Below are 125,681 nucleotides of genomic sequence, written 5' to 3' on the forward strand. Positions count from 1 at the left end.
CCTCTGCAGGCTACCACAAACCCCCAATAAGGCTGGACAATAGGAAGCCATTTTGATTCCACTCAGAGGTAATTAACAGACTATACACTGCTGGCATCTCCAGAGCTCACCACAGTTGCCCTGTTACCATCAAGATGGCAAGATTGAAGTCTTTTGTCTTTAGCTGCAAGGGAGATGAGGATTCATTCATGATGCATTTTTTCATTCTTCCCTGTCTTCTACAAGACTGGTTTAAACTCAATAATAGAAAAAGAGCAGCTATTCAGAGGGAGGTCTTAAGTAAAAAAATCAGCAGGGGAAATTCATTAATTACATGGGCAACTCAACTGGGTTGCACTGTGAATAATACTTCCTTGCCTGTGCTTGTACAGTCGCAGACACAGAGATTTCTATGATAATATTTATTTTGTGCAGTTGATTGACATATTGTGTGCCTTTATGTATTCAACTAGGATATACATAACTGTGCATAAACATCATTATTCTGTCTATATGGAGGATACTATTATCTGTTTCAAAGGTTTTAAAGATGGAATAATGAAAGCTTAACCTGCAATCAACAACACCCTCCTTTAAATCTCTACATTCTTTCAGTAACATCTGAAAGAGCAGGCTTGTGAGCTGACATATGGGTCTATTCATACCACCGGCCAACAAGAGTTTAAACAAGAGGGGGAATTTAAACAGTTGGAGGCTTGTGCACACACAATACAATCTGCTTTAAAGAATGGAAACATATGGTGTGCATACAGACTCATGGCTGTGGAGGGAAATTGATTAATGCACAATTATGATAACATGTATTTCAGCAGCATCCCATTCTACCATTCTTTAATGTTTTTTTTTTGTTTTTTTTTGTCATTTAGGCTTTTACTTCATTTATAAGGACTTGGCTTTTTAAAAATCACTGTTTCACTTATCAGTGTTGCTGTTTGAGTGCTTATGTTTCAAAGATATTTTCAAGTATGACATGAAATTTCAGATTTGTAGCAAACCTTTATGGCTGTCTTACTTCTCTGTACTTAGAAATCCATTAACACAATAGGCGGTAGGTTAGTCTCAGTCACCATTCACTTTATTTATTTATTTATTTATTTATTCCATACCGTAGAAGTTAAAGATAACTGAAGTAATTTTGCCTAACATCTCAATTTGTGTTCCATGGAAGCAAGAAAGTAATTTTTTTTTTTCTAAGTTCATTTTTAGATGAACTATCCCTTTAACTCAGCATCTTTGTCAGCACTGCCCTCTCCTGGGACATTAATCTGGTGCTTGAGCATACAGCATAGCTGAAATGGTTTTACAATGTTTTTGTTGTTCTTCCCTAAGATACATTTCCTTGTTGTGACCAATTTACAGAATAATCAGAAATACATTTCTTAAAACTTCATGCAAAAAATAACTTTTGCATTAAATTTAAAAGTACATTATACAAACAATGTTAGCACTTACTTTTGCACAGTTTATATTGCCTATTGGGTTTTATTCAAAACGGTATGCAATGCGCAACAATAAACACTCAAACACTAGTGAATTGCTGTCACATGACTTCATCACTTTGCATTTAATTCAGCCAAAGTGATAACGATCTAGGAGCTTTTTGTACATATATCCATTATTTAATTAACCTTATGTACATTGGGTGGCCTTTAAACCATTGACAAACATTCCTAAACAGTCCCTTTCTTTAGAACCTACTGGAGACATATGATGAATCTGAGCATATCCAGCTTTATATTTACCCATGATCTTAATTACATCGTGGAGTGTGGAAACGGCAGATTTCAGTACAATTTCAATTTCTACATCAAAGAGAAAATATGGGAGGTGCCATATGACATATGACTACAGGTGAGTGAGAGCTTGCAGTGATAATAAGTAAAGTATGAGCAATCCAGAAGCCTTTAAACTCTTTATATTTTTCTACTCAGCCAGAATTGTTTAAACATTCAAAGACATGTGAGCACAACTGATATTCACGCACAGGTAATAATATATACAGTATATATATATATATATATATATAGTGAGATATATTGACATTCATATTTCTTGTATATTAACTATTATAAAACATGTGAAAACCAGAACTTTAGGCGATACAGTTTCATTATTTTTCTTCCTTTCAGACCTGACATCCTCCAGTGGTTGTTTGACTGAGGAGCTTCAGTGCTCTGTGTGTCTAAATTTGCTCACTGATCCAGTCACCATTCCATGTGGACACAACTTCTGTAAGAGCTGCCTGAAACAGTGTTGGGACAACAGTCAGGCCCGCAACTGTCTATTCTGTAAAGAAGCATTCAGTAAAAGACCCAACCTCACGATTATCACAGCACTGAGACAGCTTGTGCAACAGTTTAAGGAAAGGTTTAGATTGAGTAAATCTAAGGTTTTCTGTGACATCTGTGATGGAAGAAAGTTGAAAGCCCTGAAGTCCTGCCTGGTGTGTCAGATCTCTTACTTTGCAACTCACCTGAAGCCTCATCAGAGAGTCCAAAACTCAAATGTGTTTCTGTTTGTCATTGTCAGCTGATGAAGATGCAGACAGACATGCAGCAGATGATCCAGGAAAGAATTAAGAAAATTCAAGACATCGAACACTCTGTGCTGTGCTGTGAGAAAGTATTTGTCCCATCCAGATTTCATCTGTTTTTGTGTATTTTCATCCTAAATTGTTTTAGATCGAAAACAAAGGCAACCTGAGTAAACACAAAATACAGTTTTCAAATATATACAGTATGTATATATATATATATATATATATATATATATATACATACACACACACACACTCACAGGCCACTTTATTAGGTACACCTGTATATCTACTTATTTATGTGATTATCTAATCAGCCAATCATGTGGCAGCATTGTAATATATAAAATCATACAGATATGGGTCAGGAGTGTCAGCTAATGTTCACATCAACCATAAGAATGGGGAAAAATGTGACCTCTCTCTCTCTCTCTCTCTCTCTCTCTCTCTCTCTCTCTCTCTCTCTCTCTCTCTCTATATATATATATATATTCATTCAATTAATTTTAATTTATGTATTTTTTCAAAAGCACAGAGCATGAGAAAGCAGCTTGCTGAGCTCTTCACTGCTCTGATACACTATTTTGAGGTGTCATGATGAGCTGCTTGAGATGATTGAGGAGAAAGTAGCAGAGAAACAGGATGAGGAACTCATTAAAGAGCTGCAGCAGGAAATCACTGAGGTAAAGTGGAGAGACACTGAGCTGGAGCATTTCTCACATACTGAAGATCACCTCCACCTCCTACAGGTCAATGTCGCTCTCTCTGCACACATCACAAAACTATACTCCCGATGCTGAGGGATTTCTCCTCTCTCCTGCTGTAGATTTACCAATCCCTGTGCAGCTCTCTACACAGCAAGAACTGGCCTGAGATCAGTATGAAATCTTCTGTGAGTGTGGAGATTTGAGGAGAGCTCTGACTCTGCTGCAGGCCACCTGAAAATAAAGGAAATCAATAATCCAATGATAATCACTCAACATTAATGCTCAGTACAAAATCCAATATCTAAATAATACAAGTGGTTAAGAAGTTAATCACACAGATAACAGAGACCATGGCCTTCCAATTTGAAATCATACTATGTGCATTTTCATTCATGAAGTTTACTCTTTAGTAATACTGGATTATCATAAAGTCACAGTCATTGGTTGGGTTGGATGCTTGTTTAAAATGTTGCTTAATCCTTGTGCTTTTTATAATTAGTCAAACTAATATTTTTCTGTTATTCTGACAAATTCGTTATTCATTTTGAAGTCACTGTTCGTGCCTTTCCGAATACGGTTTTTGGCTTCAGGCACATCGCTAGTAACTATATATGATCCTTAAAAAAATCCTTGTTCCCTTTTAAGAAGGTAACTTCAATGCTGTGTCAGAACCTGATGCTGAGGGAGAACCCTATACCATAGGGTTGAAAGACTATACCATCATGACAATTTGATGGCTGGTGAAACTTTTTCACCTTGTGAGTGATACATCACCATGACCAACAGGCATGTGCGACTGGCATTGATTGAGAAAATGGAAGCAGATCCCTTTCCCTCCCACTGTTCTCCTTGTGTGACTACTGAAGGACAACTTGAAGGAGGGGTGTGAGGACGGGATTTAGAGTTTGAAGATTTTGAAGAGGATATGGTGCCCACACAAGCCTTGCGTGCCTCTGACACACACAGAGCGTCCGTGATGAACTGCGCCCCAATGTCGATGTGCATGGTTCAATCACATTTTCTGGTGAAGTCGAAGTAGGTAATGCTATATCGCTGGAGGCCGCTGATGCTGAGACCTGGTGACGTTCGTTTGATTAGCATAGTGGCTTTATTTCCCCTCGAGCTGTTTAAAACAGTGCTATATGTGCTTCAGAGATTGTGCTGATTGAGGTTCTTGGTCAGGCAGTCAGAAGGCTTCAGCTCGAGCACTTGCGGCTGGATGAACTGCCCGTTGTTTTTCGGGCAACCAGGCTGACTTGTTGAAGGACTAGGATGAAAAAGCTATTCAAGAGCTTCATCGCTACCAATACTATTGCCCAAGCCATTGGCAGGTCTGTGGGTAGCCTGATTGTAAAATGATCTTGGTTTGTGGACAATGGATGAGTCAGGAGATAGCAAAGCAGGTTCAAGGTCAGTCTTTTCATTTTCAGCTTCACACACAATTGATGTTTGTTCGTGCTTCTAGGGCACTCTATCTCCCTCTCACTGACACTCTGGCATCCCTTTTTGGGCTCCCTCCGCATCACTATAACGAGAGACAGGTGTTAGGGATAATTGTGAACCAGGTGACAAGGCTTGCCGCTCTCTCAGCCACAACCATCTGCGCCCCCGGTCTTTGGACCACCTTGAACTTAAAGGGTCGGAGAGCCAGATACCAACGGGTGATCCACGCGTTAGTATCCTTCATACGGTGGAGCCACTGCAGAGGAGCGTGATCGGAAACAGAGGGTGAAGGCCCACCCCAGCAGGTAGTAGCGGAGGGTCAAAAGAGGCAACAGCCCACTTAATCGCAAGACACTTCTTGTCGAGGGTACTATATTTTGTCTCCCTGAAGGAGAGCTTGCAACTAATAAATAGCACTGGACGTCAGCGCACCCAGTGCACCCAGTGCACCCAAGTGGAAGGTGGCACTTTACGGACCTCATCCCCAGTGGAAAAAAGTCCTCCTGCGTGAGTCCACACTGGCTCAGAAGAAAGCCCGGAACATTACTCTGTATCCCTGCAACATTTCACTAGCTCTCCCCGTGGCTTCATGCCTTGATCAAAAAATTGATGTCTGTTTTTGTTGGCTCCATGTTAAATCTTTGACACAACCAACTAAAGTTTACAAACTTCCCTGCAGTGTCCCGAGGCACAAACAACTTTACAAAAATGGGCAAATTTCCTTGATTAGGAAGTCATGCTGGCACATATGACAGAAGAATGTGTTCAGTCCATTCTCCTACACCTGACAAGTTTCAGGCTAGGAAGCACACTGCAATTGCATCACTTTCACTGACCACTGGGTTTGATGGACGCAGAAGCTATCATCAAACCACTAGCTTGCTATGGATGAAACCTCACCAGTGCTGGCTCAACTAGAGAGTCCCTCATCAAGCTTGGTGTCATGTTCACCTTCGCCTCCCACAGTAGTGATGCGTCACTGCTTAGCCACGCTTGTTATATAAAAGAAAGCATGGTGTGGCATTTGCCAAGGTAGACAGACGCACAGCTGTCACTTCGGATGCATCTAAAACAGGCTGGGGAGCCCTGTGCGAAGGATGTCTTGCGTTTGGCATCTGGAGAGGTGTACAAACTATGTGGCACATAAACCACCTACTGTTAGCAGTCCTGTTGGCTCTGAAAGCCTTTCGATCAGTAATACAAGAAACTCATGTTCTGAATCATACTAACAATAGTCAAGTAGTGGCGTATATAAATTACCAAGGAGGAGTATGGTCTCGTCCACACTCCTAGCAAGCCGAATTCTCCTCATGAACGAATCATATGCCTTCTCGGTCTGTGTTATGCATGTCCCCGGACACCTGAATAGCAGAGCAGATGCACTGTAGCATCAGGGTCCCACGAAGGGGGAATGGAGATTCCACCCTCAAACATTTCAGAAGATCAGTGGACCTGTTTGCCTTCCCAGAAAATACACATTGTTGTCTATAGTACTTCAAGACAAAAGCTCCACTAGGCATAAAGCTTTAGCTCACAGATGGCCAGCGAATGGCAAATTTGCTACATTAACTGTTGCACAAGATTTGGAAAGCAAGGAGTTCCCAGAGATGGTAGAGCTGCTTGGGCATGGGAGATGGGTGTGTCTCTAGAAGACTTATGTCTGGCTGGGCTTCCACTAACACCTTCGCCAGGTTCTATAACTTGCATGTATCTTCCCTATCTTCCCAGAACTTTACAGAGAAAGAAGGGTAATCACTGACAAATTGGTTAGTATTGGTGTTAGAAGTTATGACACCACCATTCCAGTGGTGAATGATAGCATGTGTGCAAATTCCCACTACCCTGTCAGCTAGTGTCATTGTGCCAAAAGCCATTGTTTGACTATCATGTCATCTAGTCTCATGGTACCAAAGTCATTGGCCAGACAATCACTCTGATCCCGTCTTTCCCACTAACTGTGAATAAATGCTGCGACATTGATCCACTTCCCATAGCTAGTGTCTCTGTTTTGACATCGAGCCATTGATTCATGTTTCCACATCCCTACTTATTTTTAAATTTGAAGGTGTGGCTACAGCATTGCTTTTGACTACCCTGTATGGCTAGTAGGCATTGCACATCAATACTATGGCATGATTCTATATGGCTCCCACAGTGTCAGCTTCTGACGCAGCATCAAATTTAATGCTCGGTTACTAATAACGTTACAGAAGCTACTTATTTTTCACTGTCATGGGACAAGAGACACTCTCTCCTATCCTTCAGTTGGAAAATACTGTTGGTGTGAAGCTGAGCCACACTTTATGCTCACTATGACATCAGCATATGTGGGGTGCCAAGTTTCACAAGCCAATCAAATTGGTATGATGGTATAAAGTTTCAAGGCTACTGCTCCGTGAGATGTTATCCTTAAAATAATTACATTGTTTTTCATCTAAAATGAGTTGATTAATACATTTTCAAACATCAAGATCAAATCAAGGTAATATGGTCAGAAATGTTCAAAGCTTTTTGTAGCTAAGACTTTAGGGTATGTGGCTATTCCAACATGATACAGTAAATGGGAAGCTGGCAAGTAGTTTCTGAGAGTTTCAGTACCCTAAGATTGGACACATTTTGGCAACTCGATTCCAAGAGCCATCTCCTATCAGACATGTTTTGCATCGCTCAAGTGTGTTTACCATCCCTTGTGGGGACACAGGAAATGTGTTGCTTCAGCAGTGTGGGACACCTGGGTTCAGATCCCATGTTGAAACCAGGAAGTAATCATGTTTGCATAATCAGTGACAATTATGATTCGGAAGATCCATTTTTTACTCTAACATTAAATTTTTACTCCACTGGTGGTTAAGTTTAGGTTTGGCATTTGGGTTGGGGGGGTTCAGTTTATAATATATGCTTTCCTGTTCAGTATATTACATCCTGAGCAGCTGAAAACTGAAATGTCATCTAAAGAAAAGTCAACCAATTTATTTTACTGTGATTTCCATCTGGATATTTAGAAATTGACTTTTAAAACCCTATCCTGAGAAATATTCACTGAGTACAATGTTACAACTAGCCCCTGTCTCCCCTGATTTCAAGGTTAAATGTGCATATCTACTAGTTCAGTGTCAGTAATAGAAGCAGCAACAAATAATATCAGCAAAGATACATACATGACATCAGTTAGATAAAAGCAGCTCTTGTACACATGAATTGTGAGAACTATTCATAATCTTTTATTATAATTTGTCTTCACAGTGCTGAGGATGGTGCAACAGTATGCAGGTACAATATGTGATCAGTATATACTGTTCTCTCACATTCACTATCAATAATACTGTGGATAAAATACTGTAAATATGGTCACGTCTGAACACTTTGTTTTAAATATTAAATAATTTCAGGAAGGGAAGGATCACAATGCGTCCTCAATATGGATACTGGACTGTGTGTTTAAAAAATAGAAATGACTATAAAGCCTGTGCTGGTCCTGCTGTCTGTCTCTCTCTGAGAGTGAAGCCACAGAAAGTGGGAGTGTTTGTGGATTATGAGGAGGGTCTGGTCTGCTTTTATGAGATAAAAAGTAATTATTTCGAGATAAAACCTCAAAATTATGAGATACAATCTCATAATTTTGAAATTAACAAGTCATACTTATGATATAAAAAGAGGCATGTGATAAAAATTCATAATAAATCAAAATTATGAGTTACTAAATCATTATTATAAGATAATAAATCATAATTATGAGTTACTAAACCATAATTATGAGACGCTAAATCATTACTATGAGATTAATTTACTTAAAAAAAATGTTTTTCATTTATAATAATTTAAACCTAATTTATACTTTGCATAATCTCATCATAATGCTTTTATTTAATAATTATTAATTTTTTATATCAAAATCATAAATTTGTTTCTCATAATTATTACTTTTTATCTAAACATTATGCATTTGTATATGATTATGACTTACAAAAGCACATAATTTTTCATCTTGTATAAAATAAAACAATAACATAATAAACGCTATGTATATATATATATATATATATATATATATATATATATATATATATATATATATATATATGCGTATCTATGTATATAATAAAAAATATGTACAATATGTGTCGAATAACTAATATATATATATATATATATATATATATATATATATATACATATATATATATATATATATATATTCGGCCAATGCCAAACAGCAGCAGCGCTGCATTCTAAATGATGCACTTGATCTGCGCAGGCGCTGTGTGAAACGAGGACGAAACAGGAAGACGTGTGAATGTATGCTCCGTTTATAACGTGCTTGGGATGAATATATTTCTGGGTAATTGTGGAAAAGCCTGTAGTTTTTTGACAGTTTTTGTTGTGGCACTTGCCGCTGTTTTTCAATATCTGGAGAATTCAGAGACAGACGAGATCCCAAGGTGAAGTATTCATAAAAGACTACTGGTACTCTTAGTATTACTTCTGTATTCATATATCCTACTGTGCAATACTGTATATTGTTGCATTATCCTGCTTTTGACGATTGCATTACCAACAAATTTCCAGCAGTACGTTCTCACTGTATAAATGCATGCTGATTCCTGTTCATAGTAACAGCGTTCAACTAATAAAAAGTATAAGCGTTAGAATGGCCATTAAATGGAAGCATTAAATGGGCGGGGCTTAGCTGCCCAGAAGCTGTCTCTAATTGGCCAGATACGATGGGTCTAAATAGTAATTCACCTATTTTAACTTTTCAATGTATTCTGTTCGATTCAATTGCTATTAAAATTTCCCAGTGCCATTATTCAAGTGTAACTTATTGTTCAGACGCGCTATGGAAATAACCTGCTTTGTCACGAGGTACTTGTTACTTTCCTCAGCGCTGTTAAGCATGGACCAATCACTGTCGTTTGTAATTTTATGGTAAGGGTTTTTGAAGCATGTATTTTTTTATAGATTGCTGGCAAAGTCTCTGTTGCTGGGGCGCATTAACATTTATATGTCAGATATAATTCTGTGAAATCAATAGATTCAAACGGTCATAGTTTTTACTGTACAAAATGACACCAGTAAGGCAAAAAACGTCCTGAGATTTGAAAGCAGCTCAATGCGATTCCGCTTTTTTGAGCCACCAGGCGCCCTCTTGAGGAAAATAACTATTTATCTCTTTGCAAACAGTTAGCATAGCAACGTTTTGTGCACGCCCAGTGGAAAACATATCCTGTGGTATACCTGTGCAGAATCTGCAATATCATGGTGATGTTGCAAGAATTAAACAGGCTCGTTTGCAATCTCTTCCTCATTACAGAATGGATCTGCATGCAATGGCAGAGAAATACCGGCAGAAGAACAGAACGTGTTTTATTCTCGGCGCTTCTGGTGAGAGTGGGAAAATGCTACTGAAAGAATTAGTTGAGCGCAAACTCTTCTCCAAGATCACACTCATTGGACGAAGGCTGTTAACCTTTGAGGATAAAACCTATGAAAATCTGGTATGGTGTACAGTTTGGGAAAGTTCTGCTCACGTGCAGTTTGCTCGAAAAAAATTTGGAAATTAAAATACAACAAAATTTATGGATTTTACACCGATCAGCCACAACATTAAAACCACCAACCTAATATGGTTTAGGTCCCCCTTGTGCTGCCAAAACAGCGCCAACCCACATCTCAGAACAGCACTCTGAGATTATATTTTTCTCACCACAATTGTACAGAATTGTTATCTGATTTACCATAGACATAGACTCAGTTCAAACCAGTTTGGCCATTCTCTGTTGACTTCTCTCATCAACAAGGCATTTCCATCCACAGAACTGCCGCTCACTGGATGTTTTTTGTTTTTGGCAGCATTCTGAGTAAATTCTAGAGACTGTTTTGTGTGAAAATTCCAGGAGATCAGCAGTTACAGAAATACTCAAACCAGCCTATCAGGCACAAACAATTATGCCATGGTCCAAATCACTGAGATCAAATTTTTTTCCCATACGGATGGTTGATATGAACATTAACTGAAACTCCTGACCTGTATCTGCCTGATTTTATGCACTGCACTGCTGCCACACGATTGGCTGATTAGATAATTGCATGGATGATTGTTGGTGTCAGATGGGCTGGATGAGTATTTCTGAAACTGCTGATCTCCTGGGATTTTTCACTCAAAACAGTGTCTAGAATTTACTCTGAATGGTACCAAAAACAAAAAACATCCAGTGAGCGGCAGTTCTGTGCAAGGAAACGCCTTGTTGATGAGAGATGTCAACAGAGAATGGCAGGACTGGTTTGAACTGATAAAGTCTACAGTACAATTGTGGTGAGAAGAATATAATCTCAGAATGTTGTTCTGAGATGAGGGTTGGTGCCGTATTGGTGGCATAAGGGGGAGCTACACAATATTAGGCAGGTGATTTTAATGTTGTGGCTGATCGGTTTATAATAAGGATATCAAACCAAGTGGCATTGATGTATATAAAAAACTGTGCACAAACACTTTGACGCATTCTGGTTGACAAACAGTATATCCAAAATGTGATAAACTACACCTGTGGTGACGCCACTCAATACATACTGTATGCATACATACACTAAAAATGACAGTGACCAGTTGGTAAATGTATTTTCCAAAATGTATCAAAATCTAATGCAATGAAGTGTCCAATACTTTTTGTGCCACTGTAGATTAATAATGGACCTGTGGTTATCAAAGATCAAATTCTGTAAATTTTTTTACTCGTTGGTATTCTTTTCTTCAGGAGCAAAAGGTGGTTGATTTCGAAAAGCTGGAGGAGTATGAAGAGGCTTTTCGGGGTCATGATGTGGGATACTGCTGTCTAGGTACCACCAAAGCCAAAGCAGGAGCTGTAAGTTTCAGATGTTATAGTTACCTGTGTTAAAGGTGTTCCAAGTAAAAAAAAAACAAAAAAAATGACATGCAGAAAACGTCCTTATTACGAAATCGGTCTTATGCTTTGTTTAGCCAATAAGACTTTCTACCTGTCAATCATTATGCATGTTCACAGGGTTGTGTAAATATGCTTGTATAAGTGCCAGTATGGTGTCCTGCTCCCGTGAAACACTCGGGGTCAGACAACAAAATGCTCAGGGGTTCCCATCGCCCTCCATCTGCTTGAACACAATGATCTGTAGTGTGTATGCATGTCTTTTTTGCGTGTGGCTAATTCAGTGGCTGGTCTGGTGGAAGTTCCAGAACGGCTTAAATCGCTTACAGCACCTTTAAATCAAAGATACCTACCTATGTTGCGTACAGACATGCAGGATTCTTTGCCTGAACCTCAATAAGACGTGAAATGAGGGGCTTTAGATATGCACTTAAAGTGTGTGTCAGCCCCCATTAAATGCTTCAACTTAAGAAACAGAAGAGGACTTTTGTATAGTAATAAATACAATTAAGAATATGCATCAGTATTAGGAGAAAATCGTGAAACATCATAAATATGAAAAATAAAGCCCAGTTGCAAACTATTAAACTATATTTGGCAATGCAAGTAAATAAATTCATATGTGTTTGCAGCTGGTAAACAACACTTGGTTTTAAAGAAACCATGTTTTTTTTAGAACTTTTAAAGTGTAATTCACCTAAAAATGAAAAGTCACACACATGGGATGGCATGAGGGTGAGTAAATGTTGAGAGAATCTTCATTTTTGGGTGAACTATCCCTATAATTATACCAAGACACATTCGTGATTAACCCTATGTGCAAATCTACATTTCATATTTATTAAATGCATACAATCAACTGTTTGGTTTTTTGTATGGGCTACAGGAAGGATTTGTGCGGGTAGATCACGACTACGTTCTCAAGGCAGCAGAACTTGCCAAAGCAGGAGGTTGCTCTCATTTTCACCTCGAATCCTCCAAAGGTGCTGACAAAACCAGCAGCTTTCTCTACCTGAAAACTAAGGTACTACAGCGGGCTGTTACATTTTGTTGAAATAGCTATAGGAAGAGTTGGCACAGTTGGTTAGTGTTATTTTATATTTATTTAATGCTTTGACAGTACCATGTACTGGATTATAAAGAGCCCCCTAATGGGCCAAGGTGGTTGGAAAACAATTGTTGGGGTGATGCGAAAACAATGCAAAGTTTTGTGAGAGAATGCAAAAGCATTTACTTATTTTTCTTCTCAAACTACAAATTGTTTCCCCACCACCTTGGCCCTCTGGGGCTTATATAGGATTATGCCTCACTATAGCTAAATTGGTGCATTTTCAGGGGCAAGTTGAAGCGGAAGTCGAGGAGCTCGGCTTTGAGCGCCTCTCCATTTATCGACCAGCGTAAGTCACTCTACTCATTTTTGTTCTACAATGGTCTGATCCAAGGAATCTGTCGCAGTTTCTGTGTACCTCTAGGTTTGGTGTCATATATGCATGTGTTATGCCTGTCAGTTGATTCATTTGATCTGAAGGTCATGTTTTGACAACTTTTTTCTAGGGTGCTATTGGTGGACCGACAAGAGAGCAGGCCAGCGGAGTGGATGGCCCGGAAATTTCTTGGTCCATTCTCCTCTGTTTTTCCTACTGCAATGTCCATTCCCTTAACATCAGTGGTCAGAGCAATGGTTGCCAACACACTTAAAGATGCTGAAAATAAAGTGGAAATCCTTGAAAATAAGTCCATATACAATCTTGGGAAAACTGAATGAAAATGTACGATATTATCATTGATTTTCAAGAAGTGCAATTATAGCATGGTATGATTTCTTGATAAACCAAAATATTGTTTTAATACCATTTACAGAGACTTGAGCTATTAACATGTACAGTTGAAGTCAGAAGTTTACATTCACCGCCAAATACATTTAAACTCAGTTTTTCACAATTTCTGACATTTAACTTTAGAAACATTCCCCGTCTTAGGTCAGTTAGGATCATACTTTATTTTAAGAATGTGAAATGCCAGAATAATGGAAGAGAGATTATCTATTTCAGATTTTATTGGTTTCATCACATTCCCAGTGTGTCAGACATTTACATAAACTTTGTTAGTATTTTGTAGTATTGCCTTTAAATTGTTTAACTTGTGTCAAATATTTTGGGTAGCCTTCCACAAGCTTCTCACAATAAGTTGCTGGAATTTTGGCCCATTCCTCCAGACAGAACTGTTGAAACTGAGTCACGTTTGTAGGCCTCCTTGCCCGCACACGCTTTTTCAGTTCTGCCCACAAATATTCTATTTGATTGAGGTCAGGGCTTTGTGATGGCCACTCCAATACCTTGACTCGGTTGTCCTTAAGCCGTTTTGCCACAACTTTGGAGGTATTCTTGGGGTCATTGTCCATTTGGAAAACCCATTTGTGATGAGCTTTAACTTCCTGGCTGATGTCTTGAAATGTTGCTTCAATATATCCACATCATTTTCCTTACTCATGATGCCATTTATTTTGTGAAGAGCACCAGTCCCTCCTGCAGCAAAGCACCCAACAACATGATGTTGTACCCTAATGTTTCATGGTTAGGATGGTGTTTTTCAAGCCTCACCCTTTTTCCTCCAAACATGACAGTGGTCATTATGGCCAAACGGTTACATTTTTGTTACCGTTTTGTCATTTTGTTGGTTACATTTCTCCAAAAAGTAAGATATTTGTCCCCATGAGCACTTGCGAACTGTAGTCTGACTTTTTTATGGCGGTTTTGGAGCAGTTTCTCCTTTCTTGTTGAGCAGCCTTCCAGGTTATGGCGGTATAGGACTCATTTTAATGTGGATATTGATACTTGTCTACCTGTTTCCTCCAGAATCTTCACATGGTCCTTTGCTGTTGTTCTGGGGTTGATTTGCACTTTTCTCACCAAACTACATTCATCTCTAGGTGACAGAATGTGTCTCCTTCCTGAGTGGTTTGATGGCTGTGTGCACCCATGGTGTTTATACTTGCGTACTATCATTTGTACAAATGAACGGGGTACCTTCAGGCATTTGAAAGTTGCTCCCAAGGATGAACCAGAATTGTGGAGGCTTGTCTGATTTCTTTTGATTTTCCCATGATGTCTAGCAAAGAGGCACTGAGTTTGAAGGTAGGCTTTAAAATACATCCACAGGTACACCTCCAGTTCAGTACACCTCCTATCAGAAGCTAATTGTCTAAAGGCTTAACATCATTTTCTGCTTAAGAAAACAAGCTGCTTAAAAGCACAGTTAACAGTGTATGTAAACTTCTGACCCACTGGTGTTTGTGATATAGTCAATTAAAAGTGAAACAATCTGTCTGTAAACAATTGTTGTAAAAATTGCTTGTGTCATGCACAAAGTAAATGTCTTAGACGTCTTGCCAAAACTAATATTAATATTAAATCTGTGAAGTGGTTAACATTTATTTTAATGACTTCAACCTAAGTATGTGTAAACCTCTGACTTCAACTGTACATTGTTAATAACAAATCCTTTGTATTACATAAGGGAGTGTTTCTATATCCTCCACATTGGACTCTAATGCCTTTTTTTTGGTTACTGTATGTGAATCAGGGAAAGATTAATTCCATACTCACTGTTGTGTGTACAGTGATATTAATTTGTGTTTAACTATGTAATATGTATTTACTTATATACCCTGCAGGGTGTCATGCTGTCATGACTGATTGTAATAGTAAACAAATAGGTTATATGGAAAAAATATTAAATATCAAACTGGTTTCTGGTCAAAATAATTATTATCAGTCTTTATTTCTGTTTAATAATCTGGCAACAAATTACTGAGTGATTACATGCTTATGGGTAGGTAGTTCTGTGCTAACGTTTTCACTTCAGAAATGAAACGGTTAAAGGCTGAAGTTCACTTCAGATTTGACTTCAATTTAGTTACAACCCCAATTCTGAAAAAGTTGGGACAGTATGAAAAATGCTAATAAAACAAAAAGGAGTGATTTGTAAATTATATTCACCCTTTGCTATGTTGAAAGCACTACAACTACATATTAAATTGTTTTACCTTGTGAATTTAATTGTTTTTTTGAAAATGTACAGTCATTTCAAATCAGATGATTGTAGCATGCTCCAAAAACATTGAGACGGGACAATTTAAGACTAATTACAATTTGATGAGTTAAAATAACAAGGCGATGTGAAACAGATGTTAAACAGGTGAGGCAATCATGTCATAGTATATAAGGAGCCTCCAAAAACAGCCTAATCCTTCAAGAGCAAGGATCATTCGAGACTTGTCAATTTGCCAACAGATGCTTCAACAAATAATCCAGCACTTTGAGAAAAATGTTCACCAAAGTCAAATTGGAAGGATTTTGGTCATTTCACCCTCTACTGTGCACAATATAGTTAAAAGATTCAAGGAATATTATCAAAGCTTGGTGTGTAAAGGGCAAGACGAAAACCTCTTCTGAATGCGCATGATCTCTGATCCCTCAGACATCTTAAAAACATCATTCATCTGTAATGGATATCATGAATATGGGATTGGGATTACTTAAGTAAACTTTTATTAGTCAACACCACTCGCCGCTGCAGCCACAGATGCAAGTTAAGACTTTACTATGCAAAGCAGAAGCCATACATCAACACTGACCAGAAGTGCTGCTGACTTCTCTGGGCTCGGTCTCATCTTAGATGGAAAGTAGAACAGTGGAACTTTTGGTACAAAAAAAAAAAAAACACATTTCAAAATGTTGAAAAGTGTCAAAAATCCAAAAGCAAGTATGGCATGGGTAACTTGCACATCTGTGAGAACACCATGAATGAAGACAAACATGTACAAATTTTGGATCCATCCAGCACCATCTTTTCCAGGGACGTCCCTGGAAACCTCAAACCACATACTGCCCAGATTTCAAGTGTAGAGAGTGTGGGTGCTAGATTGGCCTGCCTGCAGTCATGACCATCTCCAATTGAGAATGTGTGGCGCATTATGAAGCACACCATACAGCAATGAAGACCAGCTAAAGACCTACATAATGGATAAATGGGGGAAAATTCCACTTTCTAAACTTGACAAACTTGTGTCTTCAGTGCCTAAAATGCTTAATGTGCTAGAAGAAATGATGAGGTTTCACAATGGTAAATACTCAACTGTCCCAACTTTTTGGGGCATGTTGCAATCATCTGATTTAAAATAACCGTACATTTAAAAAAAAAAAATCAGAAGGAAAAACAGAACTGAATGCATAGTTGTAGTGCTTTCAAAATAGAAAAGGGTTGTTGTTTTTATTAGGGACCAATTACGCCCTACTATGATTAGACGGACCTTCATTTGTTTACTTTTTGCCATATCAACACTATTTAGTGAAAACAATTGCAGGAAGATATCGTCATAACGCCATAAAGGGTTTTCATCTCTCCTTTTTCTTGTTGTTGTGTTTATTCCAAACAAGGTAAACTTTGTGTAATTTTAATCTACAATCTGTAGCAAGCATCTTGCATAGTCTTTTCATTCTTAGTTAGCCAGCAGAAGTGACTAGCCAGGTTTAAATCCCAGTTGAGCTTGTCACCGGCCCTACTTGACCCGCCCTGAATGAGATTCGAACCGGCTTTCCCCAGCATGGGAGTCAGACATGCTTGCAGGAGACTAGAAAAGCCAAGGCCTCTAGCCTTGGTTGTTAGTGCATATTTTAAGGCCAGGAGAGTGAGGTTTACATTCTGCACAGCTATTACGTAGCTACTGTAACACGATACTTTGTAACAAGTAGAACAAACTATACACAATTCCAAGCAGTCAGATGTAATTTACGTAATTACTAGGGCTGGGACGAATACGTCGACGCCAATTATGCGCGTCGATTCGTCAGACCAAAACAAAGATGGCGGCGCCGGAGAGTAGAAGCAAAACGAGTGGCTCCTCAGACTACCAGAAGTGCAAGGCGGCACGCACTCGTTCATCTAAAGTGTGGGAATTCTTTAATTTAAAAGGAAAAATTATGTGATATGTCGTCTTTGCAAAATGGAGATGGCTTTCCATTCTAGCACCACGGCAATGCACCAGCACTAGGGCTGGGATGACGTCGACGCAAAAAATACGTCGACGCAAAAATATGCTGCGTCGAATTGTCAGACCCAAAACAAAGATGGCGGCGCCGCCAACACGACAGTGGCTCCTCAGACTATCAGAAGTGCAAGGCGGCATGCACTCGTTCCTCTTAAGTATGAGAATTATTTAATTTAAAAGGAAAAAATTCCGTGATATGTCATCTTTGCAAAATGGAGATGGCCTTCCATTCTAGCGCCACCGGGAGCAGCCGCAGATGACAGAGCACCGTAAGTTTTTTTCAACTCCCCACTTTGCACTCGATTTTGGAGTAAGCTATAATACGTTGTCGACACCTAAAGTTTTAAGCTTATAGCTATTAATAATGCGCTTATAGCTATGAATGTCGTGAAAAATACATAGAGGACACTGACAACGCGCTGACAGACAGGACCAAGCAGGTAACATTTAATAAAGTCTCAACTTTCAAATTTGGTCATTCAAAGAAAATTAAACCATAAATAGGCCTACTATTTTGTGGCTCTTTAATGTGTCGTGACAGATTGCCTCAGTTAAAGCTGCTCGTGAACCGATCATCTTTTCCTTGGTTAATTTATAGCATCAAATAGGCTAAACATGAATGTAGCCTACATCAGAAGGACTGTTGTTTTAACCGCGGAAAGACGTCAGTACAGTAGCCTACAATCCATTATTCAAATTGAAATCCACTGACGTTAATCTTCTCTCTCCTGACTACTTTGTCGGACAAAAATGGCGTATTATGATTGATTGATCAGATCGCCAGTCAATCAAACTCCCGGCAAATGTTTTTTTTTTTTTTTTTACATTTTATACACCCCTACCCCCGATGAAACCGGTATTACCGGTGTTGTCACAAGTCGATTAATCGAATCAAAATCGAATCGGACTGAAAAAAAATGAATCGTTAGATTAATCGATGCATCGAAAAATAATCGCTAGATTAATTGTTTAAAAAAATAATAGTTTATCCCAGCCCTAATAATTACCCTTTGTGTGTGTAAATGTCAAACTAATTGCTATATTATATATGACAAAGTTAATAAATAGCTTTACTTGGCATAATATTTAAGTTTATCTTCTATTCACTGTAATATGTTCATGTGACAATGTGCCCCGCCAATGCGGTCATTTTACTCTCCTTTCTAGTGAGATGGTGAAAAAACGTATACACTGTATAGATGAAATAAGACCAAATATTTGTACCAGAAATGTGTAAACTTAATGTGAAAAAAGAAAAATACTTCGAGCCACAAGTACATTTACACAAAAGTGTTAGTTTGTGCACCGCTCTCTCCTAGATCATATGAAGCTAGCTTACAAGATAAACTACGGTGGTGCAATGCTGCCACTTAGGCCTACTTATTATTTTCACTCAGTTATGTTATAAAAACGACATCTTTTCTCGTAATAACGGGATCTTTTCTCATCTTTTCTTGTAATACATCAACATGCAAGAGTTGTGATGGCTGAAATATAGACATATAGTTTAATCAAAGCTAAAGGACAAATTAAATAACACATTAATCAGTCATATAAAAGATGCAGATTAATTAAACCAAGAGCGGAGATATGTATTAGACACTGACTTTCACACAACAACATAATGCAGATGTCTTTCCAGTTTTAGTGTTAAAATGGTTGTTTACACACAGACCGAGAGCAATGTATGAAGAAGAGTTGTCTGCTTTTATTACTATAATCAGAACCAAATTTTTATTACACTGCACTTTTGTGATCACATGTTCATTTCCCTTCATTGTTTGTGCATGTGGTGAAGTAACAGGTACTTAGAACTAAAGAAGGCCAAGTAATCACATGACTGGCAGTAAACCACATCTAGCATCACAGCGGTTTCTCCCCCTCTCGCACAGATAAGAGCAGAGAATGCCCCTGGGCACTTCGACAGCGCGCATTGAGCAAAAGAGTGGGCACTGACAGAAAGCATCTTTTTAAAGATGCCTTTCCGGTTATGTGCAGTTCCTGGTTGCGGTCATTATTTCTCCACTTCTACTTCATCTTACCAAGGAAAGGCGTTGGGTTACAGCCAGTCCTGGACTTGCAAGTACTGAACCGGGCCTTGCACAGACTTCCGTTCAAGATTCGCATTTAAGCAAGCATGCGGCATCAGGACTGGTTTGCGGCGGCAGACCTGAAGTATGCATACTTCAACATCTTGGTTTCCCCTCGGCACAGACCCAGGGAGCCCCATTTGTGCCCTGGAGTCAGTTGAGCTAAAGGTGGCCTCTTAAAGACTGAGCTCACGTCCATCAAGAAGGTAGGGGACCTGTAGGCTTTCTCTGTCAGCGACACATGCCTGGTGTTTGGTTCGGAATACTCTCACGTGGTCCTGAGGCCCCAACCGAGCTATATGCCCAAGGTTCCCATGACCCCGTTTAGGGATCAGGTGGTGAACCTGAATGCGAATCTGCCCCTGGAGGAGGCAGACTCCACATTTTGTTGCTGTGCCCAGTGCGTGCTTTACGCATATACTTGGATCGGACACAGAGCTTTAGACAGTTTGTTTTGTTGAGACTTGTGTGAGTCGTGCAATCTCCTGTCGATGAATTCCTGAATATTTCAGTCAAATTTTGGTTGGTTGGTTTTTGAAGTTGATTATTCTGTGTGACAGGGCAGATGGCGGGGCCGGGTCGTGATCATACACACCCGGTCCCTTATCAGGCTAATCAGGCCTCCGAGGGATAAAGGCCGACTGTGGAGGATTGTGCAGGAGAGAGAGATAGTTTACGGACATGTCCATCATGTGTGTGTTTTGTCGCACAATCCTCCGCAGTCGGCCTTTATCCCTCTTGGAGGCTTGATTAGCCTGATAAGGGACCGGGTGTGTATGATCATGACCCTGCCCTGCCACATTCTGTTTTCTGTCTTTCCCCCCTGTGAGAGTTTTGGTTTGTATTTTTGATTTATTTTGTAATAAAGCCCTTTACTTGCCTTCCTGCATTTGTGTCCTATATTTCAATCCGTGACATGACAAACTAGCCACCATGGACCCAGCAGTGGCAAGGGGCATTTTTTTTTTATCCCGCCCAGCTCTACCACTCCATGGCCAGGTCCCAGAATGGTCGTGGTTTCGGCATTTATGCTATGGAACATATCAGTGAGCCTCATAGGTGGTGCTTTGATGAGACCCAGTTGAAACAGCTCTTCCTTTCAGGCTTGGACAATCCTAAGTGAGGTGTTAATTGGGATTTTTGTTTTACTCTTTTGGGATCTGGTGGACCATATCTGCCATCTTGTGGAAGTTGAATACCTGCTGCAGAGATGGTACACCAGATCCCAGAACCCCTCTCAGCCCATCTCTCACGGAGGAGCCCGCTGCGGTCCGTTAGGTGCCGGAAGATCTTTCTGCTGTCAGTCAGGAGCCAGAGGAGCTTTCTGCTGTCCACCAGGAGGTGGAGGAGCCCATTTGTGACTGCCAGGAGGTGCCAGTCTGACCTCTGCCCAGTGGCTGCCCAAGTCCAGCAAAACGCATTGGTGCTTTTATAACATGTAGCCCTCCCAATAAAGACTTTTTAACTTAAAACACCACAAGAGATGTGGATTTTGTTTCCACCTAGAATTGTTGTGATTATTTTTTATGAGTTTGATAAAATATGCTGACCTGGCAGCTTTTAGTGCTTGTCTGTAGCTACAGACACGGTACTTCCATGTATGGCGAAATACCTCTAATTTTGTATTATTCCACTTGTGTCCCATTTTATGAGCTGCTCTCTTGAGAGCATGAGTGCAGTTATTGTACCATGGTGTGGGTTTTTTTTCTTACATTTTCTTTAATCAAAAGGGGGTGACACTATCAGCAGTGCCAGAGAAGACTCTATCCATATTTTCTGTGACAACATCAATTTCTTCTAGAATTTTTGGCTGACAGAGTATATGAGACAAATCTGTGTTGGTAAATGTGAGGTTATAAAAGCATGGATGTTTCAACATCTTTAAAGCTCCACCTCCTGACCATTTCTCAGCTCTGTGGCTGCCTCCCAGGCCTCCTGACCCTGTATTGGCCCTGTGGCCGTCTACCAGGACTCCTGACCCAGTCCCTACACTGAGGTGGACTCTTTGATCTCCTGTCCACCCGCCTGATCTGCTCTGCGCTGCTCTCCTTGGTCTCCTGGCTGTCTGCCTGATCTGCTCTGGTCTTCCTGGTCTCTTGGCCATCCGCCTGATCTACTCTGGCCTGTTTGGTCTCAAAATCCACCTCAGCCCTCTGAACATCTGGCTCCAGCTTGGTTCTCCGTGCCTGCAGCATCTCCCTGGATCTCCATCCCTCCAACTCTGCCTTGGTCTCAAGTCTCTCTGACTTTGCCTTGTTCCTCTGCTCCCCTTGCCCCATGTGCCCCCCTGAACTTTAACTTAACTTGAAACTTTCATAAACAAACACATGCAACGTGGCCGTGTGCGTCTCTCTCTCATCTCGAACCGGCGCCTCCAGCTGCCCCTTATCTGACTCTCCCGCTGATCAGTTGATTCAGCGTCGGCCGTGCTCCATCATGGCCCAGCAACGCCCCCCTCCTCGTCACACTGTTATACCAAATTAGGTAAATTAAAGCTTTAACAGTGTTCAATATATTACAGTAATCTCTAACAGCTGAAGGTGAGGAATGAGATTAGTATAAATGTTTGTAGAACAGCAACAGTGCCGTCTAATGTATGTGGACCACTTCCGGTTTCAGCCACTTCCAGCTATTTTAGAAATAAAAATATACTACACAATGCTGCTTTACATTACAGGCTGGCAAAATGTCTACATATTATTATCATTAATTATGATTTTCATAAACTCGTTGGTTTTGAGCGAAAAAGTTTTACCATTTATCGCACTTTTGCGATCGTTTAATCACACACTGTTACACTGGAAGAATGAATGATAGATCAGGCACTGATAGGACAGTCCTCTGCACCATCTGACACGCCACCACAAACATGTGGCTGGGAAAATGCTGCTTCAACTCTCTTTGCACCAAAACTGCATCTTGTTTCATTGTGACAAAATAATAAATGCATTCTTGTCAGAGAACGTTCTCTCTTTCTTAGCAGTATGTAGTAAACAGATACAGTATGCAGATCAGCATTCAGCATGGCTTATGAAACATCACCTTTGGAATTAAATAAAGGTATCATCGGAGGTTATGCAGGTACATATGAATGGAGGTTTACATGGAGACAAAAAGACTGCATCATCACAATCTTGGTAAAGAAAGAAGCAGATTTTATTACAGTATCTTCAATACAAAAATTATCAGTCATTGGCACATAATTCTGCTGCGCATCATGTAGTTGTGTGATAGTTTATAAGTCTAGATCACTAACTCTGGTATAGTAAACTTCTAGTTATTTACACTGCGGTCAATGTCAGTGGAACTTTCTCACATTCACCAGAAATGCAGCCGCTGCTTACGTCCACATTGCATAATAAGGTGCATAGACCTTTCGTCTGAAGTTGTGTGAACAGGCCTTTAGCTTGGGCCAAACATTTGTCTCGGGCCACCTATTGAGGAACCCTGCACTAGACCAACCAGTCAGGCGACTAATAACAGAGCCAATTTATGTATTTTACCACAAGCTAACAATATCCCATGACAGACAGTAGCAGATTTAGAGCTGAAGTTGTCAAATTAATTATGTGAAATATTTATTTGAGCACTTCACTTTGTAATCATTTTTATAAAAACACACAATTAAAAATAATATTTTACTGTGCATCAGCAGTGTAGCCAGAAACAAGACTACGGGTGTGCCAAGTAAAAATCGGTTGTCCAACATCTAAAGCAAATTTAAGTGACATAAAATGACAATTGATAACCACTGCATTAATTTATTTTAGCTATAATTATAGATATAATACAGCTCTGTTTTATTTTTTTATTAAAATTCAATGAAGTATGTAGGCCTGGTAATATATAAAAATATTAGACAGAATTACTCATCATAGAATAATCTTTTTTTGGAGTGATTCGTCAGTGTTTTCCAAATATATTTCCAAACACAAATATAAATTGTGGGAAAATTTGCACTACAGTAAATTTGTATACAAAACTTGATTGTGATACCACATAAATCAGTAATGCATTATGTTGAACAGAAGAATGCACAACTGTAAGAAGATTCAAAATATTTTCTAGCATTCTTTGTATTTATGGAGTACAGGGTGGTTTAGTTCATTATAAAAACAGAAAATTGTAACATGAATGTTTGAGCCAATATGAATAATATAATGTCTGACATGATGCAAACAGATGGTAAGGTGATCCTAGATTATGATTTGCATATCATCATGGGAGCATTTACTGAGCCACTAATTGAAAAATAAAACAAATCTGTCATCTACACAGGCAGATAAGTCTGATCATTAAACCAGGCAGGGTCAAAGAAGTAACAGCTTAATGGCGTATAACATGTTAAGGATCAATAGGCTAATGAGAAAAGGCGCAGTACAGTGTTGCCTACCTTTTCAAGCACATTGTCCAAATATTCCACAATATGCATAACATATTGTTATTGGGGAAGAAAGGATGAACTTATTTTGCTTATATGGACTCATGCAATTATGAACAATGAGGCAATTTCAGTGGCTACGCCACTGCAGTGAAAGCACCAACAGAACGTGCATGAGCGAGAAACTTGACACGAGACATTTACCTTCTAGACAAGACCCTTTTTTCCCCTTTTCTTTTTTTTTTGAGCCAATCATCTAAGTCCTAAATGCCATGTGATTCATAATTGTGAAGCTACAGGAAAAGGATGTTCGACAACACATATGTGCTGATGGAATCAGAAGCCGTGACATCAAAGGCAGAACACAGAGAAGAGCCCTCCAAAAATTTGAAAACACGTCCACTTAAAAAGGGTCATTGATAGAGAAACAGGCTTGTTGGTATCGTAATGGTTTAGTTACTGCGTCTACCAGCAGGGGCTAATTGGCCACAGTGGTGGAGCTATGGGGTGGCCAATTCTTTTAGTTCTTTTGGTTCTTTTATATTGTTGTAACAATACTGACAAAAAATAAATCAGTGACACTAGTTTTTTATGTAAATTATTAAATTATACTTGATTAATTTGGCATTTTCCTTCTTGAAATTTAAGTCACATGAGATTTGACATGCACTGTGTATTCATTAAATATTTTTTAATGATAGAATATTGTAAATATGAGTTCATTTATCCAGTTACAAATTACAGTAAATATGCTTTTATACTGGTATTGTGTAAACAAAATTGAAAAACAAAAGGGGGAAAATAAATGCAATAAGTTTATTTAGATTGTCTTTATTTTCACTTTTGGATCATCTCAAAGACAGACAACACTTAAACACTTCAAGTATGCCGTAGTTCTTTTATTAGGATTTGATCTTCATATACACCACATTGTGTTTGGAAATGTCTTGTTCTCTAGATGTATTTTGATCAGATCTGTTGACACAAACTGACACAAAATATGAACATTCACACAGATGTTTGTAGACTTGCAGATAAAACTAGGAATCTGATTCAAAATATTTTGTGAACTTTTAAATATGATACCTGATGAGACGTTTTGGTGTTTGCATTTCACAGCCACAAGTGAGATCATTATTATCAGAGAAATGATGTTTGATGAGACCAGTGTAAGAAACACTGGATTCAACAATGCTGCTGTGAAGCTGCTATCTGCAACAAAACAATTGTCTATAAGTAGTATGTACTGTATAAATAGTAGTATTAGACATGATGACACACACACACACACACACACACACACACACACACGTTGGTGTAGCTATTCTTATGAGGACTCTCCATAAACACAATGATTTTTATACTGTAAGTAAAATTCTGAAAATGTAGACTCTATCCCCTAATCCTACCCCTAAACCTAACCCTCACAAATAACTTTCTGCATTTTATATTTAAAAAATAAACATTGTTTAGTATGTTTTTTAAGCTATTTAAATTATGGTGACACTAGAAACGTCCTCATTAACCACATTTATAGCATAATACCCTTGAAATTATCAGTTTGTAACCTAAAAATATGTAAGGCATATAAGGCAAAGTGCATCATCGTTTACTCTTATACAGTAAGTGATACCTTAAGAGAGAAATATATTTTTAGATGTCACTCTTCCTGATCATCTAAGTTTGAAACTTTTAAATTATGAATGATCATTTATGAATATTTTTGAAACACATATTTTACATTTATATTGTTATTTCTTGTAATCTTTAATTCATTTAATATGGTCACAAATGTTACCTGTTTGTGTGTTGAATTCCAGTGTAGTCCCATTTCCAAACATTATCTTGTTACATGCAGATACAGCACAGTAGTACGTGCCAGCATCAGTTATGCTTAGGTTCGTTTTTATCAGGTTGTAAATACAACTCTTTGTAGTAGAACCATTGTCAGAGCTCTCTTCACACTGCTTCACTATATCAGTGTAAATGATACTGGGATGAGATTCTTCTGAGCCCTTTCTGATCCAAAATGCGTTGTATCCTCCTGAACATTTCTCGTGTACTATTTTTACTCTGCACATGAAGGTGACTTTGTCTCCAAGATGAACTTCGTCTGAAATGAGCTCCTGAAGAACTGTTGTATTGGTGTGCTCTCCTTAAAAGCAAAATTGCAAAATATTTCACAGAATAAGTATTTGTATTGCAGGCGCACTTATGGTGTACTCGTTATAACCAGCCCTCATAATTTACATGACAATCTCCTGCAGATATTACAGTACACAAACAAAATATTTGTCTTAGTAATTTTATAACGAAAAGTAAACCTACCTTGAAGCATCAAAAATGTTCCAGGTCCAAATTTCAGCTCAGTTAATGTTACCACTCCACAAAAGTATGTTGCTATATCCTCATTCTTTGTCATTGAAATGTGTAAATGAAAAATTCCTTTGTCTGTTGTAACATTAAAACGACCATCATTATATCCATCAAAAAATGTAGCTTGTCTCTTGTAATTGTAACATCTTGATATAAGTTGGGGTGTCTTATTCAACTCCTGCTTATACCACACCTTGATATAAACATCTTTTTCTGGTAAGTAGCACTCAATTGTGACATTATCTCCAAGTTTAGAAAATTGTAAACTGGTTGGTTGCCCAACGTTTTCTGCCCCGACACAACCTGAATTCAAGAAGCAGCAATAATCAGAATGAAGTGGTGCACAATCTGTTAACATAAACTTATATAGTATTTTAATTGGTTTGGATATAAAAGCATTTGATAATGAATACATATAAGTGTAAAAGTAGAAAATGAGTAATTGGTATTGCAATTACAATTAATCATAATTAATAGTAATTAATTAAACATCTACCATGAATTTATCAATCATACTTACAAACAAAGATAAGGAAGTAAACTGTGTTCATGTTGCTTTGATTTGAAAGTAGATAATGAGGCATGATAAGGTAACTAATCTAAGTAGACCAAATCAAATGGAAACTGATCTTGGACCTGATTGGTGGCTCTCAGATATTCTCATATGACAAAGTCAAATTTCATTGGCTTTCATGACTATAGACTTTGGGTGTATGATGCCAATCTCAAGTTTAAGTCAAGATAATGTAATTTTGGAGTAATTAGTTTTTCTGATGAGCAGAGCTGGAGTGGTGCATTGTTGTATTCACCCTTATCCGTGGTGCTGAATCATTTTACATTATTTCATGAAAAAAAAGTAATGCTTTAGGTTTTACTTAAGTATAAACAACACATTGATGACTGTAGTTTTATCTGTCAAATAATATCATGTAAGACACATGCCAGATACATGAAAACAGCTGAGAATTTTCTTGTGCACCTTACATGCAATGTTGGAGACATTAGACACTATAAGCACAAAACAATCTCACTCACTGAAACAGTATATATTGTTGGATGAGGCACATACAGTCTGTAGGCATTTGGCACATTCAGGGTCTTATTGCACATCAATGAACCTTAAAATATGATAGTACTCTTTAACTCATCTACTGAAGAACATAAGTACATTTATGTAAGAGTAATATTACTTAAATGCATACATATATATAAATGGAATTTCCATTATTTTGGCATAGGCTGTTTTAAGTTTTAAATTAAGATAAAGAAGCACTTAAGGCCCAGACATGACTTGGGTAGATCCAGTCAGTACATTTATTGTTTTGAACCCCCATTGATTAAGACCATTTGTTGAACTCTAATGAGTGATCATATTATATTCGATTTGCAAAACAAAAAAAAACTTACACAGGTTTAAGCAATAAAGTAATGGGAAATACAAACAGTGTACAATGTGAAATGCTTAAGGTGCTTGCTTAAAAATAATGATCAAATTATTTGCAATATTTGGAATCTCTGCCATACTGTTTAACTGTGATGCAGGCCTTTCAAGATATGTTTAATACCACCATGTTAAAAGCACATCGGAATGACTGTCATACTTCTGAAAGTAACAGCTTTCAAGTGTGGAAACTTTTAACCACAGACGTGTGTGCTCTGCTGAGGGCTTTCTGACTCTTTTTGTCTAATTTCATTATTAAAGGCTCACTGCAAACGGAGCTCTCTACAGCCTCTGCAAACATCAAGCAACTGATCAGTTGCTCAAATTGTGATGACTGTGCTCTCATTCATTTGTACTAATGAACAAAGACCAGCTTAACCGGCATGCATTTCCCATACTGGCCTAGACTGGTTTATGCTGGTTAGTGCTGGTTTGGTGCTGGTTTAGTTGGTGGACCAGCATAGCCATGCTTTTTTACCAGCAAAACATAAATGATAAAGTTGGTTGGCCAGCATGGTCTTTCATATGAACTTGGTTAAGCTATTTTAAAAGCCTGGTAGGGTCCTCAGCAAATCAGCATCCCTTGCTGAGGGATTAACACCCAAAACACCACATGAACTGGTGACCAGCAATGCTGGTCTTTTCAGCAGGGTCAAGGTAGAGTCATTAGTATGAATGGGATTTTTTTCTATTCATGAAGCAAAGCACATATTGGTGTGGGTGGGAGTTTTTGCACTATCTTTGAGTGTATATGCGCAAACTGTGGGTGTATGGTTTGTCAATGAAGTGGCGCAAAGAGCAATTTGCTATTTTCATGGTCAATGATGACATCACATAATTTCTGTAGATGTGTCAGCTGCACATTCATGCTGCGAATCCCCATTCTACCACATCAAAAAGATCCAGTGACTGGGAAGGTCACTGAAGGACATTGCACTCATTGTGATGTTCATGAAACCAGTTTGAGATTAATTTTGCTTTGTGACATGATGCATTATCATGCTGGAAGTAGCCATTAGAAGATGGGTAAATTGTGGCCATTAAGGGATGCACATGGTCAGCAACAATACCCAAACAGGCAGTGGCATTTAAGCGATGATTGATGGGTAATAACAGGCCCAAAAAGTGCCAAGAAAACATTCACCACACTATTAAACCACCACCATCAAACTAGACTGTTGACACAAGGAAGGTTGGGTCAATGGATTCATGCTGTCGGTACCTAATTCTGACTATACCATCTGTGCGCCTTTGCAGAAATTGAGATTCATCAGACCAAGCTACATTTATCCAATCTTCAACTGTTCAGTTTTGGTGAGCCTGTGCCCATTGCAGCCTCAGTTTTCTGTTCTTAGCAGACAGAATTTGAACTCGAAATGGTCTATTGCTGTTGTAGCCCATTCTGAGTAAACTCAAGAGACCGATGTATGTAATCTGCATGATTTTGTGCATTACGCTGCTGCCACAGGATTGGCTGATTAGATTATCACACGAATAAGAAGGTGTACAGGTGTTCCTAATAAAGTGCTCAGTGAGTGTATAGTGGAACATCAAATTATGTCACTGACAGCCCCTATTGTAGCCATTTATTTAAAACAAAAAATATTATGAGATTTGTGTTAAACATTCTAGAAGTCATGTCTTAAGTTACAGTTATAATTGTTATTATGTTTATATTTACAATTGTATTTATGTATTCATACATTAATAACATATGTATTAATATTTGCCACCTGTTGTCATAGTGTGATTTTTAAGTCACTGCAAAAAAGACCAATGGAAAAAGTTGGAGAGGGTAATATGTTTGGATTTGGGAAAGTTGGTTGTAGTGATTTTTTTTTTTTTTTGACCACTTCATTATTTTGATTATATTTATGTTTAGTTTGAAGCAAGGCTAAAACCATGTCATGAACATTGGGGGAGACCAAAACATTTTGAAGGGTGTGGGGTCACGAGTGTGTTCTTTCTTTTTATACTGTCTCAAAGAAAAAACGAATGTAATTTGAATTTCTTTTCATCACTGATGTATCTAGAAAATTAGATGAATGTGTCAGCATAGCTAGCAAAAATAACAAGTTGCATTTTATGGTTGCTAATTTTTTGAGCACAGACCTGACCAGGACATACTCAAAATAAAGTATCTTTCAAAAGAAGACTCTTAGGATATGATGTACAAAATGTAGAATTAATTAAAGACATAAAGACATTATTTAGAAAATGTAAATTGATTGTAAATTATTACCTAATAATATTTGCTTTATAAATACATGACATGTCCTTGTCACAAACTGAAAAATCAGTTGAAGTCAGAAGTCACAGGTCTTACCATATTCTAGTTCTAATCTACATTTACACATTTGGCAGATGCTTTTATCCAAAGCAACTTACAGTGCACTTATTACAGGAACAATCCCCCTGGAGCAACCTGGAGTTAAGTGCCTTGCTCAAGGACACAGTGGTAGTGGATGTGGGGCTCAAACCAGTGTCCTTCTGCTCTTACCAGATTACCAGTTATGTGCTTAGACCACTACACCATGTGAGCTCTACTTTTAGATCATTTTCTAAAAAATACGACAAACAATTTGAATTAGAATTGTGTAAATTTGAATTATAAGTGTGATTTTGCCAAATTTAATATTACGTTGCATTTAAAATTTTTGAAACTCCAATCCTGGACATTTCATATTTAACCAAATTGAATTCTTTTTTTTTTATGGCACAATTGTATAAATATGTCTTTTCAAACAGCACATTTTTGGTTCTGAATTCTTACAGTGTAAATATTCAGTTTTAAAAAATACAGCTTCAAGTTTTCAAGAAGAAGAACAAATTCAGAACACCAAATTCAATATTCTACAGAAAGTGGGGCAAAGATCAAGCTTCCGTGTTCCACGGAAGAGTGGGGGGGCATGTAAATGGCAATCTGGCCATTTACATGACCAACTTCTTATGAATATGCTGTCTTTGTTTATATTGCTGGTACTAGACAGGGACTATATAATAGAACAATAATGGTGCAATAGCCAGAAAAGTACCTCCAAATTAAATTACACTTGACCTAGCCCAATAGCGCTTTGCAAGTACAGAATGCTTGGACGGATATACCAAAACTTCATGGCTATGCCCATTGACTTTGCACATATGACTTAGCCTATAGTGCTGTGCTTAGCACTCACACTCTTAAAGTAGGACCCAAAATGTGAAAATCCATAGAAAAATAAATCTGCTTAGTATTGTCGTGTCAGTACTTGTTCTGTTTGTCGGCGTGGAGCGGGTTTCATAGAAATTACAATTGGCTTCACCCATTCTAATTAGCAATACTTGCCATAAACAAATATATATATATACATACTGTATGTACATTGGCAGCCAAAAGTTTCGAATGATGTACAAATTTTGCTGTTTCGGAAGGAAATTGGTATTTTAATTTACCAAAGTGGCATTCAACTGATCACAAAGTATAGTCGGACATTACTGATGTAAAAAACAGCACCATCACTATTTGAAAAAAGTCATTTTTCATCAAATCTACACAGGCCCCATTTCCAGCAGCATATCTCTCCAACACCTTATCCTTGAGTAATCATGTTAAATTGCTAATTTGGTGCTAGAAAATCATTTGCCATTATATAAAACACTGATGAAAACTATTTGGTTCATTAAATGAAGCTTAACATTGTCTTTATGTTTGTTTTTGAGTTGCCACAGTATACAATAGACTGGCATGTCTTGAAGTCAATCTTTGGTCCAAAATGGCACAAAAAAATAAACAACTTTCTCTAGAAACTCGTCAGTCAATCATTGTTTTGATAAATCTTTAAGTATTTTATTTTATTTTTTCAAATTATAATAGTAATGTTTCACTTTATTAATGTCCTGACTATCCATTGTGACCAATTGAATGCCACTTTGGTGAATAAAAGTCAAATTTCTTTCCATAAAAGCCAAATCTGTACATTATTCCCAATTATTCCAGTGTATATATTTAAATTGTCTAGGAAGCATGTCCACTATATTTAAGTAGTGTTATTTGCAATAGTTCATACCAATGTCAGTTTAATTTATATCTTACAGTTAAATGCAACAACATACTGCATATTAGATCTCAGATTTATTTTCTGACAGTTTTTGAAGTTTATTTCTGTTATTATAACTGTGGTAGCAAGGTGAGCAAGCATTTGGTAATGGAAAGAGATGTGTCTCATGAGAATACAGCTGTGTGGTTTTGTTGCTGTAAAAGGGGACAGCTTGTGGGTGGAAAATGTCTAAACTTTTATAGGTAGACAACCATCTACAACACAAACAATACAAACGTTTTTGTGTAAACACTGTATTGCATCCAATCTTTCTAGTCTGAATGTAATTTTTTGCATATATACATTTAATACTAAATATATAAATAGTTAATCAATAATTGCAGTTTATGACTTTTATATTTCCTGTGCTCACATTAATAATATGTAACTATAATGATAACTAAACTAATCAGATCTCTTGTCTTAAATGCAATGCATGGCAGCAAAAAATTTTTTTAAAATGTTTTTTTCATTAAAGGCAACCTATTTTCAAAGAGGTCAAGGTTTTGCTGGTAAGCATGACCCAGTTTGCCCTTGCCAGGATATTTAATAAGCACAGGACCACTTTTCAACCGCTAACATTGCTTTTTGAAGAACTGATGTCACATGCACCACATTTCTCCCTCTTTTTCAAAAAGGCCCCATAGAGATCAGCTCCTGCTCCAAATCCTAACTCATCAAAAAACTCATTTATCTTAATAGTTTATAATAATTGATACACTATGAGCCATTTTATTTAAACAATTCAAAAGGTACAAACAAGAGTACATATAACCTTTAATAAAACATTGCTATAAAACAAATATATCAAGGGTATATGTGAAAAAATTACATGAAAGTGAAGCAACATAAATGGCATTATAGAAAAATGCTGTAAATATTACATTTACATTAATTGCATTTGGCAGATGCTTTTATCCAAAGCGACTTACAGTGCACTTATTACAGGGACAATCCCCCCAGAGCAACCTGGAGTTAAGTGCCTTGCTCAAGGACACAAATGGTGGTGGCTGTGGGGATTGAACCAGCAACCTTCTGATTAACAGTTATGTGCTTTAGCCCACTATGCCACCACCACTCCTGATTAATCAGTTGCATAGTTCTTATTGCTTTCAGATTTTTACTTTTATATATAGTTTCCAAATATGTCAATTTCGATTTTAGTTAAAATACTTAATATATATATATTTTTCAGCCAATTTAACTACTTTAAAATAATAATTAAATCAAAATATTTAAATATTTTTTTTTTTAACATTAGCAACTGAGACACAATCTTGGCTTTTTTTTTTTTTTAAATAATTGTTAACTCTCTCCAAAAGTCTTGCACTTCAGGACACACCCCAAAATAAATAACGAATAGCGGCACTTTTATAAAAAACACAGTTATCATTAGTACAACTTAAAAACGCTGTCCCATCAGTGTCTTATCCACTATGAGCCGTTTGAATGGGCTTTTTTAATCAATGGGCGTTTTCAAACCATTGAGATTCTCTTCTTTCATTGGATAGTTTAGAAACGCCCATCCCCATATGAAAACACCGGAGACGTGTCCTGCAATCGATTATTAAGGAAACAGCGATCTCACGTGGTACAAAAATGAAAGTACAGTTAAATATGTATAACCCGGAAGAGATCATCCCAGCTCAAGTAAATACAATATGGCAGCGTACACAGGTACACGTGAATGCATGAAATATACTTTTTATGGATCCTGTTGCTTAAGATGCTCTTTACTATGAATAATTCTATAGATTTAAAGGATGTATTTTAGTCTTAGTGTACATTGATAAGAATGTAGTATTTCCAGCTTGTTTAATCAATAGTTTCATATGGCACCAATTTTAATATATAATTTTTTACACTGCTATCGACGAGATGAACTGTGTAATAAAACGGTATTTAATTGTTTTCGATGTCATGTAGCCGATCGTGACGTTGAGGTGTGTGATGATGTACCCGAGCTCTCTGACAGTGATGATGAACAGTGGCAGTCGATGGAGGAGGGATCTGAACACATGTCAATCCCGTGTGTGCTCTGTGACAGGTAATACTTATTCGTACCTAGTAGATTAGGATTTTGTGGCTTGTGATCTACTCATATCAAATTCATGGTTTTGTAAGAAGTGCGAGAAGGAAAATGCAGGGCCTTTTAAGTTATTGCAGTTTTGTTATTTACCATCTTAACCAATTTTAGTTGTTTGTTAAATGTAGTTTAGATTAATCTTAAGGTTTTTTTCTGCTCACAATGCTCCTGTGTTTTACAAATGATTTTTTTCTAAGTACTTATATTCTAGAATTTCCATTAATGTGATGTCATAAGAACCACATTCATAATAATATTCAAGCAGGGCCATTTCTGAGCATATGAGGGCCCTAAGCAAAATCCTACTCTGATGCCCCCAATAAACGTTATTCTGGTCCCGACTTGTAGGTGCACTTCATGATGACGAAAAACCCTTTGAACATGCGCATGCCTTATATGTGTCACATTTAGCAACAACACTCTCCTTTCAGTTATATTCTCCCTGAAATGGACCACAAGGAGGCCCATTATAATTGTCTAATTGAGCCATAACAGCTGCCTGAGTCTTACTGGCAGCTTTTAAGTATATTTCAAAATAAAAAAATGGAAATTAATAAAAAATAAAAAAAGCCCCCTGGTGGCTCTTTGGCCCAAAGCACACACACACACACACACACACACACACACACACACACACACACACACACACACACACAAACACACACACACAAAAACACACACACACAAACACATATATATATATTACACATATATGTTATGTTGTGAATAAACAATATACAAAATAAATCAAAACTGTGTTATATTTTAGAATTTTCAAAGTAGTCACCCTTTGCCTAGAATTTGCAGACATGTACTCTTGGCATTTTCTCAACCAGCTTCTTGAGACATCACCTTGGGATGCTTTTTAAACAGTATTGAAGGAGTTCCCATCTATGTTGGGCACTTATTAGCTGCTTTTCTTTATTTGGTCCAAGTCATCCATTTCAAAAACCTTTTTTTTAAATTTTTTTTTTTATAATTTTTACATTTTATAATGAAACAAATTCATATTTTGACACAATTATATTTTTGTCTACAAAACTAATTTCAAACATTTAAGCATACACCTTCAGATCAAAAGATTTTTAAGATAATGAGAAAAGTTTCAGTCATATGTATATATTCAGCTGCACAATTGTATGGGGCCTTCGTTGCTGTATTTTGCTCTTCATAATGCACCACACATTCTCAATTGGAGACAGCTCAGGACTGCAGGCAGGCCAATCTAGCACCCACACTCTCTGCTTACACAGCCATGCTCTTGTAATCCAAGCATTATGTGGTTTGCAGTTGTCCTGCTGGAAAATGCAGGGACATCATTGGAAAATACAGCATCTGGATGGCAGTATATGTTGCTCCAGATGTGCGAGTTTCCCATGCAGTGGGCAGTGACACACCCCACACCATGACTGACACTGACTTTTGGACCTGATGCTCTTAGGCTCAGAGAGCACGACGGCTGTTTTGTTTTCCAAAACATTTTTTGAAATGTGGACTCGTCGGACCACAAAACACAGTTCTTCTGTTCTACTTTCCATCTAAGATGAGGCCGAGCCCAGAGATGGCGGCGGCGCTCCTGGACAGTGTTGATGTACGGCTTCTGCTTTGCATAGTAAAGTCTCAACTTGCGTCTGTGGATGCAGCGGCGAATGGTGTTGACTGACAAAGGTTTACCAAAGTATACCAGAGCACATGTCTTGAAGTCCATTAAATATGCATAACGGTTTTTGTAATGGTGACATATGAGTGAACGGAAATCACACAAGTTCAGAAGTAGTTTTCGGCCTTATGTAGCTGATAATGTTGTGATTTGCATCCAAACATCTGTTTCTCATTTCAAACAGGACTCTCACTTCTGTCTCTGAAACATTCCAACACTGTAAGGCGGATCATGGTGTGGATTTACCAGAACTAGTCCAAAAGCACAGTAAGGATCCCAAACTAAACTATTTGAACCTTTTGGTGGCTCACTCTGTGATGTTTGATGTCTCTTTGTTTTAATTGCTTTTTAGGGCTTGATGATTATGGCTATATAAAGATGATCAACTATATTAGAACTACTGTAAGTATCACTTTCAGTCATACAGTTTGTGAATCAAGTTCACATTGATGATGGACATTGATATGAAATCTGATTGTGTTGTTTTGCAGAGATGTTCTGCAGAGAGTTTGTTGATGGTTTCAGGTCCATTACCATGGAATAGTGATGAATTTATGAAGCCAGCCTTGCCCGATGACCCATTACTGCAGTTAGGTATGCCAGTTATTATATATTAAGGTCAGCATAAGGACAAACTCCCTTCTTCATCTATGAACTTTGAATTTCATGAATGGTGATAGAGTCTATTTTCACGATATTGATCCATTAGTGTACATTTCATTTGGTTTTATTTGTTAAATCTGAAACGTGCCTAAAAACAGACATCACATAGTCTAAGTAAATTGTACACTTTCTCATTCCCATATTTTAAACAAAAGTTTGCAACTGGCATGGCAATGTTGCATTTTATTTTTGTCTGTCTCAGATCTGGAGGAGTTTAGTGAAGCTGAAGCTGTGACATTGAGCCCCTCAGCTGGTGATAATACGGCTGTGCTGCTTCAGAGAGCCAGGCAGGCTGAAGACAGAGCTCAGAGAGCTGAAGAAGCCCTGGCCCGTGCCATGGAAGATTTGCACAAACTCAAGTTAGTAGAACACTTATCCAGTCTTCTTGTTCATATGTGTTGGGTGGGGTCACTGAGAAGAAAATCACAGCCGAAAAGTGCATTCAAGGAGCAAGGTAAACAGTTACCTTTTAATTAAAGGAATAGTCCAGGTTCAATACAAGTTAAGCTCAATAGACATCATTTGTGGCATCATATTTAATACCACAAAAAATTATTTTGTTCTAATTTTGGGAAAGTTGTGTATCTGGAAGTCTTTGCATTGGCCCTATTGATATGTTTTTGTTGATGGGCTACTTCATGAAACATATGTAGATTCATTTGTTGTATCTCTTATTTCTCTTTGCTTAGGGGACAACATAAGTAAAAAATGGAAAACTTAATGTTTGGACCATCTAATTATTATTTTAAATTACTTTGACCAAGCGATGGAGATTTAAGTTGTGATTTTTTTTTTTTTTTTAAGATACCTGTGATCATAACAGCTCTCTTGGAGATTGTAAATCGTGACACCCTTGTGTGATAAATAACTGGGTACAGCAGGGGGCAGCATAGAGTTCAGATTCAAAAACACCCACTGAATTTGGTAGAGGTGCAAAAAAGGAGGCGGGGCAATAGAAGTTACACATGGGGTAAAATTCCACTGCAGTGGTTAAGATTTTGAGCAAGCGCTCACATGCACAAACGCGTGTGCTAGAGGGACTGACCGATCCTTCCTCTGTCTTAATATATGCGTGTGTGTTGTTTGCATTGCCCCAGATTGCTTGCACAAGGTCTAGTGCTGAATGCAGACACAAGCCGTGGCCCTTCAAGCTCAGGGGCCATTGCTGAGTTGAGGGAAGATGAAGACGAGGCCTACTTTAGCTCTTATGGGCATTACAGCATCCACGAGGAGATGCTGAAGGTAGGTCTGTCCCCATGTAGCATATTTCTGCACTCTTATTTGCTATCGGCGAGGGTAGAAGGTCAAAAGAAATTGTTTCCGCCAACTCACACACTGTGCAATCCACATTGTAGAAAGAGATCCAATTATTTGCTTTACGCAGCATATTTTTATGATTCGCCATTATTTTAGCCACAAGGCACTTTTGTAGGAGATTTTTCCGCTCTTTTGTTTAAATGTCATTGTTTGAGTGTTCTAACTGCAGTAGGGGAGGTTGCAGGGAGAAGCATGTGGATCATCGTCTCTCATACTGCAGTATATGCTGGAGAAGGCCAGTGATTGGTGCTTTCTTCAACTTGCATTAAATGCAGGTTTGCGTCAGAGTTGAAACTGTGTCGCACTCTCTGCAGAGAAGAGGAAGCTGCATAGTTCAGCGCAAGCACTGATGCCTTTTACTGTCCATCCTAACATTATGCCATGTACCGTCATAAGCTGAAGGAATGGCGTGATCTTTAACCCATTATCAATTAATGCTCCGCTTTCCATGTAAGGAAACTTGAGTAAAGTCATAGTTTCCCACTTTTTTCATCGAAAGTTGAAGGAACTCTGAAATATGTTTAATGCTAAAAACTTTGAGAGAATATTTGTATTGCACTTTAATTTTTTTAAAGGGATAGTTCACCAAAAATTTTTAATTTGCCATTTATTCACCCTGATATTGTTCCAACCCTGTATGACTTTTTTTCCTTGGAACATAAAGTGTGATGTTAGACAGAATGTTATCCTCAGTCACCATTCAGTTTCATTGCATCTCTTTTTCCATTGTTGAATGTGAATAGTGATAGTCAGTCCTACTATCTCCTTTTGTGCTCCATAGAAGAAAGAAAGTAAGGCACCATAATCCAAATAAATTCTAATGGATTGCTAATGGAATTTCTGTCTGAATTTGAAAGCGATCCTAAAGGGAACTGATAAAATAAGAGCCTACCCACATTTTTGTGGGATTCTTATTGCAGATAACATTTGGATCAATGGTGCGTTCACGTCATGTCGGAATTACAACTCGTAGATTCTACTCTGTAGAGCTGGTAATCGATTCCTTAAGTCCGTGGCATCTGGAATCTATGTTTATTTCCTCGGCCACTTAACTACTACACATTTCAGAAGCCTAACAGCACTAATACAATTTACAAAAGGATTATAAAATGACTGCATCTTAATGATCATCAACCTGAGTTTGAGACTCACACAAGCACTTCAACACATCTGCTTTCCAGACCTGTATAGTCTGCAGATATTATACTTTGGATTAAACTTAGCCTATAATCAAGTATCATGCCAAATTGTCTGTAAATTGGCATACAGGACAATAACAACTTCCCTGATGCTGCAACAAGGAGATGGCAGAGTTGGGTGAGCTTCCCAGTTCACATCAATAAATCAGTATGTTAAAGCTTAAATGATCGACGCACTTAATAAAAATGAGAATCTAATGCTTCTATACTCTGTCTTGTCATTTTTAGCATTTTAAAACATTGCATAAATATTTCTTTTATTCGCCTACATTTTACGCAATAAAAAAAAAAACATTTTATGAAATCAAATTCAAAGGCAAAGATTTTAGATACACGTATACATGTTATATTGTATGAAATATACCAGTACAACAACTTGGATTTAAAAAAAAAACCTGACATGTTTGGACATTTTATTCATTGTACAAAAGGTAGTGGACAATTACTGTACATTCTAATATAAACCTTCTTCTAAATAAGAACTCGTGAGTGATAACAGACAATTTCAATATAGATTAAATGGTGCTTTTACGATTATTTATGGTAGTTCTTTGAAATAAAGTTGCATCTACTCAAATTTATCTCATGGGATTGAAGCACCACACTTTGATATGTGCATATAGGCCCTGATTTAATTTTAGAATTGACCTATTAATAGTAAATGTCATTCATACTTTTATAAATAGTGGAAAGAACGCTTTTTAATGAGCTGTTTGTTATGAGATTTAGCTTTACCTCCTGTTTAAAAACAATGAATCTTCCAAAGTCGATTCCCAAATGTCTGTAATCAAACAGTACTACTACTCTGAGCCGTTCATGACCTCAGACCTCTTAATCATTTGTTTCTATGACAACACTTATAATGCCACAACGGCTTTGTTGTTGATCACAACGTTAAGTCAATTATTCACCTCAATATGTTCTTGCAAAATGTTAAAGAACAACAAAATGCTCCAGGCATCGATGCCATAATAAAATAGCATATTTAATAGAAATATGTTCATTACCTTCAACTGTTAAGGCCGCTGCTATATTGGTTCTTTATACATTGGTTCTCAGACTGTTCTCAGTCTGAGCTTTCTTAAATTCTGAGTTTCAATCTTGTTATTACCAGTTCTATGAAAACGTGAACACTTTTTACAAGTCTGAATCTCATAATTAAAAGTGATTCCGACATGATGTGAATGCAACACAAGTTTAAATCATGACAGAATTTCCTTTAACAATCCAATCGCATTCTGTTGGATTAGAATTCTAAATGGAATTTTATCATTTGTTGCCATTTTTATTATACACCGTTCAGTGTCCCTTCAACTTCCATTTCCAACAAAAACTATGGCTTTATTCAACTTCCTTGCATGGGAAGTTAGTGGTTAGTAGGTAAAGGGTTAATGATTGTACCATTTCTTAAGCTTATGACAATAAATTAATTTTTTGTTTATCTGGTAGGATCTGATTTGATTTTTTAAATATTCTTATTTGACTGGGCTCAATGCTAAGGATTTTTTCTATTGGGCCAGATTTTTACTTGCCCTGCCAATATTTTCACAAGCCCATCATGGCTTTAAAAAAGGTGTCTGAAGCTATATATATATATATATACATACACACACACACACACATACAGAGAAATTCCATTAGCATTCTGTGATAAGGAAAAGCTGAATGTGTTACTACAGGCGCAAAAATGAGCTCCCCATTTGTTTGTAACTTGCCCTCTGGAACTTTCTGGGTTCAACTGCTATACATGGGCAGCCGCTTTCTGGAATGTAAATGCCTTTCGGCATCATGCATGCTCTGGGAGGTGCTTATTCTGATTGGCAGGTTAATTAGCCATTTCTGGGTGTGAAATTCTGCTGGCGAAGCAAGAAGTGCCAGGATCGGTTTCGTTTAATTTTTCATTTCCACTCCCAACAGCAACAGCAACCTCCTCCCCTAAAAAAATAAAAAATCATTACCAGTTACACATCCTTTCAATTGCTTTCTAATTCAGTCTTGACTCAGATTTTTCTTTCATGCTGTTTAACGATTGTTAATTTGATTTCCAGCATGGGCCTTGACTGAAAGAAACTCATCAGCTATAACAGTGGATAAGCCTGTCTGAAGGCATTACAATTAAATTTTTGCTCTGAATGATTGGATCGTGTTCTTAATGAAAATGGGTGCGTTCTCTCTTTTTAATGAAAAATATAATGGTGACACATTACTTTTTGGTTGTTTCGTTTTCCGACAGGACAAGGTGCGCACTGAAAGCTATCGAGACTTCATGTACCACAACATGGACGTCTTCAAGGACAAGGTGAGTATTCTTAAGCCCAGCAATGCTCGGGGCTTTTTTAGGTGTAGTAGAGAAAGGTGTGACAGAGTATGCGATGACAGCACTGATTTAAAAACTCCTTGCATTATTCCGAGCTGGTTTATTTTTAAGGGGATTCTTGCATGCCAACTGCAGTAGGCTGATAACAGGGTAATGGTAGTTCCAAGCACGCACACACACACACACACACACACACACAAACACTGTAGGAGGCTTTCAGTGAAATACACTAGAGCTCATATACAAACCATTAATTCTACGCTGACATTGGCTAGATCAGCTTGAGCCTGCTGCAGATGAACATTGATACAGGGGGGAGTCAGTGAGCCGAGAGAAAGGCGGGAAGACAGCGAGGGGGCTTATCTCGGCCATCGTGGTCCAGCCAGTGGTCTTTGGCAAATAAGGGTTCGACCCTGTCAGCATGATAAATGCCTTTGCTGCCGTTATTACACATCTGCATGCTCAAGATGGCACAGACAAGCTGGCAGGTCGAGTGTGCGTTCACAGGCAGCTCCATTGTGCGGAAAGGTTATGTGCTGCTCCTTTAACCCGTAGGTGGTGCTTGACGTGGGATGTGGTACGGGAATCCTCTCCATGTTTGCTGCCAAAGCGGGAGCCAGGAAGGTCATCGCTGTTGACCAATCAGATGTCATATACCAGGCTATGGACATTGTCAGGTGAGTCAAAGTTAGACTGTAGTAATAGACAGATTATTGGGTATTCTACTGAGGCCCTCTTTGGCTAAATGTAGTTGTTTTTAACATGAGTAAAGTGAAATAAAACGTCCTCTGTAAAAGTATTTCTCTAATGTCAAACTAAAACTAATGGATTAGTTTACCCAAAAATGAACCATCATTTACTCACCCCAAACCCATTTGCTGTTATTTTTTCCAAGGAACACTAAAGAAGAATTTATTAAGAAGCTTAATTTAGCTATTTTTCATATAACAATTCAAAGTGACCACAGCCCTCAAACTCCATAAAAGTAGTCCATATGAAATATACTGAAATATCCAGTAGATCGTTATTCATATAAAATCTTCCCCTTCACAGCAGCCCTCAAATCTCATTCTCCATTCTGCATATTTGAACTATTCAGTCACTTAATCAAATCACTTTATCGCTCAACCATTTACACAAGTGCAACAGTGGATGAAAGTCTTTGGAGCAGATCTGAGCAACAAAGAAGTCATGACAATAATGAGACATACCAATCTGCAATGAACAGATTGTTGTCAGATTTACAAAACACAATTTACAAAACTAATATACACAATTACACAACTCATAACTCTTAGGGTTACAACTCATGCGCAGTCTATGTTGGCATCACTGAAGTCACACTGGGATCGTCACGTTGGAACAACATATTTTTATGGACGGGAATAGTGTTTCAGAACTTCCCCAGATAAAAAACAAAGAAACATTATGAGTGAATAACTGTTCCTCACACAGGGCTATTGCATAGCTTCATAAGACTTGGCATAGAGAGCACAAGTTATACGGACTATGTTTATGGTGCTAAAAGGTGTCACTATACTACTTGCTGAATCGTAGGACGAACGGGTTTGACATAAACTCAGACTAAATCTGTTCATAAAGAAGGTGTGTTTGAGTTTGTTGCCGTGGTTTGAAACAGCTTGCAAGCGCAAACTGGACTAGAAATATTCTGACTGGCTGTATAACACATTCTTACTGCCATTGGTCCACCTCATCAGGGCTCCACCTACTTTGAAGACAACTTATTTTGAGTTGAGATCAGTCAGCATGAACACGCTGGAGTGCAGAAGCTGGTGCAAACTTGCATAAATCTGTATGATCAATCACATTTTCCATGACCATGTCATGTGATATTTTCTTAATTAATTTTTTTAGAATAAGTCAACAAAAATCTATAAAATAAAATAACCGATGACAAATTACGCATTATCTACTGCATATATATTTCTTTACATAACCGTAGAGTGCACTCGGTAAGTTTTGCTAATTAAAAAGTTGAAACATAATGACATGAATAGAATTTTTTAGAGATATGATATAAATGATGTACCCTTAGATTAGATGAAGACTCTTGTCATGTCAGGAACCCAATAAAAGCTGTTTAATTTTACATTGAGCATGGGAGCTCCCATGTTGACTGCATATGACAACTTCCATCCATCCATCTTCAACCGCTTATCCGAAGTCGGGGCAGCTGCTCCAGCAAGGGCCCCCAAACTTCCCTATCCCGAGCCACATTAACCAGCTCTGACTGGAGGACCCCGAGGCATTCCCAGGCAAGTGTGGAGATGTAATCTCTCCACCTAATACTGTGTCATGCAATTGACCGAGTTGCTGCCACTTATAATGACAATAATTATGATATGTTTACATTTATAAATGTGCTTTCAGCCCATGCTCAAACATAAAAGTACATGTAAACAAAATAAGCAAACCAAACAGTAAATTAACAAATACAATATAGTACTTACTTCAAATACTGAGCCCGAGTCAGCAGTATAGATTGAAGGTATGGTATTGATTAACAGGAGTATGATCCAACAGACTATCCAAACAGAATAAGTGCAAATGGAAAGATAAAATGTCTGAACAAGTGTTCCCTGCTGGAGTGATGAAACAAACTGCTTCTACCTGCAACTCTCAAGGTGCAGATCACAGATAAATGTTGCAACATCAAGTGCAAAGGACGAGCACAAGGCAGTGTTTAGCTGGCCGAGAGCTCCTCGAAGAATGTCCATAATAGGGATGTGTGAATATGAGATGGAAAATACACAGACTAAAAGTAACAAAACAGAAGATAAACAAACATCTTCGGTGTGAAGCCGCTGCACTTGTAAACAAGTTCCAAATATACAGAACAATGGCTACTGACAGCTCAGCGTGTTCTGAACTGAGATCAGTCGGTTTAAATTCAGTTATGCATAGCGTATAACCTAGACAAAACACAATGTTGACGCAGGATGACGCTTATTTACTGGTCTCATGTGGGTTCTGTTTATAGAATTAGGCATGAAGTCATTGACACATTTTAATGTCGCATTGGTTTTACATGTAGTCTGCTGTCAAGACACTGCATTTCATATTTAAATATTCTTCTAAACGCCTAGAAGCATGGGCTGTGTCCGAGTGTTTGCAAATGTATCTGAGTGTATCTGAGCCTTAAGAGGTGTTCTCCTGCCCTTTTGGAGCTTAAAAGCCATGGTAAGTAAAGCCACTTCCACACTAATATGTTAACACAATCCAACACGAATTTTAGCCTTCCGTCCACACTGAGACAGCGATTTTTATCAGCTAAAACAAAGCTTTTCTGAAACGCTCTCCCAAGTGGATACATTTGAAAACACTGCCTTCACATTTTCAGTAGTGTGGTGTGAGTAGCAGGCCAAGTAGAGACACGAGAGAGGTTGGCAAGTGAACGACCTCTGGAGGGCAAATTTATTAATTCAACAGGAAGTTGCTAAGCTCACAAGCATCTTCACAAGGAAGTGAACTGTGAAGATGCTTGTGAGGTGTCAGTGAGATCGTGCTGGTAGGGGCAGAATGTGCACTGGGTGTGGAGAGTCGGCTGGAGCATCTCAGGCCTAGAGGCGGTGGAGATAAACACCGGCAGGATGAAGAGCCCAGTGCAGTCAGTCGCTTCCTAAAATTAGAACAAACAGAAGAGGCAGTTAGTTTCATGCGTGCCTTTCCTAGATCCTTCTCTGTCTTCTGATTTTTCTGCTGGAATTTATATCCCTCTAGTCTTGATGGGAAAATCTGCTGCAGGTGCGAGTGATCAGACCGAGAGTTTATTGCTGTTGCCAGGGGCGACGATGGTTGCCGCATAGGCATCTCTCCACACTCCACACTGACCTGGTTCTGTAGGGCGGACAAGTTCTGTTACATATACTGGATGGGAGGAGGGAGGAATTTCTTACCAGACCTGACCAGAATAAAAACAGTGTCTGTCCGCATTCCCATTCGCTGATCCGGCCCTGTGTTGGACTTGTGGAAATCCTGGAGCTTAAGGAACCAACTTGTTATCTGGGCATTCATGTCTTAGGCCCGAGCCATCCACTGATGGGGCGCATGGTCCATTACCAGTGTAAAGGATCTGCCAAGCAGATAGTACCACACCTCCAGGACAACCCACTTGATCGCCAGTGCCTCTTTTTCGACAGCTGCATATTTGGCTTCGGCCGGGTTCAGCTTCCTGCTGATGTAGGTTATAGGATGCTCTTCCCCTCCTGAGCATTGGGACAGGACGCTCCCACTCCTGTGTCTGAGGCATCCGTCTGGAGTGTAAAGGAGAATTCCGGGGCATGAATGACAGGAGAAGTGGTGAGGGACGACTTCAATGACTGGAATGACTTCTCTGTGTCCTTTTGTCCAGATTACCTTTTTCAGATACCCCTTTCTGGTCAGGTGTGTCAGGGGGCAAGCCACAGAGGAGAAATTGGGGGTAAAACAGCAATAGTATCCCACCAACCCAAGAAAGGCATTTCTCTTGGAGTGGGGTCACAGGAAATCTTTCACTGCAGCTACTTTTTCCTCCTGAGGAAGGAGGACCCCACGGCCATTTCGGAACCCCAGGTATCATGCTTCTCAGAGACCTAGGTGGCATTTGCAGAGGATGACGGTGAGTCCAGCCCTACGTAAAGTTGACAGCATCATACTGAGGCAGTCCAGATGGTCCTTCCAGCTCTTTGAATGGATCACAATGTCATCTAGATAGGCGGTTGCTTACTGTTGGTGTGTCCGCATATTCATCATTCTGTGGAAGGTTGCTGGTGTCCCGTGTAATGCCAAGAGAAGGACCCAATACTGCCAGTTGGGGTGCTGAAGGACATCTTCTACTTTGCCTTGGCAGTCAGAAGGACTTGCTAGTATCCCTTCGTTAAGTCCAGGGTGGAGATAAACCAGGCCCTTCCCCAGCTGATCTATTATTTTGTCGACATGGGGCATGGAAAATCTGTCAATCATCGAGACCTCAGTCAGCTTCCTGAAGTAGTTACAGAAGCGATAGGTACCATCCCTATTCGGCACCATAACAATCAGGCTGGACCATGGACTTTTTGAAGCTTTTTTTTCCTCTTCTATGGCTTGCCAGCAAAACTCAGTACCCCGATAAGGCCGCTGACAGATGACCACACCTGGTAGAGTCCTGATTTCGTGGGTGATAATGTTTTTCCGCCTGGGGGTTGTCGAGAAGACATCACTGAAGTGGTGGACCAGGGCTTCTAGTTCTTCTGAGCTGAGGGTAGATGTTCTCCCAGATCCACCACCTGCGTTTCTTCACAGGCTAACAAGGCAGGGCTGCCAGCAGTCTCCACCTATCACTTCAGCAAGTTGACATGTTAGATCCGTCTTATCGGCTGCCTCAACTGGTAGGTTACGGGTTCCATTTTCTCACCGTATAGGGCCCCTGCCAGGATGCCAAGAATTTACAGGAGGCCTTCGGTACCAATACTAGGACTTGCGGGCCTGTGCGGGATAGATGTATGTTCGTTCCTGAGCATGTTGGGCTTCTATTAGGTGCTCCCTTACTTGTGTCCAGGATGGCCTGTTCAGTCAGACATCATGTTCTGGGTCTCCGGCGGGAGGGCTCCGGTGGATGATGCAGCCTGACATCCACGCTCGGGAGGGTTGGGATCCGTAGTTGGGAGCCCCCATCCCCTGTGGGCGCCGGCAAACTTGCAGGTTTAGAGGTACCCTCCCACGTGTGGTATTCCCCAGGGGTCTTCTGGGGGTAGATCGGCAAATGCTTAGTGGCTTTGCGTGCCTGGGCTGTTTCAGAGAGATCCACAGCCTCGACGAGCTCTGAGAATGCACGGATTTGACATGCCGTCAATGTGGGTGGGGTAACGTGCATAGCATTTGGTCCACCGCCAAATATTCGACCACTTCAGCTGCCGAGTGGCTGCCAGATATCAGCAAAACCATTCCTTTGTTTTCCTCTTTGGTGTGTCCTGAACATTTCCTTTGTCAATATGAGGAGTTCATAGATTTCAGCATCTTTGAACTTCCAACATCATTTTCCATTTCCAAGTCTTTTCCATTTTATCATGGTGCTATTCCAAAGGTTCACTTTTGAGACACACACTCCATCTCAGCTTTTGCTGTTCTACTAAAAGCCTCTCTACAGTCACATGTCTTCCTTTTTATAATGGCCATTCCAACACACCACCTTCCACAGTTGTAATAAACACAGACCTAAATACATTTTCGCAATTTTTGGCATAGACTCTATTACCCAGCAATCTCCTTTGAAGGACTGCCTTGCCCCCAGTCCTCTTTGTATTTGTCTCAGTAGTTGACTTCAATAAAGTGTCTGCAAGCTGGAGTCACGTTTCTAAAGGCCTGTCGTTTACCTCTGCCCAGTCGGCTTCCAATATCCCTCCCTTCCATCCCTCCTCAGGGTCTCATGTGCACGCTAAACATACAAATGGACTTCAGCTTGCCCTGTCTGCTTCTTTTACAACCTATCTACCCATTAAAATTGCCTCATGTATCACCTCTCAGGGCACTTTCAATTCCAGAGGAGGAATGTAGTTTTATACATTGGAGATGTACTCACAACATGTGGTGTCTCTGTGAGATTCTTTTGATTATGGTTATTGTTATTATGCGAGTGTAAGGAGTAGAAGCAGGCAAGAGACTGGAAGGAAAATGAAGTTTAATTTTACAGATCGCTGGGCCGCTGTTGGGCCAAGCCCTCCTATGCTGCCTGTGTGTATGAGTGGGTTTTGCAGGGGTGGTGTTTCTAGGTAGAAATGCATGATGCTTAACACAACTATATAGGGGAGAGAAACGTTATTGAATGCTAATATACTGTAAATACCTGGAGGCAAAACTTCTAGGTTGAGAAACCTTTGCATGCACTGCAAAAAAATCAATTTCTTACTGAAAATTTCTGTCATCTTGCAGAAGCAGAATGACATGGGCTGTTAAGTCTTGTTTTCTGATAAATAAAAATAAAATAATTGGTGGGGTTTATGATTTAAAAAACAAATCCCCAGTAGGGTGAGACAAAGAAACTTGTTTTACCTGTAATTTTAAGTTTTTTTTTCCTTACCCCACTAGCATATAGGTCTTTATTGTTATAAGCATAAAGTTTACTTAACAATGTTGGTTAAATTTCTCTAAAAAATAAGACACAACTTATTTGTCATTTTGCTTCCAAAGTACATACATTTTTATTCTTTAGATCGTTTTACTGGAAAACAAGACAAAAAAAAAAATGTGTGGAGTTACTGAAAACCCTGATATGTTGACTAAATTGATTGAGTAAACTCATTGCCCCTTTAATTGAGTAATGCAGTCTGCAAAACTTAACTTGGTGTTCAAATAGTATGAACTTAACTATTTAAGTTCAGGTAACTAGAAGCAAGTAGATTTCAGATTTGATAGTTAATATTGTTATATCTACTTGGATTTTAGTTGAATTTACTTTCATGTTTTCATATATCATTTTTAAATAATCAAACAATACAGCTAAAATAAAGAACTGGATTTTAGCTTAATCAATGGATAAACGTAATTATCCACTGAAATGCATATTATATATTTGTACTTTATTTGCACATTCTGTTTACAAGGTGAACTGAAATAGAGGTAGGGTCCAACTTGACCAAAACTGACACGGATCTCCCAAATGGTGTGATCACACGAAACAACAATTTGAAACAAAACAACATCTACAATACTACAGAAGATCTAGAACCTCTATGAATTCTTAATAAAAACTATTTAAATGCCCCAAAAGTACTTTTTAACCATGGAAACAAAGTAAAATAATTCAAATGCATAATGTTATTAACAGTTCAAATCTTAAGTCTATGGTTTAAGATAAATAGGTTCAAAGAACGTAGGTATTTGAGTTATGAGCCCAAGTCTTGACAGTTCAAGTAATGGTTAAGACAACTTGATTTTTCCAGTAATGAAAACATTAGGGTTTACAGTGATATTATTTTACTTGTAGGGTTCCTAAAATATTGATTTTTAATTTTGTTTCTTAATGATAAAGTTCCGTCAAACATATACACTAAATATTTTACATTCACATTGTTTTTTGAGGAGCTTTAATAATTTGAGGTATAATTATGAAAATAGCTACTGCATTCAGGTTTTTACTTCTAAAAGAAAAGTCATCATTTTCATTATGCATCTTTTACAAATTAATTCTGTTTATCAGAAATATGGCCAACTCAAAGAGAAACCAAAATATTTTTTTGAAGAATTTAAGACCAGAAAAATTGTTTCTGTTTGAGCCTCCATCAACAATCTGTGTGCCATGGAATTGGCATAATAGTTGGAAAGATGTATCCACATCAAGAAAGTCACCCCTTTGACAGTGATGTCCATGGCAGGAACGTTTTTGTTATCATATAGGGTGACCCTGTTTTCCAAGAATTTAACTACTTTCTATCACTGATCTAAAACTAGGGCTGGGTATTGATACAGATTCCCTGATTCATTTCTGATTTCGAATCGATATTGATTCATATGGTTTATTTGAGTTATAATGTCCCTTTTGCTTATATAGAATTTTGCATATAAATATATTATCTCCCAGCTAATGCTGTTAATTATACAGGGGATCTTTTAACTAAGTACATTAGGAAAAGATAAATTTTACGAATTATATTTTATTACTTTTTCATAATTTTTCCACATTTTGGCTTTTTTTTTTTTAAATAAACAAATAAATGCATTCATTCAATCAATAAGATATTATATTTCATATATTATTTTGTTATATATATATTGTTAAATTGCAGAATTTGTACCATTTACAAGTATTTACATTGATTTGTTGAACGTGCTAAAACAGATACTGTCTCTTTAAAAAAAAAAAAAAAAGTAATTTCTGTAAACAGGGCTTTAAATGAGCATGTGAACTAGAGAGGACTCAAATGGCTTTACCTCATCTGTGCGATGCATGATTACAATTAAATATTTTTTGTAGTTGTTTTTGGATCTACACCTGACCATAAAGAACAGAAAAGGTATTAAAAGATACAGTATTCAATGACAAATGGGCTGCGTGGATCTCGTCTTGGACACACATTACACGGAACAACTTTTACTCACAACACGCTATGAAAGAATCGCAAAATTTGGTTGCAAATGCAAGTAATTTCCTCTCATCGATATCGAGATCATGACTAATAGGAAAAACGATAATTTTACCTGCCTCTATCTAAAACACAAAAGGAGTTGCAGTCATGTGAATGTGACAATTATCCAAAACACTGCAGTATGTGACTCAGGTGACTAAAGGCAGAAATCAAGTCCATATTTTAAATGGAGAAGATGTGGTCCTTTTATGCTTCCACACACTTACAAAGAAGTGCGTCTTTGTTCTTCGTTCAGAGACATAAAGAAGTACAAAATTGCTGAACAACGACATACCAGCCACGCCGCTGTGGGAGGTGTTTAGAGGTACATTTAAATATGAGGATGCTCAAGACTACATATAAAACATCTACTAAAATGGCGTTTAAATGTGTTATCAAATAACTTCATGCCTCATTGTATGAGTACAATTTACACTCGATCAAGTGTTTTAACTACTTGATGATGATGATTTAAAGTAATATATGTATATTCAGTAGACCGTGTGTAAATTGTGTTTTCATTCTGGATTCATGGAGGTAATGAGCTAACATTTTATACGTGGCCATGATATGTGCTGATTACACTCTGTTACTGTCATTAATGATGATACTGATACTACTGCAAAGATGGGTGTATAAAAGAGGGTTAATGGGGTAGAATACAGACAAAAGAATGATGATAGGCATATCTTACTTTGGGCAGATGTGTAAATGGCTTTCGTTGCAGATGGCACATGAGTGAAGCAGCATCAAACATCAAAAGGAATGAGCACTTTAGATTAGTTGAGCAGGTTTCATTCCTTTTGACTAATTAAACAAAAAGAAATCACATGTCATGTTCTTGGAAAATGTCTCTACGTGGACGATCGTACAAATGTAGTTACATTTGCACCAGCTCGCTAATAACAACACACCACTCTTAATTGACTGAATGGGAAAAGTAGGTGGAGCTCCAAGTCAAACCTACCAATGATGTGGGATAATTGCAGTAAAAAGGTGTTTAGCAACCGGTAAGAAATTTTTCTGAAAGTTATGAACATCCGAAACAAACTCAAAATGACTTTTTTTTTTTTGCCAGATTTTGTTCTACATGACGTCTCGCACCTTCGCTCTTCGATTTCGTATAAAGTATGCAGGGATCTTTATTCAGCTGAACAATAGACATGCAAAATAACAGCCAGAATGGGAGGGTATCTGATTCTCTAAAAAAAAAAAGCATGCTCCAACCCAGTGACTCTTTATTGCTGTTGACAGAGGGCTGTCACACAGACAAGTGGGAATACTCAGGACACCTGCTTCAGGGAAATATGTCATGTAGTAGGGACATTTCATGCAAGAAATTGCTTACACCACCTTTAAGTAAAACATCCCAATGAGCAGCATAAGCAGACCTCAACAGTTCAGAGGAAACATCAAATCTGGTGCTGCTGCCAATGTTCCATGAATTTTTCCTCCATTTCTTCGGTCCAATGAGACTTTCTTGATACCGCAGCCATGCTAGTTGATGTTCTATTGCAGGTACATCAGGACTCCTCCCACTGAAACCTCTCGTGCTCTGTTTCTTGCTCTCTCATTGGCTGTAGGTCAAAGCTGCAGTTGTATTCGGTCAAAACATATTTCACATTGCGCGATTTGGACTCGCAGACCGGTCCAGATATTTAACATTATAGATAACTCTCTTACATCGGCGACGCGTTATTGCTTCTCTCAAATCGCGTCTTTGATGGTTCATACATTGCAATCGTCGATCATGGGAGGGAGCTCCGATTTGCCTACAATTTCAGGCTTTTGTCGGCGATCTCCACAAAACTGTTGGCAAGCGAAAATCAGGCTTAAAATCGTGTAGTGTAAATTCTGCATTACACTATACAAGCTCATGCAAAGAAATGATATTTTCTGCTGCACAACTAAGTTATCTGGTGACCTCTAAATTGTGAATTTGCATAGCCAAAAGATATTTGACCAATAGGGGATGTAAATGTCACAGATTGACCTCTTGGCTCAATAGAAGAAATACACATTTCCAAGCTACATGTTCTGCAGTGTTGTGGGAAAGTTAAGTAGATGGTATATTTTAACAATTAGATGCATTACCGAGTACCGAGCAATTGAGAGTGACATCTTCTCTTTTGTTGCAGAATATTAAGTAATTTTGCATTCTCAAAGCCTAGTGTGACAGGAACTTTAGGGTTAGTTTGGGTTAGAATGTCGCTGTTGCGAGACTTTTAACAAAGGTTACAATCGAGACACAACCCCAAAACCGGATTGAGCTAATAAATATGCTAAATATTTTGTAGGCTTTGTTAAATGAGAATCTTTATCTTCACCTTTGACAAATAAGTACTCCATGTTTTAGGAGCATTTACTAATCCAGATAATCCCCACATAATCTTTAAAATTGTGTACTTGTAGCCTAGGGTTAAAAGGTTAACTCCAAACAAACTGGTAATTCAGTGGATAATCCGTCCTGTCATCATCACTTAAAGCATAGATCCAATCATTTTCTTAGAGGAGCAATATTCTTTAATCATTTTCCGTTAACCAAGTAAGGAAACTGGATGTTAGAGAGTTGTTCCGTATTATCCCAAATCCCCCCTCCTTTGTTCACCCTCTGTAGCTGACATTGTCCTCTAAATTAACCTAGTAATGTGATTAGTGTTTCCCTGCTCAAGACAGTCCAGCGAAGGAGGGGAGGGTTACAATATGATCCTGGAAGAGTGTGATAGCGAGGAGGTGCAGAGATAAAGATCGGCTGGGCAGAAATGCGCTCCGCAGCCTTGAGTAATGACTCTGTCCCTAGTAACATTAGCTGTCATGATAATGGAGTATTTGGAGAGATTGATGCCCAGGGTTACTGGTCAAAAGGGAACGATCATTTAAATAGGAGGTGGGGGGTGGTGGTGGGGTTGTGCATTAATACACATAAAAACAAACATTCAGCTGTACAGTAGTTTGCTGACCCTAGTGCTAAATGTCATGGAAGAAGGTGCTGTTAAATTAGAAACCTTGGATTGTTGTCCTGGCCAGTCCGTTGTGTTGTGTGTAATTTGGATAGATGAGCAGCAGTGTTGAGGAGATTGATTCCCAGACAAATTAGAGTAATTAACATTCATTGTCTCAGATGAGGTGTTTTAAACTACTCCCATGCATTTTACAATTAACTTCTATATAATGTGCTGTTAATACTGACTTACCATTCTTTATCTTTGGAGTCCCAGAGACCCTAATGACGTATGTGTAAAAAATTCTAACACATTTCTACATGTGTTATGTTTAGATTTTATATTTTAGTTATGTTCCTGTGACCTAATTTAAACCCACTAGCAGAAGTTAATAAAGCATTTTGCCAGCTTTTTTTGTTATAAATTAGGTGTGCACTTTTCAGAAATATGATTGCTGTCCTGTATACAGTAGTACTGTTGTTTCTGATTAGGATCATGTTGGACCTTGGGGGTGGGTGGAAACAATGTAATATCTAGAAGCATGTTATCAAGTTGAAATTGTATTTAGAATAAATTCCCACCAAATTAGGAAAAGTCATGAATCGTCACCCTGATACTTGAATGTTAAGCAAATATTTGGAACAATGAAAAGGTATTTGGGGTTTGTCAGACCCTAAACAGTCTGGCAGTTCTCAGATATGTTCCTCGAAGTTCAACCTAATTTCTCAAATTTATGTTCATCTTTAATTTTTGATGTTGAACATTAAAAATGCATTAGTATATGATGAAATTAACATGAACCAAGATTAATAAATGCTTTTTTTCATTGTGTAGTTAACTAATGTTAACAAACAGAACCTTACTGCAAAGTGTTAATGTTAATGTTGAATAGTTATACAGATTTCACTACAACTGCAGTTTAAACGTTGCATAAAAAGCCATTAGTTCCTTTGTTTGCTGTTCCCCAGGTCTAATAAACTCGAGGACACCATCACATTGATCAAGGGCAGAATAGAGGAAATAGACCTTCCTGTGGAAAAAGTGGACATAATCATTTCAGAGTGGATGGTGAGTGGATGTTTATATGCACTTTTAATATGTAATCATTATATTCATGTGCTCTCAAGAGACAAAAACCTTTTTGAAGAACTATTTTGAAACGCACTTTTTGACTTTTTGATTACCGAGTTGGTTGAACTTGAACAAATGGCTGAATGTGCTGATGTATCACAGCTATTGCTGCAATTATAGGTTGTTGTGACAAAGTAGACATAAATCGAGTGAACACGTCCATCCTGCTGATAGGTCAAAGATGTGTCAGAATCTTTTTCTGTCAAGTCATTTATCTTTTCAAAATCTGCTCAGGTGTTTGGAAATATAAAACCTGAGACAGTGATGTATTGTTGATTGACTGACAATCTATAATGGCATAAATTATGTTAACATTTTCACATTTTAGTAGGCAACCATCACATCTCATCTGTTTAGATATGGCTGACATATTGAAGGTTTTTATTCATCTGAATCCACTGTGGTTGTTGAAGAATTAGAATTTAGTAAAAGGCATTTTGAATTGGTTTCCAATTTCTCCAATCATCTAAGTGACTTTTATGATCACTTTTGAGAATAAACTGGAAAACAGGAAATGTTGCATCCCTTTTTAAATTTGAGAGTGAAAGGGGATAAAGCTTGTATAACACTGCATCCTTTTTTAAGTTCTTTTAATGTGTAGTCCAGTAGGGAAGGGGAAAAGTAGATCATAACACTCGAGCCACCTAGCCACAGGCTCAAAAAGGGACACTGGAGAATCATTCTCTAAATTTGGAAAGAATTTCCCACGAGATTTTAACCTGCCTTTGGTTTTTTGCTGTCTCTGTAATTTGTATTGCTTGCAGGTTAATTGTGAAAAAATAAATGTGTTTCCCTTTGGTTGCATGTTGGGACTATAATTCAACAAACTTAATGCCTGAAGGAAAGTGTCTTTGAATTTCCCTCTACATACTTGTGTGCATGTGTGTGTTGCTTCTGAAAATATAACCTGAGATTTGGGTCAATGAAGCACATTATTTTATGATTACAAATCTGGCTTGCTAAATGGTAGAAAATTCCTGTCATTCATCATATGTGCATAGTCGTCCCTTTGATTCGGAAATCTTTTCAAGTTTATGTATTGACACCATTTCCTTTTGAAACCAGGGAAGCATGCAAACATTTTCAAAATGTTGTGGTACAATAGTTTTACAATTACCTTATTTCACAGAGTAGTAAGAGAGATGTGTATTCACAGAAAAAGCAGTCATCCTGCTCCACCACCTCCAATGCCTTCTACTTTTGACACTGTTGTCAGTCTAAAAGGATTAGATTCCAAATAGGTTCAGAAGTGAGTGAGCGGAGTGTTGTTGTAGATACCCTAGGATCGGCCACATTGTGACAAATAACTAACAAGTGGCATCTCCTATCAGACATTTTTTGCATCGGCTCCAGAGTGTTTACCTTTTCGTGGTGGCGTGACCAGAAGTGAGTTGCGCCAGCAGGGTTGGAGATCAGATACTGCTTTGAAACCCGGAAATCACATTTGCGAAATAAGTGACCAGTTCGATTCAGAGGTTGCATTTTGTCCTTCTAACATTAACATTTCACTCCACTTAGGGTTAGGTTTAGGTTTGCGTTTTGAGTTGGCTGGTACATTTTATAAAACATGCATTCCTCTTCACTAAATTACTGCCTGTACACCTCAACAATTCGATTTTGTTGCCCCTCTGTGGACATTACACCCATAAAATGGAGCACACACATGCCCATACGCCCAACAAAACTTACCGCTTCTGCCACTGGGTGGCAGTTTCAAATTTCGGTAAGCACAGACTGATTTTATCTAAAGAAAAGTCTGTTTCTGATTTCAGTGTGCGACCAGTCTGTGTAGATTCAAGCTTCCATAAAATCATTAAGGTAAGGTTAGATTAAGTTCATTTTGCGTCCACAAAGTCATCGATCAAACGGATGTCTAAGAATGTGTTAATAAAGATTATGTTATAAGCATTGTGTGTGGAATTTAGCACCTGTCTTCTAGGGCAAAGTTTATTTTTGATAATATTTTATCCATTTTGGAAGTATAACATTGACGTTTTATTTTAGGTCTGAAAATAATTGCAATTAAAAACACCCAGGTATTAGTGCAAATAGTTATGCCAGAAACATACTCTTATACAAGTACACACACACAGATATCCCAGTCGCTATAGTGGCCCTTGCTGCAGCACTGAGAATGCAATGCATTATTAACACATGATAGCGTTTTGACAAATTACGGAAGACTACAATGTGTGAAATCAAGCTTATACATCTAAAAATGTTTTCATTCATGTTTATGTATAGAGTATATAATGTTACCTTTTTTCATCTTTGATTTGTCAATTCCTGAAAAGGTCTCTTGTGTTATTCCACATAAAAACAGCATGTCAGCTACCACAAAACAACAACATTTGTCACTTTTTCAACTAAATTCTCCTTTTACCACCAGTGCATGTTGCTGCTGTCGCTAGGTTCTCTTAAGCAGAGGAAGGTTAAGGCTTAATTTATACTTACTGGGCAAAAAGGCTTTGCTTAGTTCGCCTTCAAATAATGATGAAAAGCAGTGAGCTTTTTGTTCTGCCAAGATGTTCGTTTGGTGGGATTTCTCCTGTTCATGCACATTTATGAAATTCTTAATACGAGAGAACTTGGCTGGACGAAGAGCGATGATAATTGGATAAAACTATTTGTGGGTGTGGTTTGGATGTGACTTTATATATACAATCGCACGTGCCAACTGAGGAATTGTTTCCTAGTTTACTGTCGTTAAAATTGATAATTTTAAAGCCGTCCCTCAGAGATTGTGTGGAAGTATACTTTTTGCATGGTTTGCAACTCAAACTCTACAAAGATGGCACGGCCACGACAAATGAGTGAAGAAAGGGTGCTTTAGTTCGTCCAGGGGAAAAAAGTTTGGCTTCTTCCAAAATATAAACCTGGCTTTATTGATGAGTTTAATTTAATGAAAAACATGGTATAGGTAATGGTTTTGGCAAACCGGCATTAGTGTACCTCAGTTGCAAATTGTCTCATCTTCATCATTGTCTTTCTCAAAGAAAAAGAAAAAAGTTTCTCCCAGGTGGTTGACTGTCCTACTTTTCTACTGTCTTTGGTTTGTGTGTATACTTGTAAGAATAAGAGAGAACGAATCAATAAATCAGAGGAGGTAATTTTCAGAAGAACGAGATGTCATCTGGCAGCGAGAGATGGGTTTGAGCCACCGTAATGTCATTTCATAACTCATACAATTGATCTATACTTTAACACCCAGCAAAACAAACAGACTGGATTAGATTAAGGGTCTGAAAGAAACAGAAAGAGAGGGATGATTTCTGCCACTGTCTAGGTGGAAAAGAGGAGAAGTGAATTAGAAGAAGGCTAAATAAAAGTTGCCAGGTGCTGATCCATCACATCAAATGCTACTGGCTTTTCAGTACACAGTTACACCTCTTAAGGTGAAACATAATCTACGCAAGTATGTGAACGTAGATGAGATCGCTTGGCCACCGCATCGCCAACGCTTGGTCTAGTTGAACCTGCTTAACGTGTGTTCTTGCGTTACCGTGGCAGGAACAAACCTTAAGTACTCAAGGGGGCAATAATGATATCTTCAAACAGCTGTACCATTAAACTGGATGTGTCATTTTTCAGGTAAGTTGCTATAAATATACTGACTTACACTTACTTGTTCAGCAATATTGTCTTCGAACTGTTGTTCTGCCCTGACAGTAGTTGACTTGTAAGATAAAACTCCCTAGAAACTGACAATTCACACAAATTTGCTATAGTGCCCCTTGCGGCAACTCTGAGAATGCAATACACACATTTCAGAACGCAACATGCGTGAAATGGAGCTTGCATTTCAAGATGTGTCTGCGTTCACGTATTTGCGTAGAGTTTGATTTGACCTATAGCAATGTTCGGACACATCACAGCTTCAAGCTATAACAGGAGGCCTGTTTTATTAATATATTGCCCCCTCTTGTGGTTGGATCGACTAGCCAATTGGTTCTACCATTAGTCAATGCACTGGGTCTGTGTCGATTTGATGTGGATCACATGTGGAGTCATGCTTGTTCTATACATGGAGATTGGATAATAAACGGCAATTGCCAAATACATTTGGAATTACATTAAAGTGAAAATAAAGTTTTACCTTTACAAAGCATGTTAAAACGGAACCACATGGTCTGATCTGAGTTCATTTAAAGGTCTTCCATACAAGCCAAAATTATTGCGAACCATTCCAAAACCTATCAAGTGGCATCTAGAGGCTGACAGAAACTAAAAGCGATTGGGACATGGTTGTCCTTTATGTTTCTGACACCAGTTAATGAGTGTGTCCATTTTTACTTAGCAACCACAACAAATGAGTAGTCGTGCAAGCCACTGTATTCAGCAATTGCCACATCAAAGTTTTTGTTGGTCATTTGGTCGTGACTAGGTGTGGTAAATCACACTTTCAGCTTGATGGCTTTTTTGAGCTGGTTTGCGAGGACTGCTCTCATATTGTTCCATTCATAACGTCTTATGATAATGTTACAAAGCAGTTACAAAGCATATTAAAAGATGTAACTTCTTTGGCTATTGTGAAAAATTGGCACACCCAAAATAACCTTGCAACCTCACTTGATATCACTTGAGGATTACGATCAATTTAGATTTCTCCGGATTCGCTGTGTATTTTCACCTTAATCTCATGGAATGAACATTGCTATAACTACATTTTGGCAAACTACACTTTACTACATGTTCTACATTTTAGCGAAGTTTCCCGGTGAAATGAACATTAGAGGTGCTACAACAGCTGTGCATTTTATTTACCTTCAAACAAATCATGTGCAATAACTTATTGTGACTCTATATAAACACTTATTTTTTGCTCTATTACTCATACACTGCTATGTTATGATATTGAAACAGTTTTACTCTAATGCATCATTTGAAGAATGATACATTTGAATAGGGATGTCCCGACTCCTGATATCTTAAATATGCTCCGATACCAAAAACCGATACCATCTGATGTCATTACGTAAACATTTAGCGTATTTAACCGCAAAAGCTGCTATTTAATGAGATAAATTTATAGTTTGCATGTAATTCAAATGTGAGAGCTTGTGAATGTGTGTAGACAGTGTTGTGCTGACGCGGGCTGCTCATACTTTTTAAATTTTTTTTTAAAGCTCCTCCTTGGCTCATACAGGGAAAACACCGTCATGAGCATTGCACGCTCTGTTTGTAGAAGATGACAGTAAAGAGTGCAAATTCATGAGTGCTATCATAATGTCAGAGCTCGTTGGTCATAACACAGAAGCACTTCAGAATAAAAGCTCAATTAAAATAAAAGCTAAATTTATGGGAAAAAAGTATAACAGAAATATATCACTACAGTAAAGTTATGCAATATTCACTGTAATACGACTGCTACTACTACTACTACTAATAATAAATCAGTAGTAGGATTGTCCTGTGAGGTTCTGTATATAAGCAGTTCATTTGGTACAATATTATGTTGAAAATGAATTGTTATATTTACTTTTGATTAAAGTTTTAATGAATTAGGTTGATGATATGTACTCTTACTTAACTAAACAAATTGGTATCTGGACATCCCTACATTTGAATGCTTGTATTAGCACTTAAATGAACACACTTCCAATTCCAATGTGATTATCTTGTACTGTATCTCACCTGATAGTGTGTTGGTCTTGGAAGACTGAGGATTGCTCCACAAGCTTACACGTGAGATAGAAGTGACACAAAATGATGTGATAGCTTCAGAAAGCATGCTTTTCATGTTGCATTTGCTTTTGGGATTCTATCTGTTAGGTTTAGGTGTTGGTTAAGGGAAAGCATATCTGTTTTACGTTTTACTCATTAAAACCTCAATCTAACATTCACCTTAAAACCTTGTTTAATTGCAAATTACTTGTCTAATTTTCATATGCCCCCCACTGGACATTTCACTGGGAAACTGCAGTGAAATGTGTAATAAAGAAAGAAATTTAATTTTACAAAAATATTGCTATGGAAATGAGATCAGCCAATGTATTTCAGATAAACAAGTTAGGGCAAGGCACTTTACCTCAGATGGCTTCATAGGATTTGTCCTGGCAATGGTTCATGCTGCCATTCTATCATGCCATCATGTGAAATTTGCTGAAAAAACGGCACCAGTCCTGGTTGTGTGGCAAACATTCTATTCGATATAATTCCAGAGTAAAGTAATTAAGCCTTAAAATATGATCTAAAAAGGATCTTTAGTTAAAGTCACCCAAGTCTGAAACAAGAAGCTGCACATATGCATGTTAATTGTACAGCTTGCAAAACAACTGTTCCGTACATCCATTTCTGTTATGCATGTTTGCATCCAGTGCCTCAAATTTAACACAACATTTTAAACTTTGCCTAAGGTTTCTTTTTCTTTTTTTGAGATTAAGTACTCTTTTTAAGATATTATGAACTGCTATGTGGGGCTGGTCAAGTTGAATTAATGGCAGATCCCATTTTGGGCCTCATTATCTCTTGATAGTAGTCTTACCTGTCGCTGGAGAAGACAGCTGCAATCAGTCACTCTGTCAACAGCCTACAGCTGTCCTGCCACACACACACACACACACACACACACACAAATGCACAAAAAAACATATAAATACTCTGAAGTAGTGCTGCAGAGCTAATTTTTGATTATTCTCATTAATATTATAATCAAGATTATTCATTTTGATCAATAGAATTGATACTCTTATTACATTGTGTAGGGCAATTGCATGCCATACTCTTAAACATCAGAAATGTCAGGGCAACATTATATTGGCTCTCTTTGTAGCATGCATAACAAACTTTTATTCAAAGTTTGAAATAATTATACATAAAACGAGCAATTTGACACTACTAGAAAGCTCCCATCCCATTATAATCACTCAAGAAACAAAGCTGTCCACATTTGAAACTGTGTGAATTTATAGCAAAAGTTTGAGACTGTTTGAGTAAAAGAAAATACAAAATAATAATAATAAAAAAGCATTGAAATTAGAAAAGTTGTTCGTAATTGGCGTAGACCAATAGAAAGTGGAATGATGTAATAGACACTTCATTTGGGCTGTCGTAATTGTAATCTTGTAATTTATTCAATTAATTTTGTAGCTCTACTCTGATGTACCCAGATACACTTCGGCATAAAGAAATGAATATTGTATTGAGCTAAACTGCAAGGAAACGGCTATCACTCTTTGAGCAAAATATAGTAGACTCAAGATTCTTAATTACCTGCAGTTCTCCGAGTCCATCACGATTTCCCCTTTCTTTCTATGTTACGCTGTGATGCACCCAACCTGTGTTTCACAGTGGTTACCTGAATCTGTCAACGATCAACAATGAAGCTTTCAAGCATCCATTGTCCTACTAAAATTAACCATGGAAACATGGGGCTTGCCTAATTTAAATATTCAATTTACAATATGCTACATTTACTACTCGTCTTTATTCATATGCAAATCAGGCTCTTCCACACTCCATCCACACTGAACAAACAGAGGTGTTCTCACGGTACTTGTGCTAGCGCATGCTTTGAGGGACCCTTTTGGTGCATCTCACTAGTTACATTGCGTTTCACTGGTTCTCAGCATCTCTAGCCATAAACCCCATGTTTTTAGGACACTGTGTCATGTTAAATGTTATTTGAATCTCTCAAAAACATGCTTCGACCCCCTGCACAAAGGTGGTACTTCAAGCTTGAATTGCTCCATTGGTAGGAAAATGTATTGTAACAACAGTACAATTAATTTGTTTTTTTTTTTAAACTTTTTTTTTTACAAATATTATTAATATTACTAAATTAACTGCTTAAATCATCTGCCGGAGTTTTAACCACAATGAACATTTATTTTATTATCACAGTGCACTTCAATCTATTGCAGCATACAGGCATACATTTCAAATCCTGCTTTTGTCATCAACCGTCTCCCGTTCCATCTATAAAAGTTGTGATAAAGTTAAAAAAATAAAAATATACCGGTGATATTTAAGACACTAGTAAAACAGTTTTTATTGAAATTTTCTTGCAATTAATTCCAGTGCTAATATGATACATGTATTACACTGTGTGGCTTGAACAATTTTGTTTGATATTGTTGTGCTGTAATTGAGAGGATTGTTCATTGAATGCTCATGACTTTGGCAGTGGCTGAATACTGCTGATGCCAGGTGTTTATAGAGCATAGATGGCCACTCTGGGCCAGACTTGCACTATTCTCTGATGTTCACAGGAAACCTACAACAACAACATGCTCTAATGCATACACGAGTTAATTGACCCATGTTTTTTAGCAGTGTTTGTTTGTTTTTTTTTTAAGCTTGAGACATTTCAGAGGCATTGCTGTCAATTTACCAACATTATTTGCAATATGAAACCTCTTATTTGTTTTAATGCAAACTGTAATTATATTGCATCATAATGAGTTATCTGCTCCATCCAGAAAAATCTAAATGGAAAAACCAATGTAATGTGTGTGTGTGTCTTTGTGAGTGAGATTGTTTATGGGGTAATTCATTTTAAGTGCATGAATGATGCTGTCCAATGTTCATTAGCATTTAATTAGTTGCATTCATGCAATCTTGCCCCGGCTCCACATGGCTTAATGAATGGATCTGAATTTTGACCACACCCAGCTATAGCAATTTATTTTATTTTTTTTATCTTGTGTAGTGGAACTTTCTTATATGTTCCACAAAGTTTAAAGCGACACTGAATTAGTCCCCAAGTAATTTATGACAGTTGAAGAAATGTAGAAAAGGTAAATACTGAACTTTGTCTTTCATAAACAATAATAAAACTTGTCCTGCATCTGTTAATCCAGATGGTGTCCAGTGCTTATTGTGGTGCAGCTGCCACCATAGTCTCTGAATAACTGATTCATTAATTTGCATTAACTTATTTTAGGGATCAGAAATTAGACAGTAATGCATGCCTAATAATTACACTTGTAAGTGACTAGTTATGAACTTGTTTGGCATTATAAAGTATTTATTAAGCCTTTCTTGGCTCATTTTTTTATTGCTTCATAGCCAATATTGCTTTATATTTGCATTTGTCTTAATGTATTTCTTAGCTAGAAACCAAAAATATCAATGACTAGTATGATGCAAAATACATCCTTTTATAGGTTCTCAGTACTTTGTGCAGCTTATAAGTATGGTAGTATATAATTAGGGGTGCAAATACCCCTATAATTTCACCCTAGTGCAAAGAGGATGCTATTTGTTGCTATTTACACTAAGCATCAAAAGTCTCTGCCTTCTATATTTATTTTATACTTAAGTTGTGCATTCAAATAGTGTAATGAGAACCTATAAAGGATGTATATGCACCTTACTAGCTATTGGTATCTTTTGTTTTTACCTAATATGTTAATTGTTAGGAAAAAACTCATTTAAAGTGGGGATCGACTGGTATGGGTTTTTAATGGCCAATGCCGATATCCAGAGAGCAGGGTGGCTGATAGGCCCATACAATGCCAATATATCACACAATTTAATATAGTAAATAACATAAACATAAAATTGGAATATAAGGAATAAACTCGCATTGAGCGCTATATTAACTCAAACTTGAACTTATATTAATATTAAATAATATTCTATTTTAAATGGAAGATAGCAGTTTCTTCTGATTTCTATTTAGTCGTCAGATGTTAGTAATACACTCACCTAAAGGATTATTAGGAACACCTGTTCAATTTCTCATTAATGCAATTATCTAATCAACCAATCACATGGCAGTTGCTTCAATGCATTTAGGGGTGTGGTCCTGGTCAAGACAATCTTGGGAAAGAAAGCTGATTTAAGCAATTTTGAGCGTGGCATGGTTGTTGGTGCCAGACGGGCCGGTCTGAGTATTTTACAATCTGGATTTTCACGCACAACCATTTCTAGGGTTTACAAAGAATGGTGTGAAAAGGGAAAAACATCCAGTATGTGGCAGTCCTGTGGGCGAAAATGCCTTGTTGATGCTAGAGGTCAGAGGAGAATGGGCCGACTGATTCAAGCTGATAGAAGAGCAACTTTGCCTGAAATAACCACTCGTTACAACCGAGGTATGCAGCAAAGCATTTGTGAAGCCACAACACGCACAACCTTGAGGCGGATGGGCTACAACAGCAGAAGACCCCACTGGTTACCCATCCTCTGATGGCTACTTCCAGCAGGATAATGCACCATGTCACAAAGCTCGAATCATTTCAAATTGGTTTCTTGAACATGACAATGAGTTCACTGTACTAAAATGGCCCCCACAGTCACCAGATCTCAACCCAATAGAGCATCTTTGGGATGTGGTGGAACGGGAGCTTCGTGCCCTGGATGTGCATCCCACAAATCTCCATCAACTGCAAGATGCTATCCTATCAATATGGGCCAACATTTCTAAAGAATGCTTTCAGCACCTTGTTGAATCAATCCCACGTAGAATTAAGGCAGTTCTGAAGGTGAAATGGGGTCAAACACAGTATTAGTATGATGTTCCTAATAATCCTTTAGGTGAGTGTATATTTGCACATGAAGAAATTGGTAATATATTAGGAAGAAGGAAAGAACAGTACACACTATGTTAATGCACACATGCCAGCCATGGTTGCTGAACTAATACAATTTTTTCAAAAAATACAGAATCAAACCAATTGCACATACAGTGTATAGTGAATAAGACATTTACTTATAGCGCACGTGAAGCACTTTTACTTTTACTTGAAGTTGCACTCGTGCTCGTGTGGATCCAGTGTGAGCAGCAATCTCCTGACAGTTTAAACAGTTTGGATCGCCTGTTTGGATTATCACGGACTGACCGTCATGATTTGTGAATCAGAGGAACTTTTGATCCTGAAGTTTTGATTCTGGCTGATAGAATACATGCTTCAGAGGAAGATATTAGATAAGTGCTCACTGGATTTTTGTGAGGTTTGTGAATTACATCAGTTTAAACAAGATATTTGCTGATGGTATATAATAGAAGTTTTTCTGATACTGTAATTGCTTTTTATCATTAGAAAATTTAAATGTTACTGGGAACTGTTGAGGAGAGACTGTTAGAATACGTGCTTTAGAGGTAAATAAATAATGGATGCTGGATCTGCTCAAGTTTTGTGAGGTTGGTTTATTACACCTGTTTAAATGAAATTTGAGCATATTTGCTGATGGTATTCAATATAATTTGTATTGATATTTGCCTTTTTATCATTAGACAAGACAGTTAAAAGTTACAGAGAACTGCTGAGGGGAGAGAGAGTGAGAAGGAAACATGGGAGCACTTTAACAGTATGAGCTCAAACGCGTCTCTGAAATGCAGACCGTTTAAATGACACTTTGTTGCAAACCAGTCTATTGTTGTAGTAACACGATGGCATGTTCAACCAACCATGTTATAAGATGCACAGATTGACGGTCTCAGACGCGGAGGCAACTGAGGTTTGTCCTCCGCCACCCGGATTGAGGCGATTCACTATGCCACCACGAGGACTTGGAGCGCATTGGGAATTGGGCATTCCAAATTTGGGAGAAAAGGGGAGAAAAAATAAAAAGGATTGCCATGTGTAATAGTTACCGAAGACCTAGGATAATATGCAAGAAAGCAAATAGTTGTGTTTCATTTTGACAGAAAACATTGTATATAAGCCGACTACATGTGAATATCCACATATAGTTATTTATACTGTATATACACACAACACCCTCCCCCCCCATCTTCCCTCATCATCTCTCTACTTTCTCCCTCAAACACACACACACACACACAAACACTGCAGTGGAGTCAGTCGCCTGTGAAATTGGGTTCTAAATTACACCATGGAGAAGCTTAGCCATCACTAATGCTAAGTCTGTTTAAAAACGACCCAGAGAAATCCAGTGTGAGTCGCTGTCACAGCATGGCTTTTAAGGTTGCTGGTTCAGTTGGCCTCAGCCTATTGAACACAGCAGTGCCCATCTAATCTTTTACAATATCAAACTTTAAAAACATATGCATGGCCATGTGTGAGTCATGCTTACCAATAGGGTAAAGTCTTTCCTTACCTTCCTGAATTGCTTGAAGGCTATTCAATTTAATACGGAATTGAATCTGCACCTTCATAATCAAACTGTACAATGCAGGTTTCATAACTTTGAAAATGTAATTTTTTCAAACCTTTCTTATGCACACCAGAGCTACAACCCATATGCTTATTTAGGTTTGCTTCTTCTAACATCAGTATGTGTATATGATAAGGATGCAGTTCCCACTGTATAGCTAATATATATACGTTATATAAGATAGATGCATATGTAATTTGGCAATTTGCTTTTCCGGTTGCTCTTTCTCATTGTATACTTCAAAGCAACTTTTGCACCAACTATACACCAGAAGACAATGCTGATGAAGAATGTTGCCCCTCATCCTCGCTACATCCATCACATCTGTCTTATATAATTGATTATGCCTCCGTTCAAGATTACTTGAAGCAGCCTTGTTTCACTCATGGCTGTCTGAGCCGCTGTCCGGAATGAGGCCAATAAGATGTAGCCAAAGCTGCAGTTCAGTGGTAATAGAATACAGTAATTCAAGGGGTGATGTGCCAACTACTCATGCAAAACCGGTGTCAGTCAGGGGTCATTGCAATGAAACGGGATGCTGGTTGGTCATGCATATGTTTAAAGAGGGGGCTGTGCTGAGCTGTCTTAAATACAGATGTCTTCGATATTTGTGTGGATGAGTTTGTGGCTACACATGTGGGAGCCAGAAGGTAATGTTTTAAAGATAAAAAAAAATGTCAGTCTAGCTTGCTCGTACTCGCTGTCATGATGCTAAGGTGTTTCGTAATGACTTTCAATGCATTACTTTATGGTTGTAAGAGTGTTCTAAAAGTGTTCTATGTTAGGGTTGCTTACTGGCCCAAGTCAAAAGAGCCCACCCCCAAGTCTATAAGATATAGTAGATGTGGCTCAGGTCTGTGGGATTATTTGTGGCCATTTTTTTTTTTTTTTTTTTTCAACAAGTCGAAAATCTTAAGTCTGGTTGCTCAGAAAAGTAATAGCTATACAGTTTGTTCTTTAATTTATCTGTTGAACATTTGGAGCATTTATTTGCAGAAAATGACAACTGGTCAAAATAACAAAAATGATCCAGTGTTTTCAGACCTTTAATAATGCAAAGAAAACAAGTTATTATTCATTTTTAAACAATGCAATACTAATGTTTTAAATTAGGAAGAGTTCAGAAATCAATATTTGGTGGAATAATCCTGATTTTCAATCTCGGCTTTCATGCGTTTTGTCATGCGATTCATTTAAAATGTATAGCACGTAAATTATTTTCTTAATTGCGATTTAAGGCTTGTACTGATTTGACATTCGTTTCTAACATTTTATTCAATTCTGTGTCCTGAGTCCTGAACACTGGAGGGTGGAACCCTTGCGATGTGTCCAGCAGGGACATTATTCTTGTACACACACAACAGTGAGTCCGTGCCGGAGGGAGGACCTTTTAAAAACCAAATGTGACTTTGTGACAATAGAACATATCTTATGTTCTTCCACATAAGCATGTCAATTCTTACAAGCCTGCTGCGCAGCTTGTTCTCCTGTGGATGGTCTGTTGACACTCCGCTCAAATGTAACAATTTCAACTTTGTACTCGTTGCTGCTGAGCTTCTAAAACATCCGCTAATGATTACTAGATATTTCAGATGAATTATATTTCCATTGGCAGTGCCAGTGCTAAAAGCAGAACAAGACGTGCTTTTCATATGGAGTTCAACGTGGTGCTTGCTGCCTTGAAACAAATCCGGTGCATTCCATACTCCGTTGGAAAAGATAGCCTGATGATGATAAATATTGTGGAGGATGAGGGTTTAAGAGATTTAATCTGCATTGCAATTAAAAGTTGTTCTATCAATCAGTCAACTTCCCTCTTAGACTTTGGTAAATGTTTAATGTTTCTTGAATTGGTGCTATTTTAGTGTCTTTTGTACTGTGGAGTTCAGAAAATGTTAATAAAGCATTATTGTTATTGCTTTTCATTCATATTCTATTGTGTTGTTCTTTCCAAAGAAAGAAAGAAATGCATTCTGTGCAAAAGTCTTAGGCACATAATATGTTTCACAAAAACATTTGTCTTAATATGGTCATTTATATCTTCAGCTTTAGTGTGTCAATGGGAAATATACATTTTGACAAACATTCATTCTGCAAATAGATTAGAATGAAGTAGAAGAACAGGGAGACACCTGCAACCGATGTCATGGCCCCCACATTGCCCACCACTGAACTTTGAGTCAGTCTGGGATTACATGAAGAGACAGCCTAAATAGATAGATAGAACTGTGGCATATTGTCCAACAAGCTTGGGACATCATATCTGCCAAAAATCAAGAAAGACTGTGTTCAGGTGTACGTAGGAGAATTGTTGATATTTTAAATGCAAAGGTGGTCAAACCAAATATTGATCTAGATTTTTTTTTTTAAGTTTACTGGACTTAATTGATCAAAATATATTGCAATAAATAGTTTTCATTGAAGAAAGTGCCTAAACCTTTTGCACAATACTGTGTGTGTGTCTTATCCCATGTTTTTTTGGTTACCATGACTATTTGTAACAACTTATTTTAAATGAGTTTAAAAATTCTCTAAATTCAGATTAATTTCAGCAATATTATATGGATCTGAATGAATGTCATATTATGGCTTTTGTATGTTCATCTATAAACATTAAACGGTTATCCCCGTTTTGTCTGTAGGGGTACTTCCTGCTGTTTGAATCCATGCTGGACTCTGTGCTCTTCGCAAGGGATCGGTATCTTGCCGAAGGTGGTTTGGGTGAGTCACATACATGAAGTTCAGCTGTTTTCACATTCTCATTCTGAGGTTAAATTTGTCTCGTCAAACCTAGAACCTTTTTTTTAAATAATTTTTCTTTCCTCCTTTTTTTCTAAATCTGTGGGGCACAAATGACCCACCCCTAAAGGTCTATCAAAGACACTTCATGCATTTTAATAAGGGAGGTTTCATACAGACTGAATCAGGTCTGTCCAAAATTATGAACTGTGTGTGTGTGTGTGTGTGTGTCTTCCCTTTTGGGCTTATACGAAGAGGCTTTTATAATGAAACTGTGTGCGTTAAACATTGTTTTTCCCTCTACCTTTATTGTGACTATGACAAATGAAAAGTGGTTTGATGGAGGTTTGTTTGTGTTGGGAATACAGAATCTTAACTTATCTTATGTTGACATTTAGAAAATCTAACCCTTTGCATTAAAACCAACAAAAAATTTAGACTTACTTGTATATGTGTTTTATTTAATTACCTGTACAGTGTCCGACCCCACTCATTGGTCCTAGCTGCTATACACACTAAAATAATGATAGTCAATAAATAATAATAGTCATAGATTTGAATGATTTCAATACCATTTAACTAACATTTATACAAATTAAAAAAAGATTTTTTTTTTCAAGTCTGATGAGTTTAAGAACTGGCTGTTTGTTTTTGTACAGGCAGATCAAATCAGACAGTAAACTCACAACTTCAGTAAAATAATAAGTATAGTATACTTTATAAACATATGATGGATAAAATGTCATATTTACCTAGTTAGAGAGAGAGATGGATAGATGTTTGTTTGTTTGTGTTGTGAAACTGTAGATACTTCAACAATGCAGGTATCGCTACATTCATAATCAGTTTCAAGGATCAATTTAGGATTCTTCATATTTGTAAAAGTCATGCTATCTTAAAATATTCCTTTACACTGCTGCAGAATCACCTTTCAAACTTGCGTAGTTTACGGCAGAATGTTCCGCATATTTGCCAGGTGTTCTCTCTTATCTCACACCCTGCATGCTGCTTTGCCTTTTACTACATATTGATTTGCATCAATAAAACATAAATTAAACCAACTGCTGAATAACTAAACAGTCCTTGCGCACTCACCATATAGATCCTAGAAAACAATTGCGTTTTTGTCTGTGTTTTGGAAATGATAGTTGAGCAAGGTCGTTCTGGTCATTCTTACGGATGTCAAAAATGCTGCATTTGCTCTGTATTTCTGTCTTGTGGCTCTGCGTCGTTTTCTTGTCCACTGTGGCGTTTTAAGTGAACAGCTGCTGGGGAGATTTGAATGGTATGCAGCACTGTGTGCACACGCTGACTGGATGAATTGTAACTTCAAGGATCCTGACACAGGAGACGTTAAACTCTCTTGATCTTTACGGCAGTGGTTTCCAACTGGTTTTGCATCGGGACCTTACCTCAGCACCCAGATTTTAATTGTTTAACCAAATGTAAATGTAAATGTCCTTAAAATTAAACATGAAATGTATTGTATATGAAATGCATAAGTCCAACAATATGTGGAACACATGGAACAAACACTGGGCCAAATATTTCATCTCGCCATATTTCCTATTGGAGATGCAATATTTCAGATGAGAAGTTACAAACATCACAGACTCCATTTTGTATTGTTGGGTTCGAGTCCACCTTAGTCGAGTCCGAGTCTTTAAACAATCGAGTCCGAGTCCGAATGAATCTGTTAATGAATCTGAATTAAAGTTGTAACCATAAACTCAACATCAATATTTTAAGCTTATTTTAACCTTCACAACTAAGAAAACAATTTGTCAATATAAATACAACAAAATCACCTCTGTTGCATTTCATATTCACATTTTATGATTAGTAACCTGCTGAACAAATTTCAAAGTGGTTTCAGAATGAAAGCATATGCTTTAGGTGTATGAAGACAAAACAGTTTTTTATCCAGTTTTACCCAGTAAAATGTTTACCCTCCACGCGAACATGGACTAAAGAAAGCGAAAGCTGCGTTAGTCATTAAAACTAACATTATTATTTCAAATTTTAATGTCGTTTTTATTTCTACTTCATTTTCAATTTGTCCAGTTTAGTTTTATCTAAAATTATTTTTGAAATATATGTAATGTAATGTAATTAATTATATACATTTCATATGTTTACTAAATGGTTATATTAAAACGTTAAATAATGCCCATAAAATTAAACAAAGTCAAAACCGAAAAGATCAGATACCAATAGAAATGTATTTTTATAGGTCCTGTGTAGTTCAGTGAGTATTGATGCTGACTATCAACCCTGGAGTCACAAGTTTGAATCCAGGGTGTGCTGAGTGACTCCAGCCAGGTCTCCTAAGCAACCAAATTGGCCCGGTTGCTAGGGAGGGTAAAGTCACATGGGGTAACCTCCTCTTGGTCGTGGTTAGTGGTTCTCGCTCTCAAATGGAAGTCCCTTACAATCACTGTTGCAGATGATTTATGAAACAAAAATGTATGAGATTTTTGTTCAACTTTTTTAGGGGTCATGGCTTATTTTTCTATTATTATTATTATTATTATTATTATTATTATTATATTTATAATTGTATTTATGATCTAATTTGTATTAATATTTTTTCACCTGTTGAGGGATTTTTAAGACACTGAAAAAGAGGCCGGTGGAAGAAGTTGGATATGGTACAATGTTTCAATTTGGGGAGGTGGTTATATACAATATTAGTTTAATTATATTTTCTTTTAGTTTAAAAAGTCATTTGATTTTAGAATGTTTCATTAAATTAATACAAATTAAGAAGTGAAGTAGAAACAAAAAGGTAGAAAAAGTATCCCTTGATCCACAGCCTTGCCTGAAAGGCACATTCAAACACCGTTAATGCTAGCCATGATTTGTGTGTCATTGGATCAATTTTATTAATAGTACTTACATTCTCTTTAATTTAATGAAACCTACATTCAAGTCCTGTTGAGAACCACATTTTCCATGTGTATGAAAGCATGTCACTACAAATATGCCAGACATTCAACAAGAACGCAGTTAATGCATGAAAGAACAAAAGTCAATTTTTCTATTCTTCTAATTCATTGCAGACAGCAATAATTTACGCTACCAGCTTCTTATGGATGTGCCATCTTTAATTATTTGGCCGGTGCTTGACAGGGAATGGACTATATAATAGTACACTGATGGTGCAATAACCGGAGAAGAACCTTAAATTGCGCTTGACCCAGCCCATTTGCGCTTTGTACGTGCAATTTCGCCAAACCCACTTGCGCCTAGACTTTGAATGCTTGCACGAAAATACCAAAATGTAGCACTTTGCGTGTGTTACATATAGCATAGCACTGCGCTTAGCACTCTTAAAATATGGCCCATAAGGTTGAAGACAGTTCCATTAGCTATAGTTTTACTGTCTGAGTGGATGTACTGCCTTTCACATCAAACAATATGGACAGTGTTTTCTCCTACTTAAAAGCTGATGAGCCTATCTGTTTTGATCTATGCTAACTTTGCACAATGATATGGTTGGTTGCATTTGATTATTTTCATCTGGTAGGTCCATGCCCTATCAGAGCAGACACGCAGCCAATTTTTTTACCCAAAAGTTGAATAAACACTGTTTTAATGTATCATGGGATTCCAGAGAGGTCATCCCTTTGGAAAGCCAAAGAAATGAATACGAAAAAGGAGGCAGAGAGAGAAAGGTACCTAAAAACAAGCTTCTTTTGAATAACAGTGAATCGTCCACTGAGCCAGTGCGTTTCTATTTTTCAGCTCAGTTGGAAAGCCTGCAGCCATGTATACCTGGTGTAAAACAGATTGATATAATGGCCTATCATGTGGCAGCTTTACACTGTGTCAGATCAACTTTACTTACCCCTGCCACTATAACCCCGTTTCTCTCTCTCGCTCTCTCTCTTTCCCTTTACACCTCATATTATTAACCTCTCTCCATCTAGAAACGTGGTGTACGCTTACGCTTCCTCATCACTAGATGCTTTTTTTTATGCTCATACTACCTCTTTACTTCTATACGGTTGCCCTTAAGAGGAACCTGAGGGGGGTGCTTGACAAACGGGCCATGAGCACCGAGTCGAGAAGGACGCAGATGTCAAAGCTATGAATCTTGGGACACTGCCTCTCCCTCGTCCCCCCTCTCTCTCACTCCCTGTTCAGGTGCGAGACAGTCCTGTTAACCACCCAATCAGCTTTCACCTGCATTTCCCAGGACAATCACTCATAGCTCCACTAATCAGAGAAAATGAGGTGACAAATCCACTCCAGGTGTGTGTGCGTGTGTGTGTGTATGCTTTTTCACCCTACCTGACACTCACAGGGTCACAGCGAAGGTTTTAAGGTATGGCAGTAGGTTATAACTCGCCAGTCATGATCCTGTCACATAAGAGACGAGATTTTGATGGCACACACTTTATTATATGGGATGAGAGTCAATGTGCACCCTTAATCCTTGATTAAAGGTCGGACAAAGTTGGTGAGCTATAGTCCATCAAGGATTTCTCTCTAGGAGCTCATCTAAAGCTTAGTTAACAGGACTGTCCGTTGTGAAATCGATGTTTTTGATCTCATTACTGCACCCATAACATCCAATTACAGGAAACATTTAAGGTGCACTCATTTGTTTGACATTTGTTTATGTCATCATGGACTTACACTGACATCTAGGAGCGTGGATGCAGCATCATTCTTACTGAGACCATTTTAGAAATTAACTATTCACTGTTAGCCATGTTTCAGTTAATCAATAAGTAAAAGTGTGCAATAAAAGGGCTGTTAATAAGAGTAAGCGAGCATTATTTGGCTGGTCATGTGGCAGCCTACATGAAGGGACCTTCTCTATTTAGAATAAAACTGCATTTATGAGGTTACTGATATGACTGGAGTCTTCATCTCATGTGAGTGGTCATGCTTTAATAAATATTTTTCAAAATTACTTTAAGAGTAAAGCTTTTTTAATGAGGGAAAAATGACTAAGTGCACCCGTAAAATGATTCTCTTGTATATCTTTCATTAGTTTAAATGGTCAGTTGTTTAGAAAGGGATAATGTACCATCAGCCGGTTGTTATCACAAAATAAACCCCAACAGGGTAATAAGGACTTTGAACCAAAGCATAGGGTTCTTGTATCAGCCTGAAGGGGTTTATTTTACAATAACAACTGGCTGACTGAACATTATCTCTTACTAAACAACTGGCCATTTAACATATTGGAAGATAGAAAAGAGAACAAATGGCCCCATATGGCTGATTGTTCTCTTGTCTATCTTCCAATATGTTAAATGGCCAGTTGATTAGTAAGAGATTTGCATTGAAATTATAAAATTATGTGAGAAAATTCACCTCCGGTTTTGTCAGATTTCAGTTAATCTTTATTTTGTTATTAATGGCTCTCTGATTGCTCATTGTCCTGCTTCTTAAAAGAGTACTTGCCAAATAAATAATGTGCGGTTGTTACTCAGCAATATCAGACCACTAGATGGCACCACTGACCAATCGGAATTGAGTATTTCAGAGAGCTGTGTAAATAATATATAAATAAATGTAATATTGGCTGAATGGTAGATAAAATATACAATTGGGGCGACCGAGTGCAATTATAACAGTTTTTTGTTTCATTGTCTTCTCACGAACTACACACTACTTCTACAGGACTACTACAGATCTGTTTAGTATTTTTTGTTTGAGGATCTCAGAGAAAACCGTATATAAGCTTTATGTTAATTTCTAAGAACAAACCTCAAAGTAATTTTAACATTGCTTTAATATTATTAACATAACAGTGTTTGCCTTATTTGGTACACATTATTTTAGCTATCATAGGTATCATTTGCTTGTAAAACAAAAGTGGGATTTGCAAAGTAGTTATTGCTAAATTATTTTGATCGCCTGATAAGGTAGAAACATTCTTCAACTAGATATTTTTTATGCAATAATGTTTACTACATACTTTATAAAGTGCAAATCCCATGCATTTTTGTATAACTAGTGTTATAATGACGCCGACCTCACAGCCAATATAAAAATGTAATTTGTGGTAGTAAAATCTTGTGTGTTTTTTTGCAGTGTCATCCATGTTAAATTTAAATACTAAATACTTGTAAAATATTTGTTAAATACTTCAACATTTTAGATAATATAAGAAAAATACTGGATACATTAATATCTTGCATCTTAAGATGTCTTATGCTTTAGTGTGTCAATAGGAAATATAAATGAATTGCCAATAGAATAGAAGTAGAACAATGAGTCCTGCAACAGATGGTATGGCCCTTGGGATTACATGAAGAAACGGAAGCAATTCAGATTTGAGCAAGTTCTGCGAGATGTTTGGAACAACCTGTCTGTGAAGCGACCACACTTCTTTTTCTCAGGAAGATAGAAAACTCTACTGAGCATGTGCTGAATGAGTGTGATCACTCTAGCTTTTTTTGATTTGGGGAATTTAGTGTTGCACTTGCCCCCGATCTCCCCTATATTAATATTGTGTCATGAGACGTGTAAAAGTTTTGTGCGTGTTTGAGATGGAGAGGGGGAAGTACAAATGATTTACACATTCATTAACCCTGATCACTTGATGGTAGTGTAGATATCAGTGATATCTGATTTCTTCAGCAACATCATATGAACAAGCTGTAGCAATGTGTTTGTGTCTGATGGCCAAACTTAACAGACATTAAGAACTGATAAATTCCCTCTGAGTTTTTATGATTATGACCATCAGTTGAATTTAGATTTTTCGCCAGAAGCTGTCTGCTTTCATGCATGGTAACCATTAACATGATCACACAGGGACATTTACGAGTGCTGGAAACGACTGAAACATTACTGATCTTAAAAATCAGGGTTTCGGTTTACCATTTCATGATGGATGTGCTCATTATTGCACATTTGTGTAAAGGATGAGGTGTAATACGCCCACACAATGACCAGCATTCTGTTTTGTGAATTTGTTCAAACATTTGGTACTTATATAATATTCATCCAAAATTGAAATTTACTCACCCTCATCTTTCAAACTTGTGTAGAACAGGGATATTTAGCAGAACGTCCAAGCTACTCCTTTCCATAATACTGGCTAGTGGCTGTCAAACTCGCCAAGAGACAATAAAACCGGCTACCCAAAGGTCATTGAAACATGAGCTTAACCCCATGTTGCTCCAGGAGGATTGTCAGTGTAGGTCGCTTTGGGTAAGAAAGGGTCTGTTAGAAGATTCATTTAATTTTGACAAGAAGAAACGGTTTTAAAGGTATACTATAGGTGTGCACATTATAAATCAATTAATTAGGTGATGCGTTAATTATTATTATTAGTGGGCGGCTGTGGCTCAGTTGGTAGAGCGGGTCGGCCACTAATTGCAGGATTGGTGGTTTGAATCCCAGCCCACACGACTCCACATACCGAAGTGTCCTTGGGCAAGACACTGAACCCCAAGTTGCTCCCAATGGCAGACTAGCACCTTGCATGGCAGCTCTGCCACCATTGGTGTATGAATATGTGTGTGAATGGGTGAATGAGTCACAGTGTAAAGCACTTTGAATACTGTTAAGGCTAAAAAGGTGCTATATAAGTGCAGACTATTTACCATTTAATTATGATGAGGCATATATCTACATCCACTGACATGACTCCTGTAAATACTGTCCAACTGTGTAAATACTATCTTATTGTGTCCAATTGATTACTTGTAATTTACTACCATTCAGATATAACTCAGTTTGTGTCGAATGTCTGCTTAGATGTAATGATGTACTGTTGTTTCCTGAAGGAACCTCATTTTATTTTGTTCATTGCTCTGCAATGAGTAAAAATGACATTAAACCAGACTAAGCTCACCCAGAAGTCCTGCAATAAAAGCATTTAGCGCTGGCCGTGGTAGATTACTGCTTAGCACATTCTTTCAGTTCACTGCAGAGGCTTCTGCTGGGTCTTAAAGCTTTTGTTTTATTCGACCGACTACAATTTATTCGCACAGCAGCTGCAGCCTTTCAAAAATGATGGAGGCCTGATTTCACATACGGGGGGGGGGGCAAACTTTCAAAGCTTCGTTTGGCTTTGTGTTAACCATATGTAATCCCTGCTATTTATGCCTTTTTTAACAAATAATTTTTCTTCTCAGTCTATCCAGACCGCTGCAGTATCAGCCTGGCGGCGGTGGGAGACACTCAGAAACACAATGAGCGCATTGCCTTCTGGGATGATGTTTATGGCTTCAAGATGACATGTATGAAGAAAGCTGTGGTACCAGAGGCAGTAGTGGAGGTGCTGAAGCCAGAGACCGTCATTTCCGAGCCTGCAGTCATTAAGGTAAAGAGAGCACAGGGAGTAGTATAGAAATCTATTAGTTCAAACTGTATTTGCCAAGTGGGATTCCCCATCGGCTCCACACTACAATTCTAGATAAGGGGTCTTCAGTAGGATGACTGTTAGCAGTGCTGAAGGGGAATCAGCAATTATTGTTTAATTTTAAACGAAATTTTGTGAAAAAACTAAATATGCCTACCAAAGTCTACCAAAGCTAAAGTTCAGCAAACATTTTTATTGTCCATCCCACATAAAGGCTTAAAATGCAACACTCAATTTTATACAGTATGTCAAAAGGGTGTTCTTGCTCCATCTCTATATTGTACTTGACCTGACAAAAATTCTAGGACTCCTTTTCTAGATATGAATAGTAAATGGTAGTTTACCCAAAAATAGATATTCTGTCATCATTTACTTACATGTAATTCCAAACCTGTAGTATTTCCTTCCATCTGTGGAGCAAAAAGAGGATTAATATCCATTGAAGAAGGAAAATCTTATGGTTTAGGACAATCTAGTCTCATAGAATGAACGTTACTATAACAACAATTTTGCAAACTGACTTTTACGTGCCGAATTCTAGGTTGTTCTGTAGTTTCCTGGTCAAATTAACACTAGAGGTGCCGCAACTGTCCGTTTTATTCATTTTCACACAAATTTCGACTATGACGGCTGTTTATGACTTTATAAACGCTTATTTTTCACGTGATCACTCCGACACTGGTTTTTTGGTAAGAATGTCTGTTTTGTTCACCTCTCATTTGCTTTTAACACTATTACTTAAAGTACATTTAGGTGAAAGTTTAAGGTGAGGGAGGAACGTTTTACTCATTAAAACCCTGTCTGATTCTGACAACATTTCACACGCTTTTGGTGCCCCACCCCCCCACGATGGACATTTCACTTGGAAACTGCAGCCAAACTTGTGAAACACACAATTGTGTTTTGCAAAAATGTTGCTACGATCACGTAAGGTTCATAAGATCAGGCTGCAATAATGATGACAGAATTTTCTTTTTGTTTTTACTGCGTAGTGGTATCTGTCTTAAGTTTTGACTGGCAAATTGGACTTTGGGCTAAGTATTAGCTCACCTGAATCCCTAATTAATTGAGTGTAGGCTGGACAACTGTAGTCTTCACAGAGACAGAAAGCCTATTATCTGTTTTTTGGCCTTGTTTCGAGATGGAGGGAGGAGAGGCAGGAATGGAGGTATGATCAAGGCAGTAGAAGAGGAGAGGGGAGTGACAGATCGTGAGCAGAAAGCGAGAGAACTGAGAGAGAGGAAATTAAACTCTGGAGGCCATCTGTGACAGAATGGCTGATTGATTATTCTAATCCTTGTTTAAAGTCTTCCTTATTAAACTTCATTACTTTGCCACCGCCATAGCCTTGGGTCCACTTACAAACACCAAAAAAATGCACACTTATACTTTACACCGCTCTTTCTGTTGTTTGTAGCTTTCCTGAGCAGTTTAATCAATTAATAAAAAATATAAATCTATATCAGATACAATCTATACCTACATCAGATACAAAAGTTGCTGTAAATAATGCACAATACAGTACCATAATGACCCAATAAACACTTGCTAGAACACATTTTCAATAATTGGCTCAATACGTTACATTATACAGCTCTCTGCTATCTACCATATACACTCACCTAAAGGATTATTAGGAACACCATACTAATACTGTGTTTGACCCCCTTTTGCCTTCAGAACTGCCTTAATTCTACGTGGCATTGATTCAACAAGGTGCTGAAAGCATTCTTTAGAAATGTTGGCCCATATTGATAGGATAGCATCTTGCAGTTGATGGAGATTTGTGGGATGCACATCCAGGGCACGAAGCTCCCGTTCTACCACATCCCAAAGATGCTCTATTGGGTTGAGATCTGGTGACTGTGGGGGCCATTTTAGTACAGTGAACTCATTGTCATGTTCAAGAAACCAATTTGAAATGATTCGAGCTTTGTGACATGGTGCATTATCCTGCTGGAAGTAGCCATCAGAGGATGGGTACATGGTGGCCATAAAGGGATGGACATGGTCAGAAACAATGCTCAGGTAGGCCGTGGCATTTAAACGATGCCCAATTGGCACTAAGGGGCCTAAAGTGTGCCAAGAAAACATCCCCCACACCATTACACCACCACCACCAGCCTGCACAGTGGTAACAAGGCATGATGGATCCATGTTCTCATTCTGTTTACGCCAAATTCTGACTCTACCATCTGAATGTCTCAACAGAAATCGAGACTCATCAGACCAGGCAACATTTTTCCAGTCTTCAACTGTCCAATTTTGGTGAGCTCTTGCAAATTGTAGCCTCTTTTTCCTATTTGTAGTGGAGATGAGTGGTACCTGGTGGGGTCTTCTGCTGTTGTAGCCCATCTGCCTCAAGGTTGTGCGTGTCGTGGCTTCACAAATGCTTTGCTGCATACCTCGGTTGTAACGAGTGTTTATTTCAGGCAAAGTTGCTCTTCTATCAGCTTGAATCAGTCGGCCCATTCTCCTCTGACCTCTAGCATCAACAAGGCATTTTCAGCCCACAGGACTGCCGCATACTGGATGTTTTTCCTTTTCACACCATTCTTTGTAAACCCTAGAAATGGTTGTGCGTGAAAATCCCAGTAACTGAGCAGATTGTGAAATACTCAGACCGGCCCGTCTGGCACCAACAACCATGCCACGCTCAAAATTGCTTAAATCAGCTTTCTTTCCCATTCTGACATTCAGTTTGGAGTTCAGGAGATTGTCTTGACCAGGACCACACCCCTAAATGCATTGAAGCAACTGCCATGTGATTGGTTGATTAGATAATTGCATTAATGAGAAATTGAACAGGTGTTTCTAATAATCCTTTAGGTGAGTGTATATATTACATATATTATTTATTGTATTACATCTGCCCAAAAAAATTGTCCAAATAAGATTTTAATTTTATATACCAGTAATTATCACAACCTTTCTTTTGTTTTGTTTTTTGCATTCCACTCAACTTATAACTTTGTAAAATTATAACCTTTTCTGTGCTGAATGTGTTTATGCAAAGTGCAATTTCTCCTGTTTTCTTTTTTATGAAGTTTACATTTTGGTGATGCAGAACCATAGACCTATGCCGTCATACTTTTGAAAAACATTTGTGGAACAGGCTTACAAAGAAATTAGTTTAACAGTTTTGTTGTGCAGCAAACACAAATAAACTGGTAAGGGGTGTTCTGCAAACCCACAGTTAAACTATAGCTAGCACTATAACACACATAGTTAAGTGGCTTATTGCCTTTTTAAAAGGTGATATCAGCAATATGACAATAGCGACCAATGTTATTTAATTAATATCATTGTGTATGTCAATATTAATTTATACCACTGTATTGTTTATTCATATAAACATGAATAATTAATAATTGCAACCAGAATAAACAGCTGTTCCGGCAAGTAATATGGTTCATTATGCCTCCTACACACTACACGACTTTCAAAGATGTAGGATCATGGTACCATTCATATTACCCAACTGTCTGTCTTGTCATGGAAGTCATAGCGTTTTCAAATTACACAAAGAATCCGCGACAGGGGTGAACACGTTACAGAACGTTTCAATATTGACGAATCCCCGATGACTCTGCCTGGACTCCAAATTACGTTTCACAACATAGAGTACCCAGGAGAAGTGATACGAGCTACGAAAACAAATGCATGATCATATGTTATGCATTTCAGAATATGACGTGTATGATTTTAATCATATATTTTATTGGTTACAATATGAAAAAGTACCTCCTACAGAAAAATCTACCTATTTGCTTACCTGACTGTCCAAGAGATTTGACAATTTCTCTCCAACTCTTCTCCTTCTCCACCCAGTTGTGGGACAGTTCAGAGTAAACATCAAATCTGGTGCTCCTGCCAATGTTCCACTCATTTTTCCTCCATTTCTTCAGTCCAATGAGACTTTCTTGATACCGCAGCCATGCTAGTTGATGTTCTGTTGCAGGTACATCAGGACTCCTCCCACTGAAACCTCTCGTGCTCTGTTTCTTGCTCTCTCATTGGCTGTAGGTCAACGCTGCAGTTGTATTCAGTCAAAACATATTTCACATTGCACCATTTGGAATCGCAGACAGGCCTGTCACGCGTCGGTGCTTCTCTCAAATCTCGTCTTTGATAGTTTATACATTGCGTTCGTCGCTCACGGGAGCGAGCTCCGATTTGCCTACGATTTCAGGCTTTTGTCTGAATGGGCTGAAAATCGCGTTGTGTAAACTCTGCATTAGCCTGACTGTAGGTTGCTTAATGTTGCTAGTTAGAAAAGCAACTTGACGGATTATTGTAGAATGTGCAATCAAATGTTTTATAGTTTCTCATGTCTTAAAACCCCTTCTGACATTTTCTTCATCTAGAATATTTGCAAATTGTTTGACTTTTATTGATGATTTCCAATTTTAGTTGTCCAGTGACCATTAGGAAACCTACCTTATCCTGGGTCCAATTCAATTTGAAATCCATAAAAATTGCATGATGTGATAATTTTTTTTAAACCTCTATGACTCCCAACTTTTCAGTCAGTTTGATTGCTTAATGGGATTGCTTTCCCTTTTCTAGACTATTGACTGTGGCACTGTGTCTGTGTCTGATCTGGACTTCACTGTAGACTTCACCCTGAAGATAAGGGTCAACACATTCTGTACAGTGAGTAGATCCAACATTTGTACACTCACACACACAACAAATTTACAAACAAACTCACAAACAAACTTACTTTTGATTGTTGCCTGTCAATCTTCAAAGCTAATCAATGTTGTCAGGTGTGAAGATTAATTAGGGGTGGAAAGATGGATTGGCCATTTGATTGGCTGGGATGGGTCAGGTAGCCCAGACATCAGCGTGGTTGATGGACAGCCTGCTTTCGTACAGGTGAAGGTAACGACAGGCAGTTAGAGGTGGAGGAAGAATAATTTACAGTACCTTAATAATTTTAATGGCCTAAATTCAATCACATGTCTCCTAGTGAAAGGATTTTTTTATTTTATTTTATATGTGTGCCCCCCCACCCCCCATAATTATATATTTTGCTTGGTCACCCTTTGTGTCGAGGTAGATTTGTGTCAGTGAAAGAGTAAGAGTTAGTGAGAAAAAGCAAAAAACAACTGAAAATTCAAGTATAATTTTTCTTTTGTCTCCCAGTTTTGTCCCAGCATTATTGTCCCTGCTTCTTTGTTATAGTTTTTATGGATTAATCAATACGGTGTTATTATCTCCCTTCCCCTCTCTGAGTTGCTTTGTATTTAATGGAGTTTGTAATCTTGTAATTTTTCTGTCTCAGTCTAGTAATAGGAATACACATTGTGAATACCCACTTTAAAAAAAAAACATTAAAAAGAAAAAAAGATTGAAAGAGAATGTGGCCTCTTCTGCATTTCAGTGATTTAATATATGACTAAAATAAAATGATAACAGACTATAGTGTTATTTTGATTCATTTTATTTGTAATAATCCTGTTTTTATTTAATATGTTGTTGACAATTTTCCTTAAAAATTATTTTTGAAAAAGAAGCTTGGTAACACTTTCTATGAAGCCCATATTTATAATGAATTGTAAAGGCTTTATACATGCATTATACTACATTCATTATGTCTCATAACTTCTCATAAATTATTATAACTGTAGTTATAATACATTATAAGAGTTCCCCTATTTATATTTATACTTAGAGTATAATGCATTATAACACAAGTAACATCCAATTTTAACACGGCCGAAGCTAATAAAGTTAATCATATAAGTGCTGTCATGCAAAAACAGCATAGTGTAAACAGTTTAAAGGCTTTATGACATGATCATATTATAAGTGGTCTTTGCCTGCTTTAAGTAATTTACAAAGCAATATTTTCATAAAAACAGCCATAACATAAACTTGTAACGTACAATAATACGTTACAAGTCAAATTATACAACAGAAGTTATTGATAAATTAAGTCTCCTAATAAGATTCATAAACATTACATTGTACTGAATGGAATATAGTATAGAATCAGTTTATAAATTATATGTAATTTTTTTTTTTTTCCTTGGGTGAAAAAGGATTGAAGATTGGTAACATTTGTGATCAGCATACTTTTTTTCTTTTCTTTTTGAGAGTTTCTGATATACACTGGTGGCCAAAAGTTTGGAATAATTTACAGATTGTTCTGTTTTGGAAGTAAATTGATACTTTAATTCACCAAAGTGGCATTCAACTGATCACAAAGTATAACACCATCACTATTTGAAAAAAAAAAAAAAAATCTAGACACGCCCCATTTCCAGAAGCCATCACTCCAACACCTGATCCTTGAGTAATCATGCTAAATTGCTAATTTGGTGCTAGAAAATCACTTGCCATTAAATCAAAGTTGAAAGCTATTACAACCACCTTACAATGTTAAAAGTCTACACACTCCACTTTCTTATATTTCTATTAATCAAAAACCGTGTCAAAATGGATGTTTTTTTTTGTTTTTTTTAGAGCAGGCGTCACCCACGACTGGTGACGGACTCCACCCTATTATCATAGATCCTCCCCTGAGTGATCTACTCACAGTCCGCCATTTTCTTCCGCACTGGAGCAAATGGAGTGAGAAGAATAATGTCTCTGCTTCATATGTCTCCGCTTCATAAGTGTTCAGTTGTTGGCTGTAAAAGAGAACATAAGAGTCTGTACACCAAACTGAAGATGCAGTGGACAAGTTTGGTTTTTGAAGGAAATGTGCCCACACAACATACAAAAATGTGTGTATGTTTGTGCAAATCATTTTACACTGGACTGCGTGTCCATATAAAGCAGGATTTTCTAAAAATGTGTTTCTCAAGCATGGATCAATAAAACTGTTCATGTTCCAGCTTTATATCCTGAAGATGTATCGCACTTTCTATTTTGTGAATGTTTGAAAATCGCCTTTCCAAATGTGCGTGCTAGCTGATTCCATGGCTAATGCAGCTTAAGTTACCATTGTCTATGATTGTATTCACAGAGACCAGAGCTATTTCATGGACAGGGAGCAGCAGCTCATTTGCGTTTAAAGAGAGACACATGAAAAAAAAAAAAAAAAACAGCTTTCTCTAGAAACTTGTCAGTCAATCATTGTTTTGAGGAATGAAGGCTATACAATGTTTGAAATTGCCAAAACAACTGAAGATTTCAAACAAAGGTGTACACTACAGTCTTCAAAGGACAACTGGCCAGATGTACAACTAAACAAGAGGATAAGTACATCAGAGTCTCCAGTTTGAGAAATAGACGCCTCACATGTCCTCAGCTGACAGCTTCATTGAATTCTACCCTCTCAACACCAGTTTCATGTACAACAGTAAAGAGAAGACTCAGGGGTGCAGGCCTTATGGGAAGAATTGCACAGAGAAGACACTTTTGAAACAGAAAAAGGAAAAGGTTAGAGTGGGCAAAGACATAGACATTGGCCAACAGATAATTGGAAAAGAGTGTTATAGATCTTAACCCCATTGAGCTTTTGTGGGATCAGCTAGACTGTAAGGTGTTTGAGAAAACCATAGAAACCATAGTTTTAATGCAATCAACCATGGTGTTACCACAGTAATATGGTGGTAATATAGTTGCCTTGGTTAATTTTTTGGTTTCTGTAAATTTACAACAAAATATCATGGTGAAACTATTGTTACTGTTGTGAAACCAAAGTTCTTTTTTCTAAAGGAAGTTTAAGGTTATTTTTAGGGGTAGGGGTTAATGTAGTTTGTTTGTGGGACTCTAAATAAACACAATAAACACACTGCAGTGATGCCCATATACTGTATGTTAGTATTTAAATATGGTGCAAATAGTATTTGACACTATTTCCACCAAGGTGCAATTATTATCTTTCATTATTTTCACCAGGGTTGGGGTGCAAATAATATCTGCCACTGTTTGCACAGGGGTATAAATTGCATATACCATTATTTACAACAGGGTACAAATAGCATCAGACGATGCGAGCAACTTTAGGACATTAATTTCCACATACTTCATTTCCACATTATTGGGACACCCTAATTCTAATCTTGGATTCTGTTTAGGGTGGATAGGGTCCAGATTGGTATGCAGTATTCAAACAGATTCCAGAAAACAACCCCCATCTTCCATTGGTTGTACGAACAGATACTCCCACCCTAAACTCACACCACTGGTCGAGCCAATGTTGCTTTGTTGGGCTGGAAGAGCCGTTCAAACGAATGAGTAATGTTTGACAGCAGTCACCCCAGTCACTACAGGTGTAGTTCACCCCAAAATGAAAATGTTGTAATTATTCATGTATTTCTCAACCTTGCGTTGTTCTAAACAGCATTTTAGGGCATGGAGGCGTCTCATGGACGGCACTCTAGTCTGCAGGATGGTGATCGTAACCGATTGAGCTCACGTGAGCACGTTTGGTGGGCTCCGTTCAGGAGCCAAAGGTGCAGGTTACAGAGCTCCGACTGCGGACACCAGATCATGCCCTGTGCTTGAGAGAGGATGTCCCTTCTCATCAGTATTTCCCAAGGGGGGCTGACCAGTTTCTCCACCATCTCCGCAAAACAAGGACTTAGGGCGTAGAGGCTTCTCTTGAATGGCGCTCTAGTCTGCAGGATGGTGATCATAACCGATTGAGCTAACGTGAGCACGTTTGGTGGGCTCCGTTCAGGAGCCAAAGGCGCAGGTTACAGAGCTCCGGCAGCAGACACCAGATCATGCCCTGTGCTTGAGAGAGGATGTCCCTTCTCATCAGTACCAGTCTTGAGGATGGATGTGCGATAAGATCTGTTTATAATTTATAATTTTGAATGGGTGGTTCACGCTGGGACAAGTTGGGTTTTCGTTTGGGCTATGGTCTGCGTCTTTACCAAAGGTTCAGGGGCAGTCTTTGGCGGAGCCAGAACAGAGGGGGCGGGGTTCTTTTCCGGACGCTGACCCAAAGTAGAGTGGCAGCGAGTCGGGTGAGAGAAGGATCTGCTTCTCTTTGTCAAAAAATGTTTCATCGCTTGTAATGAAGCGCTTTGCAAAGCCTTCCACGGTGACGCCGAACAAGCCAGCAGGTGACACGAGGGTGTTGAGAAGAGCGACTTTTTCTGTATCACGCATCTCCGTGAGATTTAACCAGAGGTGCCGGTCTAGCACCACCAGACTGATAGCCCCTTTGTTTGAAACAGTCCAGTATGGTGAAGGCGGCAGCCCCTCCGAATTTAGCGTGTGCATATTAGGGCTCTCACCACGTCTTTGTGAGCTCCATGTGGACCTCTAGAAAGAATGCTGGACTGCGGGAACAATTCATCCAGGCGAGATATTACCGGCTCAACTGGAGTGGACCACTGAAAACCTAACTCATTTGCTGACTGAGAGGACGCGAAGCAACTCCGAATTAGTTGTGTGTGATTGCTCTTCACCCTCGCTTTGGGCAGGGGTGGCAACATCCTGTCCCGGACTTGACAACTGACCGGCGATGCTGCTAGGGACATGGTGTCATCCCCATCGTCAGATCTCCCAAATCTGATAAGAACATGCACTCCGATGGAGGGCCGGAGATCATTATGGGCATACTGCATGGGTGAGGACACCGCGTTGGGAGACTGAGGGGTTTGCCGGTCTTGCAATGCTACAAAATCCTCCCTGAATTCTTCCTGCTCAACCTCCCGACCCCGCTGTGCCATCTAATGTTGTCCCTCGGGAGTCACAGAGGAGGCAGGAGGGGGCGCAAAGGGGACAGAATCGTCCATCAGAATGAGGGTGATTCTAGAGCGGAGCATCCTGAGACTCATGCCCTCACCGTGAAGGCAGCCTGTCTCCATGAGAGCTGCCTTAGTGTGAGTGCGGCCCAGGCAGCGTATGCTCTTCTCATGCCAGTCTGACTGTGGGATGTGTCTCTCAAAGAGTGAACACCTGTTGAACGACATCTTTACAAAGACGAGTTACACACAAGTGGCTCTTTTTGATATATACTCTTTTTTTTTTCAGATGGTTATGTTATGTCAAAAACACTGTTTTTAGTTAATTGTAGTTTACATTTAATTGTAGATTAAAACTTAGACAAACATGTCTCGAAATCCCTGCATTTGTAATTGCTACCCGTACAGTTGTTTTTGAATTCAAGAACGTTGTGAACCTTGTGCTGTCACAAGTGTCAAGCAAGCCTGAGTGTGGTTTGTTGTATGAGCAGCTGTGCATTGCCTATATAGCTAGAGTTTCCCTCACTGCCCCCTGCTGAAAACCCTTTTGAATTGCTCCGGTGCTTGGAATATTTCTAATTACATTACAGGTACATGATTAAAGTGAATAGTGTTTTTTTATTTTTTTTTATCCATTTTTGTTTTTAATTAATTTGTTTTTGCAGATCAACTCTTCAGACACAAAATTGCTCAAAGTTAATGAAACACCCATATTAATTTGTGATGTGATTGATCGTGTTTAACTCTGTTTCTTATAATGTTTGTGTGTAGGGTAGACCAGGGAAGATCTGGTTAGGTATAACAGTACTTCTTCCAGCAATCAGGAACAGGCTACAGTAGATCAATGTGTCACTAGTGTACATACCCACTTTGTTCCTGACATAACTTGCAGTTTCATCATTTTTGAAGCAAGACTAGATTTTTAAGTAAGTTGTGCTGTCTGAACAATGTATACCAAATTGAACTTGACAAAAAACATTTTACTATTTACTTTTTCTGTCTATCATTTTTATGTCAGAAAATGTTTGGAGACAGACACCATATATTTTTTTAATCTAGTGTTTATACATTTTTAGAATAAGGTACAACCATTTTGCTGATTTTACATATCCTTAAATTTTGTTGAAATTCTGTTGATAATCATAGATTGGACTCGGCACCCTATTTTGCACTGCTTTGTCATGTAATTATGGAGGCACCCCCAAAAATGGAGGGAAAAACGCTGTCATCCCCATGATTGAGTGCATGGTCTTATTTTTCCGCTGACAGACCATTCATCACATCAGGCTGCCTAACCTTGCATTAAATGAACAGCGCTACCCTACGCTCCCATGCTCGGCCGGTGGAAGACAAATAATGCTCGCTTTTACTGTTGCACTGGTCCGCAGCTCACGTTGCCCACAGGGACAACAGTCTCTCTCTCCTCCCTCTCTCTCTCTGTGCTCCCTCTTGTCCCCTCAACCCAATTCTCTCCTAAATGGGAGAGTGAAAGAGAAAGGAAGACAATTTTTTATTATAAGCTTGAAAAGCTTGTCAGGGTTGCTTGGTGAAGTTTGTCGAGATAAAAAAACCACATTGATGAACTCAGCTGTCCAAAACGGCTAAATTTGTTGGTAAGCCAGTTATGATAATTGTAAATATAAGGGGTAAATAATTAATTTAGTTGGATCTGGCATTGATTATATTGTAATTTGAAAAGCTAAAATTGGATGTTGAAATGGTGTTGTAGTCTAACTCTCACATCTGTGAAGTCATTGGGTAAAATCATTTCAATCCTAAATGATTTCTGCGGTTTCAGTATTTAGGATTGATCAGAGAAAAGTAGCATGGTCCTCCACAAAGTTCATGTTCATTTGGTGATACTACAACCTTGACAATAAGTGAATGGTTCACTTTCTGCACATAGGAGGTCCAATTGTTAGCTTTTGCCTTCTAATTGAGAGTTGTTGAAATAGGAGGGAATAGATAGACCTAAGAAGTCAGTTATGTAGCAGATGCTTTTATCCAAAGCAACTTCAAGTACACTTATTAAATTGCAATAACCCTAGACCAACCTGAAGTGTCTTGCTCAAGGGCACAATGGTTATAGCTCATGGTTTACTTCTTACAGGGATCAAACCCACAATCATTCTGATCCAAAAGATAATTTTTAGTGCCAAGTAATTTTCTTACCCAACAAATTTAACAAGTTGTCACAGTGAAATCACACCGCTGGGTGGACTATCTAACTTTGTAACACAAAAGTAAATTCCAACATTCTTGTGATTCTTACTGTGTTTTCGTTGCTGCCTGTACGTACAAATTTACACCGGATGGTGTGTTATTAATTTTGGCAAGATAAGACATTCAAGCTTTTAATACAATAATAATAATAATTAATCACACTCACTTGCCAAACTTATGGACCAACGTTTGGTTTTCAGGTTCATTTTCAACAATCTTTCATTGTATATAGTATAACAACATGTGCTGTGTCCTGACTGAAAAGACACATTATGAGAAACATTGCTAAGAGTTTATATCGAGGCAGAAGAATGCAAAATAACTTTCTGGCTCTGGAATCAAGTTCATGTGATTACTATACGATTTGTGATGTGTCCCGGCACAGACCTATTGCACATGGTGTTTTATATATGCATGTTTTTATGATGCAGTAAGTTGTTCTGCACATAATGTTTGCATAAATCATTTTTATTTGATAGTGCTTTCCTGTTCTCTGCAATATCCATTGTGTAGGGGAAACATGAACAAGCTAGATCCATATTGTCACTAGTCCCTCTTTGTTCCTGGTGTAACATGCATTGTCATTGGTAGCAATTTATAATAAGGTTACATTTTTGTTAAAGAAATATTCTGGATTCAAGAATATTAAGCACAATCAATCACAATCATTGCTAACATGATTTTAGTGTTATGAAATCACTTACTAACCTTTTCTTTCTAAAGTTATAGCCAATTTAGTTGCTATGATGATGTAATGTCAACAAACCCTAAAATGACTTTACACCTCAAATAATACATGAGTTTTAAGAGAAGAATTAATGTAACTGCTTTTAAATAATTATAAGCTTCACATTTCTGCCTTTTAATCCCTCCTAAAATGTTCCCTATTCACCTCCATTGTAAGTGCCTCACTGTGATCTTTGATTTTTGCTTTTTTAGAAGAAAAGGATGGACATGTCGAAATAAATCTTTATGGTAGTCAATATTATGCCACAAATGCTGTCAATTGCGCTTAACTTGTAATGAACCCAGAATACTCCTTTAACATTTGTAAATGCATGAATCATGAACTAACAATTAACAATATATTTTTAAAATATTTATTAAACTTTTCGTGAGTAGGATCTAAATTCTAGTTATTTTTGCACTTGCCACTGCACAGCTGATAGAGGAAGGCAGAGTGTAGATTCTTTTTTTAAAATAATTTTGTTTTTATGTCTGCTTTACAGTTTTGTTTTTAGTAATTTAGTTTTTATGGCTGTAAAAAAAAAAAGAAGATATAATATCAGCAGTCCGGTTTGCCTATGCACTGTATTACATCTCAGTGTGTGTGTGTGTGTGTGTGTGTGTGTGTGTGTGTGTGTGTGTGTGTGTGACAAGCGCTTATGTTAACAGACTTGGCTGCATGCATCAGATAATCATGCTCGATCAGCATGTTTTCACTGCGTATATGAGTTTTAAACTGTTATCGTGTTGAATATGTTGCTGTTTCTGTGAATGAAATCCGCACCTAATCAGCAGACGTGGCTGCGTGCATGGGAAGAGCGCGTTTAGATAGGATGGCTGTGCATATAAGACGTGAACTGTTATCGTGGTAACAATTTGGCTTTTTGTTGCATAAAATAAACATATTATGTGCTTGAAAAGACTGAGTAGCTCTCTGTTAGACAAATGGCAATCGCAAACAAATAGCAGCACGCATCGGAGGATGATCACGTTTGATATATTGAATGTGCATGTAAGAGCTGTAAACCTTTTATCATGGTGCATTGGTGACTAGTTGGATGTATGTATTTAAAATATACTTATTCTGTTTTAAAAGACTGTTTGAGTGAATATAAATAACAGACACTTGACCAGCGCAGCCTGTGTCGGCACAAAAGCCGATTTGAATCTGGCAGCTTGTAGCATAACTGGCTGTTGCAGAAACACATATGTGTGACGATACTCTGCAGGGCCCAATTATTAACCATATGTGTGACGGTATGTATGAAAGTGTTAATTTTGGTTAATGTTAATATTTTTAAATATAATTAATTATTAATATTGGCTTTATCATCTCATGGCAGAGATGCCCCCCCCCCCACCCCCCCCCCCCCCCTTTTATGTTTTTATTATAAGTCTTTTTAAGAAACCATGCTTTTTTTTGGATTATTGAACTAGTATTTCAATTTACCTTGGTATTTTACTAGGTTGTAACAACTCTTTGTATTTAACATACACGGATGCATGTACGGTAAGTCTAGTAGGCTAGTAGACAGGTGACACTTTGATTTAAAACTTGAAATTTCTAGAACCAAAACTCTGTGTTATATGGTTTTGGACAACCATCCCATATAAAACAGGAGGATGGTTTTGCTGAAAAGAACATTTAAAAGGATTTCACTAATGATACAGAATTGCATTTGCCTATGTACTCAAGCTTAAACTTAAGTAGGTGACTGTGTGTGTGCTAGCAGTGATGTCCTTCCCAACACTTAAATACTTTATATTCGCTTCCAGTGCGGCGGAACGTCAAGCTCTGAGGAAAAGCAGAATACCGGGAATGGGGAATTTGGCTGTATTGGTGTTTTGTGCACAGGATAAGGGAGACTCCGGGTGGGGGGAGCAGTGGGAGAGTTCGAGGTGGTCGAGTGTGACGCCTTGCACGCGTGAATAAACCCCATCAAAAGCACATTAGCTCTCCCCCTCCGCAGCTCGCCGTATAATTGTATCTGGCTGCACCACGCTCTGCTCCAACATGATAGCGCTGGAAAGGCTTGATGATGAATTGCTCCCCGTTGGTGTTAGCGATGATGATAATTATTAATTTTCCCCCGACCTGTTCTGCAGGTAGACTGGCCGAGCGGGTCCGCGCGCCGCCTCCTGGGCTGGGAAACGACTCGCGCGCATCACTTATCTCCGACATTCCCCGGGTGTGAAGGCTGAACCCTTTGATGAGAATAAAAAGCCTCCGTTTTTCCATTTGTCTAAATTTTGCTCCGCCATCTCCTGCTTTTGTGTCTGTTCTTTCACTCTGCCCTGGTACGTTAACGGGGGTGTTTTCTTTACTTTTATTTTGGCAGAGAGATACTTGGCACTGACCCCGTGTTTTCAGAGCACGTCCTCTATTTTTGAGTCCCAGTTTCTGTTGACATTTCTGGGCAATTAACGCTGACAAAAAGAATGAACCCATTTAAACGAGGTATTTTGAGACGCTGTACATTTTTTGTTTTCTCCACATTTATTTAAAATAACTTGATGGCAAAAGGATAAGCATCACCAGCTGTTTTGGTTAAAAATAGTATAACAATTATTCATTAGTATATTGGGAAAAGTGTGTTTTTATGTTGTTACATTGCTCTAATTACATTATGGCAGTATTATAAATGTTAGCTTCCATCTGAAAGTTGTTTTTAATATTGTTTGAGTGTATTCATATTTGCCTCCTGTAAAATAATCCTGTATGAAGGAATAATAAAATACAGTACAGTTGCTGTAGCTTTGTCCTGTTAAAGCTATTATAACTGGAGTAAGAGGAGGATACATAGTTGGGTGTTATGCTCCAGTTTGGAGGGGAAGGGAGAGTAAGACACAGGCATAAATGCAAAGCTGTATTTCTCTCTACAAGGTCTTTGGGATACTTCAGGATGAATGGCTTACATTATCACTGTGGTGTCTCCTGGGAATTCACAGGGTGACTGTGCTCTGTTTTTAGTGTGTGTCCATGTGCGAGAAAGTGTGTGTAGTGACGCAGCTCAATCATTCATTTTGGGGAAGCCTCTCTAAAATTATATTATTCTGAAAAGTGTCAGCTTGTCCCCAATCAATCATATTTATGAGCTGTTGTCATCAGTGACAACAAAGTTCATCTTTGACTAGGCAAATGACTCACAAATCCACTCTTGCTAGCAAATTCAATAGAGTAATTAAGCTTGATTTGGTAATTATTGCTGCACATAATGTCTGATAACTTTCATTAAAATCTATAATTACACTGCCTTGACATCATTTCATCATCACACCCTGAGTGACTTACTTTGGTCTCAACAGTCTGTCACTATAAAAGGTGATTTTCTTAGATTTAAGAATTGTTTGTGTGTGTGTGTGTGTGTGTGTGTGTGTGTGTGTGTGTGTGTGTGTGTGTGTGTGTGTGTGTGTGTTTTATAATATATTTAGAATTAGTAATTTATTTATTTATTAGTAAATATATTTATAATATAGTTTAATTAGGTAATTACTATTAGAGAAATGCTGATCTTACAAAATTAAATAGTTGTTTATCTTCACTTTTAAGATTTACTATTGCAGGTAACAAAAAAATAGAGCAGCACATACAGTGACAGATTTTATAGGTTTTATATTAGGGATGCACGGATGTTTTGGCTGCCGATATTTATCAGCCACTTATTGACCAAATTAAAACCATCGGCATATCGGTTATAAGCATGAACATCCTGATATGAAAAGAAACGCTGGTTTATTTAGAATTAATTAGTAACATACTTTGTAAAATCTCTGTCAATTCAAATTCACAATTCAAAAATAATAAAAGCCACAATATGTAGAAGGGTCGGCACTCCTAAGAACATGTTTAGTTTTTATTCTTTCTCACATTAATGAGGAAAAACCAGTGTTACAAATGTGACAGTTGTGAAAGAAGCACTTCGCTGTTGGCAACATGATGAGGGAAACCATCCAAAATGCTTTGAAACCAGTAGACTTTGACTACTGAGACATCGGTATGAAATTATATTGAAATTGATATTGCAATCTGGCCTTGCGCGATTGATAATAATAGTCTGCATTCTGCATACAGCACTGTGCGAGCAAGCATCGCCCTCTAGCTGTCTGGTTGGCATTATCCATTATACCTCTATAATACAGTATTTAAAAGGGGGTTTTGTTCCTTTGGTTAAAACGTTTTGTTTTTCAATGATTTGGTTGACATTTCTGTGAAACATAGTATGAATTTGTTATGTTCTATCATACACAGTACATACGTTAAAAATGTTCTGTTGTTTTGAACTGCAGAACCAGAAGTGCAAATTTTTTTTTACAAGTACAAAATAACCTCTTTTCATATCAGTTTAAATTTTTGTAGATTTTGGGGAGCCTCGGTAGCTCAGCGAGTATTGACGCTGACTACCACCCCTGGAGTTGCGAGTTTGAATCCAGCGCATGCTGAGTGATTCAAGCCAGGTCTCCTAGGCAACCAAATTGGCCCTGTTGCTAGGGAGGGTAGAGTCACATGGGGTAACCTCCTCATGGTCGCAATTAGTGATTCTCACTCTCAATGGAGTGTGTGGTAAGTTATGCGTGGATTGTGGAGAGTAGCATGAGCCTCCACATGCTGGGAGTCTCCGCAGTTTCATGCACAGCGAGCCACGTTATAAGATGCGTGGATTGAAGTCTGTTTCAGAAACAGAGGCAAATGAGATTTGTCCTCTGCCACCCGGATTGAGGTGAGTAACCGCGCCACCACAAGGTCCTACTAAGTAGTGGGAATTTGGGAATTCCACATTTATTTACTATCTTTTTTTCATCTATTCATCTTTTATTGTGGCTCTCTACAATTTTGGCCTGCCATGTGTTCAACAGATCCAATCCACATTCAAAGAAAATTGTTTATTGTTAAAACAATAAAAAAGGTTTTGTTTCCCTTTTGTACGTTTTTAAAGCATAATTACAAAGTATAAAAGCGATCTGGTGACAAAACAAGGTAGTGGCAAAATAGGCCTATAGTTTTTTGTTAATCACCCAAAGATTTTCATATCGGTTCTTCCCTACTTTATATGCTTAGGTTTCATAACATTTTTATTTGTGGTCAGAATTTCAAATAGCCATTTAATATGTGCATTTACGTTTACTATTTTATTGTATGCATTTTTTAATTTGCAATATCACATTTTTTATTCAAAATGTTGCTATCTTCAATTTCTAAAGATTTCTAGCTGAAAAGGGTGGACAAAACACATGGAAACAATTCTTATTGCTATACACATTTTGTCTTTTGCACCTCTACTCCCCTACTGTTTTGTGCACAATTTAAATTTGTCCCTTTCCTTTCTATTGTTTTCTTGCTTACATCTCTCCTTAGGCTCTTTTTTTTTTTTCTTTATCACTGCTCTCGCTCTCTTCTCATTGATTGTGTTCTTTGTGTGAGCGAGCTGGCCCTCATGTTGTCAGCTGTGTCAGGATTAAAAGCTATTAGTTCTGCATCATTGCCTTTACAAGTATGCTCCTGAGATTGAGTCGCATCACTGTCATTGGGGCCAGGTTGGGACAAGAAAGGGTAGTTTTTACTTCACAATTATTGCGTCTATTACATAGGTTTTGCATAATAAATAAAATTCACAGTTTATTTATTTATTTTCTCCCCAATTTGGCATGCCCAATTCCCAATGCACTGTAAGTCCTTGTGGTGGAGTAGTGACTCAATCCGGGTGGCGGAGGACGAATCTCAGTTGCCTCCTCGTCTGAGACTGTCAATCCACACATCTTATCAAGTGGCTTGTTGAGCATGTTACTTCGGAGACCTAGCGTGGTGGCTTCACACTATTCTCCGTGGCATCCATGCACAACTCGAGAGCGAGAACCACCTTATAGCGACCACGATGAGGTTAACCCAATGTGACTACCCACCCAAGCAACCAGGCCAATTGGTTGCTTTGAAAGCCTGACTGGAGTCACTCAGGACACCCTGGATTGGAACTTCCAGGTGTGGCATCTTTACTTGCTGAGCTACCCAGGCCCCTCACAGAGTGTGTTTATTAACACAGAAAATCCCAAATTTTTGTATTTAATTATAATTGTATTTTTCCATTATCATTCAACATAATATTATGAATTTATTTTAAGGCCGCATTGCTGTGGCATTACCACAACATGGCCTTTTTAATCACTTGTCAACAAGTCCTCTGTACCTTGTTTTGCTAATTACTTCCAGGCAGCCCAAACAAGTGTGAACGGTTACTAGAATGTCATGTTCTAAACTCTCTCTCATATTTCATTCTAGGCCATTGTGGGCTATTTTGACATTTTCTTCGATGAGAGCTGTGGAAACAAGGTAAGCAATAGTGCAGTGCTGTTTAACAGTGAGCATTGCGGTCACGCCTTGCCGTCTTTTAGGCCCGAGGCAATTGCAATGCAATCACCATCCTCTCATACCTAAATGCTGAAATAAGCATTTGCCTTCCTCCAGTGACCAACTGGAACAGGCAATGAAATAAGATAAAGTCATCAGCTACCGGGAGAGTGATCGTGCACCGGGTTCTGATAATAGGCCTTTAAGCAGGAGTATGTAGAGGGTTCTGCCATTCTTACAGTATGTCACACTGTGTAAACTGATTTCATGATTTTTGATGCCTGGACATCTGAATTTTCCACAAGTTTTTTTTTTAATGAGCTCGTGGACAATGTCATTTTTGAACGCCAACGAAAACCATTAAAAATGCTTGCATTCTTGATTAGTATACAACAGCGATAAGAGCTTTTTTTTCTAATCTCTGTTCATTATTCCCAACCTTTGTTTATTATTCACTTTCTTTTATCTCCTTGTTGTGAGTCTGAATATTTTATACCGCTGTTTTCCGTGTATTTTGTGATATATGATACCAAAAATGGAGTATTCACTTTTCTTCTGTCAAGCAGATGTTTATTGCATGGTAACAGCCCTTTTCCTATTAAATTGTGATGGTACTTGATCTAACAATATCATGTTTTAATATGGTTTTGTTTTGAATTTTAGGTCATGTTCTCCACTGCTCCAGACTGCACTAAGACCCATTGGAAACAGACTGTCTTCTTACTGCAGAGTCCTATCTCTGTCCAAACTGGTTTGTACCCTGTTCAGACGTATTAGGATTGTCTGTCTTCACACCTGTGTTTGTAGTTCTGTGTAGATGTTTTTTAACTGGGAAGGGATCTGGCAAGTACATATGCAGCTATCACCCTTTTTTAACAGAAAAAAATGATATTTGTCACAGGTAGGTAATTCATATCTTTCGTTATCCTGACAGTTGATTCTTAGACAGTGACACAGGTGATCCGTCAATCATTGAGAGACCGACAGATGATTGAACAGTCCTCGGGCCAGTCCACATAAACCATGTTTACAACTATCAGTTTGTTCCATATGTGGAGAAGTATATATGATGATATATATCATGTCTACAGGGCTTGAAGGTAAAATAACAGTTCAGGTTTTTAGACACATTTATTTAGGGGCATTATATTTGCTGATTCCTTGCTTGGGTTATCGTAACACAAAATTATATGATGAGGTTGTGTGATGGCCTTTAACACACTTTAAAATATTCTTGATAAGCATGACTGAATAGGGTACTTTATTTTAAGTAGATGAGTATTATATTAAGTTGCAATAAAGTTCACAATGTTTGCAACTCATTTTACTTCTATGATAGAATAGTGGAACTTAGTTTTATCCATGGGGAATTGACTGGATCATGAAAAGTGGTCTCCATACTGTATAACATGTAGTTGGAGGGGTTAAAAAAATAACAGGTTGGTGATGTGATCCAGAAAAGAAGGGTGTTTCAGAGGCAGGGCAAGTTATTCAATTTTAATGAACAGGAATGTGTATTAAGTAAAAAGTCCATTTTGATTTCACGTTGTCTTTAAAACAGCATCATTGATCTCACCTATAAACAAATTCATATGTACATACATTTATTTGGCTCATTTTACATTATTAATTGTATTATTTATTTTGAAATAATGCTGTCGATTTTACACATTAATTCAGTGCGATTAATTGCATAAAAAATTATGTGCTAAAATAACACAATTTCTCAGGGTAAAGTAATCAGGAATTTTTCTACCGATGGAGCAATCTGTGTTTTTGTGTCTCTTTGGCTACATCCACACTTGTCAAGTCATTTTGTAAAGCACTTTTCACAGCACACATCATTTCAAAGCTGCTTTACATATAATGATGCTGTGATGTTTTGAAGTCCACATTTTACAGTTTAAATAAAAAAATGCTATTAAATATCAGGCCTTAAAAATGATTGTCTTGGCCCCCAGTGAACAAGCCAAAAGTGACTTTGGCAAGGAACACACAACTCCATAAGATGTTAGTTCATGGAGAAAAAAAATAACTTTTGGAGAAACCAGGCTCAACTGGGGGAGCCAGTTAAACTTAAGAAATGTATATGAACTGTAAGATTAATGATTGAGTGTCTTTGAAGTCCTTCCCTAATTGACTGCTAAAGTTCACGTAGATGCTAATTTTCACAAATCTGCTTAAGTTTGAAAACGTATGTTTATTATAGTTTAATAATGTCATCGTTTTCCAAAGTATGAGTTTATAGAAAGTGTTTTTGAAAGTCTCTGTTTTAAGTGTCTTTCCATTGTGGAAGAGAGGTGTAGAAATAGCTAAATTAATGTTTTCCAATTAAAACGTATTAGTGTGGACATGGCCTCAGTCTGCAGGGGGCAGTAATTGCAGCTCCAGCTGTACAGACAACAAACTGTCAGCTGATCTAAGGCAGCTGGATGGAGCAGAGCAGGGTTGTGTTGAGGATGCGTCAAGTTTTAAACTACTTTTTAGATAACACAGTGTTCTAAAAACACGACGTTCATGATTTGAGATGCTAAAAACCAGTGAAACTACAGTGAGACACACTATAAGCCTTTGTCTTATATGTAAAGTGGATTGCTGTGGACTGCCAGGTATAGGCATATGTTAAACACAGTATATTGACATCTAATAGCCACTTTTTATATTGTCTAATCAATGCTTTACTGGTCTGCTACAATAATGTTATGTCTTTGAATTATCTAATAATATATTTAAATTATGTTGTAATAAATGAATATATTATATTCATTATATATTATATTTTAAATTATTTAGATTTCTTATATATTGATATACACTCACCTAAAGGATTATTAGGAACACCTCTTCAATTTCTCATTAATGCAATTATCTAATCAACCAATCACATGGCAGTTGCTTCAATGCATTTAGGGGTGTGGTCCTGGTCAAGACAATCTCCTGAACTCCAAACTAAATGTCAGAATGGGAAAGAAAGGTGATTTAAGCAATTTTGAGCGTGGCATGGTTGTTGGTGCCAGACGGGCCGGTCTGAGTATTTCACAGTCTGCTCAGTTACTGGGATTTTTACGCACAACCATTTCTAGGGTTTACAAAGAATGGTGTGAAAAGGGAAAAACATCCAGTATGCGGCAGTCCTGTGGGCGAAAATGCCTTGTTGATGCTAGAGGTCAGAGGAGAATGGGCCGACTGATTCAAGCTGATAGAGGAGCAACTTTGCCTGAAATAAACACTCGTTACAACCGAGGTATGCAGCAAAGCATTTGTAAAGCCACAACACACACAACCTTGAGGCGGATGGGCTACAACAGCAGAAGACCCCACCGGGTACCACTCATCTCCACTACAAATAGGAAAAAGAGGCTACAATTTGCAAGAGCTCACCAAAATTGGACAGTTGAAGACTGGAAAAATGTTGCCTGGTTTGAGTCTCGATTTCTGTTGAGACATTCAGATGGTAGAGTCAGAATTTGGCGTAAACAGAATGAGAACATGGATCCATCATGCCTTGTTACCACTGTGCAGGCTGGTGGTGATGGTGTAATGGTGTGGGGGATGTTTTCTTGGCACACTTTAGGCCCCTTAGTGCCAATTGGGCATCGTTTAAATGCCACGGCCTACCTGAGCATTGTTTCTGACCATGTCCATCCCTTTATGGCCACCATGTACCCATCCTCTGATGGCTACTTCCAGCAGGATAATGCACCATGTCACAAAGCTCGAATCATTTCAAATTGGTTTCTTGAACATGACAATGAGTTCACTGTACTAAAATGGCCCCCACAGTCACCAGATCTCAACCCAATAGAGCATCTTTGGGATGTGGTGGAACGGGAGCTTCGTGCCCTGGATGTGCATCCCACAAATCTCCATCAACTGCAAGATGCTATCCTATCAATATGGGCAAACATTTCTAAAGAATGCTTTCAGCACCTTGTTGAATCAATGCCACGTAGAATTAAGGCAGTTCTGAAGGCGAAAGGGGGTCAAACACAGTATTAGTATGTGTTCCTAATAATCCTTTAGGTGAGTGTAATTCAATTATTTTTTGAATTAATTGACAGCCCTATTTGTTCAAATGCATTGCTACATTAAATGCATAATTTGCCTTTTTAATGCAACAAAGGTAGGTGAACTGAACATAGAGGATGCAGGGTTGTGAATGAACCTAAATGCCTTAAAGCAGAACGCTTTGTGTTTAGGTACTGTATAAGAATACCGTAACGCAGAACATCTACACCTAGATCAAGGCACTAACAGATGAAATGTGTCTTATCATAATAGGAATCGGAGAAGTGTCATCTGATGTACAAATGGATGAAGGTGCTTTAGTCACTTTCTCTGATATAGCACACCATTATAAATGACTGTGGCCTAACTGTAGCTGTCCACGGACAGTCCCAGCAGCAGCTATTTAATGATAACCGTGTCATCCACTTGAAGGTCTGCTAACACTACTTATGCATTGTTGATGCCTAAATCTGATGATAATCGGCGAGCACAATTGTTTGACTAGATTGCGTCGCATCTTTGACCATTTACCATTTTGCTGTCGCCCTCAAAAAATATAATAAAAAAAAGATGCAACCCCAATTCGGAAAAAGTTGGGACAGTATGAAAATTGCTAATAAAAACATAAAGGGGTGATTTGTAAATTATATTCAAACTTTGCTATATTGAAAGCACCACAACTACACATTATATGATGTTTTAATTTAATTGTTTCATTGTTTGTTTTGAAAATGTACAGTAATTTCAATTCAGATGATTGCAACATGCTCCAAAAACGTTGAGGCAGGCAATTTAAGACTAATTACAATTTGACAAGTTAATGGGATGTGATACGGGAGATGTTAAACTGGTGAGGCAATCGTGTCATAGTATATAAGGAGCCTCTAAAAACAGCCTAATCCTTCAAGATCAAAGATCATTTGAGATGTGTCAATTTGCCAACAGATGATTCAGCAAATAATCCTGCACTTTAAGAACAATGTTCACCAAAGACAAATTGGAAGGATTTTGGGCATTTCACCCTTTATAGTGCACAATATAGATAAAAGATTCAAGGAAATTGGTCAAATCTCGGTGTGTAAAGGGCAAGACGAAAACCTCTTCTGAATGCGTGTGATTTCTGATCCCTCAGACATCTTAAAAATCATCTGTAATGGATATCATGAATATGGGATTGAGATTACTAGTAAACCTTTGTTAGTCAACAAGGTTCGCCACTGCATCCACAGATCCAAGTTGAGACTTTACAATGCAAAGCAGAAGCCGTACATCAACACTGACCAGAAGTGCTGCCGACGTCTCTGGTCTCAGTCTCATCTCAGATGGAAAGTAGAACAGTGGAACTCTGTTTTTTTGGTCTGATGAGTCCACGTTTCAAATAGTTTTTGAGAAACACAGCCATCGTGTTCTCCGAGCCAAAGAGGAAAATGAAAATCCAAGCTGTTATCAGCGTCAAGTGTAAAAGCCAATGTCTGTATGGGCCAGGGGTGTGTCAGTGACCATTGCATGGGTAACTCGCACATCTGTGAGGGCACGATTTATGCAGACAAATATGTACACATATTAGAGCAACATATACTGTCATCCAGCACCGTCTTTTCAGGGTTGTCCCTGCATTTTCCAGCAGGACAACTTCAAACCACATACTGCCCGGATTACAAGTGCATGGCTGTGTAAGCAGAGAGTGTGGGTGCTAGACTGGCCTGCCTGCAGGCCTGACCATCTCCAATCGAGAATGTGTGGCGCATTATGAAGCACACAATACATTTATGAAGACCCCGTACAATTGTGCAACTGAAGACCTGCATAAATGATGAATGGGGGAAAATTCAACTTTCTAAACTTAACAAACTTGTGTCTTCAGTGCCCGAATGCTTAATAAGTGTTATTGGAAGAAATTATGATGTTTCACAGTGGAAAACATTCGACTATCTCAATGTTTTTTGGAGTGTGTTGCATCATCTGATTTTGAATGACTGTACATTTTCCAAAAACTATGAAATTCACAAGTTAAAACATATTTAATATGTAGTTGTAGTGCTTTCAAAATAGCAAAGGGTGAATATAATTTACAAATCACTCCTTTTTGTTTTTATTAGCATTTTTCATACTGTCACGAATTTTTCGGGACATTGTATGTTAAACTTTAGATGTATTTCAGTCTCAATTTTGATAAAGTTGTTGTTGTTTTTTTCCTGCCCACACACACCTAGCATTGTGATCAGTCTGTAGCCTAAGGCTTACTACCATATGGGTTTAGTCTACGTCTTCTCTTTGCTTCACTGTTGTCAAGACCATATGTGCAAATCTGTTTTAATGTAAATATCAGAGATTAATTAATACAAAAGTATATGAATATGGTAATCAATCAGTACTATGTATATGGGTCAATGACCTGATGCTCATTTTTGGTCCAGGTCCATTACATGTTTCCAAAGTAATGTCAAAATACAATGCACACAAAACTACCGATTGATGTTTTCAATTTCTGAGTTTAAAGTCATTTTATTTTTTTAATTGTTTTCTTCTGGGGTTGATATGTGATGTGACGGTCCGGAGAAAGTAAAACAAATAAAAAGTGTAATTAAAGCTGGCATTCTTCAAAAACTAAATATTGGTATCGTGTAGAATAACTGTTTATTATTATTATTACTATTAAAAGCAGTGAACAATTTTGTTTTATATATTATTCATATTTGAAAAGCTTGTCCATGAAATCAAAGTCATGTGGTGCAGCCAACATGTAGGTAGTCATTTTGTTGTCATGTGGCCAATAAAAGTGAAAATAAATAAATAAATAAATAAATAAAAAATAAAAAAGCAGAGAAGACCCCTTTAGACCCTTATGACTATGTCTGAAGTTTAAAAAAAAAAAATAATAATAATAATAATATTTTGACATTTTCATGAAAAAGCTCAGTTTGTTCAGGACTTATTGAGTATCCATGAGACAACTTCTTGATATTGTTGATGTGTATATATGTATTGCAAATATAATTTTTTAAGAATATTTAGAAGTTATCTTAGTGCCATGATGAGCGATGCAAGCAGTGATCAGAAAAGTGCTACTTCCTGTACGATAGTATAGCATTTATTACTTGTGAATTTAATTAGCATTTTCAGTGAACTGTCATGAATGTTGATTTGCATGAAAGATACACACTCAAAAACTGAACTTTCACAATTGTCAGTTTTACTGAATCCACCCTTTAAGATGATTTTTGGTTTGTTATCTGAAACTGGGCTGGGGATTTCTCATTTCTAGCTTGCTTTGCATGGCACTTGATAGGGAGAGTGCATGTTCAAATTAAGTGTTATAAAATGTCTCTAGTGTAAAGGGGGAGACTTGCTAGTGTTTAATTTTTGTTGTGTTGAGATTTAGAAGAGTTCCTGATTTGTTGGAATTTTGGGGGTTACCATTGTGGTGATTTTAGTGGAGCTTGAGCTTATCTTGAAGACAGATACGAGTTAAGCATGCTCTAAATTACTTATTGAGCAATTGCTTTGCTAATCAAAGCATAGTGTTTCCCTTTAGTGTGCATTCGGCACTGTACTAGCTAGTATAACAAATAAATTCATTCAAGTTTATTTAACATGTCTAATTTAGTTGGTTATACTCAACTCAGTTAGGTTCCCTCTGCTTAAAGAATTTAAATTCAGATTATGTGGTCATTTTAATTAAAGAAACATGTGTAACCCCTGTCCCTGATTGTTTGTTTGTTTTGAGTGCAAAGGGGGAAAAAGATTGTTAAAGAAAAATACAGCTGTCAGATCAAGCTCATGTTGACGTGGATTCTTATCCTGTTTGTGTTTGTTTAGTGATAACTTTTCAAGGTGTGATGAAAGGGGAGATAGAGTATTAAACGGAAATGCAAACACCCTCAGAAACGCCTACACATTCTGCTGCATCAATTAAAGCAGCCTTCATTTGTCATGATCTAGTTTGTTTTTATCGACCATTATAAGGAAACGATGAAAAAAGGCTCTTGAAAAGCTTCAGTTGTCATGCGTAGCATTTGAGCTGGAATTAAAGGGGTCACCTTATGTGGACTGATCCTGGAAGGGTAGCAAGTACTCACATCTGCTCCATAAATTAGGTGTTCCAAAACAAATATTAGTAATACCCTTAACGGCAAGGGTATTTACTGAATCAACTATGTAATGTCATAACTTACATATTTCTACCAAAGTCTGTAAAACGAAGAGGAAGTGTAATCTGTCTACACTGCAAAAAGATCCTTGAAGTGTCCGAACAAGGGTACCCCTATAGGGGAGGTGGGATCATTTGACAGACAGGGGCACTGTAGTGTGTTGGTGATTCTGAAGGCCTGTTTTATTCATCTCCTTTATGGGTACTGCAGATTTATGAGGTAATGTGCTGGAGAGAGCCTGTTTTATAATGCAGCTTTTGTATCTAGTGCAGCGGTGTTTGACTGTTTTTCAGATAACTGCAATAATGATTGAACATTAAATATATTTACGTCTTACATTAGTTTTAAGTTCTTGCTGCAAAAGTCATTTAACCTTAAATTAATGTTGTTATAGGCTACGATGCTTGTTCTTTTGCATTCTTTATCCGTTACGCAGTAACGTTTCTTCAAGAAATGCATCAAGATGCTTTACATTGTCTCATCCATTTCTCGTTTCAGACTTCTTCACCCTTGGTTGCAGTGGCATGTTTAATGCAAATGGCACTGTGATGTACAACACCGCTCTAGAACCAGTCTTGTCTTCATAGTTTAATTAATATGCTAATAGAACAGCTTCTTTTTTCACAGATCTCAGACAAGCACCAACCTTTTTCTCGTCTTTATTTCTTCATCCAGAACTTTGAGATTTTACCAGCAATTGCAGGGTCAAGAATTCTCTGCTTTTCTTGGTTCAGCCAACAAACCTCAGAAGGCTATAATCAGTCAAGTATCAAAGCCCATCAGCAGTAACTGTTGGATCACACGTCTGCACACAGCCCATTTCTGAGGGGCACTGAAGTTTAATAGATCTTTCTATCATTATTTCCCTTGCTGGGCATCATGCGATAACTCATGTGTGAGCATTATTTGCTCTTGGTTGGTAATATATTGTGATCTGTCAACTTTTTCACTGCACGGTTGACTTTAATTAAAGGAATTCATATTAGAGCAACTGTTTTTACAAAAATGTCCAAACATCAGCGCTTGCTTTGTGCTCCTTTGTGCAGAAAAAACCTTTCGACAATCTGTTTTCCTGACACTGTAGTTCGTGACTTGTTTGCCAGTGCGTCTTTACAGTGTTTGCAAGGCAGCACTTAAATCATATTCCTCAACAGTCTGGTTAGGGATTTGCTCTAAACTCCTCACCCTATAAACCTCTTCAATTAATTCAGCCCAAACCACTTTTAAGTACAGACTGCATTCAAACTTTGTTTTGTATGTCTCAATGTTGTTCTCAGCCTTAGGTAGTTTCGTAAAGCTGTAGGCGATTTTAAGAGTTCCAGAACTTCTGTCAGACTTGGCCACTGAAAAATGTTTGTGGTAATCCACATTATGCCACAAATGCTGTCGGTTTAGCTTAACTTGTATTGAACCCAAAATATTCCTTTAAGTTTGAAAATCTCCCATTGACCCAGCAGGATGATCACAAGGGAGGTCGGCTTGTTAGTTCCGATACTTCTGGTACCCTAGGATCATCCACATTATGCCGACTCACTGACAAGCGGCATCTCCTATTGGATATTTTTGCATTGGCTCCAGTGTGTTTACCTTCCTCTGTGACACGACCGGAGGCATGGTGTGTCAGCAGTGTGAGAGACCTGGGTTTGGAAACCGCATAGAAGTCAGGAAGTAATTGCATTCGCATAATCATTGATGAGTGTGATTTGGAGATTGGGGGGGTTGTTATATCCTGTAACAACTTGTATCACAACTCACTTCTGGGGCCCCTTTTTTGGACATTTCACCCAGAAAATGGAGCTCACATGGGCCCTTACGCCCAACAACACTTGCCACTTTTGCCATGTAGGGCAGTGTTTTGCATTTCAGTAACCACAGAACAATTTTAACTGATGAAAAGTAAACATACTGTTTCTGGTTTCACTGTTAGGTCAGTCTGGACTTACTGAACATTGATAGATTATTCAGCATTCAAAATCTTACCTACATCAATGCAAATAATTAGCAACATACTTAATTGTGATTGGTCTTATAGGGATCTCCCGATAAGATACTGGTATCGGAATCGGGTTCGATACCGTCCTCATGTACTTGTGCTTGTAAAAATGCTCCAAAAACAAATACCATCTGATGTATGAATGTTATTATGTTAACATTCAGCACACATATTAAAATTGCTTCATGTCCTAGTGAGATTATTTAACAGCAAAAGCAGCGATTTAATGCTAAAGTTTGCATGTGCAGCGCTTTAAATGTGAGTGCTTGTGAATGTGTGGAGCCGGTGTTGTGCAAGCATAAAGACACACAGTGCTCATACCTTTTACAGATCCTTGACTCACACACGGAAAACACCATTATGAGCATTGCACACTCTGTTTGTAGCAAATGACAGCAGGCAGAGTGCTAATTAGTTTTTTAGTGCTTGGCATATACAGACTACATATATATTTAATTAAATGGCAGCCTTTTGCGGATTAATAAACAATTTGAGTCGCTTAGCGACCAGCTTTTCCAAAGTGGGAAGCTACCATCGTCAGAGCTCCTTGGTCATAACAACACAAACAGTTCAATAAAAGCTCCGTCATAATAAAAGCTCAATTGAATTACGGGAGAAAAGTATGACAGAAATAGATCACTACTGTATAGTTTTGTAATGTTCATTGTTATACTACAAATAATGATTATAATTATAAATCAATAGTAATTTTATTATATTTAAGCAACATCTCAAATCTTTGATGATCTGTTATGATGCACTTTATTTGACAAAAATGAGACATATATATAATACAAATTTTGAAAACGAATTGCTATACTTCATCTGATGAATTTGTTTATTTAAACACCATTTTGATGATACAATTTGAATACATTTTTTATATGAAATTCAGAATATATAAAACAAAAAAAACTGGTATCTGCGAGTACCAAAAATAAAGTATCGGTACTCATTCTCAAAAAAATTGGTGTCGGGACATCGCTAGCCTTGTCTTATCATACATTTAACCATTTATATCCACTGTTACAATACACAGTCACTGTGTTGATTCTTGGGTACAGCTGACTGAAAAAACACATGTTGTTTGTCATAACAATGGCAAAATGCTCTGATGCAGCATTTACACTGAACCAGACCATAAAACCTTCCCTAAAGCTTTAACACTATCCTTTTGCTGTCTTGCAAGCACTGTTATTTCCAATAGGTAATGCAAATCTAGTTACTTTTTTCCACCACTTACTGGTGCTTACTTACAAGAGTAACAAATCATGTAACTTAGAACACAAATATATTAGCCTCTCTTTGTGTAGTATTTACTTTGGTAAGAGAAAGGTAAACTGGTGAAGTGCTATGTCTAATGGGTTCTCTGTTTTCCTCCTGTCTTTTTCAATCTTCCTTTCTTAAGGTTCTATTTGGTGAAGGTGTGATCATTTGAGAGTAATAGGTGGAACAGAACCAATGTGACAATCGCAGTGTGTGACGGCCACATCTGACCGCTCCTTTCACCACACGTAAAAAAGAAAATGCTGCAGTCAGCATTTTTCTCGCACAGTAACCTGCAGCAAAGAGAGAATTGGAAGGGGGGGGGGCTTGTTTGCCAAATGGTTAAACATTCATTTACGCCTGGCACTAAAACGTGAAGTTAATCAAAGTGATTATCTGGTGTAATCATCGTCATTGTCTTCAGGCCTTCCTGAAAAACCATGCCGCCTGTATTCATACTGTATTCATACTGCAGCGAGCAGCAGCTTTCTCCACCATCTGGAGCCAATCGGCATGTCAGCGTCCCCTTTCTCCCTTGATTCTTTCTCTGCTTCTGTTCTGCACTGTTTTCAATAGGACACAGCGAGGGGTAGGGGTTCAAGTATGCCTTGTGATGTCATGCTTTTTGAGTTTCGACACAAAGGTGATGCTGTACATGCTTTTATTTTTTTGGCTGAATGAACTGTGATGATGAAATGTGAGGATTTTCTCTTGCATGTTAATATGTGCCAGGAAAGCTCTAATATCTAACATTTCAAGCTGGTGTGAAGTCATGTCACCACGAAATCTAATTTGATTGGTCAGTGTCATATCCTCCTGTTTTTCACTCTTGCTCTCTCTCTCTTCCTTTTATTGCGCAGGTGAAGATCTTTTAGGTCAAATTACAGTACACAAGAACCGAAAGGACCCCCGAGCACTGCTGATTACCCTCACCCTTGCTGGCCAGAAGCAAACCTACAGCCTACAGTGACGGGACCGTTTTTATTGGGGGGAAGCGTACTTGAAGCAATCCTGTCTGTAATAACTAAAACATTCTATTAAAAAAGTGTCTTTTCTACTCAACTCATCACTCATGGATAGATTTAATCATTTGTATAACCACTGAAACAGGCTTTGTTTCAAGCCCATGAGTTTTCTTAATGTCCTTAAATGCCTCCAGCAATGGAAGAAGTCTTATTTCCCTTCTGTTTGAATAATGACTGAATATCTTTACAAATAAAGGCTGCCATTTGTCAGTGGTCAGTTTATATGTCAGCTTGACTATTCAGAATGTGCCCCTTTAAACACTAATAAGAAACAGCTTTTAAAGAGATATTAGAAATAAATGTATTTCTCATTTATTTCTGTTTTCTTTAGATTTTGTATTATAGTATATATTTTTTTTTAATTGTGTAACTTTATGTAGGCTTTAAATGTTAACACCACATTGCATTTTAAAAATGTGAGAGAAATCGTATTGATGCATCAAGCATGAAGTCTGAATCTGGTAGTGGACTACTTAAGGGAATATTCTGGGTTCAATACAAGTTCAGCTCAATCAACAGCATTTGTGTCAAAATGTTGATTACCACAAAAAATGTTGACGTCTCCTTAAAAAAAAAAAGTAGAAGAAAAATGTGAGGTTACAGTGTGGCACTTTCAATAGAAGTGAATGGGGCCAATTTTTGGAGGGGTTAAAGGCAGAAATGGGAAGCTTGTAATTTTATATAAGCACTTACATCATTTCATCTGTTGAAACTTGAGTATTATTTCATCTGTAAGGTTGTTTAAATTATTGTTTCTACTGTTGTTTTAGGGTTTATGGTGTTATGTCAACTTGGCAACAGTGTTGTAAATTGGCTATAACTTTACACAGAAAAGGTTAGTAAGTGATTTTATCACACTAAAGTCATGTTAACACACATATTGTTAAAGTGTTCTGGCTATACTTTTGAAACAGTGAGTTTTTTAACGTGCACGGACTGACCCCCATTCACTTCCATTGTAAGTGCCTCACTCCAACCCAGATTTTTGCTTTGCTTTTATTTTATTTATTTTTATTTATCTATTTATTTAGATATCAGTTAGACGAGTCAAAAGTATTATTTGCGGAAATCAACATTATACCACAAATGCTGGTGATTGAGCTTAACTTGTATTGAACCTGAAATATTCCTTTAATAAAGTTCAAGTCATACTTTCAATTACAAGCTAAGAAGGTCTCGTTCCGTTTTAGGACCTTTAATATTCCTTTATCGGACCTTATTGGGCACCGTTTTAGCGTTGTTTAACAACAAAACTAATAAGACTAACAACTTGAAAGGCTGAAACGGCGGCTATAGGCCTATAATTAACTATCTTGTTTAGAGAGAACTAATTTGCCAAGCAATATATTCCTTATCAGAACAAATGGCGCCCACTGTTCTGTGTTTTAAATGAAAATAGCCGAATACAAGCAATATATCCAACACAAGACACTGATTTTTAAATTGGACTAAACACCTGGAGAAATTTCTCTTTTCAGTAAATATTAAGCAGTTAGTTATAAACCACTTAATTCTTTCGTATAGTTAAGGAAGGCCCACCTTGTTTCTGTTTCTCTGCTGTAAAGAGTGGCGTATAAAGGTGACACGCCGAGAGCAGCAGAAATCAATGACAATTATTCTCTGTTGACAAAGAAATTAAACCTAGAGCGAAGAGTTAATTCAGCCGTATAGAGGCTTATCACAGGCGGCCGCAGATTTATGACGCTCACTGCAGCCGTGTGTGTGTAGTGCGATATCTCTGAGCGCACTAAAGATTGGATATAACAATTCACCAGCGTTCTAATATTACTTTAACTAGTCGGGCACGTAGAATTGCAATGCACTAGTAGCACTTTGTCATAGCTTTTATTAAAAAGGCATTAATAGCCTACAAATGGTGTGACGCTAACTGATCAGAAATTAAAGTATGCCTACATTAAAAAATAATCAATATTTGTGAAGGTTATTATCCATTATTAGCCTACCAATTATAATAATAATTTCTGAAAAATGTCATGTGCAATTCAGTGCTGCGCTATTAAAAACGGTAGGCTACTCGGTGCAGTATGGTTGCATTAAAGCTAAAAATAGAAAAATGCACCTTTGTCTTGCGGAGAAGTTTAACAAATGAGTAACTCCACTCGCCCACTTTCCACACTTGAGCAATGTGTGTGCCTGTGACGCATAAAGTACGTGGACGCATATCTTATAGGCGTATGGATAAGAGGGCGTCCGTGTGACGTGTGAACTATGCCATAGGCTATTACTGGAATACTATATATATATATATATATATATATATATATATATATATATATATATATATATATAAAAAATCTATAAACTTTTTGGGATGGTATTTCATTATCTTGCAGTCAACTATTATTTATTTATTTCTATTAATATTATTATTATTTCATATTTCAGTCATTAGGCCTATCATTCGAAGAAAAAAAAGCTTTTACACTGATCTATATATAATGTGTAGGCTAATTAAGTAACCTACAAGATGGGGAATTTATTTTGAAAGTATAAAAATGGGCTTATTGTTCAGTAACTTGCTTGTAAATCATGTTTGATGAAAAGTCATTAGATTTATCTCTGTAGAGATGTGCTAGGACGTGGTCAACTACGCAGTCCACTTTGATGCCTGCGTCTGCAGAATCTTCTCCTCTTCTCCCCTTCTGCGTCAGATGAACATCTTTACATAGTCCTGCGGGACAAGTTTATTAATCAGTCACGAGCCAGTCCGTCCCAAAACGTAGTCTCGCGCTGCCGTGTGTGTGTCACGAGCTCACGTCTTCGCTTGTTGCCCCTTTAAAAATCAGAAATCAGGGCCAATGATTTATCAAACCACTATTATCAAGAAAATGGCATTCGAAGGGTACCTTGCCATGCACTGACGCAAACCCGATCTTTCCCACGGAGATATAGAAAGCTTTGCACTTTGCGCAGCCAAATTCAGTCCGCCTGCAGTCTCTCCAGCTGTTTTCTGCTATTAACCCATATTTGTTGACTCTGCACAAATGGTGAGTAGAGCACATTCAGTACTTTACGCTTGGTGTCATTTTGCTCTCAAATGATTTAGAACAATCTAAAAATCATGGCGAAAAAAAAAAGAAAAAAAGTATTATTGAGAAGTCGCTATCCAGGGTGCTGAAAGTTTGTAGCAGGCTTTTAACTTTTTTCCAGGGGAGCTTTAGTTGCATTGCATACAACCACTTTCTATATATATATATATATATATATATATATATATATATATATAGCCTACATATGTGTGTGTGTGTAGGGAATTCGTTTTAGCTAGAACTATATTTTGTTTTGGTTGATTTTGTATCACGTTGTAACAATTTGAGAATAGTAGGCTGATAGCTGAGACAATATAGATGCAGTGAAACAGTGTATTTTTCATTGTCTTGTGTATAATTATAACCTAGCATATTTTAACACATCGCTGTCCCGTGTTCTCCTATGGTGCAGTGTAATTGTTGGTGTAATGTTGCATGTTGTCACCCGGGTTTTCATTGCACGCTTCTACCGGGACCGGTGCCTGCCGCAGGGGGAAAGAGCCTCGGCCGTACCCGGCAGCTTGTCTATTGCCCATAAAACCAGGGGATGTGCCGGGTTGAATGACAGGAAGGAAATGAGGCGTAAAATTAAAGAATCTTTCTCTAATGGTAAAAGCAAGAACCAAACAGCGACCAACCGTGAGCTGAAAATCAAAGAAGTGGAGCAGACATGTCCAGAAACGATCTTGGATATAGCTGAAACCCCGTTTCAGAAGTTAAAGTAGACTATGTTTGTTTGAATATATATATATATATATATATATGTATATGTATATGTATATATATGTGTGTGTGTGTCTGTGTGTGTATGTGTGTGTGTGTGTGTATTTATTTATTTATTTCTGCTGTGCTGCCTACTGGTACATTTGTGCCACTTAATAACTAAAGAATGACTGTAGTGTGAACAGGGCCACTATGCTGCTTGTTTCTAATTTGCATTTAACATTTTAACGTTCCAGGATATTGAAATGTTGAGACAGTCGTCAAACAGTATTCCGCCACAGCCGTCGGGGGGAGCGGTTGGAGCTACAATGAATAACAAACCTGAGAACGGCAACCCGGTGGCTCAGCCGCCGTCCACAAACGAGCGGAAAACTTTTTGTCCTCCGGAAAATAAACCGTGCGAAATGGAAGTCAATAAAGCCTATGGGACGTTTAAAAACGCCGCGCCTGTACCCACGTTTGCTCCCGTGAACTCTTCCGTGCGCAAGGATTCCGCTGGAAAAATGGATGGTTCGACTGCAACACACGATAAAGCCTCGTCGGACGTGATGTCTAAAAACCAAGGCGCTGAAAGGATCGCGGCGGAGCATAATAACGCCACCGGTGACTGGACCACTATGAGCCAGACCACCATCATACTGGGTACAGATGGCAACACATCTGTTCTGCCTGGCACGGTGACCGGGGTAAGTTGATACAAATGAACGTTTCAATTCCGGTGGAGTCAGCCAATCACCCCTGGGCGTTACGCTTTCAAACGGGGAGAGTCTTGAGCAAAAGCAGTAGCTGGCTCAATACAAATAAAAATTGCTTAATATATATACATATATTATAACCTAATATCAACTGACTTTTTTCTTTTTCTATTTTTTTTTTTAATTAATAGCATATAGGGTAATGATATCTGTTTGGTTCTGAATTATGTGCTTCTGGAGTTAAAACTGCAGACCTGTTTCTGTCATGTGTAATAAAAATGTCGACTCATATTTTAGCTTTAAAGTGCATTGGACAGTTAGGACATTGTTCTTTAGTCACTGAAAGTGAAACGTGAAACGAAATCTGTTTCCAGTCTTGAAAGATTTGAACCCATTTGGTCTTTCACTGATGGTGATTATTTCTGACAACACAGTAATTACGAAAGTTTTCACCATTAGGTCTGTAAGAGGATGTGGCAACTAGTCCATAGCTGTAACTCATCTGAATACATTAAACGTTGTAATTATTAGGATGATGCATTGTGATGGAAACAAAACTCCCAGATTATAGAAAATGTGCCTCTATGATTTGGTGACATTATGTTTATCGTGTGAAGTTAATTTAATTTAATTGCGAGGCTCATTGACCCCAGAGATTGGTTTCTGGTGGCTGGTTGCGTTGCAGGATAAAGTGTAACATAAGAATCCGCTTATGGTGCAATTCCCATTGGGACATTTCTTCCGAATTAAGGGAGATCCCTCTATTCCCATAGGCCACAAGAACATGACCAAAATATTGTCGGGTTAAAGTGTCGCCTATTTTTATTTTTTATACAAAAATAAATATGAATATCTCATGATGTTCCGTGATTGGACAATAGAAATGATTGTTAACACATCGTAAATAAATGCATCGATTAATTATATAATTAATTAACTAATTCTGAGTATCAAGGACTGTTCCCCCAGGATGACGATGATGATGAGGGAGGAGATGAAAATAAGGCCCGAGGAAACTGGTCCAACAAAATGGATTTTATTCTTTCCATGGTGGGATATGCCGTGGGATTGGGAAATGTGTGGAGATTCCCATATCTTGCTTTCCAGAATGGTGGAGGTGAGGGAGAAAAAAGAACAACTTTATCACAGAACACTGGAACTAAATCAAATGTTTATTTTCTTGACCAAATAAAACATTTTCAATGAGAAGCTTCAAAGTTGGAAATTCTTCTTATTATTTTTTTATGATAATTTTTTAGTAATACTCATATAGTCTATATAATTTAATTAAACACTGTTATTTGTTCTGTCATTATGTATTTATTTATTTACTGACAACTTTAAAATTCGTTTTATGATTGCGCTGGAGAGCATTGTATTATATGAATTGTAGGGACTATAATTAGCTTATTATTATTAGCTTTCGTTATTATTATATTATAAGTAGTTATTTTAAACAATATATATATATATATATATATATATATATATATATATATATATATATATATATATATATATATATATATATATATATATATATATATATATATATATACTATATTAGTTATTTTAAACACTAATATTATATATATATATATATATATATATATATATATATATATATATATATATATATATATATATATATATTTTTTTTTTTTTTTTTTTTTGTAGTAGGCCTAGGCTACATTTTTGAATTAGGTTAATTGTACGAAACTAGTAAACTTCGTAAAACTTTCTAGTGCACGTTTTCAACTGTTATGATGCGCAGCTTATGACTCTTTGAAAAGCAGCCGCTTTCTCTTTTGTAGGTGCGTTTTTGATACCTTACCTGATCATGTTATGCCTCGCCGGTATACCTATATTTTTGCTGGAGGTGTCTTTGGGTCAGTTCGCCAGTCAAGGACCGGTGTCAGTATGGAAAGCAATTCCGGCTCTACAAGGTACACTTGTTACTAGTCAGACTAGTGCTCAGTTGTAATGATGAGGCTAATGGTTATAATGTGTTTCCAGTTAAATGGTAATCGACCTTTCGCCTGCTTTAAGTGTAATTTTTATTATCTGATTTCATTTTGTTATTATAGGTTGCGGGATTGCCATGTTGATTATATCTGTCTTGATAGCCATATACTATAATATTATTATGTGCTGGACATTGTACTACCTGTTCGCTTCGTTGAAGGGCACACTGCCATGGGCCACGTGTAAAAATGAATGGAACACCATCGAGTGCAAAGACAAAGACATGCTGCTTTTGGGTAAGGATGAGCGTCTCTCTCTCTCTCTCTCAATCTCCCCCACCCCCTTTTCTAACTAAAATGCGCAATGCGCAACCTGTATTAACTCAATTTAGGTTATTCAGTGTGATCTCTCTATATTTAACTTAGTAAATAAACAATTTATTTTCATTACACCAAAAGTTCTCATTTGATGTCTTGACATTATTTACACTTACAGGAAATGTAATACGTGTTTATTATTAACCGAGAGCTTGCGTTCATGGTTAAAGTACATTTCGATGACTGTACCAGCATGAAGTAGGCTACAGAAATAATTTTTTTCTTTTTTTTTTTCGTTTCTATTTAGAGATATTGTGTCAAAGAAACACTTTAAAATAGTGAGGAAAAATGTGGTGTGAGCTTTGTTTAAATTCATTTAGTTTAAAAATCGATTTTCTTTATAAAAATGCAAAAAATGCAAAAAAAAAAAAAACGACCATGGTATATTTGCATAGGCTATGTGATTTAATTTTTGAAAATATTTACGTTTTAACACTTTTAAAAACGCTTTTTCCGATGTCGTGCTTTTAGTGAATTCAGCAGAAAATCTGCTTGCTTGACAAATTTACTGTAAGAGTTGGTGCAGTGCCGCAGTGAGATGCATTGCCACCCCGTGGCTGGATTGAGCAGCGCCACTAAATCAACACATGAAACAATGGCATAATGTATACAGTTTCAGGAATCAGCACTTGAAAAACCCACATTGATAAACAAATAATCTGATCTGAATATTGAGAAGAAGTGCATTGCCCAAACTGTATATGGTGGTAACTGCCCTTGTGTGCGTGTGATTAAAAAAAAAAAAAAAAAAAAAATGTATATGCTTTAGAATGTTTTGCAATCAGACAGACATGAAAAAAACAGACACATTTCAAGTTCTGTCATTTTTCCTTCTGGCCAGACTCCTGTATACTAAGGGACAGAAACATCACATCAATCAAGAACACTACATTCTGTTTATCTGCAAATGCTGTTGGGAATTTAAGTAAACTGTTGAATGTCACAGCGGATAACAAAACTTATGTCAGCCCAAGTGAGGAGTATTTCAAGTAAGTGTGCTTCTCTATATAAGTGTTAAGGGGTGATTTATATAATTTTACAGAACAATGAGATGGTAATCACTGTGCTTTCTTGACAGGTATAATGTGTTGCACATTTCCAAAGGTATTGAATACCCAGGGGACATCCGTTGGCCCTTGGCAGCATGCCTTTTTCTGGCTTGGCTTATTGTCTATGCCTCTTTGGCTAAAGGGATCAAGTCCTCAGGGAAGGTAAGAAGAAGGTTGACTTTTCCTCCCTCCACTTTGTGGTAACCCGATTAAGAGCCTTTGTTGAGCCTCATATAATGCAAAGTTAATTACCCCCTTGTGGTATGTCAATCCCAGTCAATCGCCCTCTTCAAAGTAATCAACCAATGCTGAGTTCTCTCTTTGGGTGTATTTGAGCAGATTTGTAATGCTTAGACACTATGTGTGGAATGTAAATGTAGTAGGTGCAATGTTAAAATGTATTTGTAAAAAGATCTAAGGCTTCGTTTTCTACGATTTTAAGTTTAATGCGGAAGGGTATCAGTTCTGAGCCATTATAATCACCACAAGAAATGGCAAAAATAGTGACCGTTTTAAAAACAACTTTCCTGAATATATATATATATATATATATATAATATACACCCCCATCTGCTACTGATTGAAAAAAAGACAGTCCAACCCCCAGACTTATGCTATTGGTTTAGAATGCTCCTACAAACACAGCAATGTTTCATAGTCACAGTGTCAAATGTCACTCACACTTTTTCAGCTTACGAATGGCTTACTTGTTGCTTGCTATGCATATTAAAGAAATATTTCACCCAAAAATGAAAATTCTCTCATCATTTACTCACCCTCATGCCATCTCAGATGTGTGACTTTCTTTCCTCTGCAAAACACAAACATAATTTGGAAATAATATTTCAGCTCTGTTGGTCCTCACAATGCTATTGAATGGTGATTAGAACTTTTAAGACCCAAAAGGCAGCAAAAAGTAATCCATAAGACTCCAGTGGTTAAATCCATATCTTCTGAAGTGATATATTAAGTGTGGGTGAGAAACCGCTACATTTTTAAGTAATTTTTAACTGTAAATCTACACTTTCACTTTCACTTCCACATTCTGGCCACAAGTGACTTTCACATTTAGCCACCTACTAGTTAGGGCTGGTCAAAGGTGGAGATTGATAGTAAATAAAGGATATAAATATTGATCTATTTCTCACCTGTACCTATCATTTTGCTTCAGAAGACATGGATTTATCCACTGGAGTAATTGGAATTACTTCTATGCCTCGTTCAAGTCATTTTTGGACCTTCTGAGTTCTTCTGATTCTGCTGAATTGTGAGGACCAACAGATATGAGATATTCTTCTAAAAATCTTTGTTTGTGTTCTGCAGAAGAAAGAGAGTCATACACATCTGGGATGGCATGAGGGTGAGTATATGATGATAATTTTAATTTTTGGGTGAACTATCCATTTAAGATAAGATAACACATTTTAACCTTGATATAATACACACATCAGCTCTAAAAAAATAAATAAAAAAAAAGTACATTATGGCCATTAAAATTAATGTTAAAAATCTTAATTGAGGAAAACATTCTCAGATTGTACTTAATTATTTTTTTAGACTGTAATTTTTTAATGTTTATTTTTTCCAAGTGTTTTGGTTAATCCTGTATAAGCTTACATGTACATGTACTGTATGATCACGATTTTCATTTGCACAGTCCTTAGACAGATTCCCTTCTTAAACAAATGGATAGTCACTAAACATTTATGACATTATAATAATTTGTCATGAACCGGCCCGTTAAAAAAAGTACAAAGACTATAAGGAAGTACTGTAGCAATTAAGTAATAGTACCAATTTCACACAGTAAATATGTGTCTGATTTGGCTTTGTACATGTTAGATGGTATAATAATGCTTTCCAAGTCTGTAGCCAAACAAGTTCCTTTGCCACCCTTTGGAAAAAGATTTAGGGGACCAAAAAAAACATTGTCTGTTTATGTTTGTTGGATTTTTGTACTTATTTTGTTCTGATGTGCACTTTGCTCTCAGGTGGTGTATTTCACTGCCACTTTCCCCTATGTGGTTTTGGTCATTCTGTTGATCAGAGGGGTCACTCTGCCTGGTGCCGGCTCTGGTATACTTTATTTCATAACACCCAAATGGGAAAAACTCAATGATGCCAAGGTAATAGAAATACTGTACATATTGTATGTGAGTTGTTATATTTGGTGGAAAACAGTTTTCTATCCTCCAGATTCAGTATTTCTTCATTTGTGTATCTATCTGTTTTCTTTTTCTCTTTCACATTATTCCTAGGTGTGGAAGGATGCTGCTACACAGATTTTCTTCTCTCTTTCTGCAGCATGGGGTGGTCTTATAACCTTGTCATCCTACAATAAGTTCCATAACAACTGCTATAGGTAACCAGCACTGTCACTTCCTGTATAGTTTCAAGAAGTTACATGTTGTACTATGAATTTACTCTGAACTGACACAGAATCTTTAGAATATACTGATTTGGTTTAGTTGTGGGATCACCCCAAATCTCAGTGTAATGAAAATACAAAAATGTAAAAACTAGTCTTATTTTGTCATTTATATTTTTATGATTATTTTAACACTATTAGTCCAGAATGAGTGCAAGAGATTATATTTTTTTGAGTTATTATTATTGTTATTATTATATAAAATCATATTATGTGCTCTGTTTCTTGTCTTTTCACTTTGCAGGGATACTCTCATTGTAACGTGTACTAACAGTGCCACCAGTATTTTTGCTGGTTTTGTAATTTTTTCAGTTATTGGTTTCATGGCTCATGAGCTCAAAGTCCCAATTGAGAGAGTAGCAGATGAAGGTATGTGCACGTGTGTGTGTGTGTGTGTGTGTGTGTGTGTGTGTGTGTGTGTGTGATCGTGCATGTGTCTTTGTGTATGTGTTTTTGTAGCTAGTAGTTTGCTAAACAATTTCCTGGAGTGGTGGTGGCGTAGTGGGATAAGGCACATAACTGGTAATCAGAAGGTTGCTGGTTCAACCCCCACAGCCACCACCTTGAGCAAAACACTTAACTCCAGGTTGCTCCAGGGAGATTGTCCCTGTAATAAGTGCACTGTAAGTCACTTTGGATAAAAGCCTCTGCCAAATGCATAAATGTAAATGTAATGACCATGTATGGTGTATTGGTTGTTTGGGGACGTCATGCTGTATTGTGAATATAGTGACCACTAAAGAGTGTTATTAGAACCTCTTCTTCCAAGACTGCGTTTATGGCACTGACAGCCTTTTTGCTCTTATAAAACGGTTACTGCCCAATAATAAAATCTTAATATATTTGGGAAACACATTTTCATTGAAATGTTATTTTATCAACTAGAAATTTCATGATTTCCCATCCTTTCTCTGGAAATATAATCCCTGTCATGTAACTAAACTGAATTTGTAGCTTCTGTGGGTGCTGTGCAGTGATTAAAAACAGTAGCAAGGTGAACATGTGTTTAGTGCCATAGTTGATGCTATATTGTGTGTATATTTTAGTGTGGCTGTATTGACATATTAGCATCTAAGACCAGAATGATCTGCTTTATAAATCACATTGTCACATGGATATTGTTTGTCTGTAAATATCTTCTTTTTTTTAGGACCGGGAATTGCATTTGTGGTGTACCCAGAGGCGCTGACTAGGCTGCCCTTATCACCATTCTGGGCCATCATCTTCTTCCTCATGCTGCTCACACTTGGTCTGGATACTATGGTAAGGGCACTGGTGTGATTATTTAAGTATGATTGAAATGTAAAGTTCTATTTTCCATTCATCTACAGTCTTTAGTTCTTGTTTTTACATGATGGCATAATTAACTGAATAAATAACAATTAAAACATAACTAAATCATAATATTGTGGACACTTTCCCTTCCACTCCAGTTTGCCACCATTGAAACTATAGTGACCTCTGTTTCTGATGAATTCCCCAATTACCTGCGAAAGCACAAGCCTCAGTTCACTTTGGTTTGCTGTCTGTGTTTTTTTTTCCTGGGATTTCCCATGATCACTGAGGTAAGACATTACCCTTATTTCCAGTTACACCATGAATAAATGAATGAATTGTAACTGTTTTAAAGTTATAGCACTTCTTCAATTAAAGGGGCTATCTGGAAAACAATAAAAAACAAACATACCAACAATAAAATGAGTAAATATGTTTTTAACAGGTAAAGAGATAAATAACAGCTTCAGGCTCCAATTGCCAGTATTTGTTTTGTTTTGAGGACTTGTTACCAAATACGCAGAGCTAAGCTCGTAGATATAATGTATTTTCAGCAGATTTTAGGGCATGCTCGCATAATGGTATACTTGGCTGATAATTTTGTTTGTGATGATGTTTACTTTATTATAAGCGCTTGTGTGTGTGCTTTCACCTACAGAGTGGAATGTATATGCTTCAGCTGGTCGACACATTTGCAGCCTCTTACTCTCTCGTCATCATTGCAATATTTGAACTGATTGGCGTCTCGTACATTTATGGTGAGTTTTTCTTGCTGTAAGTTAATTTTACATCCCCAGGCTCCAGTAGTGCACACCAATTAGAATAGTAAAAAGCACAAATTATTAAAACAACAACAACAACATCATGTACACAGAACGTATATGCAAGCAGCAATGAGTATGGGCCAGGCTCATTTTCACATTTCAGAATTTTCTTTCTTTCTTTCTTTCTTTCTCTCTCTCTCTCTCTCTCTCTCTCTCTCTCTCTCTCTCTCTCTCTCTCTCTCTCTCTCTCTCTGTGGTACAGGTCTGAAACGATTCTGTGAGGACATTGAAATGATGATTGGGTTCCAGCCTAACATGTTTTGGAGAGTCTGCTGGGCCTTTGTCACACCAACCATTCTTACAGTATGTCTACCTTAAACATAACAGACTGTATGTTTATACACAATCTTAATTCCGTACTGTATATACCTGAAAGGGGGACCAACTAAATATTTTTCCTGACTGTCTTCAGAGCAGACAGTTCAGTTCTAATTCATACAGAGAAGGTCTCACAGGGGTTTTATAGGGCCACTCCTGCAGATGCCAGTGACACACATCCAATAACATTGCATGGCGAGACAAATAACACATGAGGCCCAGAAGGACACCGTAATACATAATTGCGATTACTATTGGTTAGTGATAACTCTTTCGCTCTCTCGCTCTCTCTTCTCTCTCTCTCTCTCACTCTAGTTTATTTTGGGACTTAGTCTCTACCAGTGGAAGGTGATGACATATGAGGATTACACTTATCCAACATGGTCCATGGTACTTGGCTGGCTTATGGTCATCTGCTCTGTTATATGGATTCCAATCATGTTTGTTATCAAGATGCACCTTGCACCTGGATCTTTCGTTGAGGTAAGGGAGAAATAGATGCGTTATTTCCTCTTCTAGAGTCACTGAAAAACATTGATAATCATTAAATGTGTAGCTGACAAGAAATACTTTTGGAAAGTTGACTGTGCTGTGGTATAACATGCTTTACTCCATCCAAAAATATTTTAAACAACATTTTGCTAATACTTTCACAATTATTGTGCAGTTTTCATTATGTGGTTTTCATTATGCAGTTAAAAAAAAGAAAATAATTTACCACAAAGTAGGACCATTTAACATGAACTAGTGACAGCAAAAAGGTGATTTAAACATGGTGAAAACTTCACCAATAGTTTACCTAAAATATTTAATTCTGTCATTATTTACTACCCGTTATGACGCTCCAAACCCGTATAACTTCCTTTCTTCTGTGGAACACAAAAGGTGATTTTGAAAAAGTATTCACAGTTTATTTGCCATATAATGCATGTGAATAGTAACTCTGATCTGTCAAGCTCAAAAAGAAAAAAAAAAAGAAAAGAAAAGCGGGAATCGAACCGGGGTTTCAATTCGAGAAAAACACATCCAAAGCATCTTTACACACCAAGCCATTGAAGCGACACTTGGGGATGCAGTTTTTCTTTAATTTCAGTGTTTCCACCAGACTGCAGTATTTGTGTACAAATAGCTGCGCTGTGTGGCAGGTCACTTTGTATTTTGTAATACCCTTTGTAATACCCCTTCATCTTTCTCTTTAATCTTGTTTCAACAAGCTGAAGCCTGGAGCCAGTAATGCTTCCTTATTTTGCGCTGTGTTTACCACTGGAATGCGTGGCGCAAGTGCAGAGTGAGCTTAATCGCATAGTGCTGTTTCCGTCTTTTGCAGCTTCCACAGAAGAAAGAAAGTTAATTAAAAAGAAACAGTCACTAGTCACAACACCTTAAACACACACTTTCCCTTATAGAGTCATAAATTGGAATCTAAAATCTTAATATCGATGAAGCGTCAACAACCAATTATCAACAAGAGTATAGAAAATATAATTCACACAAATATATTATGCGAACAAAGTTATGCATCAAAGGGATAATTTTATTAAGAATAAAAAAGTATATTTTTTCCATTAAAATCAATAAATATCCAGGATGTAAACCAAGCACAAGCTAAGGAATTATATTTTAATACCCTTTAATCTTTCTCTCTCCAGCGCTTGAAGTTAGTGTGCTCCCCTCAGCCTGACTGGGGTCCATTCTTGATGAAACACCGCGGAGAACGCTACATGAACATGATTGACCCACTGGGCACCAACTCCCTTGGCCTCAAACTCCCCCCCAAAGATTTCCAACTTTCAACCAAATATCAGTAATCTTCCTCACATCCCAGTGAGAGCAACATTTCCCCAGGCCTCTGAGGGTGAGACCTGCACTCACATCAAACTCTTCCCCTTCTGTTCTCTTTCAGCCATATTCCCCCTCTTCTGACACTTTTAGAGGGGTCTTTCAGGTGAAAAGCACAGACAGCAACCTATGATTTTGTTGTTGATTTTTTTTTTCCTGAAAAGAATTTCATAGTCAGTCTAAGAGTGTGGTCTTTAAAGCACATTGTCATATACTTCGGATCCCAGAGGAAACTTTTTACAAAGCAAGTGTTTCTCAGAGGCAATATGAGGATGCAGTTACAGCTGTTGAGGCCATATTTGACTGATTATGCATCAAGCAGTGTTTGTTTTTTAATATTTTTTCATTAATATATACAAAATGACTGCTGATGACTGCTAAAAAACAATTGAAGGGGAGACTAACCTTTATATTTCTTGTCTATTTGCTTGTCATCTTGTCCTAAATGTAACAACATAAATGAGATAAACTGCTGAATAGTGCACAGTGAACTCTAAATCTTTACTGGCATCGTAATCTCGCTCTCTGTTTGTGTCCACTTATAGCCGTACCTTGTGCCTCAGACTTCCTCTATTTATAAACTACTGCATAGTATAGTGCTAATTCAACCAATCATACTATATAGTGGAGAGAAGTAAGCACATTTCAGTCTCTTAATTATAAGCTATTCTACTCTTTCTAACTATTTGCTAATCTTTCCAAAATATCACTGCGATATTATAGACGCCAAACTTTACATAATGTAGGTCCCAGTAGTATTCGCACAGTAGATCCATCCCATTCTACAGTGAAGTCTTGAAAATGCAGCCATGCAAAACTGTAATAATACCTTTCAATGTTGTTTAGAATAGTATTCAACGGCCAACTAGCAGTTATGTATGTAAACTAATATTTAGAGTATGTTTTCAAGTATGTGTTGTGATCTGTTCATAGACGTTGCGAATCCTCCTATTCTTATGCAGTACACAGTTATAGTAGAGTACACAAATATTTGAAGACAGGAAGTGTGGTATGTGTGGCAAACAAATCGTTTCGTAAGAAGGGAGTGCTTCATGAAAAGTGCATATTTTAGAAACTGCTACTACGTTATATGTGTTAATACACTGTGCTAGTGTAGTTGCACCTTTAAAATATTTTAACATTTGCTTGCAAAGAATACAAAGATTAGAAAAAGGGACCTTTCTTCATCTGAAATCCTGTGATAGATGTTTGAGGACCATGCTCCTTTTCTTCCATCTCTGTTTATCCGTTATCCTTCATGAAACAGGGTCTCAGGTACTACTCAGTTTCATCAACCGTATTAGTTGTTGGATTAGAGTTAAACAAGTTTGTGGAAGCTTCATATTTCTTTGTGGTGTAATATATACAGTATATAGACAATGTCCCAATAAGATATGTATAAGTGCAAATAATACCCTTATCCCGTGCTGTGACAGTTTTTTTTGTTTTTTATTATTATTTTGGGCATTAAGATTTGATTTCACAATAAGCGTCCTGTTCTTTTACAAGTTATTTCACAACCGTAAATATGGTTGCAGATCGATGCTCATGAAATTTTCACTGCAAAAAAAAAAACTATTCTTACGTTTTCTTAAGTTCTTTTTTTGTCTTGTTTTCCAGTAAAATTATCTAAAAACTAAAATGTACAATTATATAAATTTTCTAGACAAGTAATATCGCAAAATAGAGTTTGTGTTGTTTTCAGGGAAATCTAACACATTTTTGTGATGTTTCTGTTTAGAACAAGAAATAACTATTTGCCTGTGGGATAAGAAAATGAATCATAATTCAAAAAGAAAGCAAGTTTGTATTTTTTCTTAGCCCATTGGCAGGTTCTTTTTTCTTTCATGTTTTAAGCATACATTTTTATGACAAAGTTCAGTCATGGAACTCCATGTGGCACAATCTGATTGGCTCGCTCATACATGACATGTTAAGCCAATTGGCTCTCCAATTGGTGTGAGCTGATTTGTCCTCTGACCTGTTATCAGTTAGCCGATCACTTGAGTCTCTCTCTTTGAATAACATTTAAATAGATCTGGTTCACAGATAAGCTGGTTTCTTTGCAGCCCACTGCAAGAGTTTTTCTCTGAAAACCACCTCCACCTCAGCTCCAACCCTGTCTAGATCTGCAACAGGGGGATTCGTTGTAATGTCTATTTATGCAGCAGCATGCAATACATGCTCTTTGCATCATGT

General features: G+C 37.7%; 4 protein-coding genes across 5 annotated transcripts; 3 read left to right on the plus strand and 1 right to left on the minus strand.

The window, feature by feature from the left end:
* The first annotated feature begins 8,934 nt into the window (after nucleotides 1-8,934).
* htatip2 (HIV-1 Tat interactive protein 2) lies at nucleotides 8,935-16,984 on the plus strand. Its single transcript, XM_052128027.1, has 6 exons — nucleotides 8,935-9,125; nucleotides 9,998-10,181; nucleotides 11,439-11,546; nucleotides 12,472-12,609; nucleotides 12,921-12,982; nucleotides 13,140-16,984. The coding sequence occupies exons 1-6, from the start codon at nucleotides 9,010-9,012 to the stop codon at nucleotides 13,348-13,350; spliced, it is 819 nt and encodes a 272-aa protein (XP_051983987.1). The 5' UTR covers nucleotides 8,935-9,009; the 3' UTR covers nucleotides 13,351-16,984.
* A 7,975-nt stretch (nucleotides 16,985-24,959) lies between these two features.
* On the minus strand, nucleotides 24,960-27,044 carry LOC127651309 (uncharacterized). The gene is made up of 5 exons (XM_052137094.1): nucleotides 27,002-27,044; nucleotides 26,434-26,784; nucleotides 25,904-26,260; nucleotides 25,192-25,317; nucleotides 24,960-25,093 (listed from the first exon to the last, which is right to left on the minus strand). The coding sequence occupies exons 1-5, from the start codon at nucleotides 27,030-27,032 to the stop codon at nucleotides 25,008-25,010; spliced, it is 951 nt and encodes a 316-aa protein (XP_051993054.1). The 5' UTR covers nucleotides 27,033-27,044; the 3' UTR covers nucleotides 24,960-25,007.
* A 6,600-nt stretch (nucleotides 27,045-33,644) lies between these two features.
* LOC127645460 (protein arginine N-methyltransferase 3-like) lies at nucleotides 33,645-109,216 on the plus strand. Of its 2 annotated transcripts, XM_052129125.1 has the most exons (16): nucleotides 33,645-33,675; nucleotides 33,925-34,045; nucleotides 35,929-36,011; nucleotides 36,097-36,146; nucleotides 36,236-36,338; nucleotides 36,610-36,766; nucleotides 37,505-37,649; nucleotides 41,157-41,222; nucleotides 41,796-41,917; nucleotides 54,249-54,348; nucleotides 69,117-69,195; nucleotides 77,322-77,509; nucleotides 82,118-82,204; nucleotides 96,428-96,478; nucleotides 97,160-97,247; nucleotides 108,775-109,216. In XM_052129125.1, exons 1-16 carry the CDS (start codon nucleotides 33,660-33,662, stop codon nucleotides 108,882-108,884), a joined length of 1,566 nt encoding a protein of 521 aa, XP_051985085.1. In that variant the 5' UTR covers nucleotides 33,645-33,659; the 3' UTR covers nucleotides 108,885-109,216. The 2 variants fall into 2 exon arrangements, with proteins under 2 accessions (XP_051985085.1, XP_051985157.1); XM_052129197.1 differs by lacking the exons at nucleotides 96,428-96,478; nucleotides 97,160-97,247.
* Nucleotides 109,217-111,931: 2,715 nt separating this feature from the next.
* On the plus strand, nucleotides 111,932-123,471 carry LOC127644889 (sodium- and chloride-dependent glycine transporter 2-like). The gene is made up of 16 exons (XM_052128318.1): nucleotides 111,932-111,947; nucleotides 112,949-113,398; nucleotides 114,377-114,524; nucleotides 115,222-115,353; nucleotides 115,495-115,668; nucleotides 116,591-116,738; nucleotides 116,828-116,960; nucleotides 118,790-118,924; nucleotides 119,057-119,160; nucleotides 119,471-119,595; nucleotides 120,377-120,489; nucleotides 120,660-120,791; nucleotides 121,160-121,259; nucleotides 121,528-121,628; nucleotides 121,959-122,126; nucleotides 123,293-123,471. Exons 1-16 carry the CDS (start codon nucleotides 111,945-111,947, stop codon nucleotides 123,449-123,451), a joined length of 2,325 nt encoding a protein of 774 aa, XP_051984278.1. The 5' UTR covers nucleotides 111,932-111,944; the 3' UTR covers nucleotides 123,452-123,471.
* Nucleotides 123,472-125,681: the final 2,210 nt, after the last annotated feature.

Source organism: Xyrauchen texanus, chromosome 1 (assembly GCF_025860055.1).
Source record: "Xyrauchen texanus isolate HMW12.3.18 chromosome 1, RBS_HiC_50CHRs, whole genome shotgun sequence".
NCBI lineage: Eukaryota > Metazoa > Chordata > Actinopteri > Cypriniformes > Catostomidae > Xyrauchen > Xyrauchen texanus.

Bases quoted from the DNA above. Each gene is read 5' to 3' on its own strand.
- htatip2 (XM_052128027.1), top strand. From the start codon at position 9,010: ATGAATATATTTCTGGGTAATTGTGGAAAAGCCTGTAGTTTTTTGACA. The intron at 10,182-11,438 runs GTATGGTGTACA...TCTTTTCTTCAG, and splicing joins ATAAAACCTATGAAAATCTG to GAGCAAAAGGTGGTTGATTT. The intron at 12,610-12,920 runs GTACTACAGCGG...GTGCATTTTCAG, and splicing joins TTCTCTACCTGAAAACTAAG to GGGCAAGTTGAAGCGGAAGT.
- LOC127651309 (XM_052137094.1), bottom strand. From the start codon at position 27,032: ATGAACACAGTTTACTTCCTTATCTTTGTTT. The intron at 26,785-27,001 runs GTAAGTATGATT...TCTTGAATTCAG, and splicing joins TTACTTCCTTATCTTTGTTT to GTTGTGTCGGGGCAGAAAAC. The intron at 26,261-26,433 runs GTAGGTTTACTT...TTTGCTTTTAAG, and splicing joins AACATTTTTGATGCTTCAAG to GAGAGCACACCAATACAACA.
- LOC127645460 (XM_052129125.1), top strand. The intron at 36,339-36,609 runs GTATGCCAGTTA...TGTCTGTCTCAG, and splicing joins TGACCCATTACTGCAGTTAG to ATCTGGAGGAGTTTAGTGAA. The intron at 96,479-97,159 runs GTAAGCAATAGT...TTTGAATTTTAG, and splicing joins ATGAGAGCTGTGGAAACAAG to GTCATGTTCTCCACTGCTCC.
- LOC127644889 (XM_052128318.1), top strand. The intron at 114,525-115,221 runs GTGAGGGAGAAA...TCTCTTTTGTAG, and splicing joins TGCTTTCCAGAATGGTGGAG to GTGCGTTTTTGATACCTTAC. The intron at 120,792-121,159 runs GTAAGACATTAC...TTTCACCTACAG, and splicing joins GATTTCCCATGATCACTGAG to AGTGGAATGTATATGCTTCA.